Source organism: Molothrus ater, chromosome 16 (genome assembly GCF_012460135.2).
Source record: "Molothrus ater isolate BHLD 08-10-18 breed brown headed cowbird chromosome 16, BPBGC_Mater_1.1, whole genome shotgun sequence".
In the NCBI taxonomy this organism is placed as follows: domain Eukaryota; kingdom Metazoa; phylum Chordata; class Aves; order Passeriformes; family Icteridae; genus Molothrus; species Molothrus ater.
In genome coordinates, this window is record NC_050493.2 from 9,674,423 (window position 1) to 9,818,601 (window position 144,179).

At 39.7% G+C, this 144,179-nt stretch overlaps 2 protein-coding genes, 1 long non-coding RNA gene and 1 other non-coding gene across 8 annotated transcripts; 3 read left to right on the top strand and 1 right to left on the bottom strand.

The window, feature by feature from the left end:
- Positions 1 to 9,687: 9,687 nt before the first annotated feature.
- ERCC4 (ERCC excision repair 4, endonuclease catalytic subunit) lies at positions 9,688 to 25,247 on the top strand. The gene is made up of 11 exons (XM_036392721.2): positions 9,688 to 9,861; positions 11,188 to 11,368; positions 14,054 to 14,249; positions 15,552 to 15,759; positions 16,840 to 17,020; positions 17,373 to 17,507; positions 18,082 to 18,192; positions 19,327 to 19,918; positions 20,626 to 20,718; positions 21,349 to 21,461; positions 22,495 to 25,247. The coding sequence occupies exons 1-11, from the start codon at positions 9,688 to 9,690 to the stop codon at positions 23,226 to 23,228; spliced, it is 2,718 nt and encodes a 905-aa protein (XP_036248614.1). The 3' UTR covers positions 23,229 to 25,247.
- Positions 25,248 to 37,871: 12,624 nt separating this feature from the next.
- MRTFB (myocardin related transcription factor B) lies at positions 37,872 to 105,176 on the top strand. Of its 5 annotated transcripts, none has more exons than XM_054516621.1 (17): positions 37,872 to 37,934; positions 40,929 to 40,973; positions 54,759 to 54,932; positions 78,378 to 78,443; positions 79,415 to 79,470; positions 80,038 to 80,113; positions 80,621 to 80,782; positions 81,313 to 81,494; positions 85,604 to 85,744; positions 87,172 to 87,419; positions 88,974 to 89,127; positions 91,264 to 92,286; positions 93,627 to 93,782; positions 96,086 to 96,244; positions 96,532 to 96,669; positions 98,026 to 98,086; positions 99,747 to 105,176. In XM_054516621.1, the coding sequence occupies exons 3-17, from the start codon at positions 54,779 to 54,781 to the stop codon at positions 100,283 to 100,285; spliced, it is 3,315 nt and encodes a 1,104-aa protein (XP_054372596.1). In that variant the 5' UTR covers positions 37,872 to 37,934; positions 40,929 to 40,973; positions 54,759 to 54,778; the 3' UTR covers positions 100,286 to 105,176. The 5 variants fall into 5 exon arrangements, with proteins under 5 accessions (XP_054372596.1, XP_036248458.1, XP_036248455.1 ...); XM_036392565.2 differs by having other exon boundaries at positions 37,873 to 37,934; positions 81,310 to 81,494; XM_036392562.2 differs by lacking the exon at positions 93,627 to 93,782 and having other exon boundaries at positions 37,873 to 37,934; positions 81,310 to 81,494.
- LOC118692623 (uncharacterized) lies at positions 95,094 to 109,180 on the bottom strand. The gene is made up of 3 exons (XR_004981176.1): positions 108,835 to 109,180; positions 106,785 to 106,875; positions 95,094 to 95,243 (listed from the first exon to the last, which is right to left on the bottom strand). It is a non-coding gene; the product is annotated as an uncharacterized LOC118692623 (long non-coding RNA).
- Positions 109,181 to 109,278: 98 nt separating this feature from the next.
- Positions 109,279 to 109,350, top strand: TRNAT-CGU (transfer RNA threonine (anticodon CGU)). Its single transcript has one exon. It is a non-coding gene; the product is annotated as a tRNA-Thr (tRNA).
- The last annotated feature ends 34,829 nt before the right edge of the window (positions 109,351 to 144,179 follow it).

Sequence of the window (144,179 nt, forward strand, 5' to 3'; positions counted from 1 at the left end):
ACAGACCCTCTGTATAGCTTGGCAGTACCTACCAAGATTAGCCATGTAGATATTGAAACCATATTCCTCCATCATAAAAGACTACACTGGGCAGTTTACAGCTGGAAGTTCTCTTAAGCTTTTTGAGAAGGTGCCAAGAGACATCAACTAGAAATACCAAGTAATTTGTCCAATAAAGCTGCAATTATTTCGTTCCCCAAAAGCAGAGGATTAAAAATCATGTTAATCAGGATAAATATTGAGAAAGTATTAAAGCATTATTACAAGACAAACCAAACAAGAGTTGCTGACTATTACAACTGCTACAATTAATACTTTATAGTGATACACTGTGTTGCCTATGTTGCTTAGAAACCACATAATTACACATACTTAATCGGCCTTAACCTATGTATTTTCATTACCTTAATGCATGCCATTAAAATTCAAATGTTATCAAAATACAACATTAGAAATAATTTTGTATTTCCTATTTTATATTGAAAAAGTATATGATTAAATGCTATCTTTGAGGCAGGTCATTCTAGTTAAAAAAAGGACAAAGGACAGTACAAACACCTCAATCCGCTTGTTTCCCTCTCATTTATCTCTTCCTTTTCTGATCCGCGAGCATTCTGAATAAGGTATTGAAAGTATAATCCCAATTTCCCTGGTAATCTAAATGGGAGATTTCACTGCAGGAGAAATCAAACACCAGTCTTAGAGCAGAGAGAAACAAAAAGGAAAAAGCCTGTAAGACTTTGCAGGTAACCATTTTAATGTAAAGGCCGTTGTTTCATTATGCATGAATAGGAGTATGACTCTTTGGATTCTAAAGTACTTTAATCAATGTTCAAGGGTTTTTAAGGACCTCATTATGTACCTCTTTTACAGGATTATGAATATTTGCAAATGGGGTCATGTGGCAAAGCTTCAAAGGCTACAAAGTTAGATCAAGATATATTTTCTAAAACTCTTCAAAATATTTAAAAATCAGAAGAGCTGCCCCAATATGTATTGCCACATTCAAAGTATCAACCTTCCCTTTGAATTTTAGCAACACCAATTTTTCATATGCATTATATATATTACTGTTCTCCTTCCTCACTGCTTTCCTGTGACAATGATGTCTGCACCATTTCATCCAACAGTACTAAGAGTTTCATTCAAATAAAAGAAAAAGGTACAAAATTAAAGCTCTGTATACTAAACTAAGTTGATTAAATTAACATAATTTACTTGACAACAATGTGCAAGGATTAATAAACAGACTTAGATCATAGGTGACCACCTCTATTACAGTTTTGTGCTTCTTCTGATGAGTTTTCTGCTCATTAGAGAAACAGGAAAAACCAAAATGTAATAATTAGGATAGGTCAGCAAAGACAGAATGGGGTTTGAGCAGCAACACTGCTCGAAAAAAAGGGATGTAGAAAAGGACAGAATTTTTCCACCTCCAGCTCTCTGTCCATAAGTGACACTTCTGGAGGCTCTCCAGGAAGGCAAGATCCCGAGTTAAACACATGGCTTGATGTTGTTAGTGTATTGCAGGGGTTCCATGCTGCTGTCTCCTTATCACAAAAGTTCCAAACCTTCTTGGTGTTTCTCATGGGCAGCTCCTCACAGCACTGACTCTTCCCAAAGCAGCCACTGACCCCAATTCCCTTCTCACCCCAGCCACCCCACTCTTTTATAGCATCTTCTTCTCATTGCTTACACCTGTGGCCTGTTAAAGTCAGGCCTGCTCCTGATCTCTGATAATTGGCCCAGCTGCAGCTCCTTAGGGGTGAGACCACTTTCTACACTATCTTTATTTTCTTATATTTTATCCCCCTACAGTCTGACAGCACAGGAGGGACACATTGTAACATATTACACCCAAAAAAGCTTTCAAAAGGGGGTACAGTGAAGTCCAGAAAAAAAGTAGTTCAAAGTTCCCTGAAGATATTTTTGAATTGTATCCATCTGTAAGGGCTGTCAGTCCCACCACCTCTTACCCTCATCAGCCCCACAGCCCCTGGAGACAGACTGGCCTCTGTCTCTCACCCCATGGACACCATACCCTGAGAGGAGCCCTGCCAGGCGCTGTTTTCGGAAGTAAAATGGGTTTTGTACAGGGTGGAGGGGACTGATGTCTGTGAAGATCCTCCAGAGGGGAGACTGGTTGATAACAGCACAAAGGAAGAACAAAAGGCAGATTTGGTACACAATGAGGGTGTCAAAGGAGGCATAGCAGAAGAAATAATACCCATAATGAGTTATTAATGGTACTGAAATTGTACCATCCATTTGTTAAAATGAATATGCTTGACTGTAGATTTTCTTGTCAGTCTATATATTTTGATTTTGTGCACCACACAGCTCAGCAGTAAATTACTGCAATTAACTTTGATTCCTTAGGATCCACAGCACTAGCATTTCCACATCTCATGACTGAGGCTAGAATTCAATTCTAAATTCTTGTCTAAAGAGCCCTTACAAAGTAAGTGGTTACTCTGAAAAGTGCTGACAAACTTCAGCAGAAATTCTATACAGATCTATTTCTCATAAGAAAAATATTTCCAAAAATATCCCCAGAAAATTTAGTTTATCCATCACAGTAAAGTTTGAAAAAGAGCTGAACAGCTTGAGTTAATTCCTTAACAAACACCTTATGTATTCAGTCACCATTTTTGGATTCCAAAGACAGACACTGCAGTGAGAACCTTCGCTTCCAGATAAGATGTTTTTCATGCTGTTCCTTTTCGAGTTTAGTAGCACATCCACTGTGAAAGTAGCACCGTTCCATCTGTGCCCTTCTAGAGAGTCAGACACTTTATCTCATAACAAATCTGCGTAGCTCACTGGGTTTGGCTGTGTGAGTACAAAAGAACTTGACACAAAACAAACTGCAAATAATCAGATGCAAGGTGTAACTCTCTGAAGAAAGTTAGAGCCCGACCTTGGTTAGGAGAAACCACAAATCACATGTCAATAGAGGGTGGGCAAGGGAGGAGAGACAAAACAGTAGAACCAGGGGGACCAAGAGATTACACGGTAAAAAATCTGCCAGGAAATAGCAAGAATAACCCATCCTCTGAATCAAATTTGACAAAGTGTAAAAAGAGTCAAGACAGATATTTATTTCTGATTAAGAACTCTAGTAGTTTAGTAGTTTCTCTAGTAGTTTCATGCCTATGTATGAGACATGCTTTCCTGGATCTGTTCCCATAACTTCGCAGTGAGCTACTGGGCAATTCCCAGCACTGAATTAATTTAATTTCCATAAGAAGGTTCTGTGATTTGTAAAAGTCACTGTGTGAAACAATTAATTGCTGCTGTATCACTAGAGTATAACTCAGAAAATGATACATAGATAATGGAGATAATGGAGAATTTTGTCATGACCTGGAAATCCTGTCAAGGGATCATGATCAAAAGGGCAAAAGCCAGCACAGAACTGGACCAAATCTACTTGCCAGTACTTTCTTTTTATATCACAGCAGACTTCAGGGACCACAAAGAGCATCTGATCCTCTTTTGGTAGTGCACAAGCAAAGAGGATTTTACAAGCTATGACACTACTTGCTCCATTTGACTCCACTCTGAAGAGCCAGGAAAATTAAGCATGTGCACACATCTCAACCACTTCCAGCTCAAACTCTGACCCAGCTGCATGAAAGCAATGCCCTGTGAAGTGGCACTCTTACCTACTCCATTAGACTACAAATGTGGGGAGATAATAGAGGTAGTTTTTTAATTGCCAAATTTGGTTTTGACAAATACCATGGCTAAGATGGCTGGTCCCTTTCACAAAAGCACACAACAAATCCCCTTTGCAGCTCTCTTATAAAGTTACCTTGCACCATTCATCTGGTAAATAAAAATCCTTGGAAAAAAATGGAAACAATGAGAAAGCAGTTCCAAGCATATTCAGACAGTTGTAATTGCTATGGAAACCATATCTAGTAATAGTCCTTTGCTTCAGAGCATCAGAGGCAAATCATGATAAACTGACAGCAAAGCCAAGTGTAACACTGCCTAAGAAATCAAAGTTCAAGATTCCAGAGAAAATTCAACCTCTGCATAGGAAAAGCTTTCATGCCCTCCCATCTTGCAGGTTCCTTTGCAGCACATCTCTGTGGATGAGCACTTTGGGATTGATTTCTGCCCAGGCTTCCCAAATGGCAGCTGAAGTAGCACTTAGGGCTGGCAGCATCGTTACAGTTGTTACAAAATACAAAGATACAGCCTATTTAGCCTACAAGTTTTCCTAATTTTATGGCTAGAAGATTTAGGAAACCTGCAAACATGTAACTCCATTCAAGCAATGTCAATTCTTTTCAAGCTCCAAAGAGACTGATAATAGGGTCAAAGAGGGTAATGGGGTCGTGATTCAGAGATCATTAATGACAGCAATTCCTTTAATGGTTTACCCACCTAAATTAAGGTGGGTAAAATAAGAAGCTACTAATCTTAGACTAAAAAAATCAAATTATTTTAGAATACTCCATGCCTTGCTTTCATTTCTGTATATGAAATATTCTCAGTTTATTTGGCTGTGTCTGCACTACACTAACCTGTTAATGGATAGGTGAAAATATTTTCAACATTTCATCTCCTTTCCTTGCAGCAGCCCACCTGCTGACACACCAGAGGTATTCTCCCTACTCTTCCCAATCAACCCCAACAACTCTTTCTGAGTTTCATCACACCAATTCTCAAATTTGTGTTTTGAATAAAATTAGACAATGCAATATGCATATATCTGCTACTCCAAATTCTGGCCAAAAGTCATCACTGCTGATGTGCCAGCCTCGACTCTCCCCAGGTACATAATTCCCAGAAACAGTACCAGCCCAAATATTACTGCAGAGGAGCACTGGACTTCAAACACTAACACTCCTTTGCCTTTCTTCAGGGAAATCCCATCCCATTACAGCCTCAGAAAGGAAAATTCCACAAACAGTTTTATTTATCAAAGGCTTACAGTAATAAATCATTATTGCAGTTGTTTATAAGCAACAACTTCTGCTTTTAAAATGTTACTTTGTTTGAAAATTCCACACAGCTGCCTATAAACGGTATTTGTGTAATTAAGGTTTGAGTTTATGATCATCTGAATCTTGCCTTTCCCACCTTTTTTTTTTTTATTAGGGTCTTCTAGGCCATAGAAACCACCTGACTTCCCACAAAAAAATCTATAAACACCCATTTTCTATGCTACAATCAGTTAGATGGGAGCAAACAACCCCATTTTGTCAGGAGAAGCACGGGATGCAAATTTGTGCTGACATTATCCTGACAATCAGAAGGCAAACACTAACAATTCTCACCTAATGCCATTTGTTTTAGCACTAAAGCACCACCATTTTTTACATAAATGTGGACAGGTGGGTGTGAACCTTACAGACCATCCTGTCCTGTGGTCACAGCCTCTTCATGAGAGCTGTGTCAGTCAGAAAGGGATTGATCCAATCCCCAAATCACACCCTGGGCTTTCAGAAAAAAGAGTGACCAAAATATACAGCAAGTTACACAATCAGCTACACACTAACACTTCAACACTTGTTCACAAGCCAAAATAATGTTTGGTTCTAAGAATTAGTTACATAAAAAACCCTTTTGTTTATAAAACATAAAGCAATGTAGCACCAATATAGCAAGGACATTCATTTGGCTTCTCTAAAATCTGCCACTGGGATATCAGCAGAGTTATCAAACTCATGTATTAAAAACTGGCAGGAAAATTGACACTTCTAATAACACTCATAACATTATATTCTCATCAATATTTTTTTTTTAAATTTAGGATCAGAAAACACAAAATCTTCAACTAAAATTGAAAGAAGCAGATTTGCATTGCCACTACCACACAAGAACTCTACACTGGTCACAATGGTGCAAATGTTCCCCATTGCATCATCAACTGCTTCTAAGTAGGTTATTTGTAAAATTTCTTCTATTAAATGAGCAGCTACACATCATTGAGTGAATATGCCCATGGCCCTCAGAAATGTGTGACAGATGTAATGTACATTGACCACATGTAATGTATTAAAACGTTTCCTCTATCTGATATTCCTATATATTGCTACAATAAAGAAACCTCTTTGCATTTCATTACTTTTGCATCTAGAAATTATTAAGTAGGATAGTCTACACAGTCACCACATCTGTTATTTATATAAGATGCAGAAAGAGAGGGGGAAAAGTCCAAATTAAGGTTGTTCAGGACACTGAAGTACAAATTACATATATGTATCTTTGAAGTTTTAAACTTACCTTTGTAATTGTGGAGAATAAAAACATCCTGTGGAAAACATTGACAGCTGTTTAGGTCTAATCCAGAGTTTGCTTAAGACAAATGATGCTGAAGACACCTGTGTGACTTGTATGGCAATTACACCCCAGGGGAAAAAAGGGGGAGTTGGTAATTCCAGGGTGTCCTGGGCTGGCAGAGGCAGTGCAGGATGAGAACTCCCCTTTCCCTCACTGATGTTCCCCATCCATCAGACCAGAGCCCAAATATCAGCTCTTTTATTGCAGTTTATTTTTTACCCAGAAAAGCCATGTCATATTTAATTTTTACAATAGGCTCAATGAAAAAGAATAATTAGGTTTTCTTTTATAGGGGTAATATTTTTTAACTTCTAAAGAATGTTCTGTATGTAGACTGCTGGAGAAAAATCTATTTCAGCCAATTACAGATCACAGAAAGTGCCCCCCCAAAACTACCTGTTCTAAGAATATGAATAAATGTGGCTGAAACACAGATTCTAATCAATTTCCAGATTATAAAACACTTTTTTTTCAATTTCCTATATATACTTAAACAAAAGACAAATACCAGTATTTCTAAATCCAACAACAAAGCAAAGCAAAGACACAAAAAATCCACAGAGTTGGCAATCTCACCATGTTTTTTATGTAAATTATTTAAATAATATTTTTCTTCTCACAGGGAGTCCTCTTCAGCTCTTCATGTGACCAGTAATAAAAGTTTATGAATATGGCACAAAAGATCTGTTACTGTCTTCAGACAAGACTGTTGTCATTACCCAAATGAGCAGATTAATGACTTAGTCATGATTTTAGCACTTTCCTCTTTCACAGTAATGAGAAATAACTTGTAAACATTAAAATTTAAAAACAAATTACTTGTCAAAAGTGTATCATAAAGACTAACATTAACATTGCTGATCCAAATAACAAGGAGTGAGCCAAATACTAATCCCCCCTCCAGGGATTTGTTCTATTGCACTACCAGGCAATTAACCTGACTTTCATTTAGTGTTGATATGATAAAATAAATAGATTTGTTAATGCATTTTTAAAATACACAAGTAAATGTCTTCCTTGGGAGGTTGATAATGGGCTGCACTGATCATCTCATATCATCTATCAGTTTGAAAGCAACTTATCATTTGTGTGTGCTTACTATTATATATGGAATGAAACACCAAAAGCTACATAAAAAACATGTTTAAAATTAAAACCAAACCTTGATTGTTGGATATAGAAATGTGTTCCTGCACTCCCCTGAATAACATTCTCCCAGCCTATTATTCCCAAATTTAAAATTAAATAGCTATTTCTTTTTTATTTATCTTGTTCCTAGTCAGGTTATTTCTTGTGTGCTTATGAATTTTTTTTTCAATATTAATCTAGTGTTTTGCAAAGAAAAATTGCACAAAAATAAATTGCAAGATTTAGGCCTAAATTCTGGTCTCCAAAGGTAAGAAATGACAGCCCTCTGCTGGCTAACAAATATGTACCCACAAGAAGGACATCTCACAACAGCTTTACAGTGATACATTTACCCAAGTAAAAATATATAAAAGTATATAGAGTAAAAAAAAAACTTGTAATACAGGGATGCCTGAAATATTTTATCTGGACCATTAGGAAACATTCTGTCTACTTCCTGTAGGAAACAGTAGGGCAAGGAAATGGCTGAATCCTGAATTATTTGGACAATTCTGAAGAATACTGAAATTCCTCAAAGAAGTAACCTTAGTGGGCTTCAGTTTTCCACATAGCATTCAAAACCAGCAATAAATGTTAATGTAATCATTGTGTTACTGTGTCTTTGTTTTAGTCAATTAAATGACCCGCAGTCCACAAAAATGAAAAGTTGTCCAAAAACAGTACTGATTTTCTGACATTTTTATGGTCTTAAATGCATTTTAAAAGCAAACATCAGAGAGCTTATTGGCAGCCAGATAAAAATGAGAATCACAGCATGGTATTTGCCACAACAGTTAGCATTGTGATCCAACTTGCAAAGAAAAAATTGTTCAGGTCTCAGCATAAAATTTCATAAACATGAAACATGCATGAGAAAAATCAATACTAGTCCCTATATTTTATTAATTTTTGCCTGTTTTTAAAGACTTGTTTTCTACTTTGCCCTGAGGACCTGTACTGCATTTTAAAATAGAAAGACATACATTGTAAATAATCTGCACTTTTCCTACATTAATTTAAAATGCTCTTTAGCATAATTCTGACTGTGTGGAAAATTTACAAATCATGCTTTGCAAAGTGCCTCTTCATTAACTGTGCTGACTGGAACCGGTGTGCAGTAAAGGAACACATTGGCAGATTGTGCTTTATTTTCCCTCATTAGAAAAACACAGAAACCCAAAGGAACCCCCACTGCAGCTGCCCACAGGTGACAGCGTGAAACAAAGAACTGAAAGTGTTTATTTGAATATATTTGACCGTTGACTCAACGCCTGACAACGGCATTTTACCCAAAGAAGGGATTATTGACAGAGATAACTGGAATCGGTGCCCAGAGTGAATAGGAGTGATGGGAACATTTCGCGCAGGTTCCAGGACGGAAGGAGCCCCCCAGCCCTGCGCACCAAGGCGGCAGCTCCTCCTCCCCTTTCCAGAGCGGGATCGTGACCCATCCCTGGGGGCTCTGAGCGGCCTGGGCCGCGGGGAGGTGTCCGTGCCACGGCAGGGCGTGGAACTGGGAGATGTGAGGGTCCTTTCCATCCCAAACCCTTCTGTGATCTCTGTGATGATGCTCGGCTGAATTGCAGGGGAAGTCTGAGAAGGGCCCTGCATTTCCAGCTGTTTCTGAAAGCAGCTCTGGGGAGCGCCTTCACCCTCTGCGCACAAACCGCACTGTGCGCACTGACAGGGGCGGGCACCACGGAAACTTGTGAGAGGAATGCTCAGGAGAGTTTGGGTTTGGTGCTTAAAAAATGCAACTACCCAGGAAAGAATAATGGAATCACAGAATATTCTGAGTAGGAAGGACCCATAAGAACCATCGATCCTGGTCCTGCACAGGACACTCTAACGATCCCGCCCTGTGCCTGAGAGCGGTGTCCAAACGCTCCTGAAGCACTGTCAGCTTTGGGGCCGTGCCCACTGCCCTGGGGGGCCTGTTCAGTGCCCACCCTATGGATGAAAAACCTTTTCCTCGTATCTAACCCAAACACAAAATGCTTGGAGAGGACCGGCTACCTCGCATTTCCACTCGGCACGCACTCCCTGCACGGAGAGAAGCGGAGGCTCATCTGGCCGCAGTGGGAGCCCGTGTGTGGGATCCGTCCCCGCCCGCGGTGGGATCCGTGAGGGGACGGACATTTCCCTGAGGGACCCTGCTGTCCTCGCGCCCCGGGAACCCGCCCGCCTGGAGGACCGCGCGCGTGCCCGCCAGGGGGCGCTGTCGGGGAGCGCGCGCGCGTGCGCGGGAGCGGTGCCGCGATGGCGGCGCTGCTGGAGCACGAGAGCCAGATCTTCCTGGAGCTCTTCCACCGCGACGGGCTCGTCGTGTGCGCCCGCGGGCTCGGCATCGACCGCCTGCTGCTGCGCTTCCTGCGCCTCTACTGCGAGCCCGCCAGCCTCGTGCTCGTGCTCAACACCAGCCCCGCCGAGGAGGTGAGGGCAGCTGCCAGCGCCCGCCCCTTCCCCTCCCGGCTGCGGCGGGCGCGTCCCGGGGCTGGCCGGCGGCTCTGTGGCTGCCCCGGCCGGCAGAGCGGCTCCCCGGTCTGGCGGGAGGGTGTGCGGGCTCCGGTGAGGGCAGCGCGGGGCGCGGGCCGGGCGCTGTGCACCGGCCCCGGCACAGAACCACGGAACGGTCAGGCTGGTAGGGAGCACAGTGGCTCCTCCGATCCCGCTTCCCTGCTCAGGCAGGGTCACTCAGAGCACACAGCACAGGATTGTGTCCAGATGGTGTTCTGGAATATCTGCAGTGAGGGAGCCTCCACAGCCAGTCTGGACAATCAGTCCCAGGGCTCGGGCACTCTCAGGGAAGAAGTTCTTCCTCGTGCTCAGGTGGAACTTCCCGGGCATCAGTTCCTGCCCGTTCCTCCTGTGCCACTGCTGGGCCAGGGAGCAGAGCCCGGTCCCTGCTCTGAGCCCTCCCTGCTCCCACTGACAGGCGCTGCTGAGGGCTCCTCTCAGCCATCTCCTCTGGAGGCTCAACAGCCCCAGCTCCTTCAGCCTTTCCTCACAAGAGAGAGGCTCCAGTCCCCTCCTTCTCTCTGTCGCCCTCTGCTCCCGCAGCTCCGTGTCCCTTTTGTCCTGAGGTGCCCAGAACTGGACCCAGCACTCCAGATGTGCCCCAGCAGGGCTGAGCAGAGGGGCAGGGTCACCTCCCCGACCTGCTGGCAATGCTCTTCCTCATGCACCCCAGGATCTTCCAGGAGTTCTTGGCCACAAGGCACTGCTGACTCAGGGACAGCTTGTTGTCCACCCCCAGGTCCTGGGGAAGCTGACAAACCACACACATTCGGGATTGGGGCAGTTGGATTTCTACTCCTGCAGCACAATGAAGTCCTAGTAACACTCATGAGCTGATAGCACTAAAAGATGATTTCTTCCCAGTTCTCTGTTCTTAAGGCAGTATTAAAATTGCATTTTCTCTGAAAATGAGATATTGAAATATAAGAAAATGTAAGCTCCTGAAGTGTCAGTTGCTCATTTTTATGTAAGTATTGTCCAGTTACTATTGACTATGTAGATTTTTTTAAATCACCTAGATGAGTTTGAAACTGAAGAAAGTATGTCAAAGAAAAAATCATAATAATTCTGACTTCTTCTAGTATGTTATACTATCATGTCTTAATCTGTTTTTGAGAGCTCCTCAAAATTACCAGAGTATAATAAAGGTATAAAATTACCAGAGTGAAATAAAGGTTCTTTATGGATCCCTTTCTCTGGATACCACAATAATGTCTTGTGTTTTTATTGTGTTTGGTTTAGGAGTATTTTATTGATCAGCTGAGGTCAGATGGAGTTGTTCATCTCCCTCGACGCGTTACCAATGAAATTGCAAATAATACTCGATATGAATTTTATACACAAGGAGGAGTCATCTTTGCAACCAGTCGGATCCTTGTGGTCGATTTCCTTACTGACAGAATTCCTGCCAATCTCATTACTGGTAAGAGCATAATGAAATAAAGGTGAGAGTGTTCTGTTTGAAAATACACAAAGCTTAAAAAAAATTCTGTATGAAGAATTCTACTAACAGGTATTGAGGTTGAAGAATTAGTCCTTTCCCCCCCCCACCAAGACTGAGGTGAAAGGAGCAAATATGTAGTTCTTTTGTTCCTTTTTTTTTTTCCTCTCAACTCATTAGCTTTATTTAATCATACACTTTAAAAAGGCTTTCAAAGAAGAATAATTGATTGTACTTGGTGAAATAATGTCCTGGGATCTATTGGACACTGGCCTGTCATTAAAACAGATTTTAGATGTCACGCTTTATGAGCCATGCACACTACCTATATTTTTGCATTAACAAATTACTCCTGATGACTTCTCATAAAAAAATACCTTTGTATTGACACACTTGGCTGCTATGCACATAGCAATATTTCGAAGTAATGCTGTTACTGTAATTGTAAAGATTTGGAGAATAGCTTGCAAACTTCTTTTGTAGTTATATAGAAGCTATACATGGAAGATGCAAGAGCTACCCTTCTCTGTTCCCCTTCCCCCCAGCCACTCTTGTTTTTATGTTCCTGTCTAATGTGGAAACCCTGTTATAGCCTGGAGAGCTGGAAAAAGAGAGCTCTAAGAGCCAGGGATTTAAGAATATTTTACTGTTTTTTAAGTGTTAACATCTTAATGATTAAACATAGCTGAATATTGTATGCTTAGAAGAATGTGAGTTTCTGCTTCAGAATCTGTACCTCCTTCCTTTCAGTCAAGCTACAGCAAGTTCTACTGTAAAACATTTTGAACACTTTTAGGCTGGAGTCGAAGAACACCAGATTTCTAAATTCAAAAGAAGTGAATAGGTTTTCTGGGCAACCTGTGGTAATTTCTCTTTTTCCCTTGACTCCTTTCTCTTTACCTTTCTACCCTACCAAAGAAGAAGGGAAAAAAAAATAAAAGAAGAAATACTGCAAAGTTTTAAAACTGGTGCTGTCCTTTATTGCCACAGAGCTGTGACAGGTTTTGCATTGCCACCAGAGGTCGGTATGAGAGCAGCTGCAATCGAGTGGTGGCTTCATTCTCAGCCTCCCAACACCTGGGTCTGTGTGCCTTGTCTGTGTGTGAGATTGTACAGCAAAATGTTGTAGTAGTGTTTCATGAGGAGATAACAGCAAAAGCCTTTCTAGGTGTTAAAAATGTCATTTGTAAAATCAGCATGAAATAACATCTGAGGAACTCATAAATCCAGCTAAATGAAGGTAAGAAATTCTCATTGCAGTAAAGCAGAAATATTCCTGGTGGTTTTAGCAGAGTAGAAATTATGTGCTTGACAGCACAGTGAAACTGATGCAAGCTGGTGTAGTAAAAAGTGGCAAGTTGTTTCTACCAAGGCTTACAGAGCAGGTGTGAACTCCCTTCATAAGCAGGAAGGTATTACAATAAACACAGTCTTACTGACCTGTTAGAAATTCTGTCTTTCCTGTCCTGTCCATCTGGGGTCACATCTTGAAAAATTTGGAAGGTATTCAGAGATGATCATGTACGGGAAAATTTGCTTCATAGGACAGGTCTAACAATATCTAGATAGAAAAAGACCTTGTAGTGGATTATTTCAGGACTTAATTATGAAAGATGAGCAGTTGTATGGAAGTCTATTTTCTGGATGCTTTTTCATTTAGCAAGCAAAGGCATATTAAAACCAATGGCTGCGTGCTGAGTTGAGGAGACTTGTTACAGAAATTAAATGCTCTGTAAGTTTATTAGCTTCTGTAGGCACAAGATAAAACCTGTGGTGTTTGATGTCCTTTGCTTCCATTTTAGAAAGGCATTTATGATTCCCCTAGAAGCTGTGAACAGATACCACATAGGCCTGAATTCAGTAGGGGGAGAAGAAAATAATGCAATGTTCTGTTTACCATGATTAGCATGAGGAAAAAACAAGCCTTGGTTTAGCAGGTCTTGGCTGAGTGAACTTTGAACTTCAGAAATGTTTGCCTCAACCACATAATTAAATTAAACTCTTGTTTCATTTCTCTTTATTGAAATGTGCTTGATAAGTCTTTTATTCCTACTGCACCCATAGCCATGAAGAAAACTGGTGAGGTACTCATATATTTGTTAATACTTGCTGTCCTTGAGTGTGAATATGGGAGAGAAAAGCAAAATAAATGTTTTCAGAAGTTCTTTGATTATGTAAACACTTGAACTGTTACCAGTTCAAGTAACAGTTGAAAAAGTTACTTGACATGTCTGTAATTCCAGAATTTCTCTAAACAAAAGAATTCAACTATCACAGCCTTGAACACATGAAACTTGCTTTGTTGTAACAATGTGTTATGTCATGCATCTGCTTTTCCTGCTTTTAAAAGACTCAAGTTCAAGTTATGCCTCAGGAGTAGAGAATTTTCCTAGCTAATAAGTCCTGCCACTCATTCACAAGCTTTTTTCCTGTTAAAGATGCATTATTAACCCAGTTCTGTTATTTGGCAATTCCATGGTACTGAAACTGAGGAGTCACTTGTTTCAACCCCAGAAAGTTTGTTCAACCTTCATTTTAGATGACTTAAATTCCTGTATTTAAACAACAGTAGAAGAATAAGACAGTTGTGAGGAAAAATCCGTACAAACCTGGACCTTTCTGTATTTTTATTTTTTTTAAACTTGATTATTTTTTTTCTCTTGCCAGGTATTTTGGTGTACAAAGCACACAGAATCATTGAGTCCTGTCAGGAGGCATTCATCTTGCGACTTTATCGCCAGAAGAACAAGCAAGGCTTCATCAAAGCTTTTACAGATAATGCAGTTGCATTTAACACTGGCTTTTGTCATGTGGAAAGAGTGATGAAGAATCTTTTTGTTGGGAAGCTTTATCTGTGGCCAAGGTGAGGCAGTTCTTTACTTCACTGGAGAGTTAAACTTAGAGGAAAGATGAAGGATGTTACAGTGGGTTCCCAAGGAAATGAGGTGTATGCAGTCACGCTGCTAATCTGTGTTCCCTCCTCTATTCCCAAACAAAATTTTTTCAGATTTTGACAGAAGTAGTCTTAAAGATGCTGAATTTCTGAGAGTATTTTTGAAAATGGACTCCAATTGACTGTATTAAAGGAATGAACCTTATGGCAGAGCTCTCCTGTTAGTCAACAGAAATCACAGCAAAAAGTGACATTCTTTACAGTTTAAGAAAAACTTCTCTTACTAAACAAGAGTACCTAAGCTTCTCTTACTAAACAGCAGAACAGTCTCTCAGTTCTGCTATTCATGGACATGTTTGTTTCCAGCTGTTCTGAAACTCCGTGCATCTCTTTCTACATGTCAGATTATTTCAATCTTCTTACACACCTGTGCTGTGTATGAAGAACATTTCTTGATGACTGTTAAAAAACCAATTGCCAAAATGCAGCATGCACGGAGTCTTCCAGGAGCAGATCCACAAAAGGAACTGAACACTCTGATGACTCAGTCAGTGCTTTTGCCCTGGGCAGGAGCTCTGCCCATTTGTTCCATTGGTCCGGGCTGGAATGTGTTTCACTCCTTCTTAAGGAATGGCTCCTCTGCATTGTAAATTCCTTAACAGTCTTTCAGTATCCCAGGGAAGTAGAAGTGGACATACCTGGGCTAGGAAAGGTTGAGTAGAAGCTCTCTAGATTTCCTTCCTTGACTTCCATGAAAAGACCTGGGGCTGCAGGCTGCAGTAAGGGAAATGTCCATGGAGTTGTAGAGGTCAGCAGCCATGGGGTTCTCTGAGCCTCCTCCTGTCAGGAACAGTCAGGTGGCATCCCTGGATCTGTGCTGCTGGAGTGGCTCCAAGGACAGGCTTCCAACAAGGACCTGCAGGTTGGCATTGCAATGAACCTCTTCCAGTTTCTCCCTTATATGATTTTTTGGGCTAATTTTAATATTTGTTATGTGTGATGATGATGCAGAATCCAGTGCAGTAATTTTCCATGGATCATTCACCAGCACTGTAGGCTCACATGACTAGAATGACTACAGTCATAATTGTGGAACAGATGGTTTTCCAGGGCTGTTCATAAGATTGCAGTCTTCACATCAGTAGAAAATTACTTTGGAATTAACTTAGTTGTTTACATTTTAAATAATTGTAATTGTAGTTTGTACAAACTTTTGAATAATTCTAAGTCAAAAGTATCCATGTAAATCTTAAGAAGCTGTTTTTCTCCTAGATTTCATATAGCAGTGCACTCGTTTTTAGAGAAGCATAAACCTGAAGTGGTGGAAATTCATGTGGCAATGACCCCTGCTATGCTTGCTATCCAGACTGCAATCCTGGACATTCTGAATGCATGTCTGAAGGAACTGAAACGTTACAACCCAGCTCTTGAAGTAGAAGATCTATCTTTAGAGAATGCTCTTGCTAAACCTTTTGACAAGGTAACAATTTTGATTGTTCTGCAGTGTCTAAGTAACAGGATATAGATCTCCAAAGTGCCTGCCATGCAGACAGAAATGTTATTTGCAAAATAAATAACCAGCAGCAGCTGAGTGTTCTCCCATGACATGTTTATTACTGGTACAAGGGGATGTAATGGTGATGTGACAGTTGCCAGTAGGGTTTTTGATGTATTGGTGTTATTGTTCTTCCTTCATTTCCAAAGTCCCAAGAGTAAGAACACCTCAATTCATGGTTATAATGATAATTGTTGCTGCTGTTATTAAAAAGACAGCTGCAACTTCAGCTCAGAATACTTTGGAGATAAGTATCAGTAATTGCCATACACATACTCTCCCCTTTTCCTTTTGAATTTCTTGCTTGTGTTTTTTATTCTCTCTAGTAGAAGCAGCACTGTATGTACTAGACAATATGCACATGCATGTATCTGCTGTATCTTTAATCGTTATGTATGTCAATAACTTTGGGTTCACTGTTATTTTTGACAGATCTGCAATGTGTGGCACACATATGCTTTTGTTAGGGTGAAATCAGCTGTCATAGTGCAACACAGTTATTGGTTAACTGATTTAATCTGTATGGAAGGCCTTCTGTACTTTAAATATTTGAAGGTTCTTTCTTGGGGTCTATAAGTTGCACATCTTCATGGTACCTATCTTGATTTTGGAAACTAAATGACATTATAATGGTTTTTTCTGTACCTAAGGACACTAGATACTAAATACAACAGGCCAGTACCAGTAAAACAAGGGTGTTTTTTTATAATTTCACCAATATTTTATTATTAGATGGTGAGGAAAAAATTTATTGAAAGCATTAAATTGTATGTGTCTGCTAATTGCTGAAATGTGTTTCATAAAGACATCTATATTATGTTAACTTTGTTTTGATATAAGTTACCATATTTTAGCAAACATCTCACCAGTACATATTTATTTTGGTATCTGCAATAACTTTGGGAAACCAGAGCCTGTAAAGTTAAAGTGGATTCTCAGCTTGTTAGAAGCTATAATGCAATGCTGTATGTTTGACACTCCAAACGTTCCAATTTTAATTTCCAGACAATCCGCCACTATTTAGATCCTCTCTGGCATCAGCTTGGAGCTAAGACAAAGTCTTTGGTGCAGGATTTGAAGATCCTCCGTACTTTGCTACTGTATCTAACCCAGTATGATTGTGTCACTTTCCTTAATCTCCTGGAGTCACTGAAAGCAAGTGAAAAAGCTTTTGGTGAGAATTCAGGTAAACATGGAATAACCATACAAGTTAATGCATGAAACGGTGCAATGTTGATGTTTTTAATTATCGTTCCCAAACATATGAAAGTATCTAATTAGCTTTTACACAACCAGCCATAAGGACGTAGGTTTTTATTGACAGATAATTCTTTCATCTTCCCACTTAACTGCTGTTACTTAACAGAGTGAGATTTGCATCACATTTTTGTCTTTTATTAAGCTGGTGATTACACAGCAAGCAGGTAGGGCAGGTATTCCAGCTGAAGATCTGGAGCTTTTATTGCAGAGGGTTGGAACACATACACATTGCAGATGTCAAACTACTTACTACTGCTTCCTTCTCATTTCCTCTCCAGGCTGGCTGTTCCTTGACTCCAGTACTTCAATGTTTGTGAATGCTCGAGCTCGAGTTTATCGCATTGCAGATGAGAAACTGAATCAGAAAGGCAAAGGCTCAGGCTCTGAAAAACGTGATGTAAAGAAGGAAAATGGTACTGATCATTCCTAATTTTAAGTTTAAGAGTGTCACACGATTCCAAGTGCTTTGCATATTATTACTTGTACTCTGGTTCCCTGCATGAACTTCCACAGCTCAGGATCTCAGTCTGTTAGCTGGGATAAATTGAGATATAATCGAAGTTCCCAAAGCATATGATAAACAACGTAAAAGAGTCACAGAGTAGGGATTCTCCTAAGCTTGCTCAGCTGATCACTGGAAGAGCTTTTGTGAAATTGTTCTTGCATTACATTGATGTTTAGCTTCATCTTTATTATCTTATGTGAAAGAGTAGGAGGCTGTGGTTGCTTTTATTAAAAAATATATTCAGGAGTTTCAGAATTGAAGAATGAGTGAATACTTCACTGTTTTGCTTCACAAAAGCATTTATCTCCATTTTTAAATTTAAGAGTGTTCTCCACCTCATTAGCATAACAAGTTGCATATGTAGGCTGTTGAATATCATATGTGCCAACAGCCATCACACTAATGACATCTAACCACTGATTTAAAGTCTGAAGGATATTTTGCCTGCAAGAGCTGCTATGTTCAATCTTACTTTGTTTCAGAACTGAAAAGGGAATTGGTTCTAGAAAGTAACCCAAAATGGGAAGCTCTGAGAGAAGTACTGAAAGAGATTGAAAATGAGAATAAGAACAGTGACAACCTTGGCGGTCCAGGTGAGAGAATACTAAATTATGCAAGTTTTCCAGGAATTCTACTGGTTTGTACTTCTGCTTGACCTTGGAGAGAAGGAACTAACCCTTTTCTGTAGTTTTATCAAAGAGCTGGTTTAAATTTAGTAATTTGTGGCCTCAAGATGAGGAATTTTTGTACATTATGTACATAAACTATGTAAAATTAAACTCTTAGTAGGTCTTGCTCTAAAAGAGAAATGCTGTTCCTACAATGCAATACTTTTTAGGAAAGAACCTTCATTATTCTGAAAAAACATTTTAGGTTACATTTCAGTAATCTACTGATACCTTAGTTCCAAGCCAAATAAAACAGATATGGAGATTTATAATGATCAAAGCACCATTCACTCATTTCTGAAGTTTGGGTTCAAAACAAAAATAGGGGTTCTGTCTTACACCCTTTCTAACTTGCACATTCTTCTCATGCACCTGAAAATTTGCTTTGCATGGGTTGCATATAAATGAGGTAGAGATTAGAGGCAGGGAAGAGAGTCTAACTGCTATGCTGCCTTTCCTATTTTAGGGCTTTTCATTCCCTTAAAATTTAGCAAGTTTTATTTTAGGAAATAGTAAGGGTAAAAAAGTGCTCTTTTCTCCCACCCACAGTGTTCTGACTCTGGGTAAGAACTGGCTCTCTCTCCCAGTGTTGTAGGAGTTTATCTGAGTCAGCTTGCAGAGAATTGTTATTCACCAATGTCAATAATACTGTGTGAAACATGTGTTTTGTAGACTCTCTAACACAGCTGACAAATTAGAATGGTCTAAATTAAGTTCTCTCTTATTCCACATCTTAAAAATGAGTAGTTGTTTGAGTATGTTTCAACACGCACTGGATCTGCCTCATTTCCAATGGTCAGATGGAAAACTTTATGAATTTAGATATTGTAAGAAAAAGGAATGTTGAACTTCCATTGATCTACTCTAATTTTTTTTGGTGCAAAAAGCCATGCAATTTAGATTCTCTCAAAGTCCAGAGCAGCTGTGGCAGCCGAATGTGAAGGCATTTGGCAGGCACAGGGCTTGGATCAGTGCAAGCCATTGGCTCGGGAGGTGCTTTAGCTGGATAAGAAGCACAGCATTACAGGCTGTAAACATGGTATTGTTTCTTGACTGCAGGGCAAGTGCTCATCTGTGCCAGTGATGACCGAGCCTGTGCACAGCTCAGGGAGTATATTATTACTGGAGCAGAAGCTTTCTTAACAAGACTTTATAACAAAACCTTCGGAAAGGACGAGAAAGCTGCAGAAGTGTGGATTAAGGACAGAAAAGCCATGAAGTCCAAAGGAAATGCCAAACCAGACACAGGGCCTCAAGCCAAAAAAGCCAAACTGACAGCTTCTTCAAAACAAAATAAACAGAAGAAGCAGCAAGACCGGACTCTAATCCAAATGATAGGGAAAACTGAGGAGGAAAAGAGAGAGGAGGTGGAGGTGGAAGACAACAAAGAATTAAGTAGTAGCCAAGAAGGCAACATTGAAGAGATCATTCCTGAAGATTTTGATTTCAGCTTGCCCTCAGATTGTTACTATGGGATTTTCAAGGACCCACTGACAATTATCCACCCACTGCAGGGCTGTGGGGATCCCTACGCGCTCACTCGGGTGCTGCACGAAGTAGAACCCAGATATGTTGTGCTGTATGATGCAGAACTCACTTTTGTTCGGCAGCTGGAAATCTACAAGGCAAGCAGGCCTGGGAAGCCTTTGAGGCAAGTTGACTTGGCCAGGGTAATTGTAGTCTGAAAAGAAAAAATTGGAAGTGCACTGTCAGCAGTCAGTGCAGAACATGCTGCTGTTCATTTTCATTAGCTACCTTCCAGTTCCTGTTGAGCACTTCAGTTTAAACAAAAGCAGAATGTCTGGTGTAACCAAAAGATAATTTTTACTTTCCAGCAGGTATTTAGTCCCTTAACGGCAGAAACATATCTGTTAAAAAAAGAAACAATTCCAAGATCTCTGCTTCAATGATTTTAGTGGCAGTAGATCATTTTCAGGTGGAGTAGTCTCATTTTAAACCATCTCTGAAGATATGATTTTTAAAGAAAAGGATTCATTTTGGGTTTAATTAATTTTCACATTTCCTGATGTTCATCATGCTGAAGACCAGTAATTCAGAAACTGTAACAGAGAAGCAAGTAAAGGAAACACAATAAAGAAAATTAGTATTTGCAGTTATAGCAACTGACAGAAAGATCACCACATTGGGTATATGTATTTAATACACCTGGAAATTGCAAAACTCAGTTTTATGAATAAATGTCACATACTGATTAAAAACATAGAAAACTTAAAATTTAATATGCTATTAACTAGTCAGGCATTTACTGCTACTAACCTTAAATTTACTGGTTGTGAATTTTTTTAACTTAATACAAAGTTTTGTGACCTCTTTTGTTTTTCTCTTTTACACCTACAGAGTTTATTTCCTCATCTATGGGGGCTCCACGGAAGAGCAGCGCTACCTCACAGCTCTGAGGAAGGAGAAGGAGGCCTTCGAAAAACTCATTCGGTAACCCAGTGTAACTGCCTTTAGAATTAGTGTTTCATGTAATTCCCCAATATGCTGACATTTTAAATAGAGTGAAGTTCTTAACTGTGTGAAGGCTTTAAATAAACTTTTAATTCAATTCTTTGTCAGATGTAAAGACTACTTTCCTATTGAGAGTCACCAAAAAGTCAAAACTTTCCTTTTCAGAGCACCTGCTATTTTGTTTATTAATTTTAGCAGGATTTAATATTAACATAAAGGCTAATCAGCATCACCTGAATTTTTTCCTAATTGTCTATGAAGTTCATTTGTGTAATTGTGTTTTTGCAGGTAACATTTCTTGTAAGATCGTTCCTAAAGCTCTTATAACCTAAGTCAGTTGAGGAAACAAAACATTTCCTTAGACTGCATAAGACAGTATTTTTACTGACAGTGCATTCTCAGCAGGTTACAGTGCTTTTACTAGTCATTAGTTCCTTTGTAAAAGGAAAAAACTAAAAAAACTGAGAAAATTGCATTTCTGATTGGGCTTGCATTTAGTATTAAATTATATATAATTTTACATCTGGATGAAGGGTATTGAAATATTTCAATCTTCTCTACTCCTGTATTTGCAGTTTTTAGTGTGTGTGTGTGTTTGTGGTTCCTTAGAGAGAAGGCCAGCATGGTTGTTCCTGAAGAAAGAGAAGGAAGAGATGAAACAAACTTAGACCTCCTCAGAGATGCCAGACCTGCCTCTGCCTCTGCTGACACACGCAAAGCAGGTGAGCAGCTCCTACGTCAGCCCTGCAGCCCAGAGCTTTCCAAAAGTCCCTGAACTATTGCACCTTAAATCTCCCTCAAAGTGCCTGGGGCAGAGACACGTTGTACATTGGCTTCATGCTAAAGAAACATTCCTTCCCAGTGACAATGAACTGGGGGTTCCTTTGAAAGTACAGGTTAATGAAGTATTTGACCATTAAGATGGATACCATTTGGATTGCTCCTCGTCAGATTCTTGGTTATGAGGCTGTCTAGTGCTGCTTGTAGGAAGATAAATTAAAACATAGACACTGAAGTCTACAGATGGTCAAAGGAAGTGTTGTCCTTGAGCTAGTAAATGATGGGGATTTCTTTTCATCTTGACAAAACATGCTGCCTGGGTAAACAACTGCACATTATGGGTGTGATCACTTTCTTTGTAGTCCTTTTTCTTTTGTTGCAATTCTAGCCATATTTTTGTTCTTTTCCTCTGAGAGTATGCTATGCCTCTGCCTGTTTTTCTTTACTGTTGTTTCTGTAATCCTGCTCTCCTTTGCCATATGCTCTCTAATCTTTGCTATTACATCTTTTGTGGCCTTGGTGCTGCAGTCTTTTTATGTGTCCTGCAGATCTGTAGAGCGCAGCACGTAATTCCCACAATAAAGTGCTGTATTTCTGTGGGAAACAGCTGGAAATAAAAGGGATCAGCTTCATTATCTTGTTTTGCAGGCAGCCTTTTAAAGATTTCCCTGATTCATTTAAATAATTTTCATCTACAGTTTAATCTCCTTCATTGTCACCTATACAAGCTTTCAGCAAGTAGCATGGTAGTTCTACCAAGCTGCAGAGCATGCTCCATAAACTATAGTATATATTTAGGCAAGTAATTTTTTTCTCTAACAGTTAAAAATCAAATGAAATCTTTATTTATTGTATTGCTGAATTTGAGGTATAACTTAAGATGAGAAGTCCATCCATTGCAGAAGCCTTGGCAAGACACAGGAAAACAACCAGAGCAGGATGTACGGGGATAACTGTGTTCATTTTGCTCTTCAGGTGGACAGGAACAGAAGGGTGTCCAGCAAACCATAATCGTGGACATGCGGGAATTCCGTAGCGAGCTTCCATCGCTGATCCATCGCCGTGGGATCGACATCGAGCCCGTGACTTTGGAGGTTGGGGATTATATTCTAACCCCTGACATCTGCGTGGAGCGGAAGAGCATCAGCGATCTGATCGGCTCCCTGAACAACGGCAGGCTGTACGCGCAGTGCGTGGCCATGTGCCGCTACTACAAGCGGCCAGTTCTCCTCATTGAATTTGACCCCAACAAATCCTTCTCCTTGATCCCACGGGGCTCTTTACAGCCAGAAATTTCCAGCAATGATGTTACTTCTAAACTAACCCTTCTCACACTGCACTTCCCAAAGCTACGAATCCTGTGGTGTCCCTCTCCCCACGCTACTGCTGAAGTCTTTGAAGAGTTGAAACAAAACCATCCCCAACCCGACGCAGAAACAGCGATGGCCGTCACCGCAGACTCCGAAATTCTCCCCGACTCAGACAAGTACAACCCTGGGCCTCAGGACTTCCTGCTGAAAATGCCAGGGGTTAATGCAAAGAACTGCCGTGCCTTAATGACCCACGTTAAAAGCATCGCAGAGCTGGTGATGCTGTCCAAGGATGAGCTAGCCAAGATTTTGGGTAATGCTGCCAATGCCACGCAACTCTTCGACTTTATTCACCTGACCTATGCAGAGGCACTAGCCAAAGGAAAAAGCAAAAGATGACTCATGAGATTGTTCAACACGCAGCACAGATAAGCTTTTCTGGCACAGTACTTTGGCAAATACATGAAATATTTTAATAAATGCCCCCTCTAAGATAACCAGCTGTTCCTTGCTAATGCTATTCCATCAGTCTTAATATGTGAGTTAATTATTACTGAAGGCAAGTTTCAAGAGGAAAAAAAATATTTTTAATAGAGAAATGTGAATTATTTTTATTCTTTTTAAAGCACTTCAACCAATTCTATAATACCAGTGAATTAACTAAATTTCTAACTGAAATTAGAAATTTCAGTTAGAAAACTGAAACTAGAAATTTCAGTTAGAAAACTGAAATAAATTTCTAACTGAATTAACTAATTTTCACCAAGACCATAAGAATTAAGTGCTAAGACTAACTGATAAAGGTGTTTTCTTGTGGAAGTTATGATGTCTTGTTCAAGTTAAAAATGTGCTGTGTTTTGATTAGTCTGGGTGACCTGCTGCATGATACAACACTGCTTTTGCCATTTTTAATGTCTCACTCTCTGGCAACTGCCACTTTTTGATTGACAGTGATGAAGCTATTTGAAACACGTTGTGGTCTTTGCTCAGGAGTTTATTTAGACTATACTGGGACTGAATCCTGAATTTTAGAACCTGACCATAAGCCTTTGTCACAGTAAAATCCATTTGTATGCTATGCTCTACATTTTGCTTGCTTACTTCACTACCAGTTACACTTTTTACCATTCCAAAGCCAGTACAGCTCTGTCTTGCTAGATTTTACAAAGTGCTTTCCTTTGGTCTAACTGGGTAGAGATTCTGTGGTACCACAGTGCAACTTAATTTTGAGTGTGCCTTATTTATACTTTTAAGAGGCTTTGTTTTTTACTCAGTTTTGATAGCTCTTTCACTTGAAAGTGAAAAATCTGGGTACACAATTGGCACTGTTCCTTTATACCAAAGAATATTTCCTCTTGTATAATGCAGTCATTTTCTAAGCAAGGTTTTCCAAAAGTGTTGAAAGTTCTTCCAATATTGGCTTCTTTTATGTCCTATTGCTCTTGTATTTTTATGTCCCAAATCAACTGTCTGTCAATAACCTCAGTAAAGCCATTGTCACCTAGAAGATAATACTTTTAGCATTTTGTGTAGCATAAAAGAGGGAAAAGTTTGTCAATATGTGCATTGTTAAATTATATATTCTACATTGAACTTTGATGCAGCTGTGTACAAACTGCCATTGCCAAAAGGGTTGGTCCAGTGTTATTCCATGCTAATGTATTTACATTTGCTATTTACAAAACCTTTATCTATGACTTGCACATGTATTTATATGATTCTAATGGGAACAACAGATTAATATTATCTCCTTCATGAAAGGAGAAAATATTTTTTGTGTTCTGGTTTAGTAAAAACTGTACTGTGCACTTTCAGGTAAAATGTTTATTGTGCATTTTAAGTGTGAATTATGAATTGTTAACTTTAATCTGTGGTTAAGCTATGATAAATTTCCAAGGGAACATTTCTCTGCAGATGCAAATTTTAGTATTAAATACACTCATAATAAGATTAAAATTTGTTCTTTATCTTGTTTTTCATTCGGCTGAATCGATATCAAGACATTTTTATTTTTAGTGTGTGGTTTACAATCCAGATCTTTGGGTTTCTATTGCCCTAGATTCTAATTTATTTAATATGAGAAGAAGTCTTTCAGTTTTGACTTTTGCTTATTCAAACTAATGTTGTGAGATGTGCAGAGGAATACAAGTGTCCTGAGTGCATGATTCAGAAAAGGGCAGCTGAGCAGCCTTTGAGAACAGACATTGCTTGTGCAAGGGCCATTAGGGTGCTCCAGGAACTGTGGCTTTGGGGTTTTTCACAGATGCTGCCTCAGCTCTCTCAGTGAGGTTTGGAGTTTTTGCATTGATGTGTATGGGGTGAAAATGAAGGCTGTAGTAATGGGTGATAAAGCTGTAGCTATGTGTTGTATGCTAGATCAAAGTTACATCATGCAATTAAATAATTATTTGCTAAATATTTTAAGGAAATTGCCTCTTGCTTATATGTGTGGAATTTTCCTTTTTCCTTCTCTGTGCAGGATTTGCCCCTTTTCTCTAGAACAGCCACAAGTGTATGTTGTTGCATGTCATGACTGCCCCTGTGCTTTGGCACTGCACTAGATGAGGTGTGATGGCCAGTTAGAGCTGTGCCTCCTGGGGCAGGAGGAACAGACTGTGCCCCAAGGTGGGAGAGGTCCTGTGTCCTGAGACCACTTCTCCCTGAAATTCTAGAGCCCAAGGTCTGCCTGAATGCAGTCACAGCACAGGCTTGGGTGAATGATGGAAACCCTCTCTTTGACCAACAGTCATGGAATTTGTACATCTTGTCATTGCTGATGTTCTAGATTTGTGCTTTTTTATTAAAAAAGCAAACAAACACCCCCTGCCTTCAGTTTGGGAGTGTCTCAGCTTCTTGCTTGTCCCCAAACCAAGACCTCATGTTCCCAGGTCCCTCATTAGGTACCTCAATGAACTTACACTTGCATTGAAAATACACTTACCAATAGTATCTGCACCTTCTTAATTCATGTCTTGATAAGGTTTTGCAAGGAAATACTCGAATGTTATGAGTTTCAGTGCCATTTTTTATTTTGAGTACGAAATATTAGGAACTCATCTCCCAGACTCTTCAATACAGTCTGACCGTTTTTTTATTTGAGTTTTGATCTGTATTTTGAAAGCTTCTCCTCAATAAATTAAAGGGAAGAAATATCCTCTGTCACCATCTTGAAAACAGGGAAGAACTGTTCGGTAGCTTGGCTGGCCAAGACTTAGCTGAGAGATGAATTCTTCCTGAAGTTAGTGAGGGTAACCAGGGCTGCTACACTGCTATGGTGATTTGTTGTCTAAACAGAAGATGTTGTTGCAATATGTCAAAATAGGCCTGTGTATGTACTAATTTTAGCATCATTTTTTTTTAAGCATGATAAAATTACCTTAATCCACACCATCTGTAAAGCAGACTTCCTAGGAATCTTTAATCAGGACTAAACAGATACCATTTTCTCAGCTTGCATTTTACCCTAGTTCTGTCTGTGAGAGCTTCCCTCTATAAATTAAAGCACAGTTTTCATTTCTAGGGTCCTCAGTTCCTCATTGTTACTTCTTTTTTCTTTCACCTTGATCATCTCCCATCAAAGAGCAGGAGCCTGGAATTATTATTAAACAGCTGACATTGTTTCCAAGCTGGCATTTTCAGTCAGCTGTGCAATCTTGTTCTTGCACTCTCAGCTTCTTCCTCAGCTCTCAGAATGGCACTTAGACCATTCTTATTTTTATTGGTTTTTGTTTAGGAAAACACAGTGGCTATGTGGCAAAATTTTTGGAACTGACTTGCCTTTTTTAATGTAACCTTTCTCATGTAAGTTCAGATCACAATCAATAGTCAAAGTAAAACCACACGTAAGTCTTCCTGTTTATGAGATGCTAAGGTTTACCATGGGCTAGGCCTAGAGTTCAGTGAATTCAAATTTCATTTACCTGAACTCAGAAAATTTGGAATTTTACATAATTAAATTAGCAAGAAGAGAAAAAATTCCCACCTGTAAATTCAGTGTATAGCTCTGGTTTCTGTCTCCTTAGTGACTATTACCTGTTGTCCACAGAAACATGCTAACCTCCAAATTTCAGCACATCAAAACCATCTCCCAAGTGATCCAAAGCCCAGGAGTTTTCCCAGTGAAATTGGCACAGGAAGCCTAAACTTGACAAGGCTGCATTTCAGCCCCCTAAAAACAGGCAGCACAGTTCTAATGTGAGCTCTTTGCACAGAGCCCTGCAGTTCCACGAGGATACACAGTGGAACATGGGCATTGTCCCTCCTCTGAACATCCTGGGCTGAATGGGATGTCCCAGCCGTGTCCCAGCTGTGCAGCTGCACTGGAGATCTGTGAGTCCTGTACTCACAGCATCATTTAACTCTGAATTAAGTAACATTTTACAGTTTCTTCATCACTTTTTTCTTGTGAAAATATAAACTCTTGTGAATTTACTTTATTCTCAGATTCTCTATTCAACTTTTATCTTTCTTCTATTTTTCCTCTGGAATTTTCTGATTTATTTCTTTTTTACATCCCTTATCCTAACCACCACTGTCTGTATTCTTGTCCTTTTGCTTCCCCTCAAGAATGCTTAATAATGCTTAAATATTGTGGCAATTTGTGACGTCTGTTGAGCACAAATAACACTAAATTCTTTGCAAGACTGGCTGCACTGGAGCCTTGTCCAGCACATATTATCAAGGGGATTACATAAAAAAAGTATTGTACTTTGCTTTCATTTTGGCCCCAGACTTGAGGCGTGTCGCACTTGGAAAGCTGACACTCAGGGAAAAGAGAACAGCAGGTTGGCAGTTCTTGCAACATTAAATTCTTGGGTTTGTCTTACATTTCTTTTGAAACAGGTTAAAAGCAGTCCAAATAACAGACACAATAAAATTATAATCAGTTGATTTTATAAATTTTTCCCACCCTGGCAAAATTTTGAATTATTTTTTATGTGTCACAAAACTCTTGGAATCTTATGCATAATAGCAAAAGTTGGAAATTTTCTTGAGGCATTTATATCCCACGACCATTTTTACATATTGCAGTACTACAACTGGCAAGTTCTCAGATCCTGCAAAAACTCTTATTCCATGCTTAAGCATTTACACTAGGGTGTGGGAGATCTGCAACAGCAAAAATATTAACTGCATGTCTTCTATTTTGTCTAGTTTTTCTTTATCCCCTTCTCTAACTCCTCCTGTTGTCAAAATATGCTGTATTTCTGCATCATCTTAAATCCCTGAGTGCTGAGTTTTGGGAAGAACTACAGTCTATAAAATCAACATATATTTGTGTTAAGCTATCACAATTCTAACTTCTGGAGTCTCTAATGCTCTTGCATTTGGAAATCTATCAATCCTCTTTCTCTACAGCCTACACAATGTCTTCCCAACACTTGCAGTGTGACAGCAAGGGGGGCAGACACTCCAACAAAAGCTGGCCAGGATGTAAATGTTCAGATCACCTGCAGCTATAGCCCAACAGCAAAATCTAGAGATCCTTCAAGAAAAGTCCTGCCCATACTAAATACAAAAAAATAGCTAAAATCTTCAAGACACATCCTGTGCAAATCTTGGTGCATGAAGTACCATCTATACAGACAGTCCTTCAGAAAATGAAGATGTCTCAGACAAGCCTTGAACTGCAGCAATAAATCTGGTGTATTACAGTTCACATAACTATTAAAGTTGCCATTTTCTTAAATATTTGCATTATACTGCACATCACCAGCTGACAGAAGTCATAACCAAGTTCTTCTTTTTCACTTTAATATTTACTTGACCGAAGGTCTGAATCACATACGAAGTTATCTGAGTTCCACAAAGTACTATTGGTATTAAAATGTGGAGATTTGGGGTTTTTTGGTCAGCCCCATCAGCTCCTTAGAAATCTCTGACATATTTCTAGTGCTTCAATAACTCTTGTGTAATTACCCAAACAGAGGAAGTTTAGCTGGGGTCCACCCGGAATGTCTGACTTTCCTGGGGCCATCACCAGCTTCAGCACCTGCAGGGGCACACATGGAGTGCCTGCAGAGGGTGACACGAGCCCCACATCGGCTGTGACCCTGAAAAAGCCACCTAAGGCCATCCCCAGTTCTATATTTAAAACTGTTTGTTTAATTGGTGGAGTGCACCAAGAATAAATAATGAGCTAATTCTGAAGATCATTCCCAGAACAACCAGTTCGGATTTTTTTTCTGCAAGTCAGAACTCTCTCCTCTCCTTTGTTTGGGTTTTCTGGATTTTGGTGTTTTTAATGGTTTCATTATCTGAAGGTGAACATCTTTATCTAAAGGCAATTGTAGGAACAGTACAATATTTCAAGCATGAAGCATTCTGCACATGAGTGAGGTTTTGCAGTGTTTTTTACTGAATACAAAAATAGTTAAAAGTTCAAATTCTAAAAACTGGATCAAAGATTCTAACCAGATTGGAGATGAAGTTTCTTCCATTAACAAAAAAAAACAAACCAAAACCAACCCAACAACAACAACAAAAAACCAGCAAACCAAAACAAAAGTCAGTTAAGGAATACTACCACCAGAGTTTTTCCAATGTATTCCACAGACCTTCTTTACCTTCCTTGATAACAGTTAAAAACAAAGAGCTTAACTACAAATTTTATCTCAGAAAAAAATTTTAAAAGACTTAAACAGATACAGAAATTCCTTTTTCAAATTTTTCATTAACTTTTTAGCTGTAATGGGTTATAAAGGTTTGATAATAATTTTTTTAAAACCCTTCTCTTGTATTTTGCTTTGTTCTAATGCACCAGCAGCACCCACTGTGGTCTCTGTGAGTGCACAGGCAGAGAGAGGAGGTACAAAGTAAATACAAAGGTCAGAGTGCAGTGAAATGACTGTCCAGTAACAGAATAGGCTTGCTCATGGACTTGATGATTATTAATACAGCAATTGTCCTTTTAATGACTATGGACATAAGTGGATCTCATTTAACTTGACTTACTGTGGTTGAAAGAATCCAAGCTTTAGTCAAATACCAAGCAGGTGCTGTGAGAAAAGTACTGTGTCTCTTTGCTAGGTTATAAAATAAAGAACTTCATTCTGGCATGCACTTGTTGTATTCATTTTATCTCACAAATAGGAAGCCAAAAAAACTAAAGGCAAAGGGTTATGCCCAAGCTGATAAAGCAAGTCCATGATGAAGTGTGAAATTGAAACTCACCACTGACTCATAGGTCAATCAAACCTTAAAACCTTAAAATCTTATTTCCATATGCTTTTTTAGCTCTCATATGATGTTGCTTATTGCCAGTTTCAGATGAAATCTTTATTTCTGTAGGAGTGTAGTGATCTCTGAGCAGCTTACACTGAAGTTTCTCTTGATTCCTAGCACTGATGCACCAATTCATTGTGTCACATGCAAAAACATTCTGCCACCTCCAGTATAGCTTTGGGACCAAGTATGGCAACTTTGGGACAACTATTCCATGGCATGAGCTCACAAAAAGCCTGTCTAGAAGCCAGCTGAATCTTACCTTCTGGGTTGTGTCTAACTACCCTGTGAGACAGGAAAGCTGGGGATTGAGTGGTAGCATGGAGTCAAGAACCAAGAAGTTCCTGTTTGCTGCTAGAGTTTTTCAATTCAAATCCTTCTTCTAAGAGTGGGTTTTAAATACTCAGGAATACCGAGAAATTCAAGTTGGCAGGCAGGACCCAGTTCAGACCTGGAAAATCTGGATTTCTGAGCAACTGTAATTAGCTTGACCCTTATTTTTAGGGTCACACTGCTTAAACTGGCAGATATCAAAATAGGCTGAGAGCCAAATCAGTTATGATCTGGTTTTATTTATCCAAAAGTCTCATACGGACCTAATTTGCTATTTTGTGTTAAGAAATAATGAGTGAGTAGAAAGGATTACGAACACATGTTTGGCACAGAGAGGAAGAGAGAATGCAGCCATAACTTCAGTTTGGGAATGTCTTACTTCATCATAAGCTTAAGTTTCAAAGCTGACACAGGGATTTTGGTACATAATGCCTCATTTTCAACTAATTGCATCTTAACTGAACATTGAAACCTTCAATTTGGAAGCTCAAATTAGCAGCTGTATGGTGGTAGTTTTTTCCCAGGTTGTGTGTAGATGCAACTAGAGGATATAGGCATATGATCAAGTCTTTAAATGTGGTTTTATAAAGTAGTAAGAATAATCAATATATGGTGACAGTTCTTACAAAACAAAACTTCTAGTCTGCTGTCTTATCCCTAGTCAATATCTTGAATAATTTACCCTGAAGTTTCCTCAGCACTCTGTAGAGAAAACCAGTACCCTTCCTTGAAAGTGCCTTGCTTTTCAGCTTATTAAAAAAAAAAAAAAAAAACAAAAGAACAACAAAAAATGTAACTGTTCTAGGTAATTCCCATGCTATGTTGTGTCCAAACTGCATTTGAAAAGTTGAAGTTCCCCCAGGGAAAAGTAAAACCATCCCTGGTGGCATATACCTGTTAAATATGAATGCAAATCACTGCTTCCTTTACTATTTATGCAAATGAATCTTTCAGTTGGGTATGAGATGTTTATACTTTAGGCCTACCAAGGTGATTAATGACTTGGTCAGCATAAGCCTTGGTTCACAGGGAAGGCATGTGCAATGCCAATTTATAACATTGTATTTGTACTTCTACCCTGTGCATGCGGAATGATGGCAGTGGCACATGAATCAAATGGGTACTCTACAGCTTCCCAAATGCCACAATCTGCCAATTTCATTAGCAATGCCATAAAATAATTTTTTCAATCTGGGCAATTTCCTAAGGAAATCAAACTTAGAAAAGAAAAGCCACCCCATGTTCTTTGAAAGTATGAAAAAGACATATGAAATCAAACCATTGGAGAAGAAGGTGTGAGAAGCTGCAGAGCAGGAGATGCACCAAGGCTTGGTGGTGAATGGTGCAAATAGAGACAGATGTGTGTGCTTAGTGAGAGCCATCCACAGAGACTCCTCAGTCTGAGACTCCTCCCTCCCTTCCTTCCCAGCCACCTCTGGCTGCCCTTCCCTAGGGATCAGAAGGAATTGTTCCAGCACCAGCTCAGTGCTGCAGACAACTGGAGCAGCCTGAGCCAGAGCTCTGCGTCCCCACGGTGTCAGCGTGAGAACGGGAATGGCAAAACTGGGTTACATGGCTGAGCCTTCTCACAGTCCTCACCCAAGGAACAAGCACAACAGGGCATGAAAAGGATGGGAATTAAAGGCAGAATGAACACACATAATTAATTTTCAGGGACTGCAAGACAATGTGATCACCTTCAGATTTTCCCCATCTGTTGCTAAGCAGCATTCTTAAGTCACAAGCTTTGCCTTACAAAATGAACAGCAGTCTCCTCACATTTTGCTGGTTTTCCATTTTACACTGTTCTTTTGGCAAACTTGTAGATTAACTATATTTCAAAATGCTTTAAAACAAAGATGAGCACTAATATAGCTGCAATCTTTGGGGAAAGGTTTCAGTTACTACCTGGGACTAGCAGCCCATGGAATCACCAATCCCCAAAAGGGAGTTAGAAAAGCCTCCATCTCACACATACCAAAGGAATTCCTTTCTGCCTCTCATGCCTGAGCTTTACATGAGAAATTGGACTTGCATCATGGAAAATGCAAGAGTATCATACATTTGGGGTTGTATATTCATTATCAGTCTCAATCTGTAAAAACAAAATCTTAGAATTTTTCCTGTGGTGGTAGTAAATTAATTGTATTTATTCATTTGATCTGTGCTAAGGACGTTGTTCCAATGATCAAACACCCATTCAATGCTCTGGGCATTCTGACAAAAATTAAAATTAAATTAAGGAGCTCTCTCTGTTAGAAATTCTCTCTCATTTAATTAGAAGTAAAGGGCTGGCTGCCAGTGTTCCCAAAATAATACCAAACATGCCCACTGCAAACACCCTCTCCACAAATCATTCACCAGAAATTTCAGAAATCCTCATTCTTGAAGACCAAGAGAAGTAAGTGACAAAGAGTTCAGGATCTTTCAGCAACTGTGGGGAATTAATTCCTCACACTTAGATCCCACATGTCTGCAGTTTAACCACTCTACACTGTTAGCTCAGTTACACAAAATGAGCAATCATTTTAAAGTGCAAAATGACCAGCAGCTCCATTTTCAATATTCATGATATGAACAAATCCTAAAGCTGATTAACATAGGTGATCCTGTGAGTGTGCTCAGCTCTCTAGAGCACGTACCCTCAGCTCTCTAGAAACACATTTCCCCAAGGGATAGCCCAAAAGTTTCCCAAGTCTCCTTGGCTAACTGTAGCAGCCTTTAGAGCCCCACAGCCAACAAGTGTTTCTCCCACAGCCACTGGCCCAAACCCACACACATTGGTCTGTGACTTTTCGTATCCTTCCAGATGCCTCAGCACTGACCAAAGCAACAATTCTACCTGGTCACACCCCGAGTTACAAACCCCAAACTTGAAGGAGCTGCACTGTTCTGCCACTGATAAGGCCATCGCTGTTTTGGCAATGAACATTGCTTATTGAAGAAGATTTTTGTTTCACATAAATTCAGATATAAACAGAATAGCTTTAATGTCCTGGGCATTTATATTCACCTACTGCCCAGGAGTAGCTGGGGATCTATACTTTACATCTGCACAAGGATGTGTCCAAAGCCAAATTTGTTCCACTAGCTCCAGCTGACAGTGCATTCCTCACTCTTTTTGGTATATCTGTAGGAAACAGATACAGAGAGTGGGTTTGGGTATTTTTTTTTCCTTTTTTACCTTTCATCTCTTTTTGTCTCTACCAGGTGTTAAGTAAAAGGACAGGGAGCAGGTAACAAAACCTGCAGCCTAGGGGTAGGTAGGCAGACTCCTGTTGCCAACTCAATCTCCTCCCTGCAAGCCTCCAATTTCTGCAAAACTGCAGGACTAAGGCTGAGCCACGAAAGAACAGCAGCCTCTGGCATGTGTCCTGTTGCTTAAAGGAGCAGGCAAATGAGGAGAAAAGAGGCATGAGGAGGCTGCAGAGATGGAATATACACATATTCAAAGGTGAGGTTGCATCTACACGAGAGGAAAAACAGGCAGAAAGGTCTGATGCAGGCAAAATGGACTGATAGAGGGGATACAGGTAACCCACAGGGGAAAATAACAACAACAATAACAAAGAAGTTATTAGGAGAATTAAAGGAAAGAAACTAATGGAAAGACCAAATAAAAATGAAAAAATAGAACTTAAATGCCATTAACAAATATGCATTTCTTGTGACAGACTATTAAAGCTTCAGTGCAAGACTGATTTTACAATTAGTATGGATAACCACCGTTTGGCAGTGTTAAAACCTAATGTAATAACAGCCAGTGGTGATCAGGTATATTATTTTCTCAGATGTAACCTGAAGTGCAATGCTATTTTCTTTTATGAGGAGCTACTGATGACCTGCAGTGAGCTCCATTCAGTAAGGTCAGCATGACTGTGGTTGGCAATGGAAACCAAAACTGCAGGAAAGCTGCTCTCAGACATCGAGTCCCTTCTGTAGAATCACTGGGGTCAGATGTTGGCAAGTTTCTCCAGGGAATACCAAAAACATTATAGCAGAGATAAGGTCAGCCTAATGCTTCTGTAATATAGCTGTTTCAATATCATAATGATTTATAATACTTATTTAACTGACTCATTTAACTTGTAAGCTGGTGAGAGGTTTCCATATTTTTGCTTTTGTTTTCAGCTATGATGTTGATAAATGCTGCCTTTTCCTCTTTCATTTCCTTGTCAAATAAGAACTGGTTCTGTGGTTTACACTGAAAGTCCATCTAGTCCAGCAGTCCCCTTGAAGAGCAGCCACAACAGGATACTTCACAAAGACACTCCTGTCCTTTGATTTCTGTGAAACTCAAGGAGTTGTTCCCCTGGGAGAGAGCCACCCCTTGTGAGCTATGCTGCCATTTTGTAACTAGAGAGTTAAAAGCTTCCACAAATGCAAATAACGCTGTATCAACAACTCATCCACTTCCCCTCACTTACAGCCCTTTGGAGAAAGCTTTGTGGAGAAAGTAGTTATTTCTTCCTCACATAACATGTTGTGTCAATCTTTTGATCTCAGGCCATTAAGGAATATATTGAAACATAATAATTACAAATTATATGACTTCAGGAGAAGCTGTAGTAGTTCTTGCCCTACTTTCAAAGTAGCTTGCTCAACTGCAAGCCAACTGCATTACTATTCTGTAATCCTGCAAGTTAGGTGGCAAAATGGTGGTCTTTACTCAATGAATTTCATCTAGAAATTTAATACCCTCATGGAATCTCTAGTTGACACTACTATATAGTATTGTATGTTTTAAATAATGAAGTGATTATTGACAAATCTAACCACAGTGTTTACATCTCTAGAATAATCAAATTCTTTCTTTAAAGCCTGTACTAGAATTGAAAAGCATAGGTTATTTCTAAATAATTCCCAAAAGATATTTGCACTGTTTCATTGAACAAACAATCCTTCCCTAAAATATGCAGCTTACAATTGCATGATTAAATACATATTCACTATAAATCACAACCAATGTTTTTATTTGTGCATCAATTGGAATATTAAAATGCTGATATTGGATCATTTATCTGCTTTTCATGTTCTGCATTTTCTAACAGCAGAACACTGGTTTGAAAGTGAGAGGGAGAGGGGGGTCCATCCTTTCACTTCAGAGCATTGCATTGCTCTGCCAGCTTCGACCACTGTACAGTGCTTCTCATCCTTATCCTGTTATAAAAAAGGGGAATACAGAGCCCATTGTTATTGTTGGAGACATATGCCAAGGGCTCTTGTTGAACTATTCTGTAAGGAGAAGGAAGTGTTGTACATGTCCATGCCCAAGACAGGAAAGGTGGTGCTCAAAAGTGAAGAACAATTGTGTGCAGCTGGACAATTTCCATGGAGTGATTTTATGGAAGAAACTGTTTATAAGTAGTTAATTGCCACTTTAAATGTGTCTTTTTCATTGACTCCTATCACCATGTGGTTTCATAAAGCACAAATACCTTCAAGAAATGAGCACCATCTGTGTTTTATGTCAAACCCCTTAACACACCTTTGTCTCAGACATTTTTTTCCCAGGCTTTTCAAGTTCTATAGTATTCTTTAGCAAGGAATACTCCATGTGTTCTGCAATATGATCCATGTCTATGCCCTTCTAATCAATGAATGGGCAATGCCCATTAATGCAGCCATTGGAACAACCAGAATGATCCAGGCTGCATTGCAAAATTAAAGAGATTTCCACCTCCTGCACAATGCTCTTGTACATTGTTGTTTTTAGTTTGCTTCTGGAATTGGATAAAATCTGATTAGCTAACTGTAATCTAGTGAAATATAAGAGAAATTTACACTGTTTTACAAAGCTTAACCAAAAAATAACCTTCTAATCCATCTAAAACAATTTGAACAAGTAATTCTTTCAATGTCAAAGTATCCATTATTAGTGAAGTGTATTGGAATGTTGTCTTAAAATCATAAGGAATTATAACTGATTTTTTGTGCCTGTGGTATCACTGCTGAACAAGTGCACTGTAAAACTCTTTTGGAGCAGGGAACCATGTTTTGCTTGGTCAGCACGTAGCGTAAGCTCGATGCAGTCTCTTAGCAAGCTCCTGGACATCAGCAAATTGCAAATAATAAAAAAGCTGTATTAGACCGTTGCACCAAATGGCAGCTTAGTACTTAATTTGTGACCTCAGAAAAAAAAAATACAACTCAAAAGCAGGGTTGCACAATACTGGGCCTGATGCAGTTTGTACTTATAGAACAGGACTGGCTTGGTATTAGTAAAAGTCAATTTGTTAGATATTCGCTGTGAGTACAGTGTTGCACAATATGTGCAATAAATTACTGCGTGCATGTATGATCATATTCTGATCACAGAACAAATGCCTCTGTTCTCTATTGCACATTCTCAAGTGTAAATCATCAGGTTTCCAAAACTTCTTTGAAGAATTTTTTTTCCTCGTGATTGGTTTGATGTTGAATCAAGTTCAGTCACCTCAGACACTGACAGCTAAGCCTGAAGGTGAAATACACGAGGTATGAGTCCCATCTTGTTTGTGAATGTTTGCACAGCCAACATTTGAAGCCATACCCAATCCATCGGCTTCGAATTTCAAATCTGTGTGACTGCAGCACCCCGAGAAGAGACACGGGCACCCTAAGCCTCCGCCCGCCCCGGACAAAGCCCCGGGGACGGGTCGGTCCGGCCCAGGACAAAGCCCCGGGGACGGGTCGGTCCGGCCCAGGACAAAGCCCCGGGGACGGGTCGGTCCGGCCCGGGACAAAGCCCTGCGGTCGGGTCGGTCCGGCCCGGGACAAAGCTTTCAAAAATACCTGCACCAGGAATAGTGTGACCAGCAGGACCGAGGAAATTATTGTCCTGTACTTGGCATTGGTGAGGGCACACCTCGAGTGCTGCATCGAGTTCTGGACCCCACCGTTCAGGAAGGCCCTTGAGGAGTGTGTCCAGAGAAAGGCAACGAAGTTTGGGAAGAGTCTGAAGCACAGCACCTATGAGGAGCTGATGAGGGGGCTCAGCCTGCAGAAAAGTAGGCTCAGGGGGGACCTTATTGCTCTACAAGTACCTGAAAGGAGGTTGTAGAGGTAGGGGTCCAACTCTTCTCCGAGGCAACCAGCGCCAGGACGCAAGTACACAGTCTTAAACTACGCCAATGGAGGCTTAGGTGGGACGCACGCGGAATTTCTTTCCAAAAAGAGTGATTAGACATTGGAATGGGCTGCCCAGGGAGGTGGCGGAGTCACCGTCCCTGGAGGTGTTTAAGGACCGGCTGGACGTTGCCCTTAGTGCCATGGTCTGGATGACACGGTGGTGCTCGGTCACAGGTTAGACTCGATGATCTCAGAGTTCTTTTCCAGCCTCAACGGTTCAGTAACCCCTCACCGGAGGCACCGGGGACCGGTCCCCCCCAGCCTGGCCCTCTGAGGGCGTGAGTGCCCGGATGTGCCGCCCCGCCTCCCGCACGTGCGCGGCGCCAGCGCGCGCGGCTCCCCCGCCCCCGCCCGCGGGCCAACCGCCGGGGCGCGCGCCCGGGGAGGGCGGTCCCGGGCGCAGAGCTCGCGAGAGGAACATGGCCGCGGCGGGCCGGGGTGAGCGGGGCAGCGCGGGCGGGGGGCGCGGGGCGCGCGGCCGGGCGCCGACTCAGCGGGTCCGCGCCGCACGGGGCGGCCGCGCTGCCGCGCGCTGGAACCGGGCCGGGCCGCTGAGCGAGAGCGGCACCGCCGGCAGCCATCGTCGCCCGGCCCCGGGGTGGGCTGCGCGCCGCCCCGCCCGCAGAGCCTTCTGAAGGAGGTTGAGGGGGTGGGAGTGCCGAGAGCGGCGGCCGCCCCCTCTCTGCCGGGGGCGGGCAGGGTCCCCGCGAGGCCGCAGCTGGGCACACGGCGGGGCGGCCCCCCAGCCCCGCCGGGCCGCTCTGGGCCCCGAGCAGGTGGAGGTGCCGGTGTCCGCACCGCGCCCTGCGACGCGGCTCGCCCCGGCCCGGCCGCTGGTGGATGTGTCCTGTGTTAGTACTTGCTAGGGAGGAACACTCGCTCCCGGGGGAGGTGCGGGGCTGCGGGCAGTAGGGCGGCGCTGCGGGCCCGGCCCGAGCCCTGCGGGCGTTGAGATGGGAGCGCCCCGCCCGGGGGAGACCGGAGGCCCTCCGTGTCCCCGATCGTGGAGCTGCAGCGGAGGTCACTGGGCTGTGAGGAGAGCTGCGACCCTTAGAGCAGGGACTGTTAACGAGTTCGGCTCGTTTTCTGCGGCATGCCTGGATTTAGATGGCACTTGGTCAATCCATTTTAGCGTGGAATAGGTTGCCCAAGAAGGTGGTGGAGTCACCATCCGTACGGCGTTTAAAAGACGATGTGGCGCTGGGTGATATGCTTTAGAGGTTTCAGTGGCAGTGCTGGTTTGATGGTTGGACTGGACGATAGAACAGGTCTCTTCCAAGCCTGACGATTCCATGATTCCAGAATTAGCGTTGATAATAAGTGTATGTATCCGCAGCACCTGCATGCACAGATCCACATGCGGGTGCAGGTCCCTTGGCTGGCACTTGCGGCAGTGACATTCTTGGGGCCGCGGGGAGCCAGGTGCAGAGCTCTGCTGCCGTGCCGTGCCTTTCTGCCAGCAAATACATTTGCCTTTGTTCCATTTCTGTGGGGTTTGTCTTGGTGTGCAAGTGTGCAGTGCAGAAAACTGCTGTTAGGCAGTCTCAGTGCAGTCAAGAGATACCAGGACTTCTGCCTGCTGCAGGCAATTGGCTGAAATAAAGAGTACAGGATTTAAAGTGAATAAATCTGTTTGTTTAGCTATAAAGTAAATATCAGGAAAATTATCCTTTTATGAATGTTTCAAAAGCACCTCCATAATGTCTGGTATGTCAATATGTCTAAAATACTTAAAGCTTAAACATCACTCACCTTTTAAGAAAAAAAAGCCAAGATTTCCCTTTCCTGTGAGTACAGCATGTTCTGAAGTTCTTGTTTATGCGAAGGTGTTCACATTTCTTCCTCACAATGCATCTTTTCCTTTATGAGAAAAAAATGCCTAGGTTTTGAATTAATTGAGGTTTTAAAGCTTTCAACCAAGGCACAGCTGGCATTTCATAAAATTATTCCCTTAATGTGTGACATTTTATCTTGTTCCTTCCTAAAGTTTTCTGTCCTGTGTAATTGCTTAGGGCAGGTATGACTTTGTGGTATAAACTGCATTTAAAACTTGACAAGATTGCTGTCTGGTAATGACACCAGTTATTAAGCAAATAAAAACACCTGGAAGCTGAACATCCTTAGTACATTGTTGGGAGTACAGAATATCTTTCAGGATTTGGCAGTATTTAGAGAAGTGTAGAAAACTGAAGTTAATGATGCAAATGAGTTTTTAGAAGCAGTCATACAATAACACGGAAATCACCTTTATGTTTACCTTTTGTTTGTCAGATTCTGTTGAATTATAACGTAGTATCAAACAGCTTTAATAGTGAGGGTTAATACATAGCTATTCAAACAAATTTAGTGATTTATATGCATAAAATACTTTAAAAATATTGGATAGGGAATATGCTTAGTTGAGGTTTGGGGTTTTTTAAACAGCGTTTAGATTACTGATGAAATGATTATTGGAAGGAAGAGGGAATATATTTTACCATAGGCCATTTATTTTTGTGGGCCTTTTTGGCTCTTTTTGGCATTTCCGTCTTGTAACCTCTTCCTCTTGTGTGTTTTGCTTTGGTTTTTTACATGTGCAGCTTTTAACCTCTGTCACTGACATGTACAGAAACCATAACATCAGCTTCAGCCTCTAAAAGAATTAAAAGTAGTCTCATAGGATTCATCTCTGGGACCAAAAGTAAAATTGTGTGGCTGAGCAATACCTGTGGGTTCAAAGCCAAAACTGGCAAACTCCATTAGTGTTACTATATGAAACAGCATTTGATAAATGCCAGACTTTAAAATAACTGATTTTTTAAACTTTTCTAAATATGGTGAGCAGTAGGTTTCTATTGACTTAATCATATGTGTCTATATATGTATATATGTACACACACAGTCTAAAGTATTCTAATAAATGAAATGTTGATGTTGGAACAGGTCCATTTGAGTTGATGACATACCGAAAAGACAAAATGTGGATGGGAACAGTTTTCTTTTTTTGTAAACATTCCATTGTATTGGAATCTATAGAAAACTAAAATGCATTTCTGTTGTGTAATTGGTACTTGTGTAATTGGTGTGGAGACTTGAAGGAACTAGGACTGAGTTTGTGTATTGCAGTTGAGCTAAAAGGAGCAGATGATGCTCCTCTGGTACTGCTGTTCTTGCCAGAGGTAATTGGAAAGACAAATATCATCTTAGAATTTGAGTAGGAATATGAAAGGTGCTAAAAGATGCACATAAAGTATATTAAAATCACTGTACTCTCAGGATTTTAACCTAATAACACACTTTTACATCTGAAAACTGCAGAAGCTGAGAAAGCTGAACTAGTATTCTTAAGACTTTAATTTCTCAGGTAGAACAAAATATGTAATTTTTAAAATAACGAATCCTTGAGACATCTTTGTGATTTTTGTTTTTCCTTTTTACTTTCCAACCAACCAGGAATGTGCTGAAACAGACACTCTACAAGGGTGCTAGAGATACAAGGTAAGTGCTGTATCTTAAAAAATTTAAACTTTTTAAATAAGTTTTTTTTTATAATAAAGCTGCTAGGCTATTTTTTTAGTGAGCAGGGTATTCCTTTAAGTTGTGCTTAAGGTTTTATAATCCTGTTAAAATGGAAGGTTTTCCAGGAGATCTGTTCCTATACAAACAGAAATTTGGTTATAGGTAGTACATGTATTACATAAACTGAAGAGCAAGTTATTGTGATTTTATGCTTTGGCCTTTGATATGAGTGGGTTTTAATTGCCTCTTAAGATTATGACTTAACTACTCATATGCTGATTAAACAATATTTTCTCTTTTTAGAGGACTGTCATGCTTGCAAGCCTTCATAGATGTTAGCTGTTTTCCACATGTGAATAGTTTTGATATTAAAACTTCAGCCTGTAGAACATTTTGTTTACTTTTAACAGTTTTTCTGCAGTGACTCAGGCTTGTACCAGCACAGCACCTCCAGAGGGACTCCAGATCCTGTGTGGTTTGGTTAAATCAATCCAGTTAGAGATGAGGAAAATTCTCTCTCAAAGGGAGTCACAAAGGGTGCTGGCCTCTGCTGATAGTGCTGTTTCAGGAGGTGTTAGCAAGGGAAGTCAAGCAGCTCAGTAAAACAAGGAACTTGGGTTACATTGCCTAACACATTCTCAGTTCTGGAACTGTGTGCTTCTGGAGGTTACCTGATCCCTAAATGGTGAAAATTCTGATCCTGCCCTTCCCTCCTCACCTTCAGTGTGGGAAAAAGAGGATGGGACAGGTTGCCTGATTTTCAGGATAACCAAGACTTAAAGCCTCTTGATAGTTTCCACTGAGGCCTCCTAGATGAACCAGAGCATTGGTTCCACCTCTACAGAAAAAGCAGACACTGCACACCACTGTCATGGCTAAGAGCTGCTGCAGAGCCTGGAAGAACAAGATGTACAGAAGTGGATGTACACAGAAGGGGGTATGTATCTGTAGCATTGATGTGTTCCAACAACCCCAGAACTGTGCTAGGCAAAAAATCCCAACTAGAAACACTTAAATGTAGGGGAGCTCCTAACCTGAAGGCAAGGTGTGTTTAGGGTTGTGTGCAGGCTCCATGAAGAGCAGGTTTGATTACACTTGGCAAACCAGTTCACTTTGTGTCCTCCTGTAGTAAATCTACAACCTTTGGTTCTTACTGTGAATAAATCTGCTGCTTTTTTAGCTGCATGTCCAAAAACCAAAGATGAACCACTGAAATAAAGACTATTTGCACTTGACAGCCATGAATGTTTGATGTTTGCTTCTTCAGATGAAGAAATGCTTCTTTTTCCATGCTGTGCTGTATTCCTAGCATTGTTTTGAAACATTTTTAGCACCTGAAGTTCAAGAGCCAGAATTGCCCAGTGTTAGTTACAGAATACAACTTTTTTAACTTTTTTCAAACTTTCCTTCTGTGGCAAATATTGATGTCTACCACAAAAATCTTCCATATCCTGAAACTCCAAAGCAAATGCACATTACAGAATTTATTGAAGTGTTCAGATTACTGTAATTAAATCCAGATGTTAATGTAGTTTTGTGCTTGGCCAATAAACTGGATCTCTCTGATTGTTGACTCAGTAGCGAGTATTTTAAGATTTCATATTTGGTACTTGGCTTAAGCACTAATTAAATGTTTGAGAAGGGGCTTTTACTTGGGCATGGTGCCAAAAGCAACAAAGTGAGAGAGAAGTCCTGGTTACACTCAGTTTTGATCTTTACACCAACTAGTGAAACACAAATTAACAAAACAAAAAATTAAGACAAAAAGGACATCCACTGGTTTTCTATCCTTCTAAGTGAATTTATGACATAGGTAGTCCTAGTTACCTACCTGAGAGAAGGACATGCAGTTGTGTTCATGTTTCCACTTTTTGTGTCTAATCCTAGAAGCCTGCTGGAAGGCTAGGGAATGGTTGCTGAAAACTTGTTTACAAAGTCTAGAGACATCAAAATTAGAGTCTTAGTCATTCTTGAGGTGTAAAAGGTAGCTTATAAAATTCAGCAGAGAAACTCATTAAAATGAGTTCAAATTGTTAATGTATTAAGTTATTTCAGGAGTTTTTGAATGGACTAATAAATCACTCTGAACTATTTTTGAGTCTGTTTTTTCATTATATATCACTTGATACACTATTTTTTTTAGGATTTCATCTTTAAAAATAAAATTTTAAACATATTTTTCCATGGAAAGTACAACTAAGACAGGTACCAAAAAAGAAAAGCCTTAATGTTTGGATAATGTTTTTCAGTATGTAATTTGTACTCTTTGTACAGTTATACTCTTTATAAGAATACTTAGTATATTTATAAGGTTTTTGTTAAAGATTTGTAACCTGTATGAGTTAGGAATTTATAGAAACAACTGGAAACTTCACCATTTTCTACTTAATGTTTTCAACGTTAATTTCATTTGCAGTGTCTGGACTGCAGAAGGTTTTTAATACCCAGTTTAGGAGGGTAGAGCTCCAATTATGGTCTTTCTAGTAAATACTTAATTAAAGAGATATTACTGCTTTAATTTGCAGTCTTTATTATTTCTGAATTTGTATGGGTTAATTACAGTAATGCTTCTTTATATTAATGTCAAATAATACAGCAGCATTCAAGTACTAAGTACTGAGCAAATACTGTCAGTTTTTGCAAAATATGAACTGTCTCTATGGTTATGGGAATTATAAGTCTTCCGATGTGAATCAAGCCCTAAATAATTCTCTCTATGTCTTTAGACAGTTTTAACCAACTTTCTTTGCTTCTATGAATAACTGAGTGTATTTTGTGATTTCTTCTGGAATCAGATCCTCCCTCCTCTGCCAGATGTTCCACCCTTCCTCTGTTCTGCCAGTTAAACCATTTGATGACTCTTTTACCAGGTCCTGCATCAGAAGCCTAATTTAAAAAACTTGTCGTGCAAAATTGGTAAAAGAGAAAAGTAGAATCTCTTGTAAGGGGTGAAATGCAGGTGGTGAGAATCTGCTCTGGCCCATAGTTCATCCTGGCTGTCCTGGGCAGGAGCACAGGTGGGAATGTGGAGCCAGCCCAGCCCCCAGTGTGAGCTGGGGATGGGTAAAACACTGGGGCTCTTCCCTGTGCTGCAGGGAAACCCACACTGACAGGAGACCCTTGGCCATGCTTCTACACCAGCTGTTCCCAAATACCTGGGGCACCTGGGGCCTGAAGGTGGTGCAGGAGAGAATTCCATGGTGTCTCCCAGCTGCCTGTGGGTTCTTGGCATAGGTGGGAGACTTTGGAAAGCCTAAGCCAAGCCTTGTGCTGGCTGCCTGAGGAACATGGTCAAGGAAAGGTTATCGAGGAAGGATGGTATACAGAGCATTTTTGATGGGTAAAACTGATTGAGGTGATTTAGTGATAGATGGAGGATAGAAGAAAATAGAGAATACAGGAATAGAAATCAGGAAAGTGGGTATTGAAGTAATCTGGGGAAAAAATAACTATTGTCTGACACTAGAAAAAGAACAACGAAAATAAACCAAGAGAAAAAACTCCTTGGCTACAGTGTTTCTATCTGATACCAGATTACATTTAACAAATATCTTGTATTTTCCAACAGTTTCTAATAAAGCTTTGTAGTTTCTTTTTAAAATATTTTGAGTGCTGCTCAAACTACAAGAACTACAGAAAGTAAATGTGTGACAGCTGCTAAGTGCAGAAATTTGTAATCTACTGTAAACAATTTTATGTCACCATCTATTTCTTACTTATTTTTAAACAAGCAGCTTTGTATATGGATTGAAATATTGGAACACAATAGTTTAACAGATAAGACTTCTTTGAAACTGGCCTTAGGCAACATAAACTCTCCTGACCCAGAGTTTCTGTCCTATTAGTCCTTAGCTAATTTCAGTAGGGAAAATGGAATTCAAGTTCATTTTAGCTTTGGAGATCGTGAGAAATTGGTTCTTAAAATACTGAGGGCATGGACTGTGGATTATTGCATTAAACTGTTTGGAACATCAGAGTTTTCAGGCACCATACTAATAAAATACTTTTCCTGATTATTTTAGAATATGGGTGTTGATCTGGAGATTAGGCTTCATCAGTTATAATCTTGGATCTGTATTTATAAAGAAGCAAGAAGTTATATTCCTTCCTGTAGTCTCACCCTGTTCCTTGTTAGAAGAAATGTGTTTGATTTGAAAAGTAAAAATTTGGCTTCTGTTAAGTGAAGAGTAATTTTGTCTTTATCAAATTACTTGTTATGCTGTTAGTCATAATACTATGTGTGTGGTATAGCCTCGTGCTTCATTTCCAGTGTTTAGGAGTGTCAGGGCTGGGATTTTGTGGTTTGTTGTGGGATTTTTCTTCCTGGAAGTCTGCTTAACTATATGGAATTCAGCATTCTTCCAGTCTGCATCCTTGTTTCTGTTAAAAAAACCCCTGACTTTAATTCTTAGGAAGATGCTGCAAGGTGTAAATCTAGTAGAAGTGATGTAATTGCATTCAGATTGTGACCTTTTGTCACTGCTGTATAAAAATGAGGCCATGTAACACAATGTGGGATTAGAAGTAAGAAACAGGAAAGAATATTGTCAGTGAACTCTTAAGCACTTGGTGCTAATCAGGTAAAGAATGTACAGTAAATTGCTGCTTGAGATGTACCGCAAGTTGATTTATATATTTTTTAATTAAACATTAATGTGTCACCTTCTAAGTTTTCCTTTTGTCCATTAGCAGATTAAATATTAAAAGTTTCATTTTCAGAAGTTGGGAGCAACAAGTTGACTGGTTTCCATGGGAGCTAATTCAAGTTACTGTTTGCATTGTTAATACCTCAAAGTAGCTGTGTTGGTCCAGTCAATATGCAGGAAAAGGTTTGTGTGAGGGAGATTTTCTTAGCTTTCCTAAAGTTGTGTGTAGGGACTGCTTAATTGAGGACCTTCTGCACATGTCACTGAATTTCAGCTCAGACATAATGATTCTGATTTTTGCCAGATCCCCTAAATTGAAGTTGCTTGTAATCTCTAATTACGCTTACGTTATTTTGAATTAATGTCTAATTAGCACTTAGTTTCTTGCTGAATGTGAATAGTATGTTAAATTCTGTCCAGTAGAAGTTGATTGTATTTTTAAAGACAAATTTAACCCCAAATATTACAATAATAAAATAATTACAATAATTAATAACCAAATTTCAATAATAAAACTATGCTAATCTTTGTAAAGTGCGTAGATATAAAAAGAAGCAAAGTGTAGATTTTTCAAGAAACCTCATTACTAGAAATGGTTGTGCAATCAGTCCCACTTCTGATAGGAGATGGAAAGCAGCATGTTCAACGGGAGGCAGTCCTGCAGTTCCTTCCTCTTTGGTTTGAATCCTTGTGCTTTCCTTGCTTTGTTCAGTTCAAGGGCTTGGTTTGCAGGCAGTAAAATAAACAGAGTAGCACCTGCAGCTTAGTCATAAATGGGAACATCTTGCAGTATCCAAGCAAACAAATGAAATCATGGAGTCATCTAACCTTTCCTGAAATGCCTTAAGAGCTTGCCCAATGTTCATTTTTAAGATGGACCTCTCTTTTGGCTATCAAAGGTCTCTGAACACATAGGGAAGGATTATGATCCATTTCATTGGTAAAAGTTACCAAGTATTGTCTGAGCTATCAAGTGCCTTTATTATACAAAGACAAACACTTGGGGTTTGCTTTTTTCCTATGTTGGAAATTTCAATTGCATAAATAGATTCTTCTGGCTACACCTTGTGTTTGCTGGCCACAGAAAATCATGGAGCACATGGGACCTCCTTTCACAAAGTTCTGTCATAGACAGAAGAACTGGATTTGCTTTTAAGCAGCTTAATCTGAGTTGATGTCGCAATTACTCAAACACTCCTGCAAAGCAATTCATATTAAAACTGAAATTAATAACTTCAGGATTTTTGCTCATTAGAATTCAAGTAAGTTGCTTTGGAAGTCATATGTCACAATGTTTCATTGGAAAAAAATATTATTCAAATATGTAGATATTTATGAGGGTGAGAAAGTAGGAGCATCATTTGTTTGCACACCACACTAATGCAGATAGCTGTTGTTTGGTTGGTTTCTTTGTTTCTTTGCCCTGCTAAATTTAGGTGTAAAACTGACCTTGTGTTGCTTTGTAAACTCAGCCTAAATGTATTTGTTGTCAGTGTTAATGTCAGCTTCTTAAATTAGAGTATTAAAGGAAATTTAGAATATTGACAATCGACATCATCTTCAGAGACTGAAAAATAGGAATGTCAGATTTTTCTGACCATTTGCATACAACACATTTCTATATACAGTAACATGTAAACAAGACACTACTTCATGTTTTGCCTATCTCGTTTTAAGTCTTTTTATGAAGCTCTTTATTTTAATAGAACTAGTGAGGATATGTGCTATGACAGCTTTGTATTTATTTAATCAAGTGGAACCAGCTGAACCACTTCAGGTTGCCTTAAGACAACATTAAGAGGAGCATTGTTTATTAAGAATATCCACAGAAAAGATGAGATTAAATCAAATTATGTCTGCTCATAGAGTGATTAAAAGTACAAAGTTGTTGAGGACTGTGCCTGAAGTCCTTCACTTACAACAAGTTATGGGTCAATGTTTTCTACACTTCAGGTATTGTGGCCAGAATTCTGGTTGCTGCTAAGTGCTCTTAGGGAAGATGGATTTAGTTGTAGATGAAATAAATCATTGTCTTCTCATCATTCCGAGTTTTCAGCATAAATCTTTCTGAACTCTGCTGCAAACACTGCAAGTTAACACAGCATAGCTTCTGTTCGTGAAGCATTGTGTCAGTGGAAGGTGAGTTGAAGGCTGTCCTGGGTTATCAGGGTGGGTTAATGGATGTTTGCTTCCATGCCAGTCTTAAACAGCTCTCTAGAGATGAGCATCTCTCCTGCAGGGTGGAATTGCAGAGCAGTTCAGATTTCTCCCTAAAAATGGAGGTTGTTGACTGGGTGGTACCTTTGAGAGGCAGCTAATATTAGACTTCACTTTTTCTTTGGTCTCTCAGACCAATTTATTGGTTTTGGTGCACACTTTGGAGTTTCTCAACTGTTTCTTAAAGGAAGATGACATAGTTGAACAGTTTTATATAATCAGTAAACAATTTAAAAATCACTTCTGTCTGAAGGTATGGGTTCTGTTTCAGTGATGACTGTTGTGCATATTGAACCTTTGCTTGCTATATTTAAAATACTTGTAAAAAGTGTAGCATTTTGAATAAGTTCTATTATCATTTTAAAGCCCTTGAAATGTGAATACAGAAGATAGTTGTAATATTTACAATTACTTTAAACATTTGTATGAAACCTTAAGGTATTTAAACACTAAGCTTCACAGCATTGCTATGAGGTAGATTCTTTCCAGTGAAGGCTGATGTGTAGCCCAGATTTCACAAACTCTTGTTTGAACAGGTTAGTTTGAGAAGGCAGTAATGTGAGAAAAGAATAGATAAATCATCTCTATGGCCCTGCACAGCGACAGGGTAGGCTTTAGTTTCCCCACACTTTAATGGAGCTGTGGGAGGCTGCCTTTATTCCTCACAGCCCCACACTGCAGGGTAATTCATTTGCACTTAGCAGGGCTCAGCTCCCATTACCAATTACTGTGATATTTTTTTCCTGCCTGGAGGTAGCAGTGGAGGGAATGAATGTATCATCAAGGATTCTCCTGACTCATCCCCAGCCTCTGTCCAGGTACAAGTAATTGTCTATACATTACCTCATGGGCAATGTGCATTTGCCACTGTAGCTTATTCATTTTTCATTTTTGGATCAGTCCAAAGACTTAAGATTTAAAGACTTCCTCTGAAGAATTAGTAAAGAGAATCTCAATGTAGCATTGTCATCAAAATATGCAGAAGTGTTAAATGAGTTTCTGGAGGTCTTTTGGTGTCTGCTCAGTGGTATTAATTTAGCTAGAGCAGACAGTTACAAAAATTTAATCTCAGTTATTTAATAAAAGTGGATATTTTTCTGCAGTATCAACCAGTCCAGGAGGACTCTGGGCTCCTGGAAGAAACACATTATTCCAGGTACTGGAACAGTGAGAAGCTTGACAGGACCTCAGTTTTGTCAGATACTTCTGCACACTGTTTTTTAAAGAAATGAATAGTAATAGTGAGTTTCTCATAATGCATAATCCAAGGTGATTACTCATGGTTAGTCAGCTGCTGATATTTCTCATCTTTTTCTTCTTTTGTATAATTACCTTCATAAAAATAGCTGTATGATTTAAATCCTTATTGCTCTATATTTGACCACAAAACATAATTAATTAGGTTTATCGACATTGTGTTTAACTGTGAGATTGCAGTTTCTCTTTCAATATGGTAATTAAATGTCACTTTTCATGTCCAAGTTCCCATGCTGCAGTTAGGTGGTGTCTGTAGGAAGGTGCCAGCCCAGCAGAGGTGAGGCTGTGCTGTCCCATCAGGGTTTGTGTCCCCACAGCCCTTGCTGTGTTTCTGACTCCATCACCCTTTGGAGCACAGCCCCTCTTTGGTGTGGCTCCAGCAGCTGATGGAGATGGAGACTGCAGCCAAGCCATGATTTGTTTGTGCATTTCTCTTCACCCCTTGCTGACAGGCAGGATGCCGAGAGCAGCCATCCTTTAAAAGCCTGAGTCTCCTGCTCTCCTTGGAGTGGATGTTCCATGGCCAGGGCTCCTCTCCGGGAAGTGACTCCTGGAGCTTCCAATTCCCGCACTCTGCAGTGAGCTCAGTGTTCCCGACTGCTCTGTTTATGTTCAGGCCTGATGTGCGCTGATCCTTGGAAGAAAGGAGACACTGAGCATTCCAAGGCTCTGACCACTGGACTGGACTCATTTGTAGCCTAGGAAGGAAGTTTGCTGTAGGCATGGGGAGGGTCTGCTGCATTCTGAAAGCACAGTCCTTGCCCTTCTTGAGAAGGGAAGGGGAATTGCCAAGTCAGTCTCAGATTGTGACTTCTCACATTCTCTCAGGTCATTGGTGCCCACTGCTCAAATAGAAGGAATATTTAAAACTATAACAGCCCCCAAAGTGCCTATGGGCCTCAGTGTCAGAAATCACTGTTCCCACTGCACAGATTACCAAGTCTTTCTAGGCACTGACAGGGAGACTGAAAAGCTGAATGCAATGGCCTGCCTTGGCAGCTGTTGGTTAACCTGCTGGATCTCACACTTTTTGAGGATCTCTTCTAGTGTTTTCTGATACATTGAAGAAGAAGGTAAGAAAAACAAAACAAACCCAACTTTTGACATTTCTAGTATTCTCCCCACTGAAGATTCTCTTCAGTTTGTAATATACTGCATTATATATATTATATATATATATAATTCAGTATATTACAAACTGCTAGAGTTTTAAATTTTGCTGAGTTTTATAAATGGAGAAACTGAGTGCTCATGTTCACACCATGATTCTGAAAATCCTGGAGCTGATATTGCTAATATCTGATGACTGTTAATTCAGGACTGTACTGGGTACAGGTTCCTTGCAGGTGTGAGTGAGTGAGCAGTGTTAATGTCAGCCAGTTGACTTGGCCAAAGCTTGAATGCATTGTCATTCTTGAACTGTTATTTTCCAGCAGATTGCTAAAATAAAAGCTGGTTTACTACTGAAGTGTCATCCAGATTTCAGAGCTTGTGCCAAATAAAATACCAGTTCTGGTGTCTCAAGTAGCAGGGAAGTATAAGATGATAAGATTTTTCCAAGGAAATACATTTTGTCTTCTGAAGATAAAATGTTTAAAAATAAAAGGAGCGTTTGTCTTCAGCAGTTAAGAAGATAGCAACCACCTACAATCTGTGAGAACACTTACATAAGGCTCATACATTGTACAGGAGTTCTGGTTTGCCAGTGCTGGAACACTGTTCCTATGTACTTGTCAGGGAAATGTGAACTGAAGCCTCCTAGCAGTGCTGGTGCATATTCTAATTTGATAATGTGTTCTAAAGGCTAAGTAGGAAAATATTTTTTTCTAATTTTCACTCTACTATTAAACATTTTGCTGTTTCTATGTTAAAAAAAAACCAAAACAAAACAGCTACCTGTAATCATTTAAGACTATTGGAACAATTGAGTAATGTGATTTTTAGTTTCTGGAAATAAGTTGGTATTATGCTTTGCAACAGTTCATAAGCAGAAGTGGAGCAGAGGAATGGATCACACAACTTTAACTTCAGGTGTCTTAGCTGCAAGGAGGGAAGTGGAAACCCCTTGAGTGACAACTGATTTCTGTCAGATCAGCCTGGTATAAAAGGTGCTTTCTTGGATTATGTTAAGTAGAATATTGAAACTTTAGTAGAATGGATTTTTTAAAATTGTATTTTCCTGTACATGTTTTAACTGTTGAGTTTCAGTTATGTTATTAATATACTTTGTGTGCAGGTCTGCTTCAATTCAGGGGTTACACAGATAATGGCTACCATCTGTAAATGCAGATGGCAAATCTGAAATAATTCTTCAGGATTGAGGAGGCTTCAAACAAATGAGAAAGGGGAGGCAAATTGTTATCTTTAACATAAAATGTGAGAGTATCATGGGCTTTACATTCTAAATCAGAGGTTTCTCAGTTTTGCAGATGGCTGCTGGATAAAGTGTTGTACAGGGTTTGATTTTAAACAAGGTAGATAAATATTTTCTAGTACTCATTTTCATGTTTGGACTGTTGATGTACAAACAATTGGTTATATTAGAAACATCAGAATGAAATGGCTTTTGAAGACTGAAAATAGATGGGAGATATTCTGCATGTATTCAGTTGAGTTTTATGTGAAGTAAATGCTGCTGGTTGTAGCCTGCACCTGATGCTAAAGCAGCTGTATTCATCTGGAGCTGTTAAAATGAGTGTGCTAGAAAATGGTAAGGGTTTGCTATCATACATGCAGCAGTGTAAAAATACATTTACAGAGATGTTTGCAGATGTTTTTTGTCCTCATTTATTTCTTTTTTGTTTGATTGTTTGGAAAGATATTTATTAAAGTTATTTTTAAGTTCCTAAATTAGTTTTTTCAATCAATAAGGAAAACCTTATGCCAAAGGCAAACTATTAATTTCATGATGCCAAGTTCAGGAGTTGTCTTCAGAAAGTTGAACAGCTGAATGAATTCTTTATTAGATTCTAATAAAACAAGAGATAAGAATCAAATTAATTGTTTATATTTTATTATTGTAAGTCTCCAATTTGCCATCTTTATAATAGTTTTTAGAAGTTCTGTTTGATGATTCAGTAAGGAGCTGTAAGAATCCTAGTGTATCTATGCCAGATGTTCATGATGTAGGTCACTGTTTTTTTTCCCCCTACAAAAAACCCTGGAAATGTTGGGTGGAGATGTGTGTTTTCCATTTTGGGGAAGGTTAAGAGAATTTGTTGTTCTTAGCTCAGAAATATTTCTGTAGTCTGATACAGCAGCAGTTCATAAGTAATAACAAAAAGAAATGAGAGCAAAATGTGATTTGAGATACGAGTGAAGAATTTGAGGAATTTAGACTTTCTGGGAATAATGGAGTGTCTTTTGTTCAAAGATTATGTAGCAACATAGCAGTAGGGTTGTTCTAGAGTTAAAGGATCATTTGAGAACATACCTGGGTTTTTAGCAGCCTGTATAAAAGATTTAGGAAAAGGGAAGTGCAGTATCTGAGACTCTACTGTGAATTGGAAAGTTTAAAATTAGGGTTAGATTTCTGCACTGGAGAACTTTGGATTTAGAGGTTTCCTAATGATGATGTTCATGTACTGTATGAAACCACAGTGAAAATAGGGCCCTGAGAGTCATGCTCAGCAGGAGAAGAAATTCAGTGTGAAGCAGAGGGGCAGAGCATTCATGCTGAGGTTACCCAAAGGTGGTGAAATCACTTGCTTTGGAGATTTTCAGAAGCTGACAAGGCAAGTTCCTGAGAGCTGGTAATCTCATGAGATGTGGGGATGGACTAGATGACCTCCAGAAGGTCCCTTCCAACCTGATCTCTTAACGTTCATACCACAGATCAAGCACATTTTGTGTGGGAAGTCAAACTTATTTTGAGTTGTGCTGCTGTGCTCAATCAACATCATTTAATTACATGCTGTGTTCTCAGTTGGAGAAACCCACATTTGTGTACATTCCTGAAATAAAAATTAAGGGATGGACGTTACCGATTCCGCAGTGCGCTGTAGATGTGGTGAAAGTCAAGCTAGTTTCATTCAAAGCATGATGTTTACTTACCTGTCATGGGGAAAAAAATTAGTCAAAGCTAATCTGCAGCATAACAAATGCTGAGCCTTAGTACAAGAAGGTGTTTCTATTAATGTCAACTGGTTTAAAAGCATGAATACAGCTCACGTGGCTTCATCTCTTTGAAAAGTGACTCCAAGGCAACTCCTAACTAGTAAATTGTGGATAAAATGCTGTGAATATGAACAGATAAGCAGCTGAATTTTCAGTTAAATTCTGCTCTGAAGAGACCTGCTTGGTTAATAATGTACTTAATTTGTATGAGTGAGTGGGAGTTTGAGGAGAGTGTAATGTCAGGAAATCGAGTGAGAGCTGAGTAAATTATGCTTCTAGAAGCTAAGAACAAAGAAGAAAAATCTTGCATAACAGTAAGTTAATGTGTCTTCATTTAATGTGAGAGCTCCAGTTGGTAACTAGGGAAAATAATGAAAAATATGCACTTAACCATGATAATTGTTCTGTTTAGGTGTATATCAAGCAGTACTTGCTTATATTTCTTATTTTTCAATTCACACTTTCAGAACACGATTCTCTACTCTTTTGTAGTGTAGGCCATTCTTTGGTTTGTCATCTTGGTTTTTTAAATATCATGTGAACACTTGAAATATTTTGGTATTGATCATTGAAACATATATTGCATTTTCAAAATTCTGAATACGCACCCCAACACATGTGGTGTTTATATTCAGAATATTTGAAGTTTAAGGCTGAGTATGGCTAGCAGTTGTGGTTTTTAAGAAAAATAATTTTAAATTAACAAAAAATCTCACAATAACAAGACATTTCCTCATTTTTGTGGATCTGAGTTGTTAATATTTCATATCATTCAAGTTTCCAAGAGTCCAGGGATAGGACTTCATTGACATCCATATTGATTTATTGAAATTTTAATGACTTGATAGTTCTGTGAGGTATAAAAAGCCTGTACCAGTAATTCATACTTCTGTCTCTCCTTACTGTAGATTAGGTACTAAACTAATGATAGAAAGGAAGGCTATAGTAAATTGACTTTTCTTCTACTATTCAATAAGTAGCTAGTGTGCAGTAAAATTAATTTTAAAATATTCATGGCCAAAAGTCTTCCTTACTGGGGAGAATGAGGATTAACTAGTTCTGATATACTCCTTTGGTGATGTGAAGTCCTCTATAAATACTGACGTTGATTTGGGATCTGAAGGAGAGTTGTGTAGCGCTTCAAAATATGAAAAGCCATTTGTATGTTAGCACAACATATAAATTCAGCATTCTCTAATAGAAGCTATTGGGAAAAGGGGATGTTGTGCTGATACGCGGGTGGGGACGCAGGATGGGGCACAGGAGCTCCGGTGAGGGTGAACACGGGGTGATGTTTCTGTCAGTGTGAGCGGAGGAACTGTCCTGCTTTCTGTTGAATTGCCTCTGAATCCATTCCCTGACTGTATTTTTGCCAACGCCGAGATCAGTAGGTAATGTCCTTAATTCTGAAGCTGAACTGTGGTGCGAAGGAACTGCCCACAGCCCAGATGCGAAGGCAGAGCAGTGTGTGAAGCGTTTGTCGGTGCTGCCGGAGCACAGAGTGACCAGAGCCGCGTTGTTTCCGCAGAGCGCCGAGGCGAGCCCAGGATGGAGCCCGCGGGGCCGGCGGACGCCGAGGACGAGCCCGGGCCCCCGGCGCGGCTGGCGCCCAGCCCGCACAGCGAGGCCGTGGCACACGAGCTGCGGGGGCTGTCGCTGCAGCCCAGCCCCTGCCTGCCGCCCCTCACCGAGCGCAAGAATGGTGAGTGACGGGTGACCGAGTGCCCGGGGGGGACCGGCCGGGGACCGCGAGGGACCCTCCCCGCCCGCTCTTACCGCGTCCGGGTGCTGCGGGATGCTGGGAAGGCCATGCCGGGAGCTTCACCCGCCAGGGCGGCTCTTGGAGCAGCAGCAGGCACTCTGGAACCTGCAATGGACTTGAGCAGATGTTTAAGTTTTAGTTTAAAAACTGCACCTGGTGTATACTACAAGTATTGATGAAATATTTTTGAGAGTTGTATTATTATCAGACAAAAAGGGATAATTTTCAATAATGGGGTTTTTTTCTGCATCAATAATACGTAGTTTATGTTATCTTACAAATTTTAATTCAATATTAGAATACTTCTGGAAAATTTGTTTTTTCTTAGTTTCCTGTAAAACTGAAATGGATGAGGTGGGTGTCTGTGTCCTGTCAAACCTCCAGAGCAGCTAAACTATTGCTCATCTATAAGTTCAGATTTAGTAAGTTGGGTTAATTTGGCTAGAAACAATTTTTTGTAGAAATGATGACAGTCAGAAGCAAATTTGAACTTTGAACTTGATGGATTCACATTTAAAGTAGTTCTAATAATTTAGTATTTTTACTTTTTACCAAAAATTGGATATTTGCAAGAGTCACTACTTTATAAAGTCTGTAAGCGTAAGAGATTGCAGTTCACAGAAATACAGTGGCACTTTAAAAAATTCTGAAATGTTTAAAGGTATTTTTTTGGTAGGATATTTTTATGCAGGAAGCATTATGCTTACTGGGAGCTCTGGTAGTGATCCTTTAAACCTTTTGTTTACTTGAATGAGTCTTTTGGCAGTAGTCCAGTAGGAGGCTGAACTGTTCTCGTGTTGTTCTGCAGTGTTGTTAAGCTGACTTGCACAAGTTAGTACAGAAACTGTGTTTCCAGCTTTTCCAATGTCACTGCAAGGGTAGGAGGCTTCTGCTCTGGTTTGGTTTTGTTTACCATGGAGGTAATCACAGCATGCCTGGGTGAGCCAGCAGTCACTGGAGCTGTTACTCCCTTCTCCTTTTTCACATTTTCCTCCTCTCCCCTGCCCTCTGCCCCAGAGATCCCAGTCCCAGAGCAAAGCAGGAGTAAGATTTGGGTGAGCAGAGCTCGGTGGGTTTGCTGCAAATTCTCATGGTTAGGTTAAGCTCCAGTGGAATTACTGTCCCTTGAGTTTACAAAGGAACATTTATATGCTGTGCCAACTCTGTCAAAGAGGTTTTAACTTCCAACAGAGGATCAATAACAAAACAGTTGGAGTGCATTAGCAGCTTAAGATTTTCTAGTCACTTATTACATGCAGGTATTTACTCCCTGAACAAAGACAAATGGATAATTTTGGGAGGTGGATGTTATATGTCAGTTTCCTGGACTGTCATAATTTTAAGGTTCTCCTATTTCATTTGAGCTGTTTTCAAGTTCTTGGCTGTGGGCAATACTAATGAAACTAATTTCAGGTTCTCATTAGTCTGCATCTTTCTGGATAATTAGGCAGTACACAGAGTGCATTGATCATGTAACCATATGCCCTGTGTATTGCAGTGGTTTTCCATGCCTGTTCTCTGGAGGCAACTCTTGCTCCACTTGCTAAAAAGCAGCAAAAGTTCCAATTTCATTGGTTCTGCTCTTCACACTTGCCACCTCCTGAGTGATGACAGAGATGTGTCTGTGATCTCATGACAGCCATGGGTGTACAGTCCCTCTCACGAGCAGTGGGCCTGGAGTCTGGGAAAAGGCTCTGCATTTGCATCCCTGCCTGAAGGAGGCCAGGTTGGGTCCAGGATGTGCTTTTAGGCATGATGCTGTGTCCTTAGGAAGGACAGCTTGGAGGAAGAGTGACATGGGTGAGGCTCTTTGGAAGCAGCAGGGAGAAAGAAGACTGATGCCTGGTGTTGAGTTGGGCTCTGGTGGAGGAAGCTGACAAGAGTCACAGCAGCGTGGCACGGCCCAAGTACCAGTCAGAACAATGTGCTGCCCACACACTGTACCACAGTTTCATGAGCTCCTGTCTGAGAGCCAGGAGGTGGCAAGGGAGGGAAGGATAGGCTGGCTGCTGCTGACAGCAGGAGGGTGGATGGGAATGATGCTGCCTGCAGCTTTCCAACCTGCTGTTTCAGAGCCAAATGATGGGAAGGGATTTTAGATACCATCAAAAAAAGGAAGCAGTGCATGGCCAGAGCTTTTTGCATGCTGAATTAATACTTTTGCAGAGCTGGTGAGCATGCCACTTTGCCTGGAAGAGGGAGCTGTGACGGGCTGGGTGTGAGGAGCCATGCAATCATTATTTCCAGGTACACATAAAATAGAAAGCTCCTTGTGTATTACAGCAGCCTCTCTTGGCTCTGCAGTGGCTTCCTTGACTATCTCATTGTGCCAAACTCTTCTTGTGACAGTGGCTACTAGTTTCTGAAAAAGAGACATGTAAGTTGCTCTTGTGCAGTTGTCATCCACAGGTAGGAGCCTGGTTATATTCCTGGAAAGATGAGTGGATAAGTGGCTGGCACCTGTCAGGGCCATTGAGTGCCCTTTGGCTCTGCATTTTAGCCATAAATCCTGTCAGAAGGAGTGTGTGCCCATTCCCTGCCCTTTGTGAGGTGTGGAGAAGCAGTTCTGTTCCAGGCAGTGGGATCTCTGAGGTGTCTGCTCCTCCAAGCTCACAGCTAGCACAGGAATGGGATTGCTTCTGCTTCCCTTTGGGCTTGTGCAACATCAGCTGGCGGAGGAGAGAAGGTGGTGCTGTGCCTCCCATTGCTGGCAGCAACTGTTCTCCAGCAGAATTGGGCTAACTGAGAGAAGAACCAAGAGTCTTGGATATTTTGTAGGAAAAAAGCCTTGGGACAGTGAACACCCTAAAGTAAAAGTAAGACTGGTAAAATCTCAATTAGGAGAAAGCAAGTGCCCCTGGCTGAGTAAGGACAGGGACACTCGGGAGCAGAGACCCTGAGGCACTGAAGGTCAGGTGGGAATTGCAGCTTCCTGTGGGGCTGCAGAGCTTGTGGGGTACTGTGGGGAATTCAGGGGAAGGTGGAACACACACACACACAAAACCCAGCACAAACCCAAACATAAACAAATACTCCAAATGGTGTATATTGAGTCCTCCTAAGGGACCAGTCAAGTCAGCTGGGAGACACAGTTCTTAAAATAACTGAATGAAATACACATCCCACTTAACCTAATGGTATTACTTAAATAAATTTGATGATCCAAGGGGTTTTTTCTGGCATCTAAGAGCTGTGGTGTATTAGTTTGCCTGTTATCTCTTATCTTCCACTCCTTCAGTATGTAGCACTGGTAATGTGCATTCCTGGCATAGTTTTATGGCTTCTGAACAAATTCTCAATCCTCTGTGCAATTAATAGATTTGAACTGCAATTTTGATATTAGGGAATCAGGTGAGATTTGGGACATTCTTCTGGCATCTGTGTATGACTGGTTTTTCTCCATTCCTCTAAGATCAGTGATTAGGTGTTTTTTTCCCTTGTAATGATATATGGGTAGGTCACTGTGCTTAGAATTTTTCTAGAGAGTGCTGGGAGAGACACAGTGTAGAAAAGATGGCTAGTGGAAAGACTAGAGAATAACAAATGGAAGACTTAGTTCTGATTAAAGTGATAGCTTGGCAGGGAATATAATTGAAAAATCATCTTAAATTCAGCAGTTTCATAATCACTAAGCTGAAAGCAATGAGATCTGGAAAACAGCATGCAGATATTCTGATTAACAGCACCACCACCAACAATAACATCAACAAACCGTGTACAGTGGTGGTCCAGAGAGGCTGTGCAATCTCCACCCATGGAAATACTAAAAATCAAACTGGGCACTGTCCTGGGCAAGCCTGTTCCAGCTGAGCCTGCTCCAGCAGGACTTGGGCCAGGGGATCTCAAGAGGCTGCTGCCAGCCTCAGTGATTCTGGGGTTTGTCTTTCCATTAAGGTTTTAAAAGCCCATGGAACATCCAATGCAAATATTCTGTTAAATAATCTTTGCTAAGAACATGCAGCATATTGTAATTAATATATATTTGTCTTTATGCTTTGGTTTTTTTGGTAGTGCTCTGGTTTTGGGGGGAGTTTGTTTTTGGGGTTTTGTTTGGTTTTTTAACATATCAGTAGGAAAAGCAGAAGTCCCTTGGTCTCCCTGTAAATATTTGAATGCCATCCTATCTGTTCCGAGAGGAGAGCGCAAACTGAGTAGGTACTGATTTCCCAGTAAGTCTGTCTTTGTCACTGGTACTGCCAGTTCCCACAATCCTAGCATTCCCAGGCCATCAGTCAGTGTCTACAAGGAACAATTTTCAAATATTAAAGCATGTGAAAAGACACACAAGCCAAAACTCAGAGATCTCTAGGGACTGTGACCTCTTAAATGGAATATATTCTGACATTTTCACAGGCTACATGAAAGAATTCCAGCAGGGTCATTCCATTTGGTAAACTTCTAAACAAACATTCCATCATTTTAGTTTGATTTATAGATATTATTTTTTTTAATTATCTGCTTATTGTGAAGAGATTAACACAGGAGACATGACCTGTGACTGACTCAATTCAAGGCATCTGGTATATGTGAAATCCTGTTTGAGGGCCTGGCATTTGAGTGATCACAGGAGATACAGAAAGCATGTTTTCCTTTAAAGAGATCACTTGATCAAACTGTCTTATTCTGACCTTTTTTCTTGAAATTCCTTGTGCATAACTAAATGCATAGCCAGAAAAGAATGTTGAGTTAATTTTAAATTCCATTGTATAATTGTTTTAATTTGTTAGAACTAAGTCCTAACTGCAAATGTTGTTGTTGAAGTACCAGTTTGTGACAGAGCCACTACAAGAAGGTGACAGGGAGCAAACAGAACTGGAGATTGGTGTGCAGCACTTATTATAGGCAACTTGTGCAAATCAGAGGTAGCACAGTGGATGACTAAATATTGTCCTCTACAGGATATATATATGCAGTTAAATGTAGATCTGTACAGTTAAGCATATACAAAAATGCACATTTTCATGTACTCTATATACACATTTTAAAAATATTTATTAATTTAGATGTGTATATGGGTAAGACCAAATGGAAGGTGGTTTTCATTTAAGCAGTGAACACTGCCAACATATGTCCTCCCTTAAAAGGAATTTGTGTGGGTTTTAGTGGGAGTAGAAGAACATGCAGACTTATAAATTTGACATCACTGTAAGTGGTATTTTTCTGGGAAGGGTGACTGAGGTAGATGGTGACCATTATTTGTGTTGTTTGGGTCTTTGTTGCCACAATGGTGGAGAATACAGGCAGAACAGAGCCCCCCCAAAACAATTTCCCTTAATTAATAATTTGAAGTAATGTTCTTAATGTTTACAGAAGTAATAAAATAAATTATTATAGGGATTATGTAAACTGATGCTTTAGTTTGTGTAGTCAGAGCACTATTTTCCTATGTGAAGAAATTATTACATCATGATCAAGAACTAGATTATCCTAACACAATATAAAGCACCAAGATATTCATCAAGGTGTATGTAAAGCCAAGGTGAAATAGATATTTGAGTAATTAGGCTTTTTTCCCACTTGAAAATGTTATTATGGTAGTGAAAGAGTTTAAACACCCAAGGGCATTTGGTTTGGTTTTGTTTTTCTTTTTGATGGGATTGCAAAGGAATGAGTTCCATATGATGTGAAGAGTTGGAATGTACTGTTAAAGCAATTGTTGCTTAGTTACTTGGTGTTTAATGAGGCTGTGAAGCAGCTCCCAGTCAGTGATGTCACTCAGCACATCACTGATGCTTCACCCAGATAAGGATTTGTTGAGAGGGGCAGACAGGCAGGCACTGGGGAGGTACCATGGGGCTCCATTGCTTCCTCCTGTACTTTGGAATTTTAGTTTATATCTACTAGACACTTCCACCTTTTAAATAACACTTTTGCTGTAGGCTGAAGGTTGGCAGAACACTTGGAGCCTGTGCTGCAGAAGAATGGAAGGAACAAGTGCTGATGACCTTAGATGTAAAGCAAATGTTTGTGAAAAACTTGTGCAATACGTTGCTCTTAAATGAGATTCTGGCTTGAAACTGACAGGAACTGACAGAAATGTTCCATTCTGAGGCCTTTTTTCTTCATTTCACCCACTCTTATGCAGTATATTCAACTGTAATTGAAATTCAAATGAGAGGTACTTCTGCCCTCTGAAAATAATGCAAATTCCAACATTTCATTTTCACTGAAACCAAGAGCTTGTTGTGTGTCTTTTACTTCAGCTTCTGGTTTGGATGCACTGATGCAGTTTGTAACAGAGTTCAAACCTGTGACTGAAAAATACCACCTGCGGGACTCAAGATTTTCTCTCAGCTGAAAGAGATACTTTGGTTTTGTTGTTTGATAGAAAACAGTCTCTCAGCCACAAGTTTTGTTTCTAGGTCATTATAGGTTTCTCTGTGATTCTCAGTTTCATTTTGCTATTTGTAATGTTAAAAACAGCTCATTTGAAACAGGTACATGCTCAAATTGCAGAGGTTTTATGTCCAATGTTTAGTTTGGAAATGAGTAGTTCTCTTTATTACAAAACATTCTCTATTTAAATAGTCAGCAGGAGAAAGAGAAGATGAAAAATTTGCAATTTGAAAAAGTTTTTTGCCTGTTCTTAACAATGTCATCAATTTCAAATGACAATCCAAATTCCAGCTCACTTTTAGACACTGAACAACTGAACACAAAATCATTTCAAACTCTGAGGGGAGTTTTAAGATCCCAAGCTTTTTCTGTCCCTGATTTAAATTGTGTAATTCATGGGTTGTTCTATTAACTGTATTACTGCTAAAATAAAGAGTAGCCAAAGAACAAACAAGTTGCTGTTGTTTCACTAATACTTACACTAGAGGATTTTTTGTGGTAGGCCAAAACGGGTGATTTGAAGGGCAAGGTGTTAAGTTCCCACCTGTAAAGTCACAATTTCTTTTCAGAGAAATATGGAATAGGGTCCCTTAAAACCAACAACAAAAGTAACTGAAATACAAAGCAGTTTTTATCTGTCAAAACAATCTTCAAGACAGGTACTGCCCAAACACAGGCAGCGTGTTCAGTGTATCAGTGTGGTGGTAGTGGTTCATGACAGAAATTCTGCTATTTCATAAGAGCTTAAAAAATTACCATCAGATTTGAAAGTGCATGAGTAAATCTGAGGAGTCACTGTGGTGCTTTAGCAGTCACAGGTAAGAACATGTGTAAAACTTTCTCGAGGAGCTCCAAATTTATTTCATTGGGCAGGGAAGAAGGAATCCTTAACTGGCAGGGGGTGAGCACTGGGGGCAGCAGGCAGCAACTGCCTTGGTTCACATGGGACCTGCTCGTGGAACACCTGGGTACTGGTAGTGAGCAGGTGAATTTGGACTGGAACGTGCCAGAGGTGTTTCTGTTCCTTCCAGTACAGCTCTTAGGAATGCAGACCAAGTCCATCATAGGAACGAGCACTTTTCCCATGTGGCAGTGCTGTGGAGCTGGGAATTGTGAGATGCCTCCAGCTGCCTGTGAAGCTGTCCCAGCGTTTTAGGCTTTTCCAACAGACATGTTGAGATGATGATTAGTTTTTCTTTGAAGCCTTATCACTAAAAATGTAAGAACTATATTGTTGCACACTCAGATAACCAGTAAAACCAAGTTATCAATTGAGCTTGGATTAAGGTATATTCAAGACTGCTGGGAAAACAAAAGGTTGTTGGAACAGGAATATTTTTTTCATTATGTGGGAGATAAATGTTATTCTTCATGCAGGGATTTAAGAGAAACTTATCCCTGAGCAGAATATCCAGATATTCTCCATATTCACAGTATAACTGAATCTGGGGCAGAACTATTTCCTTCTTCAAATGCATCTTTTCTTTGTCTTCATTTGTTATGTCTGCCCTCACCCAACTATTCCATATTGTATAGCATTTATTGGCAACAGCAGTATTTGGTTACATGAAAAATACACAGCATCATTTTGGCCTTTCATCTTTCCTAGTCTGTACAAGAATTTCCTCATTCTTATTTTTCATAAATTCTGTAATTCCTGCCTTTTATACTAAGGATTTTTCATGTTACTGTTGAGATTTTGATCAGCCTTTTCATCTCTGTGTTGACCTTGTATTGAACTAAGAGGTGAAATTGAAGCAAAATATGAGGTATAACTTCAAGTAGCTGAAGCATAAGCACATTGATCTGCTGTGGGGTGGCTACCCTTGGAAAGGGGGAGGAGTGGATAGCACCAACTCCTGCCTAAGATCAACTTTTTGAACAAGAGAAATGCTCCTGAAGGCTTGAACTGCTCCCACCCAGCTGCTGTTACTGTGGTCAGCTTTCACCTGAGCACTGGGCACTCTCAATTTATATAAAGCACTGTAAAGGGATAGGAATGGATAGAACTTCCTTCAGAAATATGGTGTTTGAAGAAAAATGTCCTCCTCTGGCATCTTTAATTACACACTTCCTCATTAGGGCATGGAATTTTTTAATTTCAAAATACTGTTTTCTGAATCATTGGGAAATCAGAGTGTATGAAGTGCACTGTACCCTTTTCATAAAACAATTTATGCTGTTATATATTGTTACACTGTTAGAATATAATTTATCAATCCAAACAATTAACTTCTCTCTTACAAGAGAGAAATGTGGAGTACATACAAAATGGTACAAGAAAAATGTGGAGTTATAATCTGTTATATCAGTAAGTGTGTAATATTCTGTTTATTGACTGTGTCAGAGTTTAATGTGTGTTTAAGTAGTCTGTGTTTGTATTCTGCTTGTCTGATTTTATTTTCTGAATGTGTGGAGTTTCTCAACAGTAGTTTTGTTTCTTATGCACAGTAAGTGTTCAGCTGCAGGCAGTGAGGAAGTTAATTTGATTTATGAAGGAGCTTTTCCACAGTATTTTTTCCTTGTTTTCAGTAAAAATCACTGCAAAAGCAAATGTATTGGAATAGTCTGTAACTTGTATTTAAGCAGAACATAATTTAAGCTGATAATTTTTATACAAATGATGTGCAGACAACTGATTTTTAGGCTGGGAGAGTGGCCTCAAATCATTCATGCTGCAAAGAGTTTTTTGCCTGTTATTGTCAGCTCCTTACATGTCAAGAGGTTGCTAAAGCCTGGTGAGCTCACTCCTCCTTGGAGGGTGCAGTTCTGAGCAGATCTAGGTCTCCTTCTCCCAGCAGCAGGCAAACAGGGAGAGGCTTCCAAATCTTGCTGGGCCAGGCAGCTTCACAGCCCGTGGTGTCACTTGCACTGGGAGTCAAGGTGAACAGTCAGTGCTCAGTGGCTGTCTTGTAGAAAGATCCAGAGAGGAAAAGATGGGGTTTTTTTCCTAGTTTCCACTTCTAAAAATTCTGTATCTCAATGTATGTAGGTATTTTCAAATCTGATTCTATGGAAGTGAAACATTTTATCTGAATGGAGATATCCTCTATAATTTCAGGTTGAAGGATTTAAAATACAAAGTAGAGGTGTGGAAAATGTGTGCAATGATAGCATTTTTAGGCCAAAGGGAAGGGAAAATACACCTGCCAGAATTCCTAGTTGACATGTAGAGACTCTTAAACATTATGTATAGTTTCTTTTCTCTAAGTACAGGAAATGAAATGCAGACTTGTCTGCTGTTCCCTTATGGCCAATGCCAGGTAATTAGAGGGGATCCATTTCCCTGAAATCTTCCAGGTTGACACTGAAGTTGATGACTCATGTAAGATAAATGGGATATGCTGCAGAGACTGGCAGATCAGAAGCTGTGGGAGGAAATACTCCTGGAACTGTTGGGAATAATGAGATGTGTAACTAATGCAAAAAGGAAAATAATAAAATACTCGGGGCTTAGATTTTTACAACAAGGAACAGAGGCTCTCATACTGCAGGAATGGCATGGAAATAATCACTGGTTTTCCCAGTTACCTCTGCTAGGTACATGTCTCTGGAACCAGTCCTGGGGTTGATGGGTGCGAAGGTTCCTTAACATAACTATAACATTTTCAAATGCCGCTGTGCAGCTTTGTTTACGGGTGAAACTTAATGAGTAATGAATGTGCCGGTCAGGCAAAGATGAAATATTTCTGCTGCCTGCAGCAGTGTTCTGAGGAGTGGGGGCAGGGAAAAGGAAGGGGGGAAAGGGAGAGGGACCTCAGCAGTAGTTTGTCTTAGGTATCAGCGAATGCTCTCCAGCAACTGCTGGATTTATTTTTAACCGCTTGACTCATTCTTTGTCAGATGATTGACCACCGAGCTGCACATTGAACACCAATGTGCAGAGGAAGCGAGCGTAACTCCAGGCACAGGAGGAGTGTCTGCCTGGGAGGAGAGGCGGGCTTTGGGAGTTCGGCTTCACATGCTCGGTGCCCGCGCTGAGAGCGGGCTGCGGGCTCGGAGCGGCCACAGCCAACTGAGCCGAGCCGGGCTGGGCTGAGCCGAGCCGGGCCGGGCCGAGCCGAGCAGAGCCGAGCCGAGCCGAGCCGAGCCGAGCCGAGCCGAGCCGAAGCTGGCCGGACTGAGCCGAACCAGGGTGGGCTGAGCCGAGCCGAGCCGAGCCGAGCCGCAGCTGGCCGGACTGAGCCGAACCAGGGTGGGCTGAGCCGAGCCGAGCCGGACTGAGCCGAACCAGGGTGGGCTGAGCCGAGCCGAGCCGAGCCGAGCCGAGCCGAAGCTGGCCGGGCTGAGCCGAACCAGGGTGGGCTGAGCCGAGCCGAGCCGAGCCGGGGCAGCGCCATGGGCGGCGCGGCGGTGCCCGGGCTGCTGCTGCCGTAGGAGCCCGCGGCCGGCCCCGTGCGGAGCGCGCTGCACCGCTGCCCACCGCGGCCTGCGCTTTTTCGGTGCTGGATGTTGCCATTCTAAAGGATTCCCACCATGATCGATAGCTCCAAGAAACAGCAGCAGGGCTTTTCCGAGATCTTACCTGCAGGAGATCTTAAGCCACTGAAGGAGAAGGAATGCCTTGAGGGGAGCAGCCAGAAAAGTCTCAAGGAAGGTCAGTCACTTGCTGCTTGGGAGACAGAGAATGCAGAAGTCCTGGGCACATTCAGTTCACCAGCATGCCTGATGTAATGCTATAGGTCAGAAAGAGTTTTTGTACATTAAATGAGGTATTGTTTTCCCTCTGAAAAAAAAAAAAAAACCTCTAAAAGCTGAATTTATATTTTACTTGAGACTAGTAAAATAACGATGATGATAGCTTGATAGGAATTGTAGTATGAAGAAAAATGAGCAATCAGGTAGTCTTTTCAGGGTATTATTTAGTGCTGAATTAATGAAGGACTCTGAAATTGTCCTGTAAATATTGCACAAAGTGCTTCAAAATGTCTCTATTGAAATACATTTAACGAAATAAACATCATTAAATATGGCATGTCAAAATAAAACCCCACACACCTTTAGTATTAGACATATTGTTACCTCATTTGCAACAGTGCTTTTCTCAGCTCTTTTCTTTCTTTGGAATTCTGTTCTCCTCTCACACTTTAAATTAAATTTGATTCTGGTTTTGAGAAGTGTGCTTTTCAAACCACATTATGTCTTTTTAAATTATTAGATTTCAACTGGGCGTTAAATTGATAAAATGCACGGGCATTAGTTTTTAAAATAGCAGTAGTTTGAGAATATTTGGAATATCATTCAAAGCTGACAAGTAGAACTATACGGGATTCATTTAAAGTAATCTCTGTTAGGCTGAGGCAGCAATGCTGCTGAGACAGGGAAATGTTGTTACTCCTGCGGGCAGGGCTCTGCCCGCTGGCCGGGGTGAAGGAGGAGAAGGCAGAGACCTCTGGAGGGCGGCTGCCAGCCCTGCCCAGGGCCGTCTGGCACAGGGGGAGTAACACACCAGGCTCTTGCAGCTCTGGGCTCAACTCCAGCTGCTTAATCAATAGGACACAAACTGTGTTTGTAGTAGACAAAATTCCTGCTTTCCTTTCACAGCACTCTGCTTTGGCTTTTCCTCCAGATATCTCTGGATTGTCTGGTGATTCAGAGATTTCTCCCTTGGTGTGGTGGGAAGAGTTCTATATGAGATCCTGCCTTTTTCAGAATTTAAATGCTGGGTTTGTTTGGGGGTTTTGTTAATTTCTTTTTTAAATTTGGACCTTAATAGTGTTTAAATTTGGCAAAAAGATAGCCCATATTCAGTATTAAATTCAGTACCTGACAGGTTAGTTTAATGCCCCCATTACTTAGCTTTAAGTTTGAGCTTGAGAAAGCCCTGATCTTTGTGCAGTGTTCTGGTCCTGAAGGTGTGTTGGTGATCAGGAAGGTACTGAGAGCTTGGGAAGGTACTGAGAGGTTGAGGGTTGCTGCCTGTGGCAGTGGCTGAGAGCAGAACAGTTTTGCCTCCTTTGTGGCAGGGAAGTCCTGACTGGGAGACAGTGATGAAAGAAAGGGCCAGCAGTGCCTCTGGCTCGGGGTGGTTTTGCCTCCCAGCTCAGAGCAGCCCAGTTAAAGCCCTGCTGCTGCTGAGGCTCTGGGGACAGCAGCGACAGAGAAGGGAGCCAGGAGGGTCAGAGGGGTGGGCAGTGATGTAGGAAAGAAACAAAACCTGTCTGGGGTAAGCTACCAAAAAATCAAGTGCAGAAAAACATGGCAAAGCCAGCAGGGTGGGTACTGTAGGTGGGCTGATGAGTAACCACAGTAATGATTATCTTCAGGCCTCTTCAAGCATGTCAGTTATGGAGAAAGTGGATGAAAGAATGTACATTACAGTAATGATGGTCTGTCAGAGTAGCAAAAAACCTGCAATTATGGGATACTCTGCCAGTCTAAATTCATTAATATTTGAGAGCTTAAATTATTCACTGCATACAAGAAGATATGTTTTCCATAATCACTATCTTTGCTTCCTTTTCTGAGTTTTAGTACCTGTTCTCCATTTTCACTTTCCCCAGTAATCTGTCTTATTCTTTTATCTCTCCCAAGTTTGGCAATGTAAATGTGATTAAAATAATGAACCTCTTCTTGAGAGTTTGATTGACTACAGGATCTCCTCTTCCAGCCTTTCCTCCTTCTAAAGCTTAGAAAAACAATAATTTTCTTTCTTGTTGTATATAGAATGAATTATTGAAAACACTCCAAATCTTCTTGCTTTACATCTAGAGGGACTAAAACAGAGCTTCACATTTCCAGTTTGTTATGAAATACGTAGTTCAGACATTTTATAGATTTTTAAAAATTCAGTTGCAGTTGTTAGTTTAATCCTATTTAAATAATACTACAGGTAACAGATTTTACTTTTTTAAAAACATAAATTGTAGGACAACTTATTTTACAGAACAGTATCTTCTAAATTAGCTTGTGCCATTCTGTGTCTGTTTTTTTTGCCCTCCTCTTTTCTCCTCCTTTCTTCCTCCTTAAAATGATGTGGCTGGTTTTGCCAGGTGAATTCTCAAACGTTTCTTCCTTAGGACACAAAAATACTTAAAAATACGATATATGAATTAGAAAACTTGCAAAAATTAAAATGTAATTATGTAGAGATCCAATTCAAAAAGTGCCTTTGTTTCATAAGCTACTTTGCACAGGTTTAGTAAATGTAAAAATCCTGAGATAGTGCAGTGCTTATTTCAGCAATGAGTACCTTAAGAGAACTGCAAGGTGCAAATTTTTTTTACTTAGTATTTCTTTATAAGAAAAGGAATTTTTGATGGAAGCAAAACCAATAACACTGTCTTCAGCAAATTAATATTAAGGACATTAGCAGTTTAGATTGCAAAGCTGAACTTTTTTCTTTCCTTAGGCTATTGATACACATTATAGCACCCTGTAGCATGGGAGGAAATCCTTTTAATTATCCTACTTACTTCTTGTAAACAGCTCAGATACTATTGTTGCCTGTTGCCTTTTTTGTGAAAAAAGTTCTTACTTTTATCTGTCTGATAAAAATTACCTTTTGTATGAGCAAGGAACAAATATATTTTCTGTCTCTGAGGTCAGTCATACAGTGCTAACTAAACAGCTTTTTCAGAAATTCCTGTACCATTGACTCTACCTCCTGCAGCATCTTGTAGCACTGTCAAGTAAGCAACCAAAACATTTGGAAAATTCAAGTGAAAAGCCTTAAATATGCATACAGTTACTAAGGAATATTCAGTGCCATCAAACAGTGCATGTGTTAGGACCTGGGAGTATACCTGGACAGCAGATTGAAAGGTTTCCCAACAGCACTGGAGAGAGCTGAGGAGATCTTGTTTTATACCCTGAATTGTTTCAGTATAAAGATGGATGAGCTGCATGACTGTACAGAACTCCTGAAGACACAGTATTAAACTGGTGAAACAGATCAGTCTGGTGATTAGGTGGGATTTAAAAGGAGGCTGAATCCCAGTTTGTTTGCACCATATTTTTCATATCATATCTGAGTTTCAGAGTTACCAGTTGCCTGCAGGCTACTCTAATTTAGAAAAACTAGCCAGGAAGGAAATTTTATTTCCACCTTGAAACACAATTTCTTTCCGGGATTTGTAATGCATTTTCAGTTTACTGGTTTGTGAGGAACTGGAGACTGGCAAGTGCTGGAAACAGGATACAGGGTGCAATGAGTGGATTTCTCAGGTGTGCACTGGAATTGTCTTTGTGCTGCCTGAGTAACAGATTACCAGGTGTAGTCAGGAAGGATTTCTTCCCCTCATCCCTTGCAATCAAATCCATGTTGCATGAGAATTGTTTATTCAACAGACTTCCTGCTATTGCTGGCATGTTGAGTATTGATGATACTCTCGACCTCTTCTGCTCTCCTGCTCTGGCATGATAAAGATTCTTCTCTTGGTTTATTTGGGTTGGTTGGTTTTTATAAAGAAAAAGCTCTGAGTTGGGTTATCTGGTGTTTAGAGGTGTTTTTATGACCCCTTATCAGTGGTAATCCATCAGGTATGTTTCTTGAGACACAGATAATTAGAAAAATACTGGTGAAAAAAGTGTTATTCCTTTGTTAATAAAGGAAGCACTATAAATTCTGTGTAGTGATCCTGCGGGGCTGTGCTAAATTCTACCACCATAAACAGTCTCTTTAATGTCATGGGATAATTGGATGTCATAAAAGTAAATCAGCACTTACTCCACAGAATTTTCTTCTTCAGTGTAGCACTTAAATTAATAATAAATATATTGGAATACCATTATAATAAACACATGCTTAACTACTTCAATAAACCAAGACTACTATGTACTAATTTGATTTTGTATGTAATCTGTATACAATTAGAAGACGATGGTGGCTAACCAAGAAGAGCTTTTAAAAAACTTGCTATGGCAACTATAAGATTTCTTGAAGTTTTTATAGAAGGATTAGGAGTGCTGCTGCCAAGAGCCAGGGGTATTCCCATCCAGCCCTACCCTGCTTACTGCCAGCCTCTTTCTCCTGTTGGCATTAGGAGCCCAAAGTCAGTGGCTATTGCTGAAGAGCATTTCTTCCAAGGTGCCAGAGCACAGACCTGACAGGAGGCACCTCTGCACTGTGAAAGCAGCAGAAGCAGCTGGGGGTGGAGGGAGGCACAGACCATTGGCTTTTCATTGGTAATCCTGTGTTAGATCATATTGAGTTATGAAACCACTGTCTGCTTTGCTGCTCTGCTGGGGGATTCTTCTTTCCTGTCACATCCACCACAACACGTGGGAGCCTCAGCCTCCAGTGCAGGGTCCTCCCTAATGCAGCAACTTCTCCATCTCTGTGATCAGCTGGACTCACCCACTGAGCATCTGCAGAGTCTGGAGCTGTCTGCAGCAGAGGTGACTCAGTACCATTGCTCACAGCCCCGTTTGCAAGCAGGCAGCTCAGTGCAATCCACCTTGCTCTGCTTTGAATTGCTGTGTACTCTCCTGAGGTGGAGAATCTGCTTGGGTGTGCGTTTTGTTTGCTGTGCCTAGGAATAGCATGGACAATGAATGGAGGGGGCTTGGCTGGAAATCATCTGTCATCATTCTATGTAATACACTCCAAATTATCACAAAGGAAGCTGTAATAGATGTAGAATTTAAACTCAAGTTTCATGAGTCCCTTCACAGTACACTTTTTGGCTAATAGTAGTATTTGAGGAAATGCAGATTATTTTTAAAAAATCAGAGGTCTGCACTTAGCAGAGTAATACTTGCAGATTTAGAAAATGTTATTTTTAATATACTGAAGTTATGCAATTTTACAGAAAATGGTAATATAAGCTTTAGTTTGTTAAGACTTCTCACCCAACATGATAATGATTTTTCTCATTTTAAAGATGTAAACAGAATCATGAAAAGTATAGATTTTGCTTTTTACATATCCATGCATATATATATATATATTCATCCCAGCAGACATCCCAGTAATTTGTTTGAAGGCTTGTGTATATTCTGGCTGGTTTCTAAGCAACATGTTCCATAGCAGTAGGATACAATACAGATTGTCCTATATCCTAGTCATTTAAGCCTCTCAGCTAATGATATTGTTATAGTTCATATGTTTGTTTGAAACGTTGAGTTTACATGCAGCTCTCTTTGCCATCTAGGTTTTCATTTTCTGCTTTCAGTGGATGCTGGAACTGCTGGAAGCACTCATCTGAGCATCAGCACTGGCTGCAGACAAAAGCTTTAAATCACTGTGGTGTCATTTGAGAGATCTGGACGTCCTGCAGGGCTCCCCTCCAGAATTCTGGAGAGATGATCTGAAATGGCCCTCAGGAGGCTCCTCTCATGTACTTTACATTTACACAGTACATTTCTAAGCTGAAATGGAAGTATGACTGAATAATTGTTCAAAAATGAATATGCAAAAGAGCTGCTTCAGCTTTTCTTAATTATTTTGGATATAGTTTTAGCAGAAAAATCACTTATACAATAATGGAAAAAAAGAACATTAAAATTATATAACAAGCCAGTAAGGTTTGTTTGTTTTTTTTTAATGAAAGCAAGATAACTAAATAAAATAGCTCCTTTTTAAAATTAAATCCTGGCATACATGGAAGTTTTGAAGGCATTCACCCATGGTTAGATGATGTCTGATACTTTTTACAAGATGAATTTGTGATAAATTATTTTTGTTTTTAAATGCTGTTATTACCATCTTCAGGCTGATGGGGAACAAGTACCACAATTTAAAATGCATTTTATCTTAAAATTCCATACAACTTACTTAGAATAATTTCCAACAAATTAAAAGTAGCTATTTTCATGGTTTTCTCACCTCTCCTTCTTTGACATGCCATATAAATGAAGTTAACATTATATTACCAAATTTCTGACTTTGGACTGGTGGAATGTGTAATACCATGTGCAAACTACCATATTCCATAACCTTCCTGAATTATGTATCTTGCATATCACCTGCTCTTTCTTTTACTTACTACACAAAATATACTTTCTACTATTTTTATTTGCAGAACAAATATTAGTGGGAAAAATTAACCATTTTTTAATATATAGAGTACAATACCTCATCATAGAGCTGAGGGAGAAAGCTCAGGAGAAAGCAAAACCTATTTCTGGAAGATTAACCTAGCATAAAGTTAGGGTGTGTAGAAAATCCAGACCTTAGGATGTGAGCAGATGGGGTTTGGGGTGCAGGGCAGCAGTGCAGGATGCCCAGAGAGCACTCGGTGCTGTAGGACGTGAGCAGATGGGGTTTGGGGTGCAGGGCAGCAGTGCAGGATGCCCAGAGAGCACTCGGTGCTGTAGGATGTGAGCAGATGGGGTTTGGGGTGCAGGGCAGCAGTGCAGGATGCCCAGGGAGCACTCGGTGCTGTAGGATGTGAGCAGATGGGGTTTGGGGTGCAGGGCAGCAGTGCAGGATGCCCAGAGAGCACTCGGTGCTGTAGGATGTGAGCAGATGGGGTTTGGGGTGCAGGGCAGCAGTGCAGGATGCCCAGAGAGCACTCGGTGCTCAGGTTCTGCGGCTCTGGAGCTGCTGCCGTGTGAGGCTGTGTCACAATTCCAGGGCAGAGGTGATGCTGGGATCACTCCCGGTGGAATTCCCTGCTCTGTGCAGTGCCACACGCTGGTGACACCCTTGCCTTAAGGGTACAGCTGCTTCAGCCCAGGGGACACCTCTGTGTCCCCCCGCAGTGCCGGTGCCACTGCAGCCTCTGCGGGAGCCTCTGCCCGCTGTGCCCCAGCCTCCAGGGGGCACCGGCTGCACAAAAGCTGTTGGCAGCTGGCAGGAGGAAATGGAGGCTTTCAGTACCAGCTTTGCATTGAAAGGAAACGGCCGCGGTTCCAGCCCTGTCGGTTTCCATGGCAGCCAGCCTAGCAGCCTGCGCTGGAGTTTCTGCCGCTCTTGGAAATTTCCAAGGGGTTATGGAGGAATGCTGGACATTACATTTTCTCGTTTCCACTTGCAGTTTTAAGTGTTTAAATAGGTAATATCTGTTGGATTTTAACTTCAGGAGAATAATGAGATGATTACATACAGAACATTAAAAAAATCTCGATGTGTTGTTTTTCTTCTTGCTGCCATTTGAAAGGACTGTGTGGTGTCTTCTGGACCCTGTGTCCACGGCGAATTGTTTGTTTCAGCTGTGTAATTGGGAAATGACAACAACTATTTGCTGTTTCATAGTACCTTCTATAAAAAGATTAAAATTTGATCTTAAATTAATAGGCTATGTAATGGGCCATGTAATGAACTACGTTAGATGTGGAATTATTAGTGCTGGAACTGCTGGAACTGTGCACAATATGTGTTCTGGTTTTTTTCAAGGCAAGAAGCAGTGGTGAAAGCTTGTCAATCAGTGTAGATAGCATTGCTCCTGCAGGACAACTATTGATTTATTTTTGGCCTCTTTACATTCCAGTGCTTGTGATTATGTAGTACTACTTTGAGACTGCTCTTCTATAGGATACGCATTACAGATCCGTAACAGGAATCACTTGCTTAGCTCTGATAAAAGCTGTTTGTTGTGGGTGATTTAATAATACACATTATTTCACTCCTTCTGCCACTCACAGCAAGTAAAACATGCCCAGAGCACTCTGTTTGCTGCCTTTCCAAGGTGTACAGGACGTGCTGTGTCTCCTCAAGTGCCTGTTGGTGGCACTTCTGCTCCCACCCCCTGGAGCCTTCAGCAGGAGATTGAGGAGCTGCTGGTTCTGGTTATCCTCAGTCTCTGCCCCTTTGGGGCACATTGTGTGTAAACCAGAGCAGGACTCCTGGTGTGACAACAGGGCATTCATTGGCTTTATAAAAGTTGATCCTTTACAGGAATACACTTCCACATACCCAAGTGCATTGGTTAATGGATGAGCTCCCCTTTCTGCACCATCCTCTCCATTCCCTGGTCAGAAGTGTTGATTCCCTGGAGTGCTGACACTGGAAGGAGCTGGAGTGGAGCACCAGCCTCTGGCACTCAGCTTTTGTGCTGGCTAAACACTCTCCCTCCAGTGCAGTCACAAGACTTCTGCTGACTCTGAGAGTCAGATAACCAGATGTTCTTACTGTGGGGAGGGATTATGCTTTTTTGTTTTGTCAGTAAGTATTAAATAAGCTATTCAAGCTTTAATGATCATTTTATTGACTTAAGAAAAGACATGGAAACTTTGGAATCTCTCCACCTGGTGTTCAAGTGTTAAAATCATATGCTTAGTTGAAAACAAAAAAGAATATCCTCCCTTGTCCCTCGGTCAAAGCAGGAATTGGTCTGACCTCTCTGTGCATGGCTTTTATTCAGAAGCAGTTCACAGACAATTTTTAGAGTTGCAGTGGTGTGAAGGAGGATTCCTGCCAGATAACGTGAAGTGCAAAATATTTGTACTGTCTTTTAACAACTGCATTTGCCAGTGGTGTTAACACTGCCCTTCTTTTACACGTGTACTTTAAATAGGAGCAACAGCATTAACAACATAATTAGTTTTTCAACATATGTAAATATTTGTTAATGTTGTGCCTTCATTTTGGAGATCACTTATGATTTTAGATGTTATGTAGGTAACTTCCTGATTTTCAAAGTGTAAAAGTGAAAGGTAAACTATCTGGCAGCAAGCTGAATGGATTTACTCTGATAAGAACCATCTGTAAAACACAATGTTTGAGTAAACACCATTCCAAGGGCGACTTTGTTTTGTAGTACCTCCACCTCCTGTCTTTCAAGTTCTCCCTTCCCCACATTCCATGATGGTTTGTCTGTAAACGTTTCTTTAAAATAAAGGGGAGGGGGAAAAACAAAAGAAGGAAAAGAAATCCAAACCCTGACCCACACTAGAACAAGAGTAAAAAATATATATGCATATATCATATATATATATGTATGTGTATATATATATATATATATATGTTGTATTTGGGTAATGCTTCAGTGGTTTCTAGATTTTTTTTGGTGTTTTTTTTGGGTTTTTTTTTGTTTGTTTGTTTTTTAGGCTGTGTCTTATCTCAATCCAACTTTACTAGATTTATCACTTTGTGTGTTACTGACTGTTCTAGAAATCTCTTGCTCTATGGATTTCCATATATATGATAAGTAAAGTCTGTATTAGCTTTAATTACATTAGATTTAAACCAACCTGTGTTCTGTTCTAGATAGTTTCTCACAGAAATAAATGAGCAATTCTTTGCCATAAGTGGAATTCTCATATGGCTCATCCTTGTCTCTGAAGATAATTTCATTATATTTTCCTTATTGAAAACGTGTGATTCAGTTTCCATGACTCCCATCCTCCTGTCGGGCTGGCTGTTCTTGTGAGTCCCCACTTCCTCCTGAGCTTTTCCCAGACCTCACTGCTGTTCCCTTCCTTCATACCCTCACCAGCTTCCCCTCTCGTATAAAGAGACACATCTGTCTGTACCTGCAGAGACAGTGAAGGGTCACTCCTGACTGTGCTGTGACCTCCTGCTCTGACACCCTGACCTGTAACCCAGGTGTCCTCTGACTGTGTGAAGTTTTGCAACTCACAGACAGGTGTTTCTGTTTCTTCCTTATAAACAGCTCTGCTTTTTACTTTGTGTCACTGTAGGGGCAGAAAGTATTTTAGATCCTCTAGATCCTTGTATTTCTTTTATAGAGTTATCAATATTGGCTTTTTTCTGATGGATTTGCTTTGGAAAAGCAAAACCTTTACAGCTTTCCAACTCTAAAAAATAATATATTTAGGGGTTTTATTCAAGATTGCTTTCTATTTGAAAATTTTCTATTTAATAATGCATTTGACTCTCAATATTTATCTTTTTAAAAAGTGTAGCTATGAAACACTTTTTCAACGTTAGTTTTGGAGTTGATTGCAAAAGCAAACATCTGGTTTTCATCCAGCTTGGTTTCTGTTTAACCTCCTTGCTCTGGTCAAGTCAAAATCTTCAGTTATTATCTTATACCATCTTTCTTACTGTGAGTCATCTCTTCTTTAGCATTCCCCTGCAGTGCTTTCCTATTAGTCATGCTACAGGCTGTCCTTTCCTTATTATGTAATATATAAGTTCATGATATTTATCTAGTAAGTGAATAACTACATGTTCTATATCTTCTATATCTCTAATTTTCTCACTGTTTCTATGACTTGTCCAGACACAGATGGGACAACTTCAAAATCTTCCCTTATTGCTTTGTAGTGCCCAGTGTAGATGAACAGATGATGGGCAGACAAGTAATGTTATGAGAGACAAAAAGGTTTGTTTCATGTTTTTCTTAAACAATGCTAAAGCTTCACACATGAGCACATCAGGTTTATGTGCAGGCACATTCTTACTGTTCTCTCCCTTTTGCTCTAGTCCCACTGTATGTTCCCTCTTTACACTGTACATTGTTTAGGATATGGCTCAGTTTTTAGTCTTTCTGTAAAGCTGAAGCCAAATATCTGACCATAAATGAAGCCACAAATCATAGATACCTTCCTAAACTACACAGCAGGGCTTCCAATCATTTATATTTAGAAATAATGTTCAGTATAATATATTCAGTAATAATGTTCTTTCCCACTTGTGATTACTAATATTGAAAGCACGTCCCTGCAATGCTTAGGTAGTTACAGCTGAACCAGCTCCACCTACAAAATGGGCTTTATGAGAAAGCTTAGTGAAGAAAAAATTGTAAAACAAAATTGTAAAGTCTGACCAGATCTGCTGTGCCACAGCCCTGAAATGTTTGTATTTGAACTCTCAGTGTTTGTGTGATACAAGAAAATAATGTCCTTGTTTTCAGGACTTGCTATTCCCGGTCTTAATGCTTTAGCCAGAGGAATATCCTTCCTGTACTGCAGAACAGGAAATAAGCTGGTTCCTTTTAAATTCTGGAAACAATGAACTTTGTCCTTAGCTTAATTTTTTAGAAATTACATTCATTTTGATGTTTTGGACAATGCATTAGCTTGTTTTGCTTCCTTGTGAAATACAATAGGAACAGCATACCATAATCATACACCCATAATAAGCTCTCATTTCGGAATTTCAGCATGTAAATATCACATCTTTAATGTGATTTATACTTTGTCTCTTAACTGTCCCTTGTTCAGAGGATGAAATTTCACTTTGGGGTAGTAGCTATATGTGTCAAAGAGATAATGAAGCACTATGATAAATTGATATAGTAACAAGGGGAAGGGAGGGGTAGAAGAAAGAAACAACTTTTTTTCCCCCTTGTTTTTCCCCCTGGCAACAAAAAGCCATAATCTTTAAAAGTATAAAAAACTTTTATGTCTACCTCTTCCCCCAGGCTTTGTGGTTTCTGGTGTAGCATTTAATATATGTCACATTGGTTGACACACAGAAATGTGTGAGAAACGTTTTATTAAATGTAATGAAATGTAAGAATTTACATTTCATTACAAGCTTTATAAGCTGTTTTTCTGCATTTGACAGTACTGGATTTATTCTGTCCTTTAAGTAATTATGATAACACATAGTCAAAAAAACCAACATTTTCTGATGTTCAGAGAGAGAATAAGGTGTGTTCCTGATTGTAACACTTTTTTGTTTTTAAATAAGGCAGATAAAATTCTGCTTCTCTTCAGTTTCTTGTGTTTCAGCAAGGTTTATTTAATGTACAATCAGAGTTTATATTAAAAAAAACCTTAAGAAGAAACTATCAGCAAGACTAAAGCAGACCTTTTCTTCTAAAATGCTCTGCACAGTTCATTTCTATTTCAGCCCAGTGAAGTCATGTAAGATTGGCTTAGGACATGCAGTAAGGCTCTGTAATCATTATGGGCTCCAGTTTATGGTTTAAACTCTACCTCACTGTTTTCTTGATGTAAGCTCAACACTCCTCACGAGGCCTGACTGGTGGGAAAAGTGGATGCACATGGGAAATACAGTCCTGGCATCAGAGATGAGACTGAGAGCAAACTCCAGTGGAAGTGGGGCTGAAGTCACCCCTGGGAACTGTTAACAGCAGCAGTTCCTGGGATGGCTCGTGGGGGGTTACTGTCAGGGCTGAATACACAGCAGAAAGTATTTCTAGGGTTGCAGTACTTGGTATCATTGGAATGGGGGCTTGCACTTGATGAGGAGACTGTGCTCACACAGGAATCAATGCTTTCTTTTGTCAGTACTTCAGCTGAGGCTGCAACAGAGACGGACACGAGAACAGCTGGTGGACCAGGGCATCATGCCACGTAAGACTTACACCTAGTAATTTGTATTTCTCTAGTGTTAATTATGAATTGAATATAGAAAATGATGAAGATAAGCATTTCTGTGAGATCATTAAAATAACTTTAGCATTTGAAAAGACTTGTGGGATCCTTTTGATAACCTAAGTGAGCACGTAGTGAATTCACTGTGCTTCAGTGAATTCAAGTGTGTCATGTTTCAGTTAAAATAGCCATTGTGACAAAAATGCAAGGATTTGTAGACCTAGTCTGATTCTGCTTTTATTTTCTCTACTTAAATAATTATGACTGATATACTAAATAAACTGAATTACTTAAATGAGTTGGCATTATTAATAAAACCAGCAGTTTTTAAAGAGTAGAATGATAAAGGTTGCCAAAAGTGCACAGGATGGAGGATCTCAAAGTGGATAGCACTGAGATGGAGCACTCTACAATTTATGCTATTGCTAGGTTAACAGTGGTTTTTTTACTCTTTTTTGGTTATTTAGTAGCTAGACATCATTCTTTTTTCTAAGATGAATATTTAAGGCCTCTACATTTTTCTATATCATTTTTAAATCAACACATAGTTCTTAAGGGAAGGTCCAGTTCTCTCTAATAACAGCAAGTATGAGGTATGGACAGCCAGAAAATTCAGTGGAATAAATTAAATTAAATTGGCATTTTGGCATTCTAAACCTTACCTCACAAAATTTCCACTGTGGGACAGTTTTGATAACTAAACAAACACCTCTGTAGATACCGAAAAAGTTAACCATTACATGCTAATAATCTGTTAAATATTCCAGGTATTCTATAAAGGGAGCATTGCTTATCTCTGCTAAATATAGGTGGATACAACTAGCACAAATCAAATGTAATCCTGCAAACACATCTCTGAGGTGGTGTTAACACTCATACACACATTCTGGTTAACATATTTCTTTAGAAAATTACTTCCTGTCTGTTTAACTCTTACTCTCCCTTCACAGCTTTGAAAAGTCCAGCTGCATTCCATGAGCAGATAAAGAGCCTGGAGCGAGCCAGGGTAAACCACTTTGTGTAAACTTGTGATTAACATCTGGAAATGGAGAGTCAGTTTTTTGTGATACTAAATTCTCTGAGTACATGGAAAAATTCTTACCATTACAGTAATAATGTGTGCTTTTATTTTGGGACAATTTGTTAAAATAAAATATCAAATCTGAGAGGAACTTCTCTGAGCCTTCACAGATCAGTGGGGATTAAACTTACGGGGGGTTAAAACGTGGGGGAATGTTAACCTCCAGTTAAGGATTGGATACTTGGGGAAATTATGCTTCTGCAGTTTTTTTCTATGGCAAATCTATACTATTGTGATTATGTGCTGGTGTGGGATCAAATCCAGAAAAATTCCCATCTTGTTTGAAGAAGTTGGAAATCCATCAGCCCTGCTTAACTGCTAGGAAAACAGAACAAAGCAGGAGGAACCCCTCTACTGCCTGTGTTTTGACAGTGCTGCCCCCCCATCTGAATGAAACTGCAACTATTCATTGATTGGACGTGGCTGATTTGTCAAACTGCTTTGAGTTTTTAAGTGAACAGTAGCTAATGGTGTTTCCTCCTTTCTTTTAAGACTGAAAATTTCTTGAAGCACAAGATCCGGAGCAGGCCGGACCGCTCGGAGCTGGTCAGAATGCACATCCTGGAGGGTACGTGCTCACAGTGTCCGCCTGGAGCTCTGCTCAGGCTGCTCACTGCAGGGCCTTGCTTCTGCTCTCACTTGTCTCCCTGAATGGCACTTGATGGCAATTAGTTCTAAAGGTTTATCTGCTCTATTTCTCTGCTCCTACAGTGCCTGTATTCTCAATCTGTGTATTAACAGATACATCTATGGCAGTGAAGGTATTCCCAGCAGTGTATTTATTTGTTTGCTCTTGCATATTGTTCTTGATCTATAATGGTAATTATAGTATCAGATCTGTACATGGAGTGTTTCTATTTCAGTTTCTACTCATGCCCTAAAATGACCTTGACAGCCTTGTGCTCTCCTCTGGCCCTAAAGAACCTTTAATAAATGTGACTGTTATCCTGTTATCTGTTATACCTGGCTGCTTTTGATACAAGTGGAATGGTTCTTGCAAAGACAAGACAGTGTTGTTTGTCATGAAATTGGGGAACAAGTGGAACAGAATATTTGAATCAATATATCCTTTTAGAGACCTTTGCAGAGCCTTCACTACAGGCCACTCAGATGAAACTGAAGAGAGCTCGCTTGGCAGATGATCTGAATGAGAAGATTGCTCAGAGACCTGGCCCTATGGAACTGGTAGAAAAAAATATTCTTCCTGTAGACTCCAGTGTTAAAGAAGCCATTATAGGCAAGTAGAAGTCCCACAGCTTCTGTTTGTGATCTATGTGGCATTGTGGAAAATAAATAATTTAACTCTTGAGGGTAAAGTTCACTAGAAGATAACACATGCTAAGTTTATTACTACTTACTCTTTCAGCTTCTGAGACCTAAACTTTGTTATCATTTAAATAAAGTAGTCCTATTTTTACATGAAACTTTGACAATACATTTTTAAAGGTAAAAATCGTTACAATTAATCAAACATCTGTAGCCATTTCTCAGCCTGTCATAGGTGTCTGTGTGCACTCCACATCTGTTGAACGTACCTTTTAATCTCTTACTAAAATCACTTCTGCTCCACACTTGGTTTTATTGATTCCTTGAATATGATTTAATATGTCTCTCATATTAAAAACACAATAAATATTAGGTACCATATGTTTAGACTGCTGAAAACTGATCATTTTCCAGCAATTAGCTAATTCTGCCATAAATGTCTAAATTCAATTTGTGCAATTAAAAAAAACATTGTTTCTTTCTGTGTAAACATTTTAGCAGTTGGACAAGAGAATTACCCTCAAGCTTTGGATGATTTTTCATTTGATGAAGACAGCAGTGATGCTTTATCACCAGATCAACCAGCCAGCCAAGAATCCCAGGGTTCAGCAGCTTCCCCTGGTGAGCCAAAACCAAGTGACTCACCCTCACCAATAACCCCAAATGCTGCTACATCAACACAGGTACAGTTTTTAAATGTTAAGATCTTCACAGTATGGTTTTTGGGCTGGCACTGTAGAAGTGGGGCATGGTTTCAAACAGAATGAATACATCTGCTGCTACAAAGGGCTGTCTGGGACTCTTTTCTGCTTGGTGGTGTACAGAGTAGAACCCTGGCTTAGCTGGTGGCAGTGATGAAATTCCCATAGGCTGCAGTGAAGCCATAAATTCCCTGAAATTCATTATGACAAGATCTGCAGCTTTCCCAGAAGTTGTTTAAAAGGTCATGGCTATGGTTTACTCCAGCTGTTATTGATTACTTAATGTCTGTCTTCCTTCTGGGCAAGGTCTTGAACTCATTTAGAATTAAACTTTACTGAAACAACAAGAGTTGATGTCAGTTCCGTTACCTCCAGAAAAGTCCACAAAAAAGGTTTCCTGCATGATTTAAATATTCTTTCCTATATTATTAAAATACTGCCTAAGGAATTTACTATTTAAGAAATCAAAATAACAGTTATGTTGATTTTTCTGAGGTTTTTAGTATTTCCTCAAGGTACTTACAAAGAAAGGAAAGTAACTGTTGTGGCAGATAAAATGTTATCCTTATAGCAGAGCATCTAAATGTGTGAGGATTTAGAGAGCTGTGGATTTGCTCCTTACTGCAGAAAGTAATGTAAAGTCAACTGTTAAACAAGTAAAAAAGAGATAGCTCTTGTTAATGCTCCAAAGTCTATGTTGTCTTTATGACCATGGACACTTGACAGCTGAGTGGTTCAGGATCTGGTGTTACTCTCCTTGATTTTCTTATTATCACAGGAGATGGAAAAAGTATTTTAAAGTTCATATACAGAAACAATGCTGGATGCAAAGTACAGCACATCCATTTTATTTCATTGTTCCCTAACATACAGATTAAGATATGAGTTGGGTTTCACATTGAAAGAACATAATTTGTGTTGAATAAACTGAAAAGAAACCACATGAAATTAGATTCCTGAGTAAGGAATTAGGTTCCTAATGGAGAGTTAAATAAAAATACTCAAAACAATACATGCCAAAAGCTTTTCAAGTAGGAAGCATAAGAGAGATCTGTGATTGCAGAAACAAAAAGTAAGGCACTTGAACTTGACTGAAAAAGTGCTTCAGAAAAAACTTTAAGCCTTTGCTTATGGATTTCATATCACATTACAGCCACTTGTGTGCACACATCTAAAATGAGAAGTTGTTCTTCTGCAGAATAAAACAGATGCTCACCTTGTTGTTCCTTTTGAATTAAAGAATAACAGCACAGCAGGTCTTTACAGGAGACATGTCTGGGAATGTCTCCTTTATTCTTTTAATTTCCTCGGATAAATTTTAAATTTTATTACAACAAAGTAAATACAAAGAATACAAAGAAAGTTTTGAATAAAGCAGAGTGCAGGCAGAGTTCTTTTAAAGGCTTCCTCCTCCGCACATTTCCAGACATTAGAGGATGTAACATAATTTTGAGAACCTTCAGCTCTTGCTGACTGATGACCTAAAACTTGCTTTACCCCAGTGTACTTGCATCTGGTAAGGATTAGGCATTTTAGTCATACTCTAAACAGATCAAATTGGGGTATTCACAATTCAGAAGATATTAAATAGTTACCTTCAAAACAGCTGAAGAAGTTTGCTTGATAGCAGAGAATGACTGTTTCCCTAATATATTCTCTGTAGCTTGTTGACCTGCTAGATTCTTGTTGGCATCCAGCAGGAAAGGTACAGAAAGCATATTATTTGGAAATAGGGATCTGTTCAAATTAAATAATGACTAGTTTATGAAGTAATCAAGTGAAGAAGTCAAGACCTGTTAAATCTAAGTTTTTGAATTTAAAAATAAATGAAGTGCACGGTTCATTGCCTCATCTAACACGTACAGGTAAAATTGGGAAGTCTGTAAAAAGCTTTGTGTGTAGGTTAGGATAATGACTAGTGTAAGGAGAAATAATTTACTCTCTGGCAAGAGGAAAATGTTTAACACCATGATTTTCACGCAATGTGAAAAGAGGTAATTTGGGGTTTTGGAGGTGCTTTTTTTTTGTTGTGCAAGTCCAGCAAATAACAGACACTGTGTAGATACCAGATGCTTTCCAGAGCAAATACTTGGAAACTTGGAAATAAAAATAGAGACATTTGTATCTTTAGCCTGCCACCATAAGCTGACAGGATCCCAGGCCAGGCACGTGCACAGTGTTTCAGTGACAGGGAGGGCATGGTAAATCTGCTATTTAATAAAGCAAGCATCAGGAGCTGTTCTTCTGTGTGGCTGCAAGACACAGGGATCAAACCCACTATTCAGTTTACTGGGTTGTGGGAAGGCAGCTACAGTTGCCTCTTGGCAGCTGATGGTTGGGAACACAGCGGGATGTCTAAATGAGACATGAAGATAAAATGGAAATTTCTTACAAATTAATTGTGAGCAAAAGTCAGAGAGCTTTGTTCATGCAGACTGGCACCTTGGGAACTGCTATCCCAGAAATACAAAAGAACCAGGACATAGAGTTGCAAAATGTGTACCAAGTTAAGTCCTTTGTGGTACATTCTCATAGAAAAATACAGGAAAGGTACAGGAAGAAATGAAACAGAAAGTACCTGTCAGACTTAATTATGATGCAAGTCTTGGAATTAATTTGGAAGAAAAAGGATGTTTACTGATAGGAATATAAAGAAGGGGCTTTTATAAAAGGAGCATTGTACTAGGTGATCTAATTGCTTTCTTAAACAATGGAAGTGCAACTGATGTCATCTGGCTGGATTTATTACTGGAGGATATTAAACACTAGGAGAATGAGGATGGAGATTACCAGAAATGAGACAGAAAGAGAGAAGTCCTGGGCTGAAAGGAAGCTGGTACCAGTGCTCTATGGGAGGTACCTGGGACGTTCTGGTTTCATGTTACGGTAACAACCTTGATGTAAGAACAGGTCACCTAACAAAGTAGGAAGGCGTAGTCAGCCCACAGTTGGATCGTTATTATGCAAAAAGAACTGATTGATTTGGCTTTTAGGAGAGAAATGCAATTCCAATAGAATGAACAGTTCTTGGAATGAAAAATACACAATGCCCCTCTTTCCCATGACAAAGAAATGTGGAAACCTGGGGACTCTTGACTCAAGAGAAAACTGAGGAGGAAGAGAGCTGGGGTGCAGTGTTCAGCAGTGGAGTCAGGGAGCTCCTGTGGACATCCTCTGTAAAAGTGCAAGCCTGGCAGAAGAGGTGATTCCAGTAGAAGTGCTAACGCCACTGTAAGGATACAGTGAGACTCTAGGTGGAATATCCTGTACATTTTCAGTTACTTATATCCAAGAAAGACTAATGAAAACTGTTAACACAGTTAACTGTTACAGGAAGATAATCAGAGAATGAAAAATCTGTTTCTGAGAAAAGAATAAAGATTTCTTTGTATATCTGGGAGCACAAGGACTGAGATCTGTTTATGTAGAGTCTATATTCCATCAGAGGGATATTCACCACCATCAGAAGGAAATAATAAGGTTTCTTTAAGACCTAAAATCAGAAACCAGTTTCAGCACAATAAAAATTGGTATAACAAATTTAAGATGAGCAAAGTTTGGGTTTACACTTCTGCTGGCATAAGATACAGAAGAAATGCACCTCCTGGCACAGTCAGAGGTGGGGTTCTGTGAAAATGCCATAGGAAGGGTGAAAATACACCTTCTGTCCTGCTGCGTGATCATTCTGAAGCAAGAAGTTTGTTTGCCTGTTGAAGGTTGACCTTTAGCAAAGCAATGCTTTTCTGACAGTACTTGTTTGGGTGGTGAGATTCTCCTTGTATACACAGAAATCTGACTTCACAAACAAAAAATACTGAAGGCCTCAATTTTATAGTAATAAAGCAGTATTTTCTTAGATAACTAAGAAGTCAAAGTAAGAAACCATTTTATTTTATTTACTGTGTTTGAAGTGTGCCAAAATGTGCCCTTTTACACACGTACAGGAGTTCTGTTTTCACCATTCCTCCGAAAAAGTATTTTGGGAATTTGATGTGATAGTCAATTGTCTTAACTTTTTCACATTTTTTCAGTTACTCAGGCGGTCGATGTTTTTAATGTTTCTCTTTTTCCTTATATTTTTTTAATACTAGTATCCACCTTTAACCTCTCCAGTTCCTGAATTCCTCAAAACTCCCTCTACAATCGAACAGCACGTGACTCGTTCCACTGCTGCAGCCACCCTGACCACAACCACTGTATCTGCAGCAAAGCCTGGGCCAACCTTAGTGAAGGTGGGTACCTGCAACTGTGGCCCCTGAGGACAACGTTCTTCATCTGTGTGCTAAACACACAGGGCTGTGTTTAATGGAAAACTGCACAAGTAACCTTACAGTGCCTGTAGCTAAGAACAACTGCTGCTGCTGTTCAGGGGAGCATTCTGGGCTGGTGACTCAAAGTTTTTGTGTGCTAAGGTCAGCCAGTAGCCCAGAGACCAGCTCATTATTCCAAGAGGTCCTTACAGTACAGTTGACAAAAGTTTTCGGGCAGAATTGTACATTACATTGCTATGGAAGTTTTTAAGAAATAAGGACAATAGGTTTTTGCAATACAGAGTTTCTACCTTCTATCTGCCTTCTAATCTAGTTTTATATGGAGGATAGCTGAATAGAAAGAGAGTCACTGCATTCATAGTCTACCTGTAACCAAAGTGGTGAACCACACTGCTCCTTTTCCACAATTCTTTTCTTATTTGGTTTAATGTATAAGCAGAATGCATTGTGAGGGAGAAGTTACTGTATCCTTGTTGGAGATCAAAACATACTCAATTCTCTTTTCTGCACTGACTTAGCCAGCAGCATTGAAAACCCTTTCAAATACAGTTAGAGAGGGATTTCTTTTACATGTCCATAATGTTTTATTTCAGTAATTTCACTGTCTTCAGCTGTGTTAATGAATATATTTATGTAGACTTCTACTTAGCTACCTGAGTGAAATTAACTCAGTTAAATGTACCAGGATGACCTCTGGCACTCATTTTCTACTATAAATTTGGCTATATCCTTTGAAATCACTGGATATGTACCAGCTTACTTAATGCAGGATCTTAATTCAGATGTGCCCCAAAAGAGGCTATCTGTGTAGTGAACAGGCATGGATCAACACAGCATTTCTGCTTTGATACCTTCTGTATGATTAGGTAACTGCCTTCAATTTTCCTCTCAGAATAATTTCAAAGAGCTTGTAAAGGAAGATAGTTTTAACCACTTGAGCATTGCTAATGAAGATGTTGCTGCCTGTAATTTATAGGAGTGCCTGTCCATGCTTTCACTCTAGACCTGAGTACCTCAGATGTTTACAGATGGAATTTAGAATGCTGGCTTTTACTTCCACAAACTGCTAAGTGGCCTGAACTTAGCTGCTAAGAAGAATGCCCCTTTGCAATGACAGGTCATGACTAGTAGAATCCCTTAGCTGTGCCACCTTTAAAAAGCCATTCACAAACTGTGATTTGATGACCCCTGCATGTGCAGGGGATAAGCCAGCCTGGAGTATGTTAACCTTCCAAGGATGGTTCCTTTGGGGATGTTTTCAAGGACAATTGTTTTCAGCAGCTCTCTACAGTAAAAGTGCTCTGGTATGCTGCATCTCTGAGCCATGCATAACTGCTTTAAGTGACATCTTTTGTGGTTTTGTTTCAATCTTTTCCATCCATAAACAGCAAAGCCACCCAAAGAACCCAAATGATAAACATCGGAGCAAGAAATGTAAAGAACCTAAGCCAAGGGTGAAAAAATTGAAGTATCATCAGTATATTCCACCTGATCAGAAAGGTGAGAAAAATGAGCCACAGATGGACTCCAACTATGCTCGTCTGCTACAACAGCAGCAACTGTTTTTGCAGCTGCAGATCCTGAGCCAACAGCAACAACACTACAACTACCAGACAATTCTACCTGCACTGCTGAAGTATGTGAAGCATTGTTTGTGTCCTTTTAAGAAAAAACATATACATCAGTTATAGGCTTAGGCTTTAGCACTAAACGTGGTTTGCAAACATTAAAGAGACAGCTGGAACCCAAGAAAACTTTAAGTGCTATTATGCATCACTGTGGGTATTATTTGCCTTATTTAACAGGTGGTGAGGTTGTTCTCTTGTGAAAATAACCCTGAGGTCTGAGAAGCCTTGAGGTGGTCCTAGTTATTTTTATGTGACATGAAAACAGAACTTCTTACCTGTCAGATGTTTTTTTCTGACCAAATGCATATCTGAAACTCAAAAGCATTTCTTCAAAATCAAGAAAGTTTTGATACCATTTTCACTCAAATGTGAGATAGGTAGGCAGGAGAGAAGCTTGCAGACCATGTCTTTAACAAAGACATGCACTATTCCTGTGGGTTTATTATTTTACATCGAATTCACAAGCCACATTCTTGAATTTACAAATAAGACATATCAGTGTTTTTAGATTTGATAAGATCTGTCTGTTGTTTATAGCCTCATCTCTAATGCTTATATGAGTTCCTCATTAGTACTGATCTTCAGCACTTTTACCCGTGAGAAGTACACTCACTGATTTATAGGTAGAAACAGTCAAAAAAAGAAATGTTTAAAGAGTTGCCAGCATCCCATAACAAAACAAGAAGTTGACTATCTGCAGAGTTTCATTCTCATCATCTAAGACCAATCTGTTCCTAGAAGTGCTTAAAGTGTAGCATGCCACAGTCACACAAGCCTAAATTCTAACTGACTTTCAGCTGTTTTTTTAAAATGAGTTTTCACTGAGTTCTTTTTCTTCAGCAAGTGAGGCTAGAAAAGTTAAAGCTACCATCTGTGGTTGTATTTATAATTACCATGTATCCTAACATTTGGGCTGGCGATGTTTCTGCCTGCTTGCCCACGCTTCTTATGTTCCATTTACTGACATTTCAGAAACATTTCTTCATAAATCAGCTGAACAAAATAAAAGAGCTGACTTATGATACCTAGTGTAAATGTGGCATTTTTAATTTTTTACAATTACTTCAGAATCCTTATACGAGATTCTTGAGTACAGCTGATAAAAATGCATCCTCTTCAAAGTGAACTGCTTTTTGTCAGTCCATACTGTGTGTGAACATTGGACATCTATGGAAGGGTTGCATCACAGAGTTCAGTACTGGGGGGTGGTTACTGATGCCAGAAAAAAACTGACTAATTGCCCTGGCTGGTGATGTAAATAGAGTTTGCAGTCCATAGTGTTCTTTGGAGATACCATGACAATAATCAAAACTATGAAGCATAAACTGGTATGCTTAACTGCAAAACCAAACCAAAATAGCAACACAGTACTCTCTGTTTTCCTGTCTGTTTTTACTGAAAATACTTAACAGTAATGTGTTAGGTTAAGCATAGATTTGTAAAAAAAGTTAATTTGTTCATTATCTTCACAGACATGAGATTCAGAATCACAGCCTCTTGATTTGAAAACATAATATATTTAGCATTGACATTCTTGTCCCTCTTTTTCCTATTACTTGAAGGCCACTGAATGACAAACAGAGCAACAATGGGAATTCACCACTGAATACCCTGAACAACAGTACACCAGCATCAGCTGCCAGCTCACCAAGACAGAGCAGTAATGTTCCTAGCAGGAAACCAGGTCCTCTACCTTCAAGCTTGGATGACTTGAAGGTAAAAGATAAGAGGGATTTGTCCAGTCCTGTGCATTACTGTAATGCATAACTTGTGAACTGTTACTGTTGAGAATATGCCTGGTAATTTGAACCAATGGAAACTGTCCTTTCCTCCTAATTGGTTAGAATAAGGTTGTCAAAGTTGTCATACACAGCTCTCCTGGACTGAAATATTTGATCCTCATATGCATATGTTCCAGAACTGACATTTCTTTCCCAGAGAATTAGAAGAGGAGGAATTTCAGACACATTGTAATGGTCCCTCACTGTGACACCTTGGGTAAGCTGTGAGGTTTTTCAGCTCAGGCAGATTTAAACACAGGAGCAGTAATTTCCTCATGACAATTTCAGTGTATAGGTGAAGAGGTTTAGTTAAGCAATATAAATTAGAAGATGCCCTAATAAAAACATACTCTGAGAGGTCACTGCTATAAATAGAAACAGAAATAAGACTGTAAAGAGAGAACAGAAAAGATCTTCTTACCAGAGTTTAACACATCTGAAGATGAATGCTAAATTCCAAAATTTCTTTAAGTTCTAGCTAACTGTGTAGACTGTTCAGGTTGCACTATGAGGGCATTGCATAGGATCTTCTTCCTTCTGAAACACATGAGAAGGAATAAAGACAAATCTGAAGCAGTTTGTGGGGGTTTAGGATTCAGCAGCTGTAGGAATGTGCCAGACTTCAGCAGCAGCATAGGGACATCTAGTGGGCAATTAATTCCTTTCTCTCTGCCTTTACCAAGGTTTGTGAGGGGTGGGAGGGAGGATTCCTTTAGCTTTGAAGGGATAAAAAGAAGAAATTTCAGAATATTGGATTCTCAAGATGGTAATATATTCTCCTAAGTTAAAGCAAATCTTTTAATATGAAATAAGTCTATAAAATGCAATTCAAACCACAGCATTTGAAATCAGTTTTCCAGTCTTTACATTTTTAACTAAAAACTTGTGAAGATATTTAAGTTAATACCCAGAATTGTGCTTTGCAGTGATTAAAGCTGTTCACTTTTATATTTCTTGGCACAATTTATTGGTATTCCTGCTGATCTGGTAACACTAACATAAGCCTTCCTTGCAGACCTGCTGGTAGTGGTTTTACCACTGAATCAGCTAAATCAGTTCTGAGTTCAGAAATGAATTGTTGAAAAAGAGAAGAATTAGAACACACTCTCAAGTACAGAGAGTACCAGACTGGGGGAAACAGCTGATAGTCATTGGCTAGGGAGTTATTTAACATAAAATTGCTGTGGGTTTTAGAGATGTAAAATGTATTGCTGTGAACTTTTCATCATTTCCAAATCAAAAATACCTCCAACTTATATTCTAGGCTGGCTGAGTACTGAAATACTACTGGGGTCACTGCCTTTTGTTCTATTCGAGGTAGCTCTGATATGCAGGGAGCCCCAGCTCTGCAGTTAGCTGTGGTGCATGTTTCTGATAAACAGAAGTCATTCTTTGGGACTGCTTTTCTTTAACTGATATTTTGAAGCATAGAATCAATTTGCACTCAATACACTTGCACTTTACTTTGTCTGTAAGCTTATTGGAAAAAAATGAGAACGTTTTTCTGTCAGAAAGTAATTGTGACTGCTTATACTGTTTTTGTAAAGGAAACACAGATGGCACATAGGGTGACTGTTTGGGTGCTAATTAGCAAGAGAGCCTTTTGTGTTTGATGGGTCTATTAAATCATCAGCTGACCTGATAAAGTTTCTCAGAAACAGATCTGTCTGTCCTGATGGTGTAACAAAGGGGCTCAGCGTGCTGCTCACTGCTTTTATCTGCACTGCTGCCATTGTCTGCTGGTTTGCTACAGATGTTTTTAGCTCAGAACTGGAGCTGTAGGTGCATTTTTCCATGTTGAATATTTATGAAAAAACATCATCAGTTTGCTACTATTCACTGTACAACTGAACACTGCTAAGATTTTGGCAACTTAAACACTGAAGTAAGTAGGAGGTCATGGCAATGTGCTCATAGATAATGCATGCTATCAGAACCCAGAGGTTTAATAACTAGCAAATATGGGAATGAAAATAATTTTCATTATTAAGATGTAATAAGAATGCATATCAGTAAGTTGTAATATTTTCCTTTTTTATTATAGTGTTTTGTTTATTTTATTTTATTTCAGGTAGCAGAGCTTAAAATGGAGTTGAAACTGAGGGGATTACCAGTGTCTGGAACAAAAACAGACCTTATTGAGCGTCTGAAAACCTATCAAGATCTTAACAACAATGGGGTTGCTACAAGTACCTCTGTGACAGTGACCACTTCTAGTGGGGCCACAGGGAACACTGGGGAAGTGACTGTGGCATTTCCTGTTGCAACAGTAAATAAACCAGTGGCTAATACGATATCCAGCTTCCCTCCAGAAAAAACATCTACTGCAGCTGGCAGCAAAGCAGGAAATACTGAAAACATCAGCTCTCCCCTGCCTATATCTCCCTCTCCCTCTGAACAGTCCAGTCTAAGCACAGATGACACGAGTATGGCAGACACTTTCCCAGAAATGACCATGATGTCACCATCCCAGTTCCTGAGTACTTCACCCCTGAGGGCAAGTACAAACGAGGACAATCAGAATCGCAGCAGTGGCAGCATCTCAACCATGGAGTTTGATGTAGCAGAAAAGGACCGCAAGCTTCAAGAAAAAGAAAAACAAATTGAAGAGCTCAAAAGAAAACTGGAACAAGAGCAAAAACTTGTGGAAGTATTGAAAATGCAACTTGAGGTTGAAAAAAGGGGACAACAGCAACAGTCTCAGACTTTTGGTAACTCAGCTGCTTTGGAACAGAAGCAGTTCAGTGCTGCTGTCAAAGATGAAACTGCCCCTGCTGACTGCTCCAGTACCAGTCAATCTGTCCCTGTGGCCAGCCATTCCTTAGGACAGCCCGTGTACACCGCTGGCCAGAATCCAGTTGCCAAAAAGGCGGTTGTTATCAAACAGGAGATACCTGTGGCCAAAGCTGAACCTCAGAATGCCATTTCTCAGTTTTATGTTAGCCCACAGAGGCAGCCTCAAACTGCAGTTGTTGCCCAGCCTCAAGCTTTATTAACTACCCAAGGAACTGCCCAGCTGCTCCTCCCACTGTCTATCCAGGGACCGAATGCTGCTACTGCAGTGCAGTTACCAGTTGGAAATATCAAGTTGCAGGTAAGGGTGTTTCTATTTTTTTTTATCATGTAACCTGCATGGCAGTATTTCATAACTTAGTGTAAATAGGTACGTGTGCTGCTTGTAAGATTAACTTAAAACTCAGGCTTAGCCTGCTTCTGCTTAAGGCAAACAGTACAAAAGCTTGAGCTGATCTTGTAATACCTACTTCTAATACTTGTTTCTTTGCAACTTTTGTTCCTAGATACTCTTTCCTGAAAAGCAATTGCCTTACCATGTACTGCTTCCATGCACAATTTGATTTAAAGGAGCATATACCATCATTTTGTTAGCTGCAAATTGTCATAGAGAGCTACAGTCTCAGTACTTTGAGACAGCCCTGTTTGCAAAACATATGTGAACTACCTACTGTGTGGTGATGCTTCAATATATTGAACTCTCCTGTGGACTTGGAAAAAGAAACCATGGTTGTGCAAATATTATTTCTAGGCTGATTATGGGTAGTGAATAAATACAGCATAAACCAAGACAGGCTATAAATACAGAGGTATAGGAGTAATCTGACCCAGCTGAATCAATGTAACCTGTTGGTCTGAACTAAGAATGGTAGAATTAAGCAGTAATGCACTTCCCACTGGCATTGTTGGAACATCCCCTGCCACCCATCATGGCAGCAAAGTATTCCTCCAGCTGCAGTGTGTCCCTGGCTGTTGTGCATGCTGTGGGCCTAGGCTTGCTGCAAGCCTGTGCAGCAGCACATCCAGCAACCTTTATGAGGGGCTGAAAATTCTGGTGAGGATGGGCCCCAGTCTGCAGTGCAAGAACTGTTCCTAGGAGTTATACACCCAGATCTCCACATGAATTGTTCTAAAATCCTGCTAGAATTCTGTCACAACCTTAAGCAGCTTGTCCTGGTATTTTACTTCATCTGTACTCCAGAAAGTTTTCCACTATCACTTAAAATTGTTTTTAATGAGTTGGACACACTTCTTGCCTTTCACTGGCCATGAAAAATTACTGTGGTCTTAAAAGCAACCTTTTTCTTGCATTATCAGTTTTGTCTTCTGATTACTCAAGCCAGTTCTTATAGTCCTTTCTTACTGATATCTGCTCTCTCTGTGCCCTGTTATTTTTAGCATTTCCACTGGGCTCTCTCCAGTTTGTCTTTGTCTTAAACTGTTGGCAAAATAAACATCACCTTTTAGCTGGGAACTCCCCAGTACCAAACACAGTAACAGTTTGGTTTCCTGTACAGTTCCCACTCATCCTTCCCAGAATACATGTTACTGCTGTTCTGCATAAGGTGTGCATTAGATTTTTACATGATGTAACTTAGTGTGAGATACAAATAATTCAAATATTTTATCTTCATCCTTTAGGCTCAGTCACAAGCTGGAATACAGACCCCATCACAAATACCTGCTCCTATTTCTTCCTCTGGCCTGGTGCAGACAGCACCTCAGATGCATGCTCCACAATCAAAACAAAATACCATCACGCAGCACGCACTTGGTCAGAGCCAACAAATCAGAAAGGTTTGTGGATAGCAATAAACACTAAGATAAATAGTTGTGTAATCTAGTTCTAGGCAGTGTTTTGAGAATCTTATATGTGTCATCTGTGTTTTATACAAATGATCAAGTCACCTAACATCTGTACCTTGTTTTTCTGTGCGATACAATGGGCTTGTACCTCCTCCTTTTCCTAACATTTTAGTCTGTGCAGGACTCTGTTTTTCAGTTGCAGATAAATACATTGTCTAAAGACTTTTTATCTTAATGGTACACCTAGGGCATGATTCCTACTACAACCTTTCTCACACTTGGAACAAGTGGTGTGTACCAGGTATATTCCAGTCAGCTTCTCTTATTTGCCACTGGCTCAAATGTGAGATTCTCTTAGGCAGTTCTTAAGAGAAAGCTTTTACTTATGACTTCAAAGATTTATTCTTTTATAGAATAAAATTCTGGTTTTCTGACTTTCCTTGTTGATTTCATCCCTCCTTATGAAGAAAGCTATGGACTCAGATCCTGAGGATGGTAATTCCAGTGAGTCCAAACCCTACCATATCTCTTCCTAAGGAATGCAGGGGATGATTCAGAGAGATCCTTCTCTTCCTTCTACCAAAAACAATCAGCTCTGTAATGTCCCATTCCAACACATGTTCTCAGCACTGGATGTACAGTTGTGACTGCCACTCCAGTCATGTTCATATGGGAACTGATACCAACCCATCAGCACCAGTCATCACAAAAGTAAATGTTTTCTCCTCCTCTGAGCCTCTTCTAGACTGACCCCTATTATTAGGAATGTGGAGATTAGTTCTGGACCTTTATTGCATCCTTATCAGTGGATTGCAAGGTTTTTCAGCCTGCCCCTAGGGACAGATAATTCAGAAACAGCTCAAATTCCAAGATGAAGAGGGTCATTTTTACAGTATATTATGTAACTGTTACATCTCAGCCTTCGAAGTTCTTATTTCAGTTCACAAAAGTGCATCATGAACCCCATGTTCTGCTGTGATTTGGGGATTGTCCCTGAGTAACCTTACCTGCCTCTGCTTGGGCTCTTGTTGCAGATCAGAACTTAACTTAGAGGATGCATGATTGTGCATTGCCATTCTCTAGAGCTGGGTAATAAAGGGGACACAGCTAAAGGAGCATCAATACTTTTCAGACTGCTTGTTCAATCTATGTAATTTCATGGACATTGAGGCTATCCTCCAGGAGTCAAAACTGACATACATCCAAAAAGCAGATCTAAAGCAGGTTCTCTGGGATTTGGTGAGGGGCTAATCTTACCTTGTTAATGTAACAGGTCCTATAGAGAAGTTTTCCAGTCATCCTGAGGCATGTACTTGTACCAGAGACTGGCAGCTTGCTGCCATTGCTGCCTCCAAGTTCCTTGAAATGTCTGTAGGACATTTTCTCCAGTCCTCCCCGCTATTCAGATCAGTTGTCATGAAGACCACAGTTCCCAGCAGAGTTTGCAGCCTGCTGTTGCACATTTAACATTAAAATGAAAATATCAATGGGATACAACAGATCAGGACACCCCTCATGCATTCAGCATTACATCTACCTCTCTCCATCCATGACCTAAGATTTGTCACCTTTGTTATAAAGGTATTTGGGAGTGATACTGAATTTACAACAGCATTACAATGCTGATGCATTCGTAGTTTCTCTTAATCTCCCTTTAACTCAAAACTATGAGAAACAGGATTCTGCTGGGAATCATTTGCAATGAGTATGTCGACTACCAGTTGAAGAAATAAAAAGTGTCATATACCAGTAACCAAACTTATAGTTCATACCCATGTTCATCAGTTTTATCTTTTGCCTCTCCCTCAATCCTCATAGATATCTGTAGTTACTTTCAAAAAAAAATTAGAATTATATGACAGACAAACCATTCTGTCTTAAAACTGGCAGGAGAGGGCAAATGTGGATATATGTACAGTTTGTATCAGGTCAGAAATAAGCTCATGTTATTGACTGTCCACTAGATGGGGAAACCATGGATATGCTATTGAACTGTTCCATACACTTTCCTCATGCTTCCTAGAAAATTGCAGGAAAATATTTTTAGTAATGAGTGATGAAAGAAAGTATGTCAGAGCACAAAGTTTCTTTCAGAAACTAACTGTTCTGAATTTAAAAATTATTCCACTTAAAGGAAAAATAAGTATAAATAACATTTACTTCATAGGGAATTTTAGCAATCAAGTGTTTTAGAAAAAAAGGTCTTCTATTTCATTAATGTAATATATCCAATGTTACCTTTTTTTAAAAATAAAAAACCCACAATCTGAGACTGATCTGTTAATCCTTTTCAGGTTTTTCCACCTGCCACATCAAATGCAGTATTTTCCTATCAGACTGCACCAGTTTCAACACCTTCACAATCTTTTATTAATAAAACATCAAACTCTAACATTCACCCTGGTGGTAATCAGGTTCCTTCTGTGCAGAATGGACCTGCTGCTCCCAACAAGGTAAGGATATCCTAACAATCTTCCATAAAGTTCATGTTTACATGATTATTCTAATATAACATGTGACTGTTTACATATGGCAGTTCACTCAAGGAAGAATGTTTTGTAGATTGAAATAATGCTGAAATGTGCATATGTGTTAGAGAGAGGGAGAAAGAAATTTATTTTATCCCTCTGATTACTCTAATACATGGACTGATGTGACAAAATAGAACAATCTGTAGAGCTTGATACATCCTCAATTCACTAAATCACATTATTTAGTCATTATTTGTTATTTCATGCAGCCTGGGTCTCCATCTCAAGCCCAGCCTTACATTGTTCAGCAGCCCCTCTTCAACAACACAGTGTCCAAGACAAAAGATCCTCCTCGTTACGAAGAGGCCATAAAACAGACCCGCAGTATTCAGCCATCACAGCGTGAGGTACTTGTTTTCTTTAGGCTCTTAAAACCAAAGCTTTTCTCTATAATTACCAAAACCATTGCTTGTTTTAGGTTTTGATTTTTTTTGTTCGGTGTCACGATTTTCTAACATACCCTGTCACTAGTTTCATAACTGTGTTTAACTGCAGGACTCCTGTTTCACTGTTCTTTAATTAAAGCAGCATTTATGTAAATAAGTCTTACAGTTCCCAGCTGGCAACACATCCAATTGGGATAATGCTGCTGCTGGTACTAACAGTAACTAGCCTTCAGATGAGTTGCTTTGAGAATGTGTGATACCCAAACCCACCTTAAGAGAGGAAATATGTTTGTATTTTCCAAAGTGAGTAAACTTGAGAATGTGTGTGAATGTGTTTATACACACAGGCAAACATGAGCATAGGTGCTTGCTTGAAAAGAGTCTGTATTGAGTGATCTTGGTGAATAACCCTGTGTAGTGCTCTGCCAGTATGAGTAATAATGAGTGTTCCTAATTTTGTGCGTTTCAGAATGATCCCAAAAGACAAAAACTTGTAGCCCCTTGTGTTGGTTGGGTTTTTGTGGTGGCAGATCTGAGGCACAGCTATGGGTGCCTAATGCCCTTTCCTGTGTCCTTGCACACGTGGGACGTCCCCACAGTGAGGGCACACAGGTTGTCTTAGGTCACTCTATCACTACAGCCAGCCAGGGGCTCCCCACTGGATCTCCTGATGCAATCACTTCCCATCCCTGGAGTACAAGCACTGGTTTAAAACACTTCTTCAGAGCTTCATGAAAGTCTCACTTTTTCTCGACTTTTTGAATGAGTGGGTTTGTGGAGGGTTTTCTTACCTTTTGCTTAAGGTTCAGTTATTTAGGGAATGGCTGTTTAAAACAAAGATGAGCAGTTCCTGAAAGCTTACTCCTCCCCCTTAAAAAATAAAAGAATATAAATCTACAAATTGGGAAGAAACCCCAAAGACACCTAATAAAATGCATCTTACATGACTGACATTTACAGGCTATCTCTGAGAGACAACAGAGCAGGGTTTGCAAGCCCAAAGTGCTGCAGTTATGATTATCCTGGTACAAAATGGGGTTAGTAACTCTCCTGATCCCTGGCTTCCTGCACCTCTCCCCTAGGTGGCCTTCATGAAGTCTTTGTCATGCTTTTTCCCTATTCCTTTGTACTGAAACCAAGTACAGAGATTGCAAATGTCTCTCCAAAGTATCTGTTTTCTAGCTAGACAATTTCCTATTAAGGATTTTAGTTTTTATTATAGATTAGTACTTACATACTGTTGATAGAAACTAGGAAAAATAAGCATAGGAAAAAATCCCACATGAAAGAGAATAACCCTGTTCTCCTGCACTACAGATTTCCAGTGCACACAGTCAGCAGATGGATGATCTTTTTGATATTCTCATCAAGAGTGGAGGTAAGCTCATTGACAGCTGTGTGATGTAAAGATTTAAAACCTGGTAATAAAAACTCACTGCTATAATCAAATGAGAATTCTTTTAGGAGTTAGAATCTAGCTAGCCTGAATGAAACTAAATTTTTGAAAGTTTGCTTGGTTCCTTATTAAAGAAAACATTTACCAAAACACATAGAGTCAACCTGCTGTGGAACTTCATGCTTGCAAACTAGCTCTGGTAGACCTTTACAATAATCTCTACAGCATTCAAATCATTAAAATAACACCTTAGGTTAGCACAGACATACTTTATCAAAATGGGAAAGGTTGAGCAAGTCCATAACATGTTTATTGAAATTATACAAAGAATAGAATAAGGTAAGAGTTCTAGCACGTTGATAGTAAAATTTCATTAAATATAACCATGAGTTATCAACTATAAACATCAAAGATACATTACTGGGAAAAGTGTGCATGAACTATATGGAGATATTAATGAATAACAACTTTGTGTCAGTTAACATAAGGGAGCTATCAGAAAGGCACTGATATAACTAAAGTAATGAACAGAGTAGCTCAGCAGTAGAAGGAAGAGGCTTTCAGCCAGAATTAGGCTTAGTAGCCCAAGAAGCCATTACAATAGTGGGAGATGTTGTGGTGCCAAGTGATTCAATTAAGAGAAGGGTTTGTAACTGCTGTCATAAAAGGATCTTGACAAGAGGGAATGCCAGGGCTGAGGGTCTGGTTCTAGGCTACTGGAAGACTTCAGCCATATTCTAAACATCAGAGTTTTTTGGGTTTTTTTCAATGCAAATTGCAAGGTCACCTGCAGAAAATGTGAGTAGACTGAGATAAGTAACTTGAGTATTCAACAACTCAAGCTAAATTAATGATCGTCTTTATGAAAAAAACATAGTAAAGCATTCAGGCCTGTTGCACTTAATGTAAGTAAGCTCTGCACTGAAAAACGTTTCGTTTACTAATGTACTTCAGGAGAGTGAGAAGGCTGTGGGTTTTTGCTTGGAAAACCAGCACAAAATATATTGTCAGGTATATTTTTTCTGCTGGGAACATCACTTGTGCTAGAGGATTTATCTGCATATTTGTCTGTCTTGTTTTTGGGCTTCATTCACATCTAAGAATAAATTGGAACTTAGGCTTTATTTCCCCTTCTTTTTACTGCCACAGTCTTATATGGAACTTCTTGACAGAAGTGTAGTTTTAGATTCTAGAATTGGGAATAAATGCTTCCTAATCACATCATTTCATCTCATGGACTCTTAATTAACCAATGTGGACAGTACTAAACAGGGATGAAACTGAAAATTGGTTCTATACAGGGAAACGTGTTGGTTCCATAATTATTCCAGTTAATGAGAAGAACTGTAAACATGAAGGAGGTTAAGGTAACATCTAGAGATACATTCCTTTTTTCATCAATACTCATGCTAATTTGCTGAGCTATCACTGAAAGCAGAACTCTGGGACTTGTTTAAAATACTCTGTGGTTCATGGAGGCCATGCCAGAGTCTGATGTATGTGAATATGAGTGGAGCAGCACAGTGACTGTTACTGCACTTAATTCACTATGGATGCATCCCAAAATGGGCTGGAATTTCTCAGTAGGAGGATATTATGTCATTATCTGTTTGAATTCAACAGTGGGTTTTTTTTATTCCAGAGATTTCCCTTCCAATAAAAGAAGAACCATCTCCCATATCTAAAATGAGACCAGTAACAGCCAACATCACTACAATGCCAGTGAACACGGTGATATCCCGTCCACCTCCGCAGATCCAAATGGCCCCTCCTCCTGTGGCCTTAGAACCAACAACCAGCTTGTCTATAAGTTTGGAAAACCAGCTCGAAGCCCTCTTGGATGGAACTTTACCATCAGGTAATGAAATTCCTCAACTGACAAGCAGTAATGAGGACAGAGAGTCATTTTCTTTAATTGAAGACCTCCAGAATGATCTGCTTAATCACTCCAGCATTTTAGATCACTCTCATTCACCCATGGAAACATCTGACCCACAGTTTACTGCTAATAATTCTTGTCTGTCTCTTGACCTGCCTGATACAAATTTGGACAATATGGAATGGCTGGACATTACAATGCCCAGCTCCTCATCTGGACTCACCCCTCTCAGTTCTGCTGCCCCGAGCGTGTTTTCCACTGACTTTCTAGATCCACAAGATCTACAGTTGCACTGGGATTAAGCTATAGCCAATGAGAACACGACCTGCAAGTCTCTCTACAGCAGAGGTCCATTATGAAACCATTCTGATTGCAGTTAACATAAACTAAGACAGTAATGTTTGGAAGAACAAATGCTTGAAGCTAATTCCTTATTGATTTTCAAGTTTACAACAGTGAATCACTTTATGCACCTATCAGTAATACAGATCAGGGCCCTCTGGAAGCTGTATTTCACAAGTCAAGAAAGGATGATTGTACTTCGTGATTAAAAGTAGCCCAAGGTAAATGTACCAGAAATATTTAGGAGAGAAGTTACGTCTCTGACTTTGTAATGCTTAAATGAGCAGCACAACATGACTAAACTGAGAGTGAGATGGCAGTTCTCTGTAGTGACCCAGTGAGCAAATGGCTGGGGGAGGGGAGGTATCACTGCACTTCATTGTTCCTGTGGAAAGCCTGAGCCAGGTTCAGAACTAATTGTGAGGGCAAAGGCAAATAGAAGCACTGGCTGGTTCAGTGAAATTTCATATATCTAGTCTCTTAATTTGTTCAAATTGTTTTTATATTTTGCTTTTGTGGATTTTAAAACACTTCCCCCATTCTTTAATCATGAGGGAGGAATTTACCTGCATCCAAAGGGATATTAATTGCAAGAAATCCACTGTAGCTAATGCCAGGTAATATTGAGAACACTGAATTTTCTATAGCAATGCTCTGGATTTAATAGCTAGGTTTTAATGTGTATATCGGACAGTTATTTGTATACTCTTTTAACTTTATATAGCTTATTTTTGTGAACAGAGGGGAACACAGTGGTCTTCAAACAAGAGATTATTATAATGGAAGTAAATATCCTATTTTGCTTTGTGTTTGAGGATATTTGTTAGATCATTGAATCCAGTATCTCAGCATACTAGAAAAGTTTGAGGAAGTAGAAAAGTTTAATTAATAGTGTTGTATACTACAATCCTGCAAGCATCTATGCAAGAATAGTCCCAATGCCCTCAATAAAAGATGTTTGTAGGATGAGATCAAGTTGCAGGGGACAGTGCTGACAGGACAACCATAATTTCTTAAGGAACACTTTGTCTGTTGAACAGCTTTGTCTGCCACTACATAACATCAGGGAAACCAACAGAGAAGCTGCTCAGTGCAAATCCTAAACACCAGGATCAGAATGTACTGTTTGTGGTAAGAAGGCATATTGCATATCTGAAACAGAGAATAGCAAAAATGAAGCTCTTACCTCACAGCACAGCACATGAATATTTTTTTGTTGTTTTAAAGCCCTTAGTTGTTGTTTTCAGAGTCTATTTTGAAAGCAGTTAGAAAAACAAAAAAAATCAAGTAGAACTAATATACTTTGACATTCTATGGTTGTCTCTCAGGTAATAGCTGTTAAATGTTGCCATAGATGATGGAGGTTAATATCAAACACAAAATTGGAATTTCCTATTAGGGAATTCCTAAATTACGATAAAAGGAAACACTCCTCGTTTCCTGAAATGTGGAAATATTGTATGTTTTCTAGTCTGAAAACTGATCTCATTGCATGGTTCTTTCCTCATGGTTCTTCCCTCAGTAAGTTTCAAAAATAAAGTTTTGTAGGATTGAATGAAAAATGCCCTGAAGCTTTTGCCTACTTCTTAGAATAATGATACGTATCAAAGAAATACTGAAAACAGTAAGTAGCTGGTATCCACTTAGCAACCTTCACCACATTTTTCAAAAATTAAAACACAACACAATCATGTTAAAATCAAACAAATACTTTTGTCAGAAAATGTTATGGAATTAACTGAAAATTTGCATCTCCAGATATAACACAGTCTGGTTTACTGATATGACAGAGTTCCATTGGCTTCAGATAAAATAATGGATTCCATCATTGATTCAGGGTTTGAACTGATACCATATGTTTGCATCCTGTCAATTCCAGCACTTTAAATCATTATGTATCTTCACTGGTATTACTGGCCAAGAATTACTGTAATATGAAACCAAGTACAAGAAAACAATCTTTGGAGATTTTCACTACACACAGTTGAAAGACATAATTCCTTATTCCTTCTTGCTGTGCCTACAATACTTGAGTACAACATTACATGTGGACTGTCTGCCTTAAGCTTTGATGGTATAGGACTTCTCAATAACAGTGAACACTTCACATTCAACTCTTTGCATTCCTGTTCATCATCCAGTCTTGGGAGCTGATACTCTGAGATACGAAGTGCCCTCGGCTGTTACGAGAATAAGAATTAAGGACTCTTGGTCTGATAGGAACAACTCTGAATGAAATTTAGTGTTCTGCAGTACTGTCAGTTTATTATGTGTGATACACCAGACATCATACAATATATGTGTGGTTAGAGTTATCCCTTTTTGACCCTGCCTCCTGATTAAATGAGAGGCAAGTAAATTAATTTTTAGAGGAGAAATTAACCTAGAGCAACTGTACTGTCATTTTTGATGTGCATGTAAATACAGCTTGAAACTGGCAAAGTCATCTTGCTACAAAATTACCCTTATTGGCAGTGTAGAATGTTAATTAATCCATAGGAATCTTTGTGCAGAAATAAAACCAAACAGGTGAGATGTCTTGTTATCAGTACGGTATAGCTTTCTGCTCTGAACGTCTATTTGAAAAAAAATAAAAATTAAGGGATCATTTTAGTTTCTGAAGTACAAATATTCTAGTGTAGGGAATGTGTGATTACTTTTCTGTACATTTCAGAATTGTGTATTGAACCTTATATACAATGGTTTGCTTTAGACTTTGTTCTGAAATGTGATATGTTTGCCATAGTTGTATATGCCTGTTTATGGCAGAAATAGGTTTTGCTTAGACTTTTGTGTGTGCATGTTTTACATGAAAGTTTTTGTAGCACAAATACATCTTAGAAATTTAATTGTGACTGTGCAGTTTGACTGCACAGAACTGAATCCTTCTCATTAAGAGAACAGTTGCAAAGGAATGCACTGGCACTAAATTTGCCATTTAATGGCTGCAGTATACTAACAGAATGCATCCTATCAAATGTGGTGTTAGTGGGTCCTTCAAAGTAATTAAGAAAACCTTTTAATCAGTATGAAAATCAAAAGTTGGTTGTTTACACATCTAGACAGAGAGAGCTCAGACAATGTTTTCCTAGGCTCGTGTTACTCAGGAGGAGTCACATCCTGTGTTCAGTAGAGAAATGGAATTTGCTGCACACTTTTAGTGTCCTTCAGCATCAGTTACAGCAAGGAAGTTTACAGGCAAAATTTTGTTTAACTTTAGAAATAGTTAAAAAAGCATTGTCATACTCTCTCTGACAATAAAATTAATTGATGGCAGTTGTTCTCTACAGAAATTTAAAATGTAATCCAGCAATATGGGCTTGCAGACCTGCAGAATCAGAACTTTAAAAAGCTGAGGCCACAGCTTTTAGAAATGATCACTACTTAATACTGACATTTATTTCCCAAGTATTTCTAAATTCACCAACAAGAGTCATGTTCAGAGAAGATGGTGATCCAAAGAGAAGTGTCAATATTAAACTTTTTCTGTTACATAATCTCAAACATTCAGGTGCCTCAAAAGTGTAGGCACTGTAATCAGAACACAAGTACAAGCTGCTGAACTACTTTCAAGGCAGAGAAACTGCAATTACAGGATACATTGAACTGGAAGGGCATTATGTAATCCAAACACAGGAAAGTTCACCGATGTAAACCATTATTATTTGGATGGCATCTTAAGTGTATTATAAACTTAAAGCAAACTCTATTAAAACTGGAAAAAAATCTTCCACTTATCTCTAATAAATGTTCTGTTGAAACTCTTTGTATTGTGGTCTATGAAATCACCTTTCAGTGACTTCTAGACCATACCCCAGAGGGTATTTCATGTGAGATCTGTGGAATTGAGTTACATATAGTATATACATGGCCAATGAAGAGCATCCATTAAAACCTGAAATAATCTCAAATATTCCTTTTATACCAGTTTGCTAGGAATAAAGTGCAAAAAAGAGACACCTACATCATTCTGTAGTGTCCAGCACTGAATAGAAAGTGTTTTTAAGTTAAAAGTGCATAAATGTATTTGTAGAAATCTAGCCAAAAAAAGCCATTCTAGCTATGAGAGCAAATTCTCAAAAAGAAAGCAGGGAATGGTTAATAACTATATAATCACACTATTTTTATAAAATTATACAGCTCAGATATTCAAAAGACAGCCTAAAATAAATTATAATAATATAAAAATTTAAATAGCAACCAAAGCATTGCCATTTATATTGCCAAAGGAGGCACTTTGTATTTTAAAACATAGGAAATTAAGTCCCCAAAAGTGTTATCCGTACTTTTTTAAAATTGAGGATGTAGATATTTTCAAAGCTGTTTTTGATGTTTAACAGTACAGATTTGTTTTTGTTGTTTGAGAAATTTGTAGTAACTAATAGCACAGGCTTTTTTTTCCAGATAGGATTTTCTTCACAGTACTGCTTGCAGTAGAAATAACGCTAGCCCAAGTAGGTGTTTCTCTTCTTATTTTCATAGTCATAATTATGTCTTAGCATCTCATTTTGTGAAAAGAAGAAGATAAACACCTGTCTCTGGGGCCCTCTTCATTTAAGCACTACTTTACTAAATGCAAATTATGGCAATCAGGGCGTCAGTTTATGTATTGCCTTTCTAGAACCATGATGCCTTTGTATTTGCTGTTTGCACCCCTAAAATCAATTCCATATGTTTGAATGCCATATGTTTTGCACATTGTACTGTATATATGTAATGCATACTGTATTTTTATATGTGTACTACATTTATCAAATATTTTGTACATAGTGGCAATATTGTAGCTACTGAGGAAATGTTTGATATTTCAGCATTTTTGCTAAGTGTCTCAAATAAAAAAGGAAAACTGTGTTCATTTGTCCATGGTTACTACTTAAAATGAAAATATCATTCTGAATTTTATGGGTCTGATACATTTGGCCTATGTTCTAAGTACCTTTCTCACAAAAAGGAGTAAGAATGAATCTGCACTTAGACAAACCCCAAAAGAATTATGGCTTGTCTTTAAAATCAGAACCAAAATCTCTAAGAACAGAGACTTCCTGAACCCTTGAAGCTTAGGTTTGGATTTCCCTTTCTTTCAGCAATTTTTCATCTAGCATCATTTACTCATAGAATGGCCTGGGTTGCAATGGACCTTGACGTTCATCTTGTTCCCTGCCCCGGGCTGGGACACCTTCCACTATCCCAGGCTGCTCCAAGCCCTGTCCAGCCTGGCCTGGGACACTGCAGGGGTGGGGCAGCCACAGCTGCTCTGGGTCAGTCACTCCTGGACCTCAGCATCCCCAGTTTGAATCCGTTCCCCCTTGTCCTCTCACTACAAACCTCTTGGAATGCACTTCAATACATGATTTTCCCAAATCCTTCCAAGGTTTTCAAAATGTGTTGAGTTGTGAGATTTTGTATTTTTGATTTGCATTCTGCTCAGTTTCTGGAACACCTGAGCGGATTTTTTTCAGGAGAATGAGCTACGAGCTGTTTGCACAAGCTTCTTTTGAAGATGAAGCTGTTTCATTTAAATATTTAGTGTTACACTTCCCCTTGTGAAGGCAGTCCTGTACTAATCACCCACCCTTTCCTCATTAAAGTCTGTTCTACACTGATAACATCAGAAATTTTGATATTTGGCCAAATATTAAAAACTCCATAGTAAGTAGTAATTAAGTGGGTAAAACTGAAAAAATTAAAAACTACTAATAAACACTGTAAATTTCATATAATACATTTTATCTGTGAACTTTAACCATTCTAAAAGTTTGTAGGCTGTATGTGCCACAAACTTACCTTTGATATCACACACCAAACACAAATATTGCAAAACAAGTGCAGCACTTTTTGACCACGTGTTTGTGCATTAAAGAAATTACAGCTGGAGTGTAACAGAGATAAAGCACTTGTTTTGCTGCCAGCTGACAGTCAGGGGGCTTCATTGTTTTACAGGGACAAAATTCAAACACATAACCTTCTTTCACAAGCTGTGTTCATATTACTATTTGATGTAAACACAAAACAAGGCTTGATAAAACTTGAGATTATGCTGAGTGAACTTCTTCCACAGGCTAAACCTTGATTTTCAATAAAAACTCAGTTTATTCAAACATGCTCTACAGAGGGCCAGCAGCACATTTGCCTTTACTCTGTCCACATTCAATACCATTTGCTCCTGCCTACTGGCTTGTTGTTATTGTACAGATGTTGCTAGAGGAACATATTTCTTAGAGTATTTGGAGTGTCTCAAGTAGGAGATGTTTCTTTGATGGCAAAGAAGTCACATGGATTTCCCCACACCTCAAAGTTTAGTGCAACTTTACCAAGACATTCTTAATGCAAAATCAAAGTAACAAATTAGAGCTTCTGAGAACCAACAGCCAGGGCCTGGGGTTTTTTTCTTCAAGTATTTATCCATAAATGAAATGAGAAACTCTAAGATAAATATTTCCCTTCATGTAAAAAAATTACCTGTGAGTCTCCAGTCTTCTGTGCAGAAAAAGGACTGCAGGGCCATTCTGCCATCTACTGCATCATTCTTGAACCCCTTCCAAGACAAGTGCTGTGGATCAGAAAGTAAAATAGTGAACAGAAACATTCTTTCATACAGCTAAGACAAAGTCAAAGCTCAAGTAGCTGCAACAGCTCCTCAGCATCCCATAGCAAGTCTATATAAAACTCAATTGCACCACACCTACATAAATAGGATTGTTCCCCTGCATGTATCTCAGAAGAGTCAGGGAATGTGTTGAAAGGCCTTGTTTTCACGTGGAAACAGACACCAAATCAGCCACAGAGTCCTCTAAGACTTCCCTTTTGAAAAGCCACGTTGTATTTAAAAGAAGCTTGTGTCAGAGACCAGCCCTTAATGCACAAGCAGGATTCAGCATGGAGGAAAGGCTTTAACACCCAGCTCAAACAAGGGTAAGGGCCAGCATAAAAGACACTTCCAAACAAAAGTATCCAGACATTGGAAGGGCAACTAAGGTTTTTTTAAATCAAGTTAACTTTTTTAATTATTAAAACTATTGTGACAAATCAGCTCACCATTAAACAACACTTTGTTTAGATAGAAGCAGTTTCTCCAGGCACACTAAGGAAGTTAGGCTCAGAGAGTAGACAATTTTTTTAAACCTGATCAAGAATTTCCTCTTAATCTAGTTAGAAGACCTATATGAATTCAAATTGAAGTTTCCATCTCCCCATACAGTTAAGAAGAACTTGATCAATAGAAGTTGATTTACCATTAAATACTGTTCCCAATGCCAAGCAAATACATTTATTACAATGTAGTGCATTTGAAGACATAAAACCCACATTAATTCCACCAACAATTCAAATATTCCTTCCACTCACCACAAAATTACCTCTCAGCTCATGAGCATCAAAAACCATTAATAAACACAGATGTGAGCTGCACAAGAATTGTGATGACAAGTTACAACTGGCAAGTGTGGCACATAAAAGAGCATATTTTGTAATAAGCAAGTAGGTCAGAAATGGTATCTCATCAGTCAAACATGAATGGTTAAAACTGAACTCCTTTCTGCTGCCAGCTTGCTAATACCAAGAGTAACTCCTTCAGCCAGGGGAGATAAGTGGCTCTCTGAGGTCACCCGTTCATAAACATTACAGGTGTGAGAGCTGAGGGAGACAGCTTCCACTCCTACGTGCCATCACACTTCGAAATGCAGTGATTACACTGACAAGACAGCAGAATACAACAGTGCTGTTCTCATTTCCTAGCTTTCCATAGTCCAGATGAGGGCATGTGATGAACAAGACTAGCAGATAAATTCCAGGAAGCATTCAGATTGCCAGGCCATCAGTTATGCCCATAGGGACTGGAAAACCAGGTCACTTTCAGGGCAGCTTTACAAGGGCTGACTATCCAGTAAGGTAATTTAAATTAAACACTTTTCACTGCAGGGCAAGCTCATTCAAATCACTCTGTTTAAATACAGGCAAGCATATAGTTATCACAGACAAACTAACAAATCATAAATTTTAAAGAACTAAAACATTTTCATACATTCAAGGCATCAAGCATGACTTTCCATGATGACAGTTCAAAGAACATCCCAAAAGGATACATAAATATTCCCCTCCTCGCTGCAGGGTGGTTCAACTAGAGGACCTTTGAAGGTCCCTTCCAAGTGAAGTTATTTTGGTTCTATATCAACCTTGCAATGCTGCATTACAGCACTACCAAATCAGTACTCTGATCTAAACCTTTACAATGGCACCTCTGCAATATGTTCACATGCTTCTTCCACGGGGAAACCAAAACCACACCAAAAGGAATATAAAACTTGGATATCAAGCAACAGTTTCATGGAAAATTTAAACAGACCTCCACAACACATTAAATGAAAACTAAAACCTTTGTTTTCACGTCACACTTGTAAAAATCTAGGAGATCCTGTCTAGAAAATATCTAGTATCTTTTCTGCAATTCACAACACTGAGTTTTTTGAGGGAACAGCTACCAGGCAGCAAGTGTTTTTAGTTCAGTATTTACCATTTAGTTATCCCAACGTTTTGCATTCTCTTCTTGGAGAAGGAGAACTTTAATCCCGCTTTTTTCTCCCTCTCCTGGCCGTGCTAGCCGATGTGAGGCCTCGAGTGCCGCCTGCGGGTACCGCGCCCTCACAGCCCCGGGGCGGACGCTGCAGGGGCGCTGCCCTCAGAACGCCTCCACAGCCAGAGGGGAGGCTCCTGGCAGCTCCAAGAGCGAGAGCCGGAGGGAGACGAAGGGAGAGCGAGGGCCAGAAGGAGACCGGGAGCGGGGGCAGTCCGGGTCGGTCCCTCCCTCCCGTTCCGCCCCCTCAGCCGCCGCCGCCGCGCCCTCAGCGCCTCGCGCCCCCGGCAGGTGGCAGCCCAGGCGCGCGCGAGGGCGGGCCGTGGGCGGGCGTGCGGGAGTGGCGCCAGCGATAGAAAGGCGTCAGGGAGAGCACTTAACGCAGGCGCGGTGGCCAAGTGGTAAGGCGTCGGTCTCGTAAACCGAAGATCACGGGTTCGAACCCCGTCCGTGCCTTGGTGGGTCCACGGAGGCGGGAACTCTCCCCTCATTTTTAGGGGAAGGCGGAGCCCCGGCCCCGGGACCCTCCAGGGAGCCCGACCCGCCGAGCCCCGGGCATGGCGTCTCCGCAGAGCTGCGGTGCGCGCCCAGCAGCAGTAGAGCCACGCCCCCGGGCGGGTCCCCGCTGCCCCCGAGCGCGGTACCCAGCCACGGCTCTCGCACCGGCGGCAGCGGCTCCTCCGGCCCCAGCAACGGCTTCTGGTGGATGTCGTGCCAGCTGTGCCTCCTCCTCGGTCATTCCTGCCCATGTCTCAGCGGCTGCATGACCGCCCTTCTCACATCTGCAGGAACAGAACAGTTTTCCTTCGTTTTTCCTTGGATTGTAGTCCTGCTTTCAAGAGGCCCTCAGCTGAGCCTGAAGAAACAAAAAAGAGTTTGAAATGCGAAAGGCCCAGATGACTGCTGTGGTCTAGTGGAAGTCATGTCAAACGCCTTTTCCGCACAGCACTATTGAGGGAAGTGCTGGTGCCTACCTTATCACACAGTCATTCCTGGGAGGAACAAGTGGAGCCTCTGCAGAATCTTGTTTGAAGAGATCCTCCAGCTCCTTCAAACTCTCGAAGAGAGTTTGAAGAGAGCCTTCTCCAGAGGCTGCAGCTATCAGGATCATCCTGTAATCCCCCAGGTCCCTTTCATTGGTTCACCCCACCCTACCACCATGAAATTAAGTATTTATTAATTTGGTTCTTTCTTCTGATTGGTAAACCATGAGGTTTCTTCATCTGTATCACTAACCACTTAGCAGGATTATTTGCAATCTGATTAGTGTGTACTTTACATTTCCTATTTTCTAACAGAAAAAACTCCCTGTGACACTGAAAAATGGGTAAGGAAAGGGTGCAGTGGTAATGCTCACAGGAGCCCAGCAGTGCTCCCCTCCTCCTGGTGAAACAAACACTGAGTGCTTTGGACACTGATCCAGCTGATCCAGCAGCACCACAAGTGGCCAGGAGGTCCAATTCAGTGACACTGACAGGACCAGGGAGCAAACCTTAACACACAGTTAAGGGTTGACAGCACTTAAATGCATCCTAACAGTGTAAATAGGAAAAGAATTACTAATTGAAGGAAATCTTTGTTGATTCATGTTTGATATTTACTTACCATTTGAAATTTTACTGATCACTGTGTCCACACAATCAATTTTGTTCTCTGTCTGACAAATCTTCCTTTCATATTCTGCACCATTGTTGGCAGGAATATAAACTGTATATTTGCTGTATGAACAGAAATAAATGTCCTTAACTATTTACACTGGATTTTGCAAACATTCTTAGATATTTTTACTTAGAGGGATACAAAGGATAGTGAGGTACATCCACGTCCCTGAAACTACTTTCATAGGAGGGTTGTAAAAACTAAATGCAAAAATCAAACTCAAGGACAAAACACATATCTGTTAAATACTGCTTTCTGTTTACTACAGTCTCAAGGATAAGCCTCTCAGGGAGGGTGGAGATGAGCCACCTTGCCACTGATGAGTAAAGCTTTCATAAATTTGTGCTTGTTTTTTGAAATAATATAGGACAAAGCCAGGTATGCACAAGAGCTGTGGCTGATTCCAACCCTCTTAACGATGGTTTGAGGCCTGTGAGTCTGTGTTAGATGACACAGAAATCAGGTAACACGGAGCCTGTTTTTCCACAGTTTGCAGACAGAACTTACATTCTGTTGAGTAACATTGCTGAACTATTAGCATGATAACAATGTTGCTAAGTAACATTTTAAGAAATGTCTTGTGGTTATCTACTTGAAATTAATTTTGTAATTAGAAAACTATCTGTGCACTCAAAGCCTAGGAGAAACTTGTGCAGCCCAGAAATAGTAACTCCAGCAGCAGTTAAGAGGTAGAAATAATTAACATATCACACGGGTTTACTGCCACAATGGATTCATTTACTTGATGTTAAACCTTTTTTCAGTGTTGTGCTATTTGCCTTCAACTTTCTTCTTTTTAGACAATACAATGCCCAAATTTAAAAATTTAGGCATCGTATTGTCTAAAAAGAAGAAAGTTGAAGGCAAATAGAAATTTAAAATTAAAAATTTTTAGGCCAGGTTCTCTACACCTCTAATCATCCTTGCTACAATCCCCCCAGTCCTCCGCAGATGCTATATATTACTGTTGAAGTGAGCAGCCAGCGAGGCTTAGCAGCAGTGCTCAGAGAGGGCATTTCCACCCAGCAGGGCTCCCAGGGACCCCGCAGAGGCCGGGCGGGAATTGCGTCACACGGCCCAGCAAAGGGCGGGTGCATCGCTGCCATGCCCCGGCTGCCAGGGCACCGCAGCACACGGGTCACACACAGCACTGTGGGGCACACGGGTCACACACAGCACTGAGGGGCACACGGGTCACACACAGCACTGAGGGGCACACGGGTGACACACAGCACTGAGGGGCACACAGGTCACACACTGAGCACTGAGGGGCACACGGGTCACACACACTGAGCACTGAGGGGCACACACTGAGCACTGAGGGACACATGGGTCACACACACTGAGCACTGAGGGGCACACACTGAGCACTGAGGGGCACACGGGTCACACACAGCACTGAGGGGCACACACTGAGCACTGAGGGACACATGGGTCACACACAGCACTGAGGGGCACACACTGAGCACTGAGGGACACATGCGTCACACACACTGAGCACTGAGGGGCACACGGGTCACACACACTGAGCACTGAGGGGCACACGGGTCACACACACTGAGCACTGAGGGGCACATGGGTCACACACTGAGCACTGTGGGGCACACACTGAGCACTGAGGGGCACATGGGTCACACACTGAGCACTGAGGGGCACACACTGAGCACTGAGGGGCACACAGGTCACACACTGAGCACTGAGGGGCACACGGGTCACACACAGCACTGAGGGGCACATGGGTCACACACAGCACTGAGGGGCACACACTGAGCACTGAGGGGCACATGGGTCACACACAGCACTGAGGGGCACACACTGAGCACTGAGGGGCACACGGGTGATACACAGCACTGAGGGGCACAGGGGTCACACACAGCACTGAGGGGCACACGGGTGATACACAGCACTGAGGGGCACAGGGGTCACACACAGCACTGAGGGGCACACGGGTCACACACAGCACTGAGGGGCACATGGGTCACACACTGAACACTGTGGGGCACACGGGTCACACACTGAGCACTGTGGGGCACACACTGAGCACTGAGGGGCACACGGGTCACACACACTGAGCACTGTGGAGCACACGGGTCACACACAGCACTGAGGGGCACACGGGTCACACACAGCACTGAGGGGCACACAGGTCACACACTGAGCACTGTGGGGCACACAGGTCACACACAGCACTGAGGGGCACACAGGTCACACACAGCACTGAGGGGCACACGGGTGACACACAGCACTGTGGGGCACACGGGTCACACACTGAGCACTGTGAGGCACACGGGTCACACACAGCACTGAGGGGCACACGGGTCACACACAGCACTGAGGGGCACACGGGTCACACACTGAGCACTGAGGGGCACACGGGTCACACACTGAGCACTGAGGGGCACACGGGTCACACACAGCACTGAGGGGCACACGGGTCACACACTGAGCACTGAGGGGCACACGGGTCACACACTGAGCACTGTGAGGCACACGGGTCACACACAGCACTGAGGGGCACACGGGTCACACACTGAGCGTGGACTGGCACGCACGGCCCTGTCCCCAGACCGGGGGATGTGAAATTTAAACCCCAAACCTCCTCTGTGGCCACGTGCTTGCCAGCACCACACCGCCCTGCAGCCCTGGCTCCCAAGGGCACCTGCAGCTCATAGTGGCACCCACACGCCGGGCACAGAGCGTGAACCAGCAGCCGGCGACCAGGGAATGCCAGGGGACAATTTATACTACAGTCATATGAAATGAGTCCTCTCCATAATCCAGTTTCTATCATTGCATAATTAAAAAAAAAAAAAAATCCCTTACACTGTGCAGTGCTATTGGTGAATGCAGAAGGTGAAGAAAATTTAATTTAGTTTCATATTCTTTTTTTTTTTTTTTTTTGTCGCTATAACAGCCTCTTGCCTGCCTTTTAAATTCAATTTTACTTGTGACAACCAGCATGACCAACAGAGGACAGCACATCCATTTCTTTTAATGATTAAAAGATCCTGAGCTTGAAGCTGCCATTCACTTTTTCACTCAGGAAATGAGAGTGACAGGCAGAGTGGAGCAGTGTGCCGTTAAGTAAGCCAGCCAGATTAAAAAGGCCTTTTTGCAATTAACTAGAGCTGTTTTGAATTCCAGGAGATTACTCAAAAGTAAATCTACTTCTAACCAGGCATTATTGCTAACGAAACACTGTGGGTGCATGTTGGTGAAACCTGAGTCTGTATTTTGATGCATTTGTTTACTGAGCACTGCAATAACAGTTAAAACACACTTAGGAGTAAAAGCACACTCAGGAGTGTCAGGTAAACTCAACTAATTCCCCTTCCAAGCTGCTGAAAGACAAGGTGTCTGTAACCAAGTTTTGATTAAATGTGAGTGTTCATAAAACACTGAAGTGAAGCCAACTCCAGTGTTTTTATTGCATTTTGATTTGGGGGCAGAGAAGACTCTGCAAGTCATAATGAAATTCAAAGAACAAACTCAAGGATTTCATGTGGCTGAGGGGAATTTCATTAAGGAAATCCAATTAACCTGCAAGAGTTACACACATTGAAATCTATTATCTTCCCCCAAAAGCTGGCTTTGTGGTTTTTATAGCAACCTTTGCTATTCCTGGATAAATAATGCTTTATTACAAATGCACTGACATCTTTATATAATTAAGATTATAATAACATCTTCATTTGTCTCTGCTTTGCAAACATTCAATTCTGCTTCCTATGAAACATATGAAATAGTGTTTTTAAAGAAGATATGAGTCAGGATTGGGTGTTAGACACCAGCACAAAGCAAACAGAGATTTAGGAGACACACGAGGAATAATGTGGCTCCTGACAGCGTGCGGGTCTCCGTTTGTCGGTCAGGGCCTGATCCTGTCAGTTGCTGAGCTGAATTAATTAAGAGCCTAAGATACCATTAGGTCCATGGGGACTGACAGTGCTCAGCAGTACTTGGTGTTAAAGCCCTTAAATAAAAGCCAACCTACAAATTCCGATTCATGCGAGTAACAATATTGCACACATCTACAGTGGGGACATGAATTATTCACATCAGTGTAGCACGAAAGATGCAAACGGCAAAGCCTGTTTAAAATAACACACAAACACTCAGTGTTTCTCTGATATGTGGAGGGTTATCATTTGGCCCATTTTTCACTCATATGCGTATTCCTTTCATTTGCTGCGTGCATAGGTCTGATATGAGGATGTGAAGAAAATAAATACAGGAGATAGACATCTAATAAATATTATTAGAAAATGAGGAAAGGAGGTTACTGATTAGCATTCTTCCCATATAAAACTATTAGATTGTATCAGAGAAATGTGACTTAAGTGTTTTACCGTTCTTTTTTTTTTAACCATTATCTGATCAGAGAAGCATGAAAAGCACTTTATTGCCTTTTTTTTATCCCTGTGCTAGGAGCCCTCTGCAGGAAGTGAAGCTGAATTTCACAAATCTTCCCTTTCTGACGTCTCCCGAATTTCTAGGAATACCCCTTCCCTGTTACTATATTTGGTGGTAGTTTCTAGGAAAAAAAATAATTTTCGGACGGTCTTGGACTCACCACACCTCCTCGCAGAGGACTGTGCGCCCCGGGTCTCCTGGCACGGCCCCCACGGAGTTGAGGAGCTCACGGCTCGGGCTCACAACTCCCGGCGCAGACTGCACGTCTTTGTAGCACTGTTGGAGGAATGAGCATGGAGAAGGAGTGGGAAGGGGAGAGGTGTCTTTGTGGCAACAATGAGTGAATCTTCTCTAGTTTTTTTCCCGGCTGCTGCTCTTTGTTTTTTTGGTTGGTTTTTTTTTTCCCCAGCACTTTTTTTTTTTCCTTTTTTCAAGGAAGAGGATCTTAATGAAAGAAAAAAAACCCTCAGGATTTTTTTTTCTCTCCGCTTCCCCCCTCTCCCCCTCCCCTTGATGTGGCCTCTTGTTTAGCTTGTGGCGTGACCGTGATGAAGAAATGTTTCAGGGCGCCTGGCAGGGTGATCTTTTTATGTAATGAGTCAGGATTTTGCCAACGGAAGGAGCCGGCTCGGAGCGAGGACCGGAGGGCTGTCTCCTTTCAAGAACGGGGACCTGCCCGGCGAGCGGCTCCCTGCGCGCGGGATCCCCGCTCGCTGCGGGCGCTGATCCGTTCCCGTTCCCGGCTCTCCGGGGCACCGCCGCGGGCACTGACAAGCGGTGAGTTGCGCTCTCCCTCCGCGCCCCCGCTCCGCGCCGCCCGCCCGCCCGCGGGGAGCAGCGCGGCCCCGCGACGCCCCCGCCGAGGCCGCAGGTGCGGCCGCCGCCCCGCGCCCCCTTCCGCGGGCAGCCGGGGCCGCGCCCTGCGCGGGGATGGGGCGGCTCCGCGGCGGGCGGGCACCGGGGCGTGCGGACGCGGCCGAGGCACCGCGGGCGCGGAAAGGCGCCCCGGGAGCGGCGGCGGCGGCGCCGCGGGGCCGCGCATCGGCGGGCGCGCGGCCCCGGGCAGCTCCCGGCGCGGCCCCGCGCCCACCTGCCGCAGGCCGCGGAAGGTGCGCGCCGGGCGGGGCGCCGGGCCCGCCGCGCCCCGCGGGGAAGGGGCGGCTCGCCGCCGTGCCGGCACCCTCGGCAGCCACAGGTGTCCGCTCCCCACGGTGTCCGCTCCCCACGGTGTCCGCTCCCCACGGTGTCCGCTCCCCACGGTGTCCGCTCCCCACGGTGTCCGCTCCCCACGGTGTCCGGCCACCGCTCCCGTCCCGCTGCCTCCGCGTGGCTGCTGCGGCGACTTTGGCCAGGCACAAATAACTCCAAATGCGCGTGCGGAGGGGGTCGATACGCACCGTCTGATCAGGTCGTGTGAAAGCCAGAAAAACCTCCTAAATCATCACAGCCGTAAATAAGTCAGTTAAAATGTATAGTCTGTAGAAAGAGGAATTATTTAAACATTTCTACTTAGCCAGAATTTCCATCAACTTCTCTGCGTTTTCCTTTCAGGATGTATTTATAAAGGTGTTTATAAAGCAGTCCAGCTAGGACAGCATTCTTCAGCTCCACATTTTGATTATCAAAAGTAGAATGAATGTAATAGTGGCTTTTCAAGGACAATAATTAGTTTCTTTTAAAGTAACTGACGGCATTAACCTACTTCAGCCATCCGAGTGTAAACTATAATGCTTTTAAACATGGATTTTATATAGAAGCTCTGTTGGAATTATAAAGTGAAGATTTAGACTATTTTCCTTTTGTCTGTGAATTTCTACTTTTCCTCTCATCTTTAAAAGATCTTATGAAACAATATTGAGGGTAGTAAGAAGATGATGTAGAGCTGAATACTTGAGACTATCGTTGTTAGTAGGAAGAGACCTGTTTTCAAGTAAAGTGAAAATAAATTATAGTTTATTGTACAAATAACAAATTTAGAATAATGACAGCTATTTCTCTATAATGTGTCAACTTTATTCTGAAATACAGTGAAACAGATAAATAATAACTTGTTACACACTTTGAGAAGTCTTAATAGATATTTTGAGTGCTGAGTCTAATAACTGTTATTCTGTGTCATTTTATAGACACTTAGAAAAGTTACTTCTTACCTGCTTGATAAATAATTCATAAAATACTAATAAAATCAGTTAGTATCTGTTAGCAATTCTTGCTGTCCAGAAAGTGAAGGAGGATGTATTGCGACTGGGCTATAACGTTCTCTTTTGATTAGGCTGAAAATTACCCACTCTATAAGCAATGACTCAGTTGATTGGGCATATCTCACAAAGATACTTTACTTACAAATTGAATCTTGGAAGGCTGTGGTTCCAGAGTCGGGGTTTTGGGGGCGAGATGAGCTTATGTTTTATCCAACTGGCCCACAAAGTCCCGCTTTTGGTGGTCACTTTGTTCTGCAAAAGAAAACAGCACATTATGGCTCTTACATTGGACAGTAAACTTAGTAGTAAACTACTGCTGCACTTAGTAAAGGGCTATTATACACTTTAAATAAATAATCATGTTCTAGCTTTAGTGTTGTCTTCAGCAGTAAAAAGGTGGATAGAAAAGAAAATAATTCCGAAAGTTAAACATAACAGTTTTCTAACTATTGGTGATGTTTTTCTCTTAAAAAGCCAGCAAATGCTGCAGAAAAAGTCACCTTTCAAAGGGTGCAATAGAGGTGAATTGGGAGAAAAGATGGTCCCTAGAAAAGAGAGACAGTTTAAACCTTGAAAAAATCTTTTAAACTCTGGTAGCATTTGTATTGTCAACCCCCACCTCATTTTTTTTTTGCTCACAAAGTATTCAGTTGTGATGTATCTCTTGAACGTTCCTTCTGTGTGTCTATGTGTGTCCACATGTGTACAGTCTTTATCTATGATTCAATTTAAAGACTGCTGATTTTTGTACTGTTAAAAGTTGTGAAATATATTATTGTGAGTAAGGCAGTGTAAACCTGAGCTTGGTAGAGCTGTTTAAGTTCATGTTACTATTTACATTTTGGTATCAATATCCTAAAGTATTGAAGTATTATTTCTACTTAAAAGTTACATAGCTGTACTTTGCTCATGGGATTCTAGAAAGTGTTGAAAACACTGGTAGAGGTACTGAACTTTCTCATGGTTCCAAATACACTGCACAGATATTTAACACTGAATGAACACATGATACACAATGTAATTTATACAGTGTTTCACATATGCAGCATATTCACACAAAATACATGCAGGAGCTCAGCTAGTGTAAATGTGTCTGTCGTAGTTTTGACATTTAATGCCAGCTAATCACCTGCTTGAGCTGCACATAAACATCCAGACATTCACATTGTGATCATATTGTCACTACAGTCAGGTTAATTTTAAGAGTTGACCTATACAGACTGAATCAATTTGAGTATTTCAAAAAGGCCTGGAAATTCAGCTGAAGTGAGACAGTGACACACCGTTAAAGCAAAGTTGTTGGCATGTGATTTATCTGATGACTATGTGCAGGATCTGTACATTTATGCAAGTGAATATCAGGATCAGTTATCAAGTTTTTCTATAGAATTCTCATATTTTACATTTTATAGCAACATAATTGCAACAAAAGTGGAATAGGATGTGTCCAAACCTCAGTGCAACAAATTCCTCGCTTGTTTAAGACTGAAATCTGATTTGGAGGAGCTTAGGTCAGAACTGTGGTGCTGATGTGCTTTTTAGCTACTATTTTCCATGAAAATAATACTGTTCAGAAGCAGCATTTATGAAAGGTTAAATTTTCATAAGCCAAGTAAGTTAAAAACATAACTGTAGAAATTTTTTATTTTTGACTTATACTAGAGTATATTAGTACTTAGTTTGTGAATACATTCCAGACTTGTCCAGTCTTCATAGTTGTCAGATTTGGACTGGTTTAATTCCTGTGGTCTGTTCTCCAGTATTCTGAGAATGTAAGAGCAGAGAATCAGAGATGAGAAAGTGGATCAATGTGAGGATCTTGCTTTAAGGGAACAGAGAAACACATCCAAACATCAGCAAAGATAGCTCTGCTCTGCTGAAATACCACAGTTGCTTCTTACCAACTGTTACTTAAAAGCTCTTAAATTAAAATGTAATTTTGGGCAGCTACTTCCAGTAAGATGTAAAGATCACACTTTGTTAATCAGCTATTTTTAGATTATTTTTTAAAATAGATTCTATCTGCTATCTGGCTCTCTATTGAGGATATATAAAATTCACTTGCATTGCTTCTAGCACCAATAACCTAGCTATAGAATTAATACACTATTTAAATGATCAATGAGCAGTGTTAAAGAACACAGTTATGCTTCTGTAGGCCTTCCTCATACAATATTTTTATTCACATTTTTTCCCATCAATAAGCTTACAGAAAGAGCTCCTGTTTGTCTCTGGTGTGCAGTAGAACAGACAGTTTGCTGCTGCTATAGATATCATGCATATATTTTAAACTTTGAATGGATGTTCATTTTGCATGTGTTACTTAAATTAATGATTATTAGAGAAAACATTGATAGATTTCCTAAACATCTGTGTTATAAAAATTTGATCTCTTTCCCTCACACTGGTTTTCCCAGCAGGTTTGTGTGCAGCTTGGGGTGCTGGCCTCAGAGCTGAGACTCCTGAAGTGCACTGTGTACCCACAGTATTAATAATTAAATACCTGGGATCAGTCTATCTTGCCATTTGATATGAAAAAAGAAATTTACAGAAGATAAAAAGTAGATGGTATGTTTGTAATAAAAATTAAATTTTCTTCAGATAAAAATGTCATTAATTATTGAAAAAAAAATTAGAAATATCAACCACAATTATTTATTGCATTTATAATTTACAAAATTGAAAGTCCTACTAGCTGTCTTTCTATTTAGAATAAATTTAAAACTACATTTTTAGAATTACTTTTCTGCATTTTTAAGCAAATCTTTAAAAAACCAGCTCACAAACACACTGAATCAGCAGAGGATTACCAAATGGCCTAATCTGTTTACTTTTGAAATTTTATTGAAGCAGTGAAAAGATCAGGATCTCCCCTGGAATCCTGTGGCATGGTTTGGAGCTTGCTCTGGGGCCTATATTTTCTGCAGCAAGGCCTCAGCCTTTGACACCTCCTGATCCTGTGTTGCAACAGAAAAGTTTTGTGACTCCCCTCTGATCCAGCCACAGAAAAAGAGACAGAGAGCTAACGACCCCAAGCTTGGAAACTCATGACCTGGAGCAATTAAAATTTTGCCTTACTAAAGGCTGCAGAATCAGTTGTCCTTTTATCCAGAGTTTTTCTGGGCAAGAGCACAGACCCCCGAGGTCTGAATTTTAAACTGTGCCTTGTTCTTTGCTCCCTGTTGCAGTGTTACACACCAGCCCTGCTTCCCTGGGGAGAACCTGGAGCTCAGGCTGCAGGAAAGGTCTATGCAAACACAAACCAGCCTGTTCAGGCATATTTTTAAAGGACATTACTCAAAAGATCATTTTACCTGCCTTGGAAATTGTATTAGAAGCCTATGAAGCAAAAACAAAACAAAGAAGTGGATTTTTGTAAATGGCTTTAAGAGATTTGGGGAAAACCACTGCTAGCACCTGGAAGCTGCAGCTGTAGTGGAAGACATGGTAGAAAAGTGGTTCAGACCCTGTGGCTTGAGCTTCTGGTGGAATCAATGAATTTAAACATCATTTGCCCAATTCACAGTGCACATCAGGTAATAACTACACTAATCCCTTGCTGCAATGCCATATGCTATTCTCAGTCAAACAGTGCAAACATGTAGGGAATTTGGTAAAGGTATAAACATGGAAAAAAGAAACAAAGAAACAGGGTTTTGCCTGTTGTCAAAATGCCCAAATAGTTCCTGTTTCCAAGGTTTGGGGGCAAGGGCAATAATTCTGTATTCAAGTGTGAATGGATAGGCCTTATTCAGCTTGGGAATTTTTTTCAGGACCTTTCCTAAAACACCTACTGAGTAAATAAAGATAATATCAGCAGAACTAAAGCCCCATGCATTAGTGAGGGAACTGGCTTTGTGAGGTAGCTGACAGGGCTACACCTTAGCAGTTGGCTCCAGAAGGTTACCCCTGATCTCTGACTCCCTGTTGGATACAAGGCTCTTTAATTACCAACATTTTTTTTAATATTGTAATTGTAATTCTCTACAGATAGGCTCCAGAGTTTTGTTGGTTTTTTTGGTTTTTTTTTCCTGCTTGGAGTATACCTGCTCCTAGCTCAGCTCAAAAGAAGTCATAAAAATTTGAGTCCTATCTGATTTCCTAGTATCCTGAATACTTACATTGTTGATATAAATGAAAAACTCTTGAACAAAACTGTTTTGATATTTTCAGTTAATACTGTTAAATTTGATTTAGCTGTTAATGAGGGAGACTACAATCAACAGTATAAAGTAGTATTTTTGCTGTTTGAAGTATTTCAGCTTCAGTCAGACAGTCCAAATCTTTTACTGCAATCATGGCCTTTCTATATGAACCAATATAAAATAGTATCTGGACACTAATTTTTTAAGTAGAGATTTTCATTTGTAGGTCAGGACAAGAATTAAAAAAGAACACATACACCCCCCCCAAAATATAAAATGTGTTTTGTCATCTACAACAAGGCATGTATTGGCAAGGCAAAGTTGTAGGACAAGGTGAGAAAAATAATTCCAGGATGTTTCAGGACTGGCCCATATGCATCAGGAAAAATAAGTCAATGCAGTAATTGTACTGAAAGGGCATTTCTAGATGTTACACATTGCTGCTGTTAAAAATTTCTGTTTTATGGTCAGCAAAATCTGGCTTTCTGCTTTGATGCTGCTGCTGTTTGTATTAAAGCTTTTTTTGTATCAAAGGCCTATTTGAAATCACACAAAGCACACACACCTCTGTCAGTAGGTGCCTGGATGCTGCTCTAAGTCAGAAGTATCTCCACTGAATTCACTGGATTTACAGCCATAAAAAATGCAAGTGAGATCATGTTAAAGTTTCTGGAACCTGAGAAAATAATTTAATTTTTCATATTTTAACACAAACAAAGGACAAATGAATTACACAGAACATAGTACTAAATAATGTGAAGAATTGAGCATTGCTTTTTTCAACAATATTATTGTTATATTTTATGCTTTGTACTACAAGAATCTGTGAAGAATATGCCTTGTTAGGTGCTATTCAGTGTGGATTGTTTTAAAACAGTAACTTTTCACTGGGCATGCCAATTGAATGGGCATAACTTAATGTGCTACCTGTTCTACTAATGATATTTATAAATATGGGGATAATTCAGCCTACTAAATTGGGATTGCACTTTGTATTTTCACTCTGACTGGTCCTTCTGTATGTATGGAAAACTGCCCAGACAGTTCATTGGAAAATATCTTAAAATTCTTTAAAATGAAAGATGTTCTATTATTCTATTATGTATAACTTTCTTCTATAAACTAATGTTCACTCTGTCAATGAAGTATCCTTAAAAATGAGAAATGCAGGTCAACAGTTAATGATGATTATCTTGGGGTTTTGTTTTGGTGGGGTTTTTTTGGGTTTTGGGGGGTTTTTTTGAGAGCTGAAAGAAGAAATCTTGTCCTGTCTTGTCTTCATGCAAAATGTATTTTACTTCCCAAAAATAGTATTTCTAAGATAGCTGCCTCAAAATTCACTTTATTGCATGGACAGAACCATTTTCTACATCCAGAGCTAATGAATTAGAGGATCCTTGAAAAACCACAGTTTTACTCTCCAGTGGACTAACAGAAAATTATGAAATCCTGAGGTATGGTTGGAAAGTTGTTCTAACTTAAAAATCTTTTCTTTATAGTTTCATTCTTGATGTTCCACAGCATTCACCACTTCCTGCATGGCTTTTAACCGCAGGGAAAATGAGGGACTTTTGGGGGCAGATGTGTTTCCATTACACTATCATAATGCCCCTAAAAATCCTTATTGCTCTTGCAGTATTCTTCTGTATTGCTGGGCCTGGTGAGAACTACTTGAAGACCTAGCTTATAAATACAGCTTTTCTCTAAAAACACTTTAAAAACACCACTGAGTTTTATTTTGCTTGTCTTATATTATTTTTAGTTGTGTTTACTGTTGCTTAAAATATAAATGGCAAGATATGCAACCACCTGTTGGTAAATAAATGTCATAAGTCATAAATCCAAGGGACATGCTGGTAACTGCATGGGATTATCAAGAGGGGTCTGTTTGGGTTTAAGAGTGAGAGCTTCATTTTTTGGGTACAACGAACTTGTTTTTTACGTAAGAATTTAGCATTTATGTATCTGAAAATATGACAGCTGTTTTGCAAGCTAACTCAAATGACTGCTGTAAGTGAGCCTCACTTAGAATATTTACTGCTTTTGGAAACACACATCAGGTCATTTATCAAATGCATAGATCTGTCCAGTACATTTCTTTAAATGCACCAAAATATTAAAATCATGTTTTAATACAGTCTCAAAATAAAATTATGATTATACCTGCAGAAGACATTGTGGGTTGTCAGGTGTCCTATGCTTACTCAGCTCAGAAGGTCTTTGTGTGGCCGTACCTCTTGCTGAGGCTTCTGGGGAAGGCACGGTCCATTGGGAATGCAGTCCCCTCCCAGGAAGGGAGAGATGCCCAGGGATGGATGGCCCAGGCACAGTTTATTCCTGCTGGGTGGCAGGTTCCCCTGGAGCCTGCAGTGTTTCAGTTCTGGAAGGAGAAGGCAGAAGATACACACGTAAACATGGTTTGTTGTTGTCTGGGTCTTGCAGAGCAATACATCATCAGCTTGACATGTGCAGTGCTGGTAACATTTATTTGAGTAGCTGAGTGTGGGGCACACGCAGTACTGCCACTGCTTTGTGGTAAATGTACTCTTGACTTCACTGACTCGTTTAACAGAAATTACACATGGTGTTGCAGGGTCCCTCTGACAGGGTCTGCTCATATCTTTAAATACCCTTCAAAATATTTGGTGAGATAGGAAAGAAACTAACTGGGTGGATTCACCATACCACTTTAATATAAAAGTTTAATCTCCAGGGAGATGCTGTTCTTCATTCTGCTGTAGGAATGTGTCTCACTTTTCACACAGCAAAATCTTACAGGTCACGTCCTCCAGGTCACAAAGCAGGCTTGCTGGTATGACTGAGGCTCAGAACTTTTGCTGCCCAGAGAAATACTACAGGAACAAGAAAACTCCTTTCTGGAAGGATGGAATGAGCAGTGTTAAACAATTTTGTATTCACAGGTCAAAACACACTGGAATATGTCCTTCAACATAAAACACTGCAAGATGCAACAGCATTTCAAATTAATGTATAGACAGAGAATAGAAAACAGCCATTACATTAATTTGAAATTTTCATATCAATATTTCAGTGCTCCTGTTTGGACTGCTAATCACAAGATGATCCCTAGCACCTTCTGACTTAAATGGAAGGTGTAACACAGACTGGCTTGAGTCTTATCCAGCCTTTATAATTACAGTTACTTATAAGGTATGAAACTAATTGAACTACTAATATTAGTCATTAGTCAAAAACTCATTAGAGTTTTTTTGCATGTTTTTATTCTAAACATGCCAAGGGGTATGTTCAGCATTCTTTTTATTCCCAAGTAACACTCCTAGGTAAAGACTCTGCATCTAATAGAAAATGTTTTTTAAAAAAAGCACACAACAGCAAATAACATATAACTGTAATTTGGTTTTACGCATTTTTTTCACTGAAGAATAAGAATTAGAAAATGAGAGTCAAGCATAAGGTTTGAGATGTGTACTTAAATTTCTGAATTCAAATACTTGCTTCAAATAATTTATTTTAAATATTTAAATCATTTGGTATGAAACAGTATGTCACAAAAATCTTTGGATCTGATACAGCCTCAGAGGAATGACTGCAAAACTCATCTGTAAAACTGTCCACTGCAGCTAACAGCACATTGGGAATAGGCTGAGTAGGTTTCAGTGTCAACATTTTGTAAAAGATAATACTCTTTCTCTGTTTGTTTTCTTAAATGTTAGCAAAGCACAGATTTCTATTAGCCTCTTCTTAGAGAGTTTAGTTTCTTTTAATTATAGGGCCAAGAGACATTAACAAGAACAAGCAAATTGCTCTAAAAGTTAGAACAGTAGCACGTAGGTAATTTTTCGAGTAGAATTTCCACAGTGGAAAAGATATTAAGTATTTGTTAGGTGCCAAGAAATGAGTAATACAAGAATATTTAGATTCTTTTACAAAATGGAAGAGCATTAACAACATTTTAGTTTTTTATTATATATAAAATTCTTGATTACCAACAGTCTCATAATAGAGAAACAAAAGCAGAAGAAAGGACATGCAATTATTAAATAGACTGAATAAGAGACATTAATCTCATTTATGTATTGAATAAGCCCATTTTTATCTCGAGTTTTGAACACTGCCTCAACTGTATGTAGACTATTTAAGACATGATTCAGAATACAGAACTTGGCTGATCCATTGTAATAGTGTTTATTTATTTATTTGCTATGTTATTTCACTTCCAGTGTGTCAGATCCAGTTTGTTACCAAATGAAGAGAGTGTCAGTTCTGCTCCAGCCCATTCTGAGGGGTCCCTGTGCAGCTGCTGTGCTGTCACCTGTGGGGAGGTGACTCCAGAGTCAGGCTCTGAGCACAGGCAGCAGCTCTGGGCGGTGGCACAAGGAGGCTGCTCAGGAAAGCTCAGATAAAGGCACCTAATTCCACAATGGGCTCGAGAAAGAGGTGGGAAAGGGAAGAGCTCTAGCAAAGGGAGTAGCAACTGCAAGAGAGAAACCACTACTCACATGCTGTAAGTCTATAGAATAAAGAGCAGAATAAATATAGAATGTAGAATAATATATGAAATATAGAATAAAGCAGAAGAATGTGGCCAGAAGTAAAGGGGAAGGAAGGCTTCATCACAGCCTGCAGTGGAGCTTTTTTCACTGAATGCTTAATTATGGAAGCAGAAGTGCATACAAAAATAAGCTCCATGAATAAATGGTTACTACTACATTTATCAATTATATTAAATTGTTTCAGACTTTGTTAATTTGTTGCCATTGATGGCTGATTAAAGATGGTTAAATGGTTTTATTTTTCCTTCACTTTTGAATGTATACAATTTTATTCCCATATTTAAATAATTAGTGCCAAGATTCTGACTAAAGTGGATCTTTGTCATTGTATTATCAACAAGTGCAAATGTCAGTTTGAAGTCCATGGCTGACATAATTTCAGCTATAGCTGGAAGAAAACTGTGTACATACACTTTAGCAACACAAGGAATCAATGAAAGTGAATATAAATCATTGAAAGAAACCACATATTTTATAATCAGACTTTTATCAAGATCTGACCTATTTTATACTTAAGAAATTAAAATAGAAGCTGAAATGTTAGGAGATTATTAATTTCTTCAGTAGTTAGATTTAACAGGTGAGATTACCCAATAATTTACTGAAAAACTGGAATTCCTAACCAAAATTAATTTTGTTGACTACTGGGGCTTGGATCTTTTTTAAGGAAAAGCCACTTCAAAATTTTCCTTACTTTTCCAATGACAGATTGTATTTTTTATATTCCTTTAAAAGCAAAATCTACAGCCTTGCTGTGACTGCTGTCTGAGGCTTTTGGAGATCTCAACTGTGAGAGCAGTGTAAATACCAAACAAGATTGCAGCAGGTTAATTTTGATTCAGAGGAAGCAATAAGATATTCCTATATGAATCAAGGGAATCTGTGCTGGTCATTTTTGGAGTGCTGAACTAATCCATAACAAAATTATCCCACGACTGCAGTTGGCAATATGGACAACTGAGGGAGCCCACAAGATCCCCAGACTGTAGTTTGAATCAAATGTGGACTTTGTGCTTTAATCTGGGCTCATACTCAAATAGTCTAGCTTTAGTATTTTGATAATTCATATAAAATCTTGTTTTATGGATTTATTCTAACTTGTACCAGAATGTCACCATTTTATTCTTTTAAGACTCTGGGTGTGTCTAAAACAAAAAAGGAAACAAATCCCTTCTTCAAACATCTGAAATGAAAACATCTCCAGAGTTCTGTTTCCAGTCTGAGCATCAGGAGGTGAATGTTTCAGCAGAAGGTTCTGCATTTGAAGTCTAGGCCTTGATTTGCCTTCTGGACAGTGACAGGGAGGTGCCAAATGCCTGAGTGGAACCCAGGTGAGGTCGGGTGGCACTTGCCAGCATGTGCCAGCATGTGCCAGCATGTGCCAGCATGTGCCAGCACTTCACCTGTCCGAGGGAGCAATACAGCTGCCACCCGATTCCAGAATGTGTTTTGATGTGGAATAGTCAGCTCTGGCCTTAAACACCATATCTTTCTGTACCAGCTCCATTCCTGCCTCCTCCTTTCCAGATTAGCTAGTTCATAAACAGAAAGTTCCAAGAAGTCAAAAAACCCACCCAAAACCAGAGGTAAGTAAAGATGGAGCCACAGCTGCAATTTCCTGATAACAACCTTTGCAAACATCCCGGAGGGGACTGTGAGTGGAAAAGTGACACCAATTAGGCTGCTCAAGGCTCTGGATTTTCATGTAAAGCAGGACCCGGCCATGCCTGCAGTGTCCCAAAGGCCACCTTTGCCAGGCTGTCACACACACCCCAGTGTGGAGGCAGTGTCCCAAAGGCCACCTTTAGCTGTCACACACACCCCGGTGTGGAGGCAGTGTCCCAAAGGCCACCTTTAGCTGTCACAGCACCCCAGTGTGGAGGCAGTGTCCCAAAGGCCACCTTTAGCTGTCACAGCACCCCAGTGTGGAGGCAGTGTCCCAAAGGCCACCTTTAGCTGTCACACACACCCCAGTGTGGAGGCAGTGTCCCAAAGGCCACCTTTGCCAGGCTGTCACACACACCCCAGTGTGGAGGCAGTGTCCCAAAGGCCACCTTTAGCTGTCACAGCACCCCAGTGTGGAGGCAGTGTCCCAAAGGCCACCTTTAGCTGTCACAGCACCCCAGTGTGGAGGCAGTGTCCCAAAGGCCACCTTTAGCTGTCACAGCACCCCAGTGTGGAGGCAGTGTCCCAAAGGCCACCTTTAGCTGTCACACACCCCAGTGTGGAGGCAGTGTCCCAAAGGCCACCTTTAGCTGTCACACACCCCAGTGTGGAGGCAGTGTCCCAAAGGCCACCTTTAGCTGTCACAGCACCCCAGTGTGGAGGCAGTGTCCCAAAGGCCACCTTTAGCTGTCACAGCACCCCAGTGTGGAGGCAGTGTGGCAGCCGGGCCGCCCCCGTCGCTCAGCAGGGCCGCCCTGTGCCTCTGTCCTTTGTGCTGCAGCTCGGCTGCTCAGCAGGCACAGCACAGGGCACTCCTGTCACTGCTGTTCTATCGTTTCACTTTTTCTCAGATGTCACCCACAAGACAGCAAGAGATGGTGAACTGCTGCATCTTGAGTTTCATCTAAAGCAACTCCCAAGGAGAATTTCCTTTATCACTGTTAATAATGGAACTGGAAAACTGCCTTCAACTCTGGTTGGCAAACAAAACAGTCATGTTTTAATGACACAGTTTTAACTGATTTCTCTAGGAGCTAACACCAGCAGAGTATTATATATTATATATTATATATATCCTTGAACAGCAATTCCACAGAGTATATTACAATTCCTGTAATAGCAAGTTTTATCTCATTGCACAAAAAAACCCCCACAAAACATTTCTAATGAAGCATGATATTGGGTGGTATTGACATTATTATAAATTTCCATCTTTTTATGGAGAACATAAAAATATATTTTCCTATTCTGCCTACAGAACACTTGAAAATAATTACATATTTTATGCTAAGGCACCAGACTATTGCAGTATTACAGAATTACTCCAGCAGAAACGTGGAGTTTTAGATATATTGGGAGACAGGGACTTTGTTTCTGTTCTGTATGATGATTCTGCATCTCCCAGTCCTGGTATATGCATTTAACACTCAGGTGTTAAAAAGTTGGAAAGAACAAATAATAAATTCAAGGTGCTGTACCTGCTTTTGGAATAGTTTTAGACTATAAATTATTGTTGCCAATCTTTAGCATCAGGAATACAGAAAAATTTAGGCTGAGAAAAGGCATGGGAACTAAAAAATAGAAGAGTAAAGCAAAGTTTCTAGACTTGCCAGCTGCTCCTTACATCAACATTCAATTCTGCTGCTTGCTTTGACTGTAGCAAAAAGATAAACATTTTCTTGTTGCAAGTTAACAAACACTGCCATGCATGACAATTTGATAAGGGGTATTAAGAGTTGTATCAGGAGTTTATTAGTTCATTTGAGCAAGAGATAAACATGGTAGAAAGTTCTGATGTGCTGCTGAAAAATGAAAAATGACTGGTCAATGCCAAAAACAGTTCTGCTGAAAAAAGGGTTTCTATTCTTAGTGACTGGAGCTTTCATTGCTATAGACAATTTTTCTTTCTGTTTGTAGTAAATTCCTCAATGTGTCTGCCTCCTTTGTAAAATTACACCATTGCTCTGTGGGTCTGTGTTTTCAAGTGGTACAGATATAGCAGACTGAATTCTACACTCACAAGGACCTCTGTTAAAGTCATGGCACAACAGGCAGAATTTGGTTTAGTGACAGTCTCTTCTGCTTGGTGTCTTTTCACATTAACTGTAGATGTTGAGATCTTGTCTCCATGTTTTTGTCTGTTGTAGTTATTGAAAACAAAATACAGTGTATTTAAGTATCCTTTAATTTAGCACTTGTCTAATTAAATTCTTGCCTGATTATTTTTCTGATGTAGGCATATATGCCTTACAACAAATTGATAGTGTTTGACTCTTGATATTGTCACTAAATCTGTATTTGAACTAAGACCTGCCAAAACAAATATTAAAAATCCTGCCATACATCCCAAATGGCACATTTAGTTTCCTTTTTATAAGGCAATGCAGTACAATATAAACAAGGAGAAACAAAGAGATAACACAGTGATGTAGGATCAGAGTTTACTGGCAAAACCTGTGTGTGGTATATTAATCACAGATGATAAAACAAAAGCAAAAAGGTCTTCCTAGACTGCAGGAAGAGACCTATATCCTACACTGTAATGACTTTTTTGTATCCTTTGTTTTATCGAACAATTATTTTAGAAAATTTTTGGGGTTTTTCCCTTACAAAAGTAACCATACTATTCTATAGTCCCTTTCCCCCACTAAGACAGACTTTAAGGCACCGTTAACATTTGTGGTATGCCAATTTTTTTGGCTCTAGAGAAATAATAATAACACATCTAGGAGAAAATTCTGACATTTTGTCTGGCAAATGTTGTTACACTTTGTCAAAGGCATAAGAACTTACTTTAATATCCTGTCTCACAATATGGGGTAAAAGGGACAAGAAAATTAGGATAAGATCAAATGTACACGTTAGCAAGATGTGATCAGTAACCAGTCAGGTAATATTTTCAGTTATTTGCAAGACCTCAATGATTCCCAGATGCCTGAAGTAGGGCAAGGGTAAGGACTAGGAACTTCTGGATTTGATGGTTGCTTGGCACTGTGGAATGTAGGTACCTTTGCCCATTGTATAAGAATTGTGTCCTTTGCCTTGGCTTCCCACTGGGAGCTCAGACTGAATACACTGACAGTCTTTCAGGCCTTCCTTCCTCCTTTACTAAAGGCACAGGCACGGGAGATGCATGTGCAGGATGTTTATGGAAAAGAATAAAAAGTTTTATAACAACTGAATGCTCATGACAGTGTCACACATACAGATATTTGGTGAAAGTAAACAAACTCCTGTCTGTTTTGAAGGAGAAAGAGCAAGGGCTTTTCCCCCTCTGTATAATTAGACACTAAATCACATTCTGCTAAAAGGCAGAAATTGTTTATGTGCAGATGCTTGGATTCCTTGAAAATATTAAATTTTCTTGGTAGCATATTTATTCACCATATTAATATTAGTCAACTAGGGGTTACTGTTTTTGAAGTTGAACTACTCTGAGGCTAATAGCACAGAAGTATTGCTATTGGCATGTTAAATATTTTCCATTAACTAAATAAGTTCAATAATTTAATAAATTTATTTTTTACTCATTTATGAAATTCACATATGTAGTTGCTTATTCTGGCTTCCTCTGATTCTCCAGTCTAGAATATTAAAACTTAGACAACAGACCAGACAGGGACACACATGTAAATTGAGGGGTGGGATATGGCCTTTATAAAACAGGGCACTAAACTTAGAGGTCTCTTGGTACAGGAGACAGTTCCACTATTAAACAACTGGTGCTAAGAGCAGTTCTAAGATTCAGAATGTGAGCAGTCTGAGAAGATGGTCTATAAGGTGTACATTTCAATTTAAGTCTTTTGTGAAGCTAAAAGCTTCTTGCAGTGCAATGGAATTCCTCCAAAGGATGTGGTGTTTAACACCAGCAGACCTTTGTGTGACAATCAGCAGATATCTGTTTTGTCAAAGTCTGTCTTGTGATAATCAGCAGGTAACATCCTATGAAACTACTGTACCTTGGCTGTGACATGAAGGAAGCAGGATACTAATGGATCATTATGGGAATTTATGCAGGCCTGTATCATAAATAGTCACCGGTGAGAATGCAGGCACAAGGAGAAATGTCCCAGATGAGCTGACTGGCTGCCTACAGGAGCATCACACTGCTTAAAGAATCAGCTCTTTCAACTTCACACCAGCTTAGCTGAGGGTATTTCCTAAGATGAATAGATCACATAAGGCAAGCACAGAAAACAGACAGATAGCATTTGTCTTCTGAGGTTTATGAATATTTTGCTTAGTCTGTGCTGTAAGGAGCTAATAAAATGAAGATAAAATGGAAGCGAATATTGTTTGATAACATTTGTCTTATATTGGGTCTGACAGATTCAATGTTTAGGGTTGAATAAAGCTCATATATCATAAAAGACCACTTATCTAGCACTTAGACTCATTTTCCTGCCTAAAGCAGATTTTTTTTTTACTTTTTAAATTGGGTTCTATTAGATTAGGTTGGGTCTCACACATCACTGCAAAAGTAATCTACAAAGGCACTTCAAGGACCCCTTCATTTAAAACAATAGGCCATCAGGAGGTTGGGGTTTTTTTGCTTATTTGTTCGTTTTTTTGGAGGATGCATATTGGAAGCAGTCCCTGATTCAGAAACTCCTGATTTCAGAATGTATTGGAGGGAATTTGGAGGTGGAGAAGCTGTTCTGGAGTAATGGCTCTGAGGTGGTGCACCAGGAGCACTGCACAGGAATTTATCCCAACAAGCTCTGATGTTTATCTCTGCTCAGATAATGCACCTAGTCTGCTCTTACATCATGTATTCCAGTTGTGGTTAGAATTACATAGAGTTCTTTCTGAATTTAAAAAAAATATAGTATGAATTAAGAATCCTCACAGATTATTATGAAACAGACAAATCTTGCAATATATAAAGTGTAAGAAATAAATAGCACCTTTGATGCAAAGCTGCTATTTAGTTGTACTTGTAGCCTTACTCACCTTGTACAACCCCAAATATAATTTGATCTTCTACATTTAAAACTGTGTGCTTCCATATTGAAATTGTTTTAATAGGAGATGTGTTAGTTAAGCATTGCTAAACAGATATTATGTTCCTGAGTAATAGTTCAGTATTTATTACTGCAGTAAAAGACCTCCAAGACACAAGAATGGGGTAGCAAAGAGAGGATCTTCCCAAATCCATGCAACCCAAGTACTGTCAGAATCATTCTCTCAGTATGTGCTGCTTCAGTATGTGGTTTTTAATCATTAAAAAGTGCAGTCTTTTGTAACTTGAAGATAAGGACTTTAATAAGAATTTTTGTGAATGTGTTACTTTCCTGTTACAACACTTGGAACGCTTTGTTAATCCTGTGTGCCCTAAACCAGGACATCCTAGTAAAGCAGCAAATGGAATGTAACCATGAATGGAACTGAAAGACTATAGTCCTTCTCTATGGAAAAAAAATACTACAGAGCTGAGTGGTAAGTTCTGTACAGAGGAGTATAAACTGAGGAGAGTATTAGAAAGCATTCCTACAGAGCAGGACTAGTTTAGTTCTTAGTGAAGTAACAAATTTTAAAAATTTAAGAAATCTTTATTAAGTGATCTTTGATAATATGGGAAGTACATTATATGTAGTTCTATAAATGAAGTATCTATTTCTACATAATTTTTAGATTTACAGCCATATAGGTTGTTAGCCAAGGTCTAAATGTAAGTGATTAAAATAATGAGCAAACATTTCAGAATGCAGGTAATGCATTGTAATTGGTTCTGCCTCATGGCAACAAATGATCATTTAAATGATCATTTAACCAGTACCTATTTAGTTATATATAGCTATATATATACACACACTTACAGTTTCCTTTAGGAGATGCAAAGGAAATACCTCTTTTCTATAAAACCCACATTTTAATGTTTGTAGGGTGACTTAACAGCTTAACCCCCCTAAGGATGGTGTCTGGTTTTGTAGGTAAATCCAGATTCAGAGTAGAATCTTTCAAAACTCAGCAAATTCATCTTTGAGTCCTACCTACCTTAGAGGCTTATCAAGTGAGGGGATGAATAACTCTTTGACAGTACCATTACTCTTCACTGATAAATAGTCCTCTTGTTCATCATGGTCCCTAGATTTTAGATACCCAAAGTAAGGAGGGATTAATTATCCTTAAAGTCACTATGTTCCTTAGAGGATTAAAAAATGAAAAGTCAGCACATTATTTTTCTTACATACAAGATCAGAAGAAATCCTGAAAAAAAGTATTCTAATATTGTCTCATTGTGGCTGCCTATTCTATATATGACACCACTTTATAAACTGCACAAATCTATTCCTGCAACCTACAGATACTCTAAATGACAAAATAAAATTGAGCATCAATATAGAAAACATACTGCATTGATCATGCAGAAATAATTTCTATCTATAAACACATTCTAAATTGAACTAGACAAGGCTCATATCACATAAAAAAAAATAAAGTAACTAGACATTTAACTCACAGGAAGTAACATGATCAAAGATAAAGTCTAAATGACAAAACAATCAGTAATTGTCTCTGTAAAATTACTGGCGGTAAGATTTTATGTCATTGTTATCATATTGGTAAAACTTTCTACAGTATAAAAGTATACACTAAATATTGTGTTGTAAAAATCCCTGTGGTATGAGTCATAAAAAAAACCCAGCAGAAACAGGTGTCTCTATTACCTGACAGCTCTACAAGGCTTTGAAATCAGAAACTGATCTGCACAACCATAAGTGTAGCATGCCTTTAAATAAGTAGATTTGTGAGACCGTTTTACTTAAAATGAAATACAGTAAAATGTTCTTTTGACAGAACATTTTATTCTGAGTCCCTATTTCTATGTTTCATCCTAAAAATCACTTTTATAAATTACAAATGTCACAGAGACCAGTGTGACTTAAAAACCAAATCTCAATCCATGAAAAGAGTCCTAATTTGAATAGGCTGTTTTGCTTTTAAATCAACTGGAAACCCAGACCAAATTCCCTTTAACATATTCAGTGTGCCTAAGCTGATTTTGGTTTCATTTCAACACAGCAAATAGTACTGGTGACAGGCAATAACATGAAACTCAAGAGATTTTGGCCGTGATTCTTGCAGAATCTGGAGAACTAGTAAGTCTGAAGTATGTGAAACCTGGTACAAAAGTGAAGGAATTATCCATGCTAACCTTTTCATGCCTAATTATTTACCAAAGTGAAAGGTTTTTGCTATATTCATAAAACTAAAATCCCAATTTTTACAACTGTACTGAACAGGAAGGGTCCCTCTCCTATTAAATGCAGAGTGATTGAACATTGGAGACTGGAAATGCTGGCTGATAAAAATGGCTGGTGCCTGTCCCAGAGGAGGTTCTCTCTGAACACAGACTCTGATAGCTGGATTAACACACTGAATAAATAAGGATGATGACGTTTTAGATATTACTACTGGCAATTTCTTTGTACTCATTCCTCTGGAATACTCCTATTGGTTTAGGAGGAGAGGACAGAACAAATTAAGCATAAATCCTATGCTTAATTCCACATTTAAACAGGCTCCTTTGCTGCAGTGGGAGCTGCCACTGCAATGAGAAATTGTGTGTGTGAGGACAGTGTCCCATGGCTGTGTATCTGTAAATCTCTTTACACCAAACACTGCCTGGGCCAGGCTGTGACCTCAGGCAAGAAGGAGATTGCTTGACTTTCATATAAAAAAGCATGTTGAATGATAACTGGAAAATTATTTTTGCATTATTCCAGTAGTTGGACCAAATAAAGAGCTGTTGTGATGTAATCCCAGAGACACATCTCAGGTACTTGCTTTGATCTGCAGAACACTGTCAAATGAGTAGCATAATCCAGAAATCATCTAGGAAAACTGCCTTTTGTCCTTAAAACTAACATTCAAAATATTGCTTGTAGGTGTTATTTCACACTTTGCACAACAAATATGTTTCATTTATACAAATGTACATTTTCACTCAATATTTACACTCTTCATACACACCCATTATTAATGTAACCCTTACTTCCTATTGTAGAATGGATTTTTACCTGTAGCATAAGGATTATCCAGAAGCAACTGCTTGACTAGAATGAAAAATGTAAAAATCACATTTTCAAACAATGACCTCCATGAATCACTTGTGGTTGGTGACAGAAAGCAATGTGGTTATAGTTCACTGTAAGATCTTTCAATTCTTGGATTAAAGTTTTCTGGCAAAATGTTCACTAGCTTGAATTAATTGTGATAACCACTTAGTCAGTAAAACAAAGTACACATACACAATTCCATCAGAATTCCTCAAGTCTTTACCAGCATGGACAAATTGCAATAGAAAATCTTTTAAGGATTTACTGGAAAAGGCAAACTCAGCTATTAGCCTAAGAGTCTGCCCTAAAATGCAATAGTTTAGTTAAACTACATAGGAGAAGCCTTCATGGTGCTCTCTGCACTTGACTTGACTGCAGCCAATACTATTAATCCTCTAATGTCATAAATACTGTAGGAAAGACATGCTAATAAAAAAGACAGCACTGACACCATTTATCATGTGTAGGAGAATATAAATAATGCAGAAATCTCTCTCACTTTTACAAGAAAATCAGCTTTACAACAATTTTCTGAGAGAATTGACTATATTTTCACTGCAAAAATATTTATACTCTGAAAAGTCTTTTTAAATAACCACATGATTTTAATTGTCATTATTATATCTAATGTCAGCTTTTAATGAAAGACTTCTGGATGTGTAATTAATGTTCCTGCTATCTGTTCTGTTTGTGGGAAGGTTTGATTTAATAATGGAATCTGCTCCATTTGAAAAATGCATTTCAGCCTAATGTCAGAACTTTGAAAACCTGGATTGGTTTGATATCTAAAATGACTTATAGTTGGGAAAATGGGTTTTCTCCTAATTAAGACACATTACAATGAGAATAAAATATAAATGAAATACTTTTCCCAATTACAATGAGATTGTTCAAATCAACTACTGCTAACAAAAATGCCCAAGTTACATATATTTAGAAAAGATTTAGCAAATAGCTATTTTCTGATACAAGCCTGCTGCAGAGCACTCTGTATGGAACCCCACTGTCTGGATTTTAAAGGCACTGGTGGAATTTACAGAGTCCATACATGGCATTCCTAAAATGTTGATAAAGACTGAGTTTCCGTTACTTACATCAAATTTTTAAACGTTGTCAAAATAAATACTGCAAGGTAAAACTCAGCAAAATGCAGCATTGTTTTTAGCAGAATTTCTATTTTCCAGGTATTTGTAAAATTGAGTTGTTCAGCCCATTTCCTATTATGAAGAAATCCTTTCTAATTCTGAGTTATGGATAGTGGCAATACCCATTAAGAAGTAGACAATAAGTATAGCGGTGGCTTTGGCTCAAAATCTAAATCCTAAACCTGTATAACATTGGAGAAGTAGGTTTTTTAATGGTATATAAATGTCTTATTCTTTCCTGTGCAAACTGTGCTTTTGCAAGGAGCCCTGCAACCTTCACTGAACATAATTCAGTGATGGAACTCCCCAGAGGAACAGGACTGCCTGGATACAATGCCACGTAGAACTGAGGAATTTTTATTCTTTTTACGCAACAGAAAATAAATAAAAGTATGTTTTGCTATTGTTTTACAATGCCTATGGGAAAATTTTAAAAATCTAAATTTTGTCATAATCCTTGTTTTGCTTATTCTTTTCTTATGGGTAAAATATTCTATTCTGTTATTTAAAGCTATGTTGAAAAGTGAGGTGATTCATGTCTGTGCAAGTGTCAGGATTATGTATATCCTGTATATTTAGATATTCATAATGAGTATAACTTTGGAATGAGAATAAAATATAAATGAAATACTTTTCCCAATACAAACTGTACAGATTTTTGAAAAATCACAAAACTTCTAGGGCCCACTTTGTCTGTTGCAGACACCTTCTGGTACTTACACTCATTATATGAATAGATGCTAGTAAATAAAACATCTCTAGCTAATAGTACCAAAGATATAAACTATAGTAGTAATGGAACTTGCTGTACGTACTGCTATGGATTATGATTTTCATTGTATGACTTTTTTATTTCAACCACAACTCAACAGGATGGCAAAGGAAAGTGTGAATACACAGAAATGTGAGATGCTGTGACTAAGCACAGGAATGTAACGATGGGAAAATTTTCCTACAAATCATCTCTTTGCATGAAGCATTAAATGTATTTCCTCCACAGAACTCAAATCAACCTCCTGATGTAATATTAAAGTGAGTGGCCTGTGTGTGTATGTCCCTTACATCATCATTCCTTATAACTGCTTTGTACAATACACGACTGCACAGAAAGGAGTTTGCTGTGACCCCACCCCTGAGGTTCCCACAAAAGCTACCACTGAAACCCTCAAATGCCTGCCAGAAATCTCAGCATTGAGAATTCTAAGGAATTTGCCAGCATGGTTTTAAAGGAAGCCAAGAGGATCATCAGTTACATACAAAGATTACATTTTTGCCTGCTGATATTAATCAATTTTTAAAAAGAAATGAAAGCAATATGTGTTTTACTTTTCTCATGCTTGTGACTGCAGATTCCAGTTAAAAAGTGATGATTTAGGTTACAGCTTTTGTACTTCCATTTTACCCTCCAATTTGTCAAATGCAGTGAGAGCACTAAAAAAAGGAGGGAAGAATAGAGGTGGCAAGGCTTCTAAATATATCCAAGATTGTTTATGTCAATGAGCTCTGCAAAAGGATAGTGTGTTTATGTGACTGTCTCAGTGAGTTGGTTTGCAATGCTCATTTATGCTGTGCATCCCTTATTGTTCATATTTCAAAGGCCCTTTTTTTTCCAAGGCTCTAAACATACATATCAAAAGTTTAATTATTAACTCAGTTGTGGAAATTGAAGTATTGAAGCTGACTGACTCTGTCAAGTCAATATTTACTGTTAGAAGAAGGGTTAGATTTCATGTCATGCCTCCAAATCTTACATTCCAGAATTGTCCACCTACCACAATGAGATAAATGTTCATGTGTTTGGGTTTAAGTGCTTAGATCCATGGAAAAGCAATCAGGAAAATTACTAAAAATTTCTTAAGGATAAGTCAGATGTTGAACATGAAACCCCCACACATTTCATGTTACAATTCTCCTCACTGCCATTTCTCAGGAATGTTCTGATTCATCCCTGTGGAACACTTTGTGTGCTGCAGTTTAACTTTGTATTTCTGTCATGGTACCAGCAATGTGCCCAACCAGCGATTCCTACAGCCTCACCAAACGTGTCCTCTCTGCTCCCATCCCTGCTGTCTGTCATAATTATAATTTTTTTTTTTAAGATAAGAAAATCCCATTTTTACCACTGGAGAGCCAGGCTGCTTAGGTCACAAGATTCTCCTGGCTTAATCCTGGCGTATGAATCATGAACTTTGCCTAATAAGTACCAGGCATTCTTCAGATGATCAGGCTAGCTTACCAAGGCTTCCAGAGCTTTCCACGTTCATTATCACCATGCTTAAAGGATCCAAAGTAGCGGCTAATTAAGAGTTACTAAGACTGTAAGTTGTTTATTCTTACTTTTCCTTTGTGTCCTCTATTCCTCACTCTTATTTGGGCTGATATTGTAAATGGCAATAATACAACTCAGTTAAAAGATAACAACATATGAAAAGGATTATGAAAAATATAATTTGAACTGAAAATTAGATATATGGAAATTGGAAACAAATTTGCTTGCTTTCTACACTAGAATGGGTCAAAAGTAAGCTATACATGACCACAATTTCTGTTCAGAAGAAGCTTTTTTCTCACATTAATGATCAGAAAATTGTAAGATAACCAGACTAATAGTAAGTCTCTACTCTGGAAATAAATGACTCCTGCAACTTTTGCAGAAGCACACACACTATTGAGAAGTCATAGTAAATACTATGTGATTAAGTAAGCATTCTGTTAGAAACAAATAAGATCATGACTTTTAAAAGAAAAAGAAACTATTAACATTTGAAAGTGGAAACAGAACATTCACTCTAGATTCAGAGTACAGAAAATTGCTGAAATAAGTCTGGACTTCCAAGTACTTTCAATCTGGAAACCTGACGACCCTGGACATCTCAGGAAAATATTTATATTCTTGCACTAAATTCAGATACTAAGTCTAGTAAAAGCCTATTTTGTTTAGCTACCAAAAATATATTTTTTTATCTTTTAGCAGGATGAGGCCTATCTAAATAAAGATTAGGGAAATTCCTCAAACACTATTTTAAGTGTGGCACAGCATGATAGAAAAAAGTGTATTTTATATTTGGAAAAAAATAAGAATATTTGTACTTAACTGGCAGTTAATTAACAACATGCATAGGTGGATCAATTCTATATGTATGAATAACAGGACACACCCAAGTCATAGTCAAAAATCCTTTGGGAACTTCTGTGAAGACAGCAAATATTTTTACAATAGCAGTGATTAAGCCTGAAAATAAAGGGAGAAAGCCCCGAGAGGAAATCAGAAGTGAGTCAAAATCATTAGTGGTTACTCTCATATTTATCATCCAAAGTGAGTCAAAATCAGCAGGCGTTACTCTCATATTTATCTTTCTATAAACTGTACTGTAAGAATGCAGTGAAGAGGAAATGAAGAAAAGAGATTAAGAGAGCAAATCCATCTTTAATATTCTTTCCAAAGAAAGAATATTTGAGAAGAGTACTGAAATTTGAGAAGAGTACTACTAAAGAAGCACTAAATAGAAAGTTCTTCTTTAAGCACTCAAATGAGTTCTGAAAAAGAACTTAAACCAGTGGAATAACATTCTAGTTTATGTTTTCCAGACAAATCCTTTGAAATCAAATTCAGATACTCTATGTAGATATTTACAAATTTTTAAAATGTATAAAATTATCATAAAGATTCAGTATAGCCCTTTTTTGAGGCATAATTCAGTGACATACTTGAGCAAGTGAGTAGCTGAACATGAGTCTTGCTTCCAAGGACTTGCATAATTTAGCAACCAGGTTCAGGAAATGACTCTAAGTAATACCAGCCTGATTCAATAAACTATTTGAAGACACAGGGTACAGAGCACTGAATTTAGTGTTTGCTATGTCTGTAAACAGATAAACAGAATCTTGCTCCAGAATGAAGGTGTCTCTGCAGAAAAAGAAACATTCTCTAGTTCTAATAAATGTTTTCCTGAAAAATACAGTATACAGAAATCAGGCAGAAAACCTAGCATCTGTGGGTAGAGATCTATGCCATCCCTCTCTTAAAAACCATTATTTGCTAGGGATAAACTCAAGCCACTTAAGTAAGAGCTACAGAGAGATAAGCAACACTTCTGCTATAAAAGTGACTGAATTTTTTCCAGACTTTGTGAAAAACACTGCAAAGTCTTATAAACACTTCACAGCATCATGCAAAACTTTAAATTAAAATTTTAGGCCACCACCGTGTTGAATGTTTAGAGAAGAAGTTTAAAGTTCTCCAGAAGCTGTTCTGTTTGATAATTAACTCTTTTTATCCTGTTCCTCACTATCTCTGAAAATATTTTGGGTTTTTTTAATGGAAGAAATTGTTTCACAATTCATATTAAAAAAACCCCAACTCTAAAGCTATGCTTTCAACAAAACACAGCATAACATCTTAACCTAATAAAGTACTGCCCTACTTTCGGATTTGCAGACTTCAAAAAAGGAGGATAAATATTTTACTTTGGCATTGGGGCAAAATTGCTTCCTAAGAAAAAAAAATTGAAAAAAATTACCTTATCTTGGTACTCCTTTCAGTCCTAGAAACTGCAGAACCAGACTGTTTTGAGACATGACAATGTACATGATGCAGATCAGTAACAGGAGCCACATTCAATTGCTGCTCTACAATGGCATTAAGTGATCAGAAAGGACAACAGAAAAGAAACATTTCCAGTGCTGTTTTTTATCTTTGGATAAAATGAGCTTGTGTAGAGTTACAAAAAGGAACTAAAATTATAAGGCCAGAGTACAGGCATGGCATGATCCTAAAGAAGAATCTGTTTCCATCTTCCATATGCTGTACAAACACAAAAATAATGATGTATCTGAGCAAAAATACTTTTTATTTATGAAGAGAAAATTATTAATAAAACTATTTTGAGATAGCATTAAAAGCAACAATGAAAACAAAATAAAGGTATGCATATAGCAAAAAGCAAGATGGTTTTGAATGCTAGACAGATATAAAAATTATTTCCTAAAACTTCTATCGGTTACTATTAAGTGTGTCATTCTTTGTGGCTCATCTTTGCCCAGAGAGCTCCATCATTGATCCAGTGCAGATTGTTCATTAATTCTTCATATCATTATATTAAAATATAGGAAAATAAAGATACACAGGGTTTACACCATCTTTCTTTTCAGTCAGAAGTTACTTCTCTTATTGGTTTTGTTTAATCTCTCAAAGGGACAAAGGAAGGAGAACAATAAATTTTCTCTGAAAAATACTGCTCTCAATATATGATGTCTAATTCTAAGTATTAAATCCAACTTAATATATGCAGTGATCAGTAGATATGGACTTCATGGGGCAGTGGGGCAGTAAGGCTACAGCAATTAAACTCTATCATAGTCACAAGGACTGCTGGTGGCTGTTCTCTTTCTACCCTAAGGGTTTTCTCTTGCTTGATATACCAGTAAATTTACATTATCAACCTGATTTTTTCTTATGCATGTAATATATTTTAATATATAAGTTCAGCAACGGCAATTGCATCAGTTTAACATTCAACATTTATCTCTTCTTCATGATCTTCATTTGTCTACCTTATTTATTATCAGATAATGCATATGTATATGCATAGGATTCCTACCACATTACATTCCTGCTTATGATTTAAAAGCAAATGAGTTAATTTTTTCTTCATAACAAAGAATGCAGCATGTTATTTTTATGTACCACTAGGAGAAAACTGATAAAGAGGAAATGAAGCAGGGGAACAGAAAAACAAAGTGAGAAATGAAATCCAAGTTTCTAATGCAGCGATGTAATGCCAAGAAACTGCTCCAGAGAAAATGAATAACTGCCAGCTTTTCTACCTGTTGCCAAGAAAATGTTGCTGTGTTCACTGATCCTGTAATTAAACTGAGTATGTTCTGAAACAACTTCTTCTGAATTGTGCCATCTTCTGTGAAGGGGGAGGGAGCTTCATTCCTATAATACACCAATAGAAAGATGGTTCTTCTCCAAAAAATTAGGTAGAAGAGCAAGCTTGGTTTAATCATGTACACACATTCTTTAAAGAAAAAAAGTAACATTTGGAAAGAGAAATCTTATTGCCTACAGACCTTTGAAGGGAAGCACAGAACTGTAATTTGCATCATTCAAAATACTCGTGTGCAGGGCAAAAAGTTTTAATAGCTATCCTTTAATGTCCTGAAAAAACAGCAGCCTTGCTGACTTCTGCTGTTTTGTCAACATTTTAAAAATGTGATTTATTAATTGTAGTGTCTTATAGCAATTTCTTGCTAGTATTTTTAATAAATTTAAGTTATTGTTATTACCCATGCTGGTCAAGGTGTTTGTACACAAGTATGTCAATAAACCAGATCATAGCAGTAAACTTCTGTATATACGCCATTTTATCTTGTTCAGCCCAATGTTGGTTAACCAAGATTTCATAAAGGCTGACTATATTCTCTTCACCTCTACTATGGTCTTCTGGGATCTTCTGGTAAAGCTTTATTGTACTTTTCACAGCTTTTCTGCATTCCTCATGCTTGTACAGCAGATGAGTTAATGAGATGTTGCCTTTTCTCAGCTGAGTCATTCTTTGCTCTGTGGCTGGCTGTGCTAGGCAGGACAATGGCCCTCTCAGACATTTGTCACACAGAAGCATTGAACAGCTGGGATTGGAAGGGACCCCTGGAGATTGTGCAGTCCAATCCCCCTGCTGAAGCAGGTCCACCTAGAGCAGATTGCATAGGATCACATCTTGATTGGATCAAGAAATGTCTGGATCAGCTAATAAAAGTGTCAGAAAGCCCTGGCTTCCAAAACAGTTCCCCAGTGCTCTTCCTCACATACAGTGATAACAACTGTCTGCATGTGCAGGCTGACAGGTTCACTCTGGAGCAAGAGCTGGGCACAAGCTGCCACCCACACTCTGCTTCATTTGCAGGAGAGTTGCTTTGTTTTAATTCTGTGTTGGCTTGTTTAGTTGAGGAGTAACAGATCAGAGTCATTCACCAGACAGAAAACTCTGCTACTAATCTACCTCCAAAACAAAACTCAGAAGCAGAGCCAGGTCACTCTTACTTTCCTGGCTTGCATCAGTCCTGCTCTCTCTTACAGCATTATCCACTGACTTCAGTGGACATGAATATGCCCAGGTGGTCCATTTCTGATCATTGCTTCTAATCCTGACATCAGCTAATTAATTCTTGTACTTCTAAGCCAAGCTTTGGACTGTTTAGAGGAGAATGAACAGTTAGCTGTTGGTGCTGATTCATTATTACCTGTGCTTTCTCAAGCTGTCAGCATTGATTCCAAATACATCTCTTCACATTTTCACTGCTGAGCAGTTCCACTTGCTATGGACCACGAAACAAGAGGTTTCCACAGCTGATAACTTGAGTACTTTGATAAATTGATAAATGATATAATTTTATATATATAGTTATGTATATATATACTATATATATATAGTTATAGTTATATATACTTATATAA

Coding starts and splice junctions, on each gene's coding strand:
- MRTFB (XM_036392565.2), top strand. CDS start 54,779: ATGGAGCCCGCGGGGCCGGCGGACGCCGAGGACGAGCCCGGGCCCCCG. Junction 89,128..91,263: donor CAAGCTTGGATGACTTGAAG/GTAAAAGATAAG, acceptor ATTTTATTTCAG/GTAGCAGAGCTTAAAATGGA. Junction 98,087..99,746: donor TATTCTCATCAAGAGTGGAG/GTAAGCTCATTG, acceptor TTTTTATTCCAG/AGATTTCCCTTCCAATAAAA.
- ERCC4 (XM_036392721.2), top strand. CDS start 9,688: ATGGCGGCGCTGCTGGAGCACGAGAGCCAGATCTTCCTGGAGCTCTTC. Junction 18,193..19,326: donor TGACAACCTTGGCGGTCCAG/GTGAGAGAATAC, acceptor TCTTGACTGCAG/GGCAAGTGCTCATCTGTGCC. Junction 19,919..20,625: donor AGGCCTGGGAAGCCTTTGAG/GCAAGTTGACTT, acceptor TTACACCTACAG/AGTTTATTTCCTCATCTATG.